Source organism: Triturus cristatus, chromosome 1_1 (genome assembly GCF_964204655.1).
Source record: "Triturus cristatus chromosome 1_1, aTriCri1.1, whole genome shotgun sequence".
In the NCBI taxonomy this organism is placed as follows: Eukaryota; Metazoa; Chordata; class Amphibia; order Caudata; family Salamandridae; genus Triturus; species Triturus cristatus.
Genome location: NC_140579.1, coordinates 1,185,239,127 through 1,185,383,305, shown reverse-complemented (window position 1 = coordinate 1,185,383,305; position 144,179 = coordinate 1,185,239,127).

The following is a 144,179-nucleotide window of genomic DNA, read 5'->3' as shown; positions in this document are numbered from 1 at the left end:
ACCTATATCAGCAGTTTTGGTGATCTCACCTATATCTGCAGTGATAGTGATCTCACACCTATATCTGCAGTGATAGTGATCCCACACCTATATCTGCAGTGATGGTGATCTCACACCTATATATCTGCAATGATAGTGAGCTCACACCTACATCTGCAGTGATGCTGATCTCACACCTATATCTGCAGTGATGCGGATCTCACACCTATATCTGCAGTGATGGTCATCTCACACCGATATCTGCAGTGATGCTGATCTCACACCTATATCTTCAGTGACAGAGATCTCACACCTATATCTGAAGTAATATCTGCAGTGATAGTGATCTTACACCTAAATCAGCAGTGATAGTGAGCTCACACCAAGATCTGCAGTGATGATGATCTCACACCTATATCTTTAGTGATGTTGATCTCACACCTATATCTGCAGTGATAGTGATCTCACACCAATATCTGCAGTGATAGTGATCTCAAACCTATATCAGCAGTGATGGTGATCTCACACCTATATCTGCAGTGATTATGCTCTCACCTATATCTGCAGTGATAATGATCTAACAACAGAGTCTGCAGTGATAGTGATCTCACACCTATATATGCATAGATCGTGATCTCACACCTATATCTGAAGTGAAAGTGATTTCACACCTATATCTCCAGTAATAGTGATCTCACACCTATATATCTAGTGATAGTGATCTAACACCTGTATCTGCGGTGATGGTGATCTCACCTATATCGGCAGTGATAGTGATCTCACACCTATATCTGCAGTGATAGTGATCTCACACCAATAACTGCAGTGATGGAGATCTCTCATCTGTATCTGCAGTGAAAGTGATATCACATTCATATCTGCGGTGATAGTAATCTCACACCAATATCTGCAGTGATGGAGATCTCACACCTATATCTGCAGTGATGGTGATCTCACACCTGTATATGTAGTTATAGTGATCTCACACCTATATCGGCAGTGATAGTGACCTCACCTATATCTGAAGTGATAGTGATCTCACACCTATATCTGCAGTGATATTGATCTCTCACCAATAACTGCAGTGCTGGTGATCTTACACCTATATCAGCAGAGATAGTGATCTCACACCTATATCCGCAGTGATGGTCATCTCACACCGATATCTGCAGTGATGCTGATCTCACACCTATATCTACAGTGACAGAGATATCACAACTATATATGAAGTAATGGTAATCTTACACCTATATCTGCAGTGATAGTTATCCCACACCTATATCTGCAGTGATGGTGATCTCACACCAATATCTACAGTGACAGAGATCTCACACCAGTATCTGAAGTAATATCTGCAGTGATAGTGATCTTACACCTATATCAGCAGTGATAGTGATCTCACACCAATATCTGCAGTGATGGTGATCTCACACCTATATCTGCAGTGATAGTGATCTAACACTAGTATCTGCAGTGATAGTGATCTCACACCTATATCTGAAGTGATAGTGATTTCACACCTATATCTCCTGTAATAGTGATCTCACACCTATATCTGCAGTGATAGTGATCTCACACCTGTATCTGCAGTGATGGTGATCTCACACCTATATCTGCAGTGATGGTGATCTCACACCTATATCTGCAGTGAAAGTGATCCCACACCTATATCTACAGTGATAGTGGTCTCACACCAATATCTGCAGTGATGGTGATCTCATACCAATATCTACAGTGATAGAGATCTCACACCTATACCTGCAGTGATACTGATCTTCCACCAATATCTGCAGCGATGGTCATCTCACACCTATATCTACAGTGATGGTGATCTCACACCTATATCTCCAGTGATCGTGATATCACACCTATATCTGCAGTGATGGTGAACTCACACCTATATCTGCAGTGATGGTGATCTCACCTATATCTGCAGTGATAGTGATCTCACACCTAAACTGCAGAGATAGTGATCTCACACCTATATCTGAAGTAATGGTGATTTCACACCTGTATATGCAATGATAATGATCTCACACCTATATCTGCAGTGATGGTGATCTCACACCTATATCTGCAGTGATAGTGATGTCACACCAATACCTACAGTGATGGTGATCTCACACCTAAACTGCAGAGATAGTGATCTCACACCTATATCTGAAGTAATGGTAATTTCACACCTATATCTGCAATGATAATGATCTCACACCTATATCTGCAGTAATAGTGATCCCACACCTATATATGCAGTGATGGTGATCTCACACCTATATCTGCTGTGATATGATCTCACCTATATCAGCAGTGATAGTGATCTCACACCTATATCTGAAGTAATATCTGCAGTGATGGTGATCTCACACCTATATCTGCAGTGATGATTATCTCACACCTACCTCTGCAGTGATGGTGATATCACAACTAAATCTGCAATGATAGTCATCTCACTCCTATATCTTAAGTAATGGTGATCTCACACCTATATCTGCACTGATATTGATCTCACACCTATATCTGAAGTAATATCCACAGTTATAGTGATCTCAAACCTATATCTGCAGTGATAGTGATCTCACACCAATATCTACAGTGATAGAGATCTCACACCTATATCTGCAGTGATAGTGATCTCACACCTATATCTGCAGTGATAGTGAACTCAAAACAATATCTACAGTGAAAGAGATCTCACACCTATAGCTGTAGTGATAGTGTTCTCACACCTATATCTGCAGTGATAGTGAGCTCACACCTATATATGCAGAGATAGTGATCTCACACCTATATCTGCAGTGATAGTGGTTTCACACCTATATCTCCAGTAATAGTGATCTCACACCTATATCTCTAGTGAGATTGATCTCACACCTATATCTGCAGTGATGGTGATCTCAACTATATCTACAGTGATGGGGATCTCACCTATATCTGCAGTGATAGTGATCTCACACCTATATCTGCAGTGATGGTGATCTCAGCTATATCTGTGGTGATAGAGATCTCACACCTATATATGCAGTAATACTGATCTTCCACCAATATCTGCAGCGATGGTCATCTCACACCTATATCTGCAGTGATGGTGATCTCACACCTATATATCCAGTGATAGTGATATCACACCTATATCTGCAGTGATGGTGATCTCACCTATACCTGCAGTGATAGTTATCTCACACCGAAACTGCAGAGATAGTGATCTCACACCTATCTCTGAAGTATTGGTGATTTCACACCTATATCTGCAATGATAATGATCTCACACCTATATCTGCAGTAAAAGTGAACCCACACCTATATATGCAGTGATGGTGATCTTACACCTATATCTGCTGTGATGTGATCTCACCTATATCAGCAGTGATTGTGATCTCACACCTATATCTGAAGTAATATCTGCAGTGATGGTGATCTCACACCTATATCTGTAGTGATGATTATCTCACACCTACATCTGCTGTGATGGTGATATCACAACTAAATCTGCAATGATAGTGATCTCACACCTATATCTTAAGTAATGGTGATCTCACACCTATATCTGCACTGATATTGATCTCACACCTATATCTGAAGTAATATCCGCAGTGATAGTGATATCAAACCTATATCTGCAGTGATAGTGATCTCACACCAATATCTACAGTGATAGAGATCTCACACCTATATCTGCAGTGATAGTGTTCTCACGCCTATATCTGCAGTGATAGTGAACTCACACCAATATCTACAGTGAAAGAGAGCTCACACCTATAGCTGCAGTGATAGTGTTCTAACACCTATATCTGCAGTGATAGTGATCTAACACCAATATCTGCAGGGATAGTGAGCTCACACCTATATATGCAGAGATAGTGATCTCACACCTATATCTTAAGTAATGGTGATCTCACACCTATATCTGCACTGATATTGATCTCACTCCTATATCTGAATGTAGGAGAGTAGGGTCTGCTATCCTATGGTCACCCCAAATTTTTGCTTTTTGCTTCACTGGTTTTTGACATATTGAGGCTGTGGGCCTGCCAATCAGACCCCCAGCCTGCTGTTCTCTCTACTAAATTAAAACTATGCACCCTAGGTGCATAACCAATTGGAAGTGGATCACCCTGTCAGCCCCTGTACCAGTGTACACTAGGTACCCAGGGCATTGGTGTACCCAAGGCCTGCCAGGGGCTGCAGCATGTATTATGCCACCCCAGGCTTGGCCTAACAATCTGACACAACTGGCTGATCACTCAGCTGGGGTAAGTTGGTGTAATCACCTCTTACTTAGGTGTAGTATACCTATACCTAACCTTAAATGGGACACCTGGTAACCTCTAAGTCACTCCTATGGCAGGCCTTAACAATCCTGAAGGCAGAGTGCTTGGTTCCATGTGAGATGGTGCTCTGGCATGAGCTGAGCCTGTCTGCAGTGGTCGGAACAACTTCCTTCTACTGTTTCCAGATATCGTCATACCATATACTCTTAAGTGCATTATGAACCTCGCGGTTAAATGCTATCTTTGGTTTGGCTTTATCAAAACATGTCGAGTAAGGTGTCATACGAATTGGAATACTAACCCCTCGCCAATTCTGGCGACGGGGTTAGCATTCCACCCTTCTAGAGGGACACGACATGTACAGTACCTGAAACCCGGGTAAAATCAGACATAGCCTCAGCTCCACAAAATGGATGCTGCCACCACAGACACAAGTCTGCCCTCCTGCTGCTGGGAGTCCTTCCAGCTTGGGAGGTGTGGACAAAGGGTTTCCTGCCAGGGGAGGTGCGTGCACCACCCCAGACAGGATTTTGTGTATTGGTCAGGTAGGGCTTGAAAGAAACCAGACATGCCTGTGGCTCACAAGGAGCCTCGGGGCATATGCCAGTTCAAACCGGTCCTGGGGCACACCAGTCCCGGGCCTGGGGCGAGCTGGACAAAGGATTGGGGGTGTAACCACCCCCCTTCCTGGTCCCACCCATAGGGAGGGACCTAGCAGGTAGTCCGGCCCCTAGAATCCGAATAAAGGTAGGAGCTGTGTCCTAAGACTTCAGACATCCTGGAATCAACTTGAAACTAAGAAGAAGACGGGAACTTCGACATTCTGCTGCACAGAAGACTGAAGAAAATCTCCCCTGTGGTCAGGGAGTGACCACCTTGCTAACGCAAGCACCATCCAGCGAATCACCGTCTGCTTTGCCGCCGCCTCCCGCCGGAGCCCGAGCCCAGAGACTGACAAGACCTGGACCTCCAGACCTCTCACCGCCCGATCCACAGTCCCTGAAAAGAGGAGACCCGTGGAGGCACCGAGACACGTGGAGCCAGCCATCTTGGAACGACTACAACAAGCTGACCAGTGCAACAACCGAGGCTCCCTCCAAGTTGTGCTTTGGGTCCTGAGAAGCCCAACCCTCGAGCAGCATCTGCACCAAAGGTGAGCCCTCCAGCATCTCCACGATCTGCGTGGGGCCCTTCTGCATTTTGCCACTCGACGCGCCTAACCGGTTGATGGCCCGCTGGCTAGTGGCCATCTTGGCGACGAAATCTACGACAAACACCGCTGGTCTGGTTGCTCCAGACTGGCCCTTGCTCCCCTCCAAAGGAGCAATCCCTCTGACCTTGCTGGTCAGAACCAACAGCTGATTTCCGAATCCTCCTGCAATTGCTTTTGCCAAGGCTTGTTTGCTTCGATCAAGTCGCCGACACCGCCGACAGCGAGAGCCTGCGTGGGACAGCTCGTGAGCCGACTCCTGGACGTCGTCGACCTTCAGGGACCACGTGGCTGCGGAGACAAGCTACCCCTCATCACCTGTTTGCACCCGACATCGCCTGGTACCCACCTGGTGCCACGCTGGTCACTGGCTAGTGACTGTGAACACTGTCCCCTCTGCTTACAGGTCTTCAACCTCTCCGATCCACTCTTGGATCCACTGCATCTCTCCCGGACCGACCGCCTGCAGCATCTTTGTCTTCAAGCTCCACGGAACAGATAGAAGCAACCCGACGCACTTCGAGGCCTATGCACCCGCTTCCTGTGGGTGAGGTAAAGCTGGCACACCTGTGCCCAAGTGTAGTATTACATCTCTAGTGCCTGTGTTCCAAATCTTGAGTTCCTAGTCCATCCGGAAGATTCCTTTTGCAGTAACTTTGTACTTTTTACGCACCCATTGAAACCTATGGGAGCACGCGTGTGACTATTTGCTCTGCACACGCCACCCGTGGACCTCCTGGTCACTAACTGACGTTAGCTCCTTGTAGGCCCAGCGATTCTAGAGGCCCTAGGCCTTTTCCCTTTTCTGTTCGTGGTACTTATACCACTATTTTAGTATATGGTTTGAGTGGCCACCAGGGCCTATCCATATAACGTGCAACTTCTGTGTATTCTGTGATAATCTTGTTTGACGATTTGTGCTCCTGTGCTCATAAAGAGACTAGGGGTAACTTTGATAAATAAATACATATATATTTTGAATATATATCTGTGTGGTGTCCTTTCATTGGTATAAAAGGGGGTTGCATTTGGTAAAACAGCTGGCTTAACACGCTTCACGAGTTTAGCCTCAAAGACTGCTTAGCCTACGCTACCACTAGGGCAGCTAGTCCGAAAAGGTTGACTTACAACCACACCATAAGGGTTGCTTGGCATGGTACAAGGTGATCACTTTAACTAGTGAGCATCATATACCAGGCCAACTTCTCACATTGGTGAGCAGCGGTTGGATTTGAGCTTGCTGTGTTTTACCATTGTAATCTCTTGGTTACCAATTGAAAGATCACATAGGTACCTGTAGGTACATATAAAACAAGATTAGATATACTTAAGTTCTACTGAACTTAGTTGTTGTAGAGCAAAGGGAGTAGCACACCCTGACTACAACTACTAGATAGGTTTAGTAGGTAAACCCAAGTGTAGGTAGATTGCAACACATCCACCCACACTTAAGAGCAATGGCCGGGGCAGAGGGGTCCACTGTACCCATCTCTGTTGAGAGTGACCCCCAGAGGGCACCATCCAGCTTTGCTACCCTTAATCAGAATGAGCTCAGGCATTTGGCAACTCTTAGAGGCCTTAAACAGCCCAAGAACCCAAACTCTGCTGAGCTCAGAGAGCTCTTACAGAATGATGAGAATCAGAGAGCACTCAAGAAAGCTTCCCAGTTAGCCCCCTTAGGGACAGGAACAGGAGGCCCCCCTTCTGAAGATGCCACTGAAGTACCCCTTCCCAATAGTCACCCCTTAGATGGGATGCCTACCACAGAGGATGAGAGTGAAAAGGATACTGACAGTAGTGAGGATGAAGGGAGAACTAGCCCAGTGCCAAGTGTTAAACTTGGCCCAGCTAAACCAAGGCTATTGGGGACTGACAGTGGGTTCAACCCACTGGATCTCCCCAGTGGACTTAACACAGGGCTGGGAAGGCAAAGGAATCGCTCAGGTGACTCCAATGCTTCCCATGGCTCTAGAGGCTCTCAAGGTCACTCCAGGAGAAGGATGACCACCCCTCAGAGGAGGGAACATGAGGCCAAGATGCAAGAGGCTCAGCTGAGGATCAGGAAGCAGGAGCTAGAAGTAGCCCTGATGGAAGAGAAACTTAGCAAGGCTAGACAGCATAAAGAGAGTGGGTCTATACCCACTGGTGGCAGCATTGTCCCTAAGGACAAAGATAGGGTTTTCTACAATAGAAACCTGTCTAAGGTTGTGCCCCCCTACAAAAGTGGGGATGACATCCACAAGTGGATAACTGCTCTTGAGAGAGCCTGCAAAGTACAGCAGGTTCCTGAAGATCAGTGGGCAGCAATCCTCTGGCTCTCCTTTGAGGGAAGAGGCAGAGACAGACTCCTCACTGTTAGAGAAGAGGATGTCAGAAACTACAGAGTCCTGAAGAGTGTTCTAGTTGATGGGTTAGGCTTAACCACTGAGCAGTACAGGTTAATGTTCAGAGACACCCAAAAGACACAGACTCAGGACTGGTCTGAATACATTGAATGTGCCACTAAGGCTTTGGAGGGTTGGTTGCTGGGAAGTAAGGTATCTGATTTTACAGGATTGTATAATTTGATGATGAGAGAACAGATTTTAAATAACTGTCAAAACCAGCAACTGCATCAACACTTGGTTGACTCTGATCTGACCTCTCCCCAAGAATTGGGAAAGAAGGCAGACAAATGGGTCAGAACCAGGGTTAAGCAAAAGAACCAGAACCAGGGCCAAGGGGGTGATCAGAAGAAAACAGACCAAAAGGGTGGAGATCAGAAATCTAAAGACCAGAAGTCTTCAACAGGGCCCCAAACTACTGCTAAGGAGGGTGGGTCCCAACAACAGTCCAAAAAGAAGAAAGAAGGTCAAAAGAAACCCTGGTGCAATCATTGTAAAAATACAACTCACTGGACTAGTGATTGCAAAAAGGGTGGAGCCCCCAACACTGTTGCCCCTAAGGCACCTGCTCCCAGTACTACTGTTAGCAGTGTTGGTCCCCAGACAAAGGGTGTAGTGGGAATCACTATGGGAACTGAAGGAGATTCTGACTTAGACAGAACCCTTACACAGGCAGTCTTGATCTGTGATGGGGACATTGATTTGTCCCTGACTGTGAGCCCCAGTAACCTGGGCAAGTACAGACAGACTCCTTTAATAAATGAAAAAGTGGCTCAAGCTTACAGGGACACATGTGCCAGTGTCACTATGGTGACACCAGGCTTTGTGGACCCTGGACAGTACATACCAGGTGAGAACTACCTGGTGACCAATGCCAGCAATGCCACTACTTCACATAGTGTGGCAGTTGTTAACTTCTCATGGGGAGGGGTAACTGGCCTCAAAAGGGTTGTGGTTAGTGCAGACCTCCCAGTAGAATGTTTGTTGGGCAATGACCTAGAGAGTTCTCTATGGTCAGAAGTGGAGTACAGGACTCATGCAGAGATGTTAGGTATATCATCACATGTCCTTGCTGTGACCAGGTCACAGGCCAAAAAGTGCCTCACTGAACCACAGGTCTTGGATCCTGGAACAATGGACCAAGCACCTACCAAGAAGAAGAACAGGAGGGTCAAGGCTGTGCCTTCCCCCCTGCCTCAGAGTGATGATCAGCCTTCCCAGGAAGCTGATCTAGAGGACCCTGAAGGAACTGTCCCTGAAGAGCTTGAACCTGATCAGGTTGAGTTTCTGGGGACAGGGGGACCTTCAAGGGCTGACTTGAGGCAGGCTCAGTTATCCTGTCCCTCTCTTGAACCCCTCAGACAGCTGGCTGCTGCTGAGGCTGCTGGGAATGCTCAAGGTACCCATAAAGTGTATTGGGATGAAGGGCTCCTTTATTCAGAGGCTAGAGACCCCAAGCCTGGTGCAACCAGGAGGTTGGTCATACCTCTGCAATTTAGGGGCTTCCTTCTTACCTTGGCCCATGACATTCCTTTAGCAGGACACTTAGGCCAGAACAAGACTTGGGACAGGCTTGTCCCTCACTTTCACTGGCCTCATATGAATGAAGATACAAAGGAGTTTTGTCGCTCCTGTGTTACCTGCCAAGCCAGTGGCAAATCAGGTGGCACAACAAAGGCCCCCCTTATACCACTACCTGTGGTGGGGGTCCCCTTTGAAAGAGTGGGAATAGACATAGTGGGTCCCATGGATCCTCCCACTGCATCTGGGCACAGATTTATACTGGTGGTAGTGGATCATGCCACCAGGTATCCAGAGGCAATTCCCCTTAGGACCACTACAGCTCCTGTTGTGGCCAGGGCCCTGCTGGGAGTATTCTCCAGAGTGGGGTTTCCTAAGGAGGTAGTATCTGACAGAGGTACCAACTTTATGTCAGGATACTTGACAGCTATGTGGAAGGAATGTGGTGTCAACTACAAGTTCACCACCCCTTATCACCCACAATGCAATGGGCTTGTTGAGAGATTCAACAAGACCCTAAAGGGTATGATCAAAGGATTACCTGAAAAGCTCAGGCGAAGATGGGATATCCTTCTACCCTGCCTTCTGTTTGCTTACAGAGAGGTCCCACAAAAAGGAGTTGGCTACAGCCCCTTTGAATTGTTGTTTGGGCACCCTGTGAGAGGCCCACTGTGTTTGGTGAAGGAAGGATGGGAGTTACCTCTCAAAAAGCCTAAGCTAGACATAGTGGACTATGTACTTGGTCTCCGCTCCAGGATGGCTGAGTATATGGAGAAGGCATCTAAAAACCTTGAGGCAAGCCAGGCCTTACTGAAAGCTTGGCATGACCAAAAGGCTGTCTTGGTTGAGTATCAGCCAGGACAGAAGGTATGGGTGTTGGAGCCAGTGGCCCCAGCAGCACTCCAAGACAAATGGTCTGGACCCCATACAATCCTGGAAAAGAAGGGAGAGGTCACCTACTTGGTGGACCTAGGAACTCCCAGGAGTCCCCACAGGGTACTCCATGTTAACAGGCTTAAAGCATATGTTGACAGGGCAGACATGGGCTTGCTCATGGCTACAGATGAGGGACAGGAGGAAGAGAGTGACCCTCTCCCAGACCTGTTGTCTCAGAACCCTGAAGATGGCTCAGTTGAAGGAGTGACCCTTGGAGGCAACCTCACTGCCCATCAGCAGACTGAATGTAGACAGGTTCTACAATCATTTTCACATATGTTTTCCTTGATACCTAGTCAAACTGACTGGTGTACCCATGTTGTGGACACTGGTGACAGTCTGCCTGTAAAGAACAAACTTTACAGACAACCTGACCACGTCAGGGACTGTATAAAGGCTGAGGTACATAAAATGCTGGAATTAGGTGTCATTGAACCCTCAGAGAGCCCCTGGGCTAGCCCAGTGGTTCTGGTCCCCAAACCTCACACCAAAGATGGCAAGAGAGAGATGAGGTTCTGTGTGGATTACAGAGGACTCAATGCTGTCACCAGGACAGATGCACACCCTATTCCAAGGGCAGATGAGCTCATAGACAAACTAGCTTCTGCAAAGTTTTTGAGCACATTTGACTTAACAGCTGGCTATTGGCAAATCAGATTAGCTGAGGAGTCTAAGGCCAAAACAGCATTCTCAACCCCAGGTGGGCATTATCAGTTTGTGGTGATGCCCTTTGGTCTGAAGAATGCACCTGCCACCTTCCAAAGGCTGGTGAACCAAGTCCTTACTGGGTTGGATGACTTTTGTGCAGCATATCTGGATGACATTGCTGTCTTTAGCTCCACCTGGGAGGATCACCTGATCCACCTGAAGAAGGCTCTTGAGGCCCTGCAGAGGGCAGGCCTCACTATCAAGGCTACTAAGTGCCAGATAGGGCAGAGTAAGGTTGTATATTTGGGCCACCTTGTAGGTGGAGGCCAAGTTCAACCACTGGAGAGTAAGATACAATCCATCAAGGACTGGTCCCCTCCAACCACCCAGACTCAAGTTCGAGCTTTCTTGGGCTTGACTGGGTACTACAGGAAGTTTGTTAAGAACTATGGGTCCATTGTGACTCCTCTTAATGATCTGACATCCAAGAAGATGCCCAAAAAGGTTCAGTGGACAGTAAGCTGTCAAAAGGCATTTGATGACCTGAAGGAGGCCATGTGCTCTGCACCTATCCTGAAAAGTCCTGACTACTCCAAAGAGTTTATTGTCCAAACAGATGCTTCTGAGTTGGGTGTGGGAGCTGTGCTGTCACAACTTAATGTAGATGGTCAAGACCAACCCATTGCTTTTATTAGCAGAAGGTTGACCCCCAGAGAGAAGAATTGGTCAGCTATTGAGAGGGAGGCCTTTGCTGTGGTGTGGGCCCTGAAGAAGCTGAGGCCATACTTGTTTGGCACTCACTTCAAGATTCAGACCGACCATAAGCCCCTCTTGTGGCTAAATCAGATGAAGGGTGAAAACCCCAAACTGCTTAGGTGGTCCATTTCCCTACAGGGGATGGACTTTACAGTGGAGCACCGGCCAGGTACTGACCATGGGAATGCAGATGGTCTCTCCAGGTACTTCCACTTAGGACATGAAGACGAGACTGGTCAAGGCTAGTTTAATGTCCCAGCGTTTGGGGGGGGGTTGTGTAGGAGAGTAGGGTCTGCTATCCTATGGTCACCCCAAATTTTTGCTTTTTGCTTCACTGGTTTTTGACATATTGAGGCTGTGGGCCTGCCAATCAGACCCCCAGCCTGCTGTTCTCTCTACTAAATTAAAACTATGCACCCTAGGTGCATAACCAATTGGAAGTGGATCACCCTGTCAGCCCCTGTACCAGTGTACACTAGGTACCCAGGGCATTGGTGTACCCAAGGCCTGCCAGGGGCTGCAGCATGTATTATGCCACCCCAGGCTTGGCCTAACAATCTGACACAACTGGCTGATCACTCAGCTGGGGTAAGTTGGTGTAATCACCTCTTACTTAGGTGTAGTATACCTATACCTAACCTTAAATGGGACACCTGGTAACCTCTAAGTCACTCCTATGGCAGGCCTTAACAATCCTGAAGGCAGAGTGCTTGGTTCCATGTGAGATGGTGCTCTGGCATGAGCTGAGCCTGTCTGCAGTGGTCGGAACAACTTCCTTCTACTGTTTCCAGATATCGTCATACCATATACTCTTAAGTGCATTATGAACCTCGCGGTTAAATGCTATCTTTGGTTTGGCTTTATCAAAACATGTCGAGTAAGGTGTCATACGAATTGGAATACTAACCCCTCGCCAATTCTGGCGACGGGGTTAGCATTCCACCCTTCTAGAGGGACACGACATGTACAGTACCTGAAACCCGGGTAAAATCAGACATAGCCTCAGCTCCACAAAATGGATGCTGCCACCACAGACACAAGTCTGCCCTCCTGCTGCTGGGAGTCCTTCCAGCTTGGGAGGTGTGGACAAAGGGTTTCCTGCCAGGGGAGGTGCGTGCACCACCCCAGACAGGATTTTGTGTATTGGTCAGGTAGGGCTTGAAAGAAACCAGACATGCCTGTGGCTCACAAGGAGCCTCGGGGCATATGCCAGTTCAAACCGGTCCTGGGGCACACCAGTCCCGGGCCTGGGGCGAGCTGGACAAAGGATTGGGGGTGTAACCACCCCCCTTCCTGGTCCCACCCATAGGGAGGGACCTAGCAGGTAGTCCGGCCCCTAGAATCCGAATAAAGGTAGGAGCTGTGTCCTAAGACTTCAGACATCCTGGAATCAACTTGAAACTAAGAAGAAGACGGGAACTTCGACATTCTGCTGCACAGAAGACTGAAGAAAATCTCCCCTGTGGTCAGGGAGTGACCACCTTGCTAACGCAAGCACCATCCAGCGAATCACCGTCTGCTTTGCCGCCGCCTCCCGCCGGAGCCCGAGCCCAGAGACTGACAAGACCTGGACCTCCAGACCTCTCACCGCCCGATCCACAGTCCCTGAAAAGAGGAGACCCGTGGAGGCACCGAGACACGTGGAGCCAGCCATCTTGGAACGACTACGACAAGCTGACCAGTGCAACAACCGAGGCTCCCTCCAAGTTGTGCTTTGGGTCCTGAGAAGCCCAACCCTCGAGCAGCATCTGCACCAAAGGTGAGCCCTCCAGCATCTCCACGATCTGCGTGGGGCCCTTCTGCATTTTGCCACTCGACGCGCCTAACCGGTTGCTGGCCCGCTGGCTAGTGGCCATCTTGGCGACGAAATCTACAACAAACACCGCTGGTCTGGTTGCTCCAGACTGGCCCTTGCTCCCCTCCAAAGGAGCAATCCCTCTGACCTTGCTGGTCAGAACCAACAGCTGATTTCCGAATCCTCCTGCAATTGCTTTTGCCAAGGCTTGTTTGCTTCGATCAAGTCGCCGACACCGCCGACAGCGAGAGCCTGCGTGGGACAGCTCGTGAGCCGACTCCTGGACGTCGTCGACCTTCAGGGACCACGTGGCTGCGGAGACAAGCTACCCCTCATCACCTGTTTGCACCCGACATCGCCTGGTACCCACCTGGTGCCACGCTGGTCACTGGCTAGTGACTGTGAACACTGTCCCCTCTGCTTACAGGTCTTCAACCTCTCCGATCCACTCTTGGATCCACTGCATCTCTCCCGGACCGACCGCCTGCAGCATCTTTGTCTTCAAGCTCCACGGAACAGATAGAAGCAACCCGACGCACTTCGAGGCCTATGCACCCGCTTCCTGTGGGTGAGGTAAAGCTGGCACACCTGTGCCCAAGTGTAGTATTACATCTCTAGTGCCTGTGTTCCAAATCTTGAGTTCCTAGTCCATCCGGAAGATTCCTTTTGCAGTAACTTTGTACTTTTTATGCACCCATTGAAACCTATGGGAGCACGCGTGTGACTATTTGCTCTGCACACGCCACCCGTGGACCTCCTGGTCACTAACTGACGTTAGCTCCTTGTAGGCCCAGCGATTCTAGAGGCCCTAGGCCTTTTCCCTTTTCTGTTCGTGGTACTTATACCACTATTTTAGTATATGGTTTGAGTGGCCACCAGGGCCTATCCATATAACGTGCAACTTCTGTGTATTCTGTGATAATCTTGTTTGACGATTTGTGCTCCTGTGCTCATAAAGAGACTAGGGGTAACTTTGATAAATAAATACATATATATTTTGAATATATATCTGTGTGGTGTCCTTTCATTGGTATAAAAGGGGGTTGCATTTGGTAAAACAGCTGGCTTAACACGCTTCACGAGTTTAGCCTCAAAGACTGCTTAGCCTACGCTACCACTAGGGCAGCTAGTCCGAAAAGGTTGACTTACAACCACACCATAAGGGTTGCTTGGCATGGTACAAGGTGATCACTTTAACTAGTGAGCATCATATACCAGGCCAACTTCTCACACTGAAGTAATATCCGCAGTGATAGTGATCTCAAACCTATATCTGCAGTGATAGTGATCTCACACCAATATCTACAGTGATAGAGATCTCACACCTATATCTGCAGTGATAGTGATTTCACACCTATATCTCCAGTAATAGTGATCTCACACCTATATCTCTAGTGATAGTGATCTCACACCTATATCTGCTGTGATGGTGATCACACCTATATCTGCAGTGATAGTGATCCACACTTATATCTGCAGTGATAATGATCTCAAACCAATAACTGCATTGCTGGTGATCTTACACCTATATCTGCAGTGATAGTGGTCTCACACCTATCTCTGCAATGATAGTGATCTCACACCCATATCTGCAGTGGTGGTGATCTCACCTGTATCTGTGGTGATAGTGATCTCACAACTATATATGAAGTAATGGTGATCTTACACCTATATCTGCTGAGATAGTGATCCCACACCTATATCTGCAATGATGGTGATCTCACACCGATATCTGCAATGATAGTGATTTCACACCTACATCTGCAGTGATGCTGATCTCACTCCTATATCTGCAGTGATGCTGATCTCACATCTATATCTGCAGTGATGGTCATCTCACACCAATATCTGCAGTGATGCTGATCTCACACCTATATCTACAGTGACAGAGATCTCACACCTATATCTGAAGTAATATCTGCAGTGATAGTCATCTTACACCTATATCAGCAGTGATATTGATCTCAAACCAATATCTGCAGTGATGGTGATCTCACACCTATATCTGTAGTGATGTTGATCTCACACCTATATCTGCAGTGATAGTGATCTCACACCAATATCTTCAGTGATAGTAATCTCAAAAATATACCTGTAGTAATGGTGATCTCACACCTATACCTGCAGTGATGGTGATCTCACCTATATCTGCAGTGATAGTGATCTCTCACCATTTACTGCAGTGCTGGTGATCTTACACCTATATCGGCAGTGATAGTGATCTTACACCTATCTCTGCAATGATAGTGATCTCACATCCATATCTGCAGTGATGGTGATCTCACCTATATCTGTGGTGATAGTGATCTCACAACTATATATGAAGTGATGGTGATCTGACACCTATATCTGCAGTGATAGTGATCCCACACCTATATCTGCAGTGATGGTGATCTCACACCTATATATCTGCAATGATAGTGATCTCACACCTACATCTGCAGTGATGCTGATCTCACATCTATAACTGCAGTGATGCGGATCTCACACCTATATCTGCAGTGATGGTCATCTCACACCGATATCTGCAGTGATGCTGATCTCACACCTATATCTTCAGTGACAGAGATCTCACACCTATATCTGAAGTAATATCTGCAGTGATAGTGATCTTACACCTAAATCAGCGGTGATAGTGAGCTCACACCAAGATCTGCAGTGATGATGATCTCACAGCTATATCTTTAGTGATGTTGATCCCACACCTATATCTGCAGTGATAGTGATCTCACACCAATATCTGCAGTGATAATGATCTCAAACCTATATCAGCAGTGATGGTGATCTCACACCTATATCTGCAGTGATGGTGCTCTCACCTATATCTGCAGTGATAGTGATCTAACACCAGAGTCTGCAGTGATAGTAATCTCACACCTATATATGCATAGATCGTGATCTCACACCTATATCTGAAGTGAAAGTGATTTCACACCTACATCTCCAGTAATAGTGATCTCATACCTATATATCTAGTGATAGTGATCTAACACCTGTATCTGCGGTGATGGTGATCTCACCTATATCTGCAGTGATAGTGATCTCACACCTATATCTGCAGTGATAGTGATCTCATACCAATAACTGCAGTGATGGAGATCTCTCATCTGTATCTGCAGTGAAAGTGATATCAGATTCATATCTGCGGTGATAGTAATCTCACACCAATATCTGCAGTGATGGAGATCTCATACCTATATCTGCAGTGATAGTGATCTCACACCTATATCTGCAGTGATAGAGATCTTACACCTATATCTGCAGTGATAGTGATCTCACACCTATATCAGCAGTGATTGTGATCTCACAACAATATCTGCAGTGATGGTCATCTCACACCTATATCTGCAGTGATAGTGATCTCACACCTGTATCTGTAGTTATAGTGATCTCACACCTATATCGGCAGTGATAGTGACCTCACCTATATCTGAAGTGATAGTGATCTCACACCAATATCTGCAGTGATAGTGATCTCACACCTATATCTACAGTGATAGTGATCTCTCACCAATAACTGCAGTGCTGGTGATCTTACACCTATATCAGCAGAGATAGTGATCTCACACCTATATCTGCAGTGATGGTGATCTCACACCTATATCTGCAATGATAGTGATCTCACACCTACATCTGCAGTGATGCTGATCTCACACCTATATCTGCAGTGATGCTGATCTCACACCTATATCTGCAGTGATGGTCATCTCACACTGATATCTGCAGTGATGCTGATCTCACACCTATATCTACAGTGACAGAGATCTCACACCTGTATCTGAAGTAATATCTGCAGTGATAGTGATCTTACACCTATATCAGCAGTGATAGTGATCTCACACCAATATCTGCAGAGAGGTGATCTCACACCTATATCTGTAGTGATGTTGATCTCACACCTATATCTGCAATGATAGTGATCTAACACCAGTATCTGCAGTGATAGTGATCTCACACCTATATCTGAAGTGATAGTGATTTCACACCTATATCTCCAGTAATAGTGATCTCGCACCTATATCTCTAGTGATAGTGATCTCACACCTGTATCTGCAGTGATGGTGATCTCACCTATATCTGCAGTGATAGTGATCTCACACCTATATCTGCACTGATAGTGATCTCACACCAATAACTGCAGTGATGGTGATCTAACACCTCTATATGTAGTGATGGTAATCTCACACCTATATCTGCAGTGATAGTGATCTCACACCTGTATCTGCAATGATGGTGATCTCACACACATATCTGCAGTGATGGTGATCTCAGCTATATCTGTGGTGATAGAGATCTCACACCTATATCTGCAGTGATACTGATCTTCCACCAATATCTGCATTGATGGTCATCTCACTCCTATATCTGCAGTGATGGTGATCTCACACCTATATCTTCAGTGATAGTGATATCACACCTATATCTGCAGTGATGGTGATCTCACACCTATATCTGCAGTGATGGTGATCTCACCTACATCTGCAGTGATAGTGATCTCACACCTAAACGGCAAAGATAGTGATCTCACACATATATCTGAAGTAATGGTGATCTAAAACCTATATCTGCTGTGATGTGATCTCACCTATATCAGCAGTGATAGTGATCTCACACCTATATCTGAAGTAATATCTGCAGTGATGGTGATCTCACACGTATATCTGCAGTGATGATTATCTCACACCTACCTCTGCAGTGATGGTGATATCACAACGAAATCTGCAATTATAGTGATCTCACACCTATATCTTAAGTAATGGTGATCTCACACCTATATATGCACTGATATTGATCTCACACCTATATCTGAAGTAATATCCGCAGTAATAGTGATCTCAAACCTACATCTGCAGTGATAGTGATCTCACACCAATATCTACAGTGATAGTGTTCTCACACCTATATCTGCAGTGATAGTGATCTAACACCAATATCTGCAGTGATAGTGAGCTCACACCTATATATGCAGAGATAGTGATCTCACACCTATATCTGCAGCGATAGTGATTTCACACCTATATCTCCAGTAATAGTGATCTCACACCTATATCTCTAGTGAGAGTGATCTCACACCTATATCTGCAGTGATGGTGATCTCACCTATATCTGCAGTGATAGTGATCTCACACCTATATCTGCAGTGATAATGATCTCACACCAATAACTGCAGTGTCGGTGATCTTACACCTATATCTGCAGTGATAGTGATCTCACACCTATCTCTGCAATGATAGTGATCTCACACCCATATCTGCAGTGATGGTGATCTCACCTATATCGGTGGTGATAGAGATCTCACACCTATATCTACAGTGATACTGATCTTCCACCAAGATCTGCAGCGATGGTCATCTCACACCTATATCTGCAGTGATGGTGATCTCACACAAATATATCCAGTGATAGTGATATCACACCTATATCTGCAGTGATGGTGATCTTACACCTATATCTGCAGTGATGGTGATCTCACCTATATCTGCAGTGATAGTGATATCACACCTAAACTGCAGAGATAGTGATCTCACACCTATATCTGAAGTAATGGTGATTTCACACCTATATCTGCAATGATAATGATCTCACACCTATATCTGCAGTAATAGTGATCCCACACCTATATCAGCAGTGATAGTGATCTCACACATTTATCTGAAGTAATATCTGCAGTGATGGTGATATCACACCTATATCTGTAGTGATGATTATCTCACACCTACATCTGCTGTGATGGTGATATCACAACTAAATATGCAATGATAGTGATCTCACACGTATATCTTAAGTAATGGTAATCTCACACCTATAGCTGCACTGATATTGATCTCACACCTATATCTGAAGTAATATCCGCAGTGATAGTGATCTCAAACCTATATCTGCAGTGATAGTGATCTCACACCAATATCTACAGTGATAGAGATCTCACACCTGTATCTGCAGTGATAGTGATCTCACGCCTATATCTGCAGTGATAGTGAACTCACACCAATATCTACAGTGAAAGAGATCCCACACCTATAGCTGCAGTGATAGTGTTCTCACACCTATATCTGCAGTGATAGTGATCTAACACCAATATCTGCAGGGATAGTGAGCTCACACCTATATATGCAGAGATAGTGATCTCACACCTATATCTTAAGTAATGGTGATCTCACACCTATATCTGCACGGATATTGATCTCACACCTATATCTGAAGTAATATCCGCCGTGATAGTGATCTCAAACCAATATCTGCAGTGATAGTGATTTCACACCTATATCACCAGTAATAGTGATCTCACACCTATAGTGATAGTGATCTCACACCTATATCTGCTGTGATGGTGATCACACCTATATCTGCAGTGATAGTGATCTCACACTTATATCTGCAGTGATAATGATCTCACACCAATAACTGCAGTGCCGGTGATCTTATACCTATATCTGCAGTGATAGTGATCTCACACCTATCTCTGCAATGATAGTGATCTCACACCTACATCTGCAGTGATGCTGATCTCACTCCTATATCTGCAGTGATGCTGATCTCACATCTATATCTGCAGTGATGGTCATCTCACACCGATATCTGCAGTGATGCTGATCTCACACCTATATCTACAGTGACAGAGATCTCACACCTATATCTGAAGTAATATCTGCAGTGATAGTGATCTTACACCTATATCAGCAGTGATAGTGATCTCACACCAATATCTGCAGTGATGCTGATCTCACACCTATATCTACAGTGACAGAGATCTCACACCTATATCTGAAGTAATATCTGCAGTGATAGTCATCTTACACCTATATCAGCAGTGATATTGATCTCAAACCAATATCTGCAGTGATGGTGCTCTCACACCTATATCTGTAGTGATGTTGATCTCACACCTATATCTGCAGTGATAGTGATCTCACACCAATATCTTCAGTGATAGTAATCTCAAAAATATATCTATAGTAATGGTGATCTCACACCTATACCTGCAGTGATGGTGATCTCACCTATATCTGCAGTGATAGTGATCTCTCACCATTTACTGCAGTGCTGGTGATCTTACACCTATATCGGCAGTGATAGTGATCTTACACCTATCTCTGCAATGATAGTGATCTCACATCCATATCTGCAGTGATGGTGATCTCACCTATATCTGTGGTGATAGTGATCTCACAACTATATATGAAGTGATGGTGATCTGACACCTATATCTGCAGTGATAGTGATCCCACACCTATATCTGCAGTGATGGTGATCTCACACCTATATATCTGCAATGATAGTGATCTCACACCTACATCTGCAGTGATGCTGATCTCACATCTATATCTGCAGTGATGCGGATCTCACACCTATATCTGCAGTGATGGTCATCTCACACCGATATCTGCAGTGATGCTGATCTCACACCTATATCTTCAGTGACAGAGATCTCACACCTATATCTGAAGTAATATCTGCAGTGATAGTGATCTTACACCTAAATCAGCGGTGATAGTGAGCTCACACCAAGATCTGCAGTGATGATGATCTCACAGCTATATCTTTAGTGATGTTGATCCCACACCTATATCTGCAGTGATAGTGATCTCACACCAATATCTGCAGTGATAATGATCTCAAACCTATATCAGCAGTGATGGTGATCTCACACCTATATCTGCAGTGATGGTGCTCTCACCTATATCTGCAGTGATAGTGATCTAACACCAGAGTCTGCAGTGATAGTAATCTCACACCTATATATGCATAGATCGTGATCTCACACCTATATCTGAAGTGAAAGTGATTTCACACCTACATCTCCAGTAATAGTGATCTCATACCTATATATCTAGTGATAGTGATCTAACACCTGTATCTGCGGTGATGGTGATCTCACCTATATCTGCAGTGATAGTGATCTCACACCTATATCTGCAGTGATAGTGATCTCATACCAATAACTGCAGTGATGGAGATCTCTCATCTGTATCTGCAGTGAAAGTGATATCAGATTCATATCTGCGGTGATAGTAATCTCACACCAATATCTGCAGTGATGGAGATCTCATACCTATATCTGCAGTGATAGTGATCTCACACCTATATCTGCAGTGATAGTGATCTCACACCAATATCTACAGTGATAGAGATCTTACACCTATATCTGCAGTGATAGTGATCTCACACCTATATCAGCAGTGATTGTGATCTCACAACAATATCTGCAGTGATGGTCATCTCACACCTATATCTGCAGTGATAGTGATCTCACACCTGTATCTGTAGTTATAGTGATCTCACACCTATATCGGCAGTGATAGTGACCTCAAATATATCTGAAGTGATAGTGATCTCATACCAATATCTGCAGTGATAGTGATCTCACACCTATATCTACAGTGATAGTGATCTCTCACCAATAACTGCAGTGCTGGTGATCTTACACCTATATCGGCAGAGATAGTGATCTCACACCTATATCTGCAGTGATGGTGATCTCACACCTATATCTGCAATGATAGTGATCTCACACCTACATCTGTAGTGATGCTGATCTCACACCTATATCTGCAGTGATGCTGATCTCACACCTATATCTGCAGTGATGGTCATCTCACACTGATATCTGCAGTGATGCTGATCTCACACCTATATCTACAGTGACAGAGATCTCACACCTGTATCTGAAGTAATATCTGCAGTGATAGTGATCTTACACCTATATCAGCAGTGATAGTGATCTCACACCAATATCTGCAGAGAGGTGATCTCACACCTATATCTGTAGTGATGTTGATCTCACACCTATATCTGCAATGATAGTGATCTAACACCAGTATCTGCAGTGATAGTGATCTCACACCTATATCTGAAGTGATAGTGATTTCACACCTATATATCCAGTAATAGTGATCTCGCACCTATATCTCTAGTGATAGTGATCTCACACCTGTATCTGCAGTGATGGTGATCTCACCTATATCTGCAGTGATAGTGATCTCACACCTATATCTGCACTGATAGTGATCTCACACCAATAACTGCAGTGATGGTGATCTAACACCTCTATATGTAGTGATGGTAATCTCACACCTATATCTGCAGTGATAGTGATCTCACACCTGTATCTGCAATGATGGTGATCTCACACACATATCTGCAGTGATGGTGATCTCAGCTATATCTGTGGTGATAGAGATCTCACACCTATATCTGCAGTGATACTGATCTTCCACCAATATCTGCATTGATGGTCATCTCACTCCTATATCTGCAGTGATGGTGATCTCACACCTATATCTTCAGTGATAGTGATATCACACCTATATCTGCAGTGATGGTGATCTCACACCTATATCTGCAGTGATGGTGATCTCACCTACATCTGCAGTGATAGTGATCTCACACCTAAACGGCAGAGATAGTGATCTCACACATATATCTGAAGTAATGGTGATCTAAAACCTATATCTGCTGTGATGTGATCTCACCTATATCAGCAGTGATAGTGATCTCACACCTATATCTGAAGTAATATCTGCAGTGATGGTGATCTCACACGTATATCTGCAGTGATGATTATCTCACACCTACCTCTGCAGTGATGGTGATATCACAACGAAATCTGCAATTATAGTGATCTCACACCTATATCTTAAGTAATGGTGATCTCACACCTATATATGCACTGATATTGATCTCACACCTATATCTGAAGTAATATCCGCAGTAATAGTGATCTCAAACCTACATCTGCAGTGATAGTGATCTCACACCAATATCTACAGTGATAGTGTTCTCACACCTATATCTGCAGTGATAGTGATCTAACACCAATATCTGCAGTGATAGTGAGCTCACACCTATATATGCAGAGATAGTGATCTCACACCTATATCTGCAGCGATAGTGATTTCACACCTATATCTCCAGTAATAGTGATCTCACACCTATATCTCTAGTGAGAGTGATCTCACACCTATATCTGCAGTGATGGTGATCTCACCTATATCTGCAGTGATAGTGATCTCACACCTATATCTGCAGTGATAATGATCTCACACCAATAACTGCAGTGTCGGTGATCTTACACCTATATCTGCAGTGATAGTGATCTCACACCTATCTCTGCAATGATAGTGATCTCACACCCATATCTGCAGTGATGGTGATCTCACCTATATCGGTGGTGATAGAGATCTCACACCTATATCTACAGTGATACTGATCTTCCACCAAGATCTGCAGCGATGGTCATCTCACACCTATATCTGCAGTGATGGTGATCTCACACAAATATATCCAGTGATAGTGATATCACACCTATATCTGCAGTGATGGTGATCTTACACCTATATCTGCAGTGATGGTGATCTCACCTATATCTGCAGTGATAGTGATATCACACCTAAACTGCAGAGATAGTGATCTCACACCTATATCTGAAGTAATGGTGATTTCACACCTATATCTGCAATGACAATGATCTCACACCTATATCTGCAGTAATAGTGATCCCACACCTATATCAGCAGTGATAGTGATCTCACACATTTATCTGAAGTAATATCTGCAGTGATGGTGATATCACACCTATATCTGTAGTGATGATTATCTCACATCTACATCTGCTGTGATGGTGATATCACAACTAAATATGCAATGATAGTGATCTCACACGTATATCTTAAGTAATGGTAATCTCACACCTATAGCTGCACTGATATTGATCTCACACCTATATCTGAAGTAATATCCGCAGTGATAGTGATCTCAAACCTATATCTGCAGTGATAGTGATCTCACACCAATATCTACAGTGATAGAGATCTCACACCTGTATCTGCAGTGATAGTGATCTCACGCCTATATCTGCAGTGATAGTGAACTCACACCAATATCTACAGTGAAAGAGATCCCACACCTATAGCTGCAGTGATAGTGTTCTCACACCTATATCTGCAGTGATAGTGATCTAACACCAATATCTGCAGGGATAGTGAGCTCACACCTATATATGCAGAGATAGTGATCTCACACCTATATCTTAAGTAATGGTGATCTCACACCTATATCTGCACGGATATTGATCTCACACCTATATCTGAAGTAATATCCGCCGTGATAGTGATCTCAAACCAATATCTGCAGTGATAGTGATTTCACACCTATATCTCCAGTAATAGTGATCTCACACCTATAGTGATAGTGATCTCACACCTATATCTGCTGTGATGGTGATCACACCTATATCTGCAGTGATAGTGATCTCACACTTATATCTGCAGTGATAATGATCTCACACCAATAACTGCAGTGCCGGTGATCTTATACCTATATCTGCAGTGATAGTGATCTCACACCTATCTCTGCAATGATAGTGATCCCACACCTATATCTGCAGTGATGGTGCTCTCACACCTATATCTCCAATGATAGTGATCTCACACCTACATCTGCAGTGATGCTGATCTCACTCCTATATCTGCAGTGATGCTGATCTCACATCTATATCTGCAGTGATGGTCATCTCACACCGATATCTGCAGTGATGCTGATCTCACACCTATATCTACAGTGACAGAGATCTCACACCTATATCTGAAGTAATATCTGCAGTGATAGTGATCTTACACCTATATCAGCAGTGATAGTGATCTCACACCAATATCTGCAGTGATGGTGATCTCACACCTATATCTGTAGTGATGTTGATCTCACACACATATCTGCAGTGATGGTGATCTCACCTATATCTGTGGTGATGGTGATCTCACAACTATATATGAAGTAATGGTGATCTTACACCTATATCTGCAGTGATAGTGATCCCACACCTATATCTGCAGTGATGATTATCTCACACCTACCTCTGCAGTGATGGTGATATCACAACTAAATCTGCAATGATAGTCATCTCACTCCTATATCTTAAGTAATGGTGATCTCACACCTATATCTGCACTGATATTGATCTCACACCTATATCTGAAGTAATATCCACAGTTATAGTGATCTCAAACCTATATCTGCAGTGATAGTGATCTCACACCAATATCTACAGTGATAGAGATCTCACACCTATATCTGCAGTGATAGTGATCTCACACCTATATCTGCAGTGATAGTGAACTCAAAACAATATCTACAGTGAAAGAGATCTCACACCTATAGCTGTAGTGATAGTGTTCTCACACCTATATCTGCAGTGATAGTGATCTAACACCAATATCTGCAGTGATAGTGAGCTCACACCTATATATGCAGAGATAGTGATCTCACACCTATATCTGCAGTGATAGTGGTTTCACACCTATATCTCCAGTAATAGTGATCTCACACCTATATCTCTAGTGAGATTGATCTCACACCTATATCTGCAGTGATGGTGATCTCAACTATATCTACAGTGATGGGGATCTCACCTATATCTGCAGTGATAGTGATCTCACACCTATATCTGCAGTGATAATGATCTCACACCAATAACTGCAGTGCCGGTGATCTTACACCTATATCTGCAGTGATAGTTATCTCAAACCTATCTCTGCAATGATAGTGATCTCACACCCATATCTGCAGTGATGGTGATCTCAGCTATATCTGTGGTGATAGAGATCTCACACCTATATATGCAGTGATACTGATCTTCCACCAATATCTGCAGTGATGGTCATCTCACACCTATATCTGCAGTGATGGTGATCTCACACCTATATATCCAGTGATAGTGATATCACACCTATATCTGCAGTGATGGTGATCTCACCTATACCTGCAGTGATAGTTATCTCACACCGAAACTGCAGAGATAGTGATCTCACACCTATCTCTGAAGTATTGGTGATTTCACACCTATATCTGCAATGATAATGATCTCACACCTATATCTGCAGTAAAAGTGAACCCACACCTATATATGCAGTGATGGTGATCTTACACCTATATCTGCTGTGATGTGATCTCACCTATATCAGCAGTGATTGTGATCTCACACCTATATCTGAAGTAATATCTGCAGTGATGGTGATCTCACACCTATATCTGTAGTGATGATTATCTCACACCTACATCTGCTGTGATGGTGATATCACAACTAAATCTGCAATGATAGTGATCTCACACCTATATCTTAAGTAATGGTGATCTCACACCTATATCTGCACTGATATTGATCTCACACCTATATCTGAAGTAATATCCGCAGTGATAGTGATATCAAACCTATATCTGCAGTGATAGTGATCTCACACCAATATCTACAGTGATAGAGATCTCACACCTATATCTGCAGTGATAGTGTTCTCACGCCTATATCTGCAGTGATAGTGAACTCACACCAATATCTACAGTGAAAGAGAGCTCACACCTATAGCTGCAGTGATAGTGTTCTAACACCTATATCTGCAGTGATAGTGATCTAACACCAATATCTGCAGGGATAGTGAGCTCACACCTATATATGCAGAGATAGTGATCTCACACCTATATCTTAAGTAATGGTGATCTCACACCTATATCTGCACTGATATTGATCTCACTCCTATATCTGAAGTAATATCCGCAGTGATAGTGATCTCAAACCTATATCTGCAGTGATAGTGATCTCACACCAATATCTACAGTGATAGAGATCTCACACCTATATCTGCAGTGATAGTGATTTCACACCTATATCTCCAGTAATAGTGATCTCACACCTATATCTCTAGTGATAGTGATCTCACACCTATATCTGCTGTGATGGTGATCACACCTATATCTGCAGTGATAGTGATCCACACTTATATCTGCAGTGATAATGATCTCAAACCAATAACTGCATTGCTGGTGATCTTACACCTATATCTGCAGTGATAGTGGTCTCACACCTATCTCTGCAATGATAGTGATCTCACACCCATATCTGCAGTGGTGGTGATCTCACCTGTATCTGTGGTGATAGTGATCTCACAACTATATATGAAGTAATGGTGATCTTACACCTATATCTGCTGAGATAGTGATCCCACACCTATATCTGCAATGATGGTGATCTCACACCTATATCTGCAATGATAGTGATTTCACACCTACATCTGCAGTGATGCTGATCTCACTCCTATATCTGCAGTGATGCTGTTCTCACATCTATATCTGCAGTGATGGTCATCTCACACCAATATCTGCAGTGATGCTGATCTCACACCTATATCTACAGTGACAGAGATCTCACACCTATATCTGAAGTAATATCTGCAGTGATAGTCATCTTACACCTATATCAGCAGTGATATTGATCTCAAACCAATATCTGCAGTGATGGTGATCTCACACCTATATCTGTAGTGATGTTGATCTCACACCTATATCTGCAGTGATAGTGATCTCACACCAATATCTTCAGTGATAGTAATCTCAAAAATATATCTGTAGTAATGGTGATCTCACACCTATACCTGCAGTGATGGTGATCTCACCTATATCTGCAGTGATAGTGATCTCTCACCATTTACTGCAGTGCTGGTGATCTTACACCTATATCGGCAGTGATAGTGATCTTACACCTATCTCTGCAATGATAGTGATCTCACATCCATATCTGCAGTGATGGTGATCTCACCTATATCTGTGGTGATAGTGATCTCACAACTATATATGAAGTGATGGTGATCTGACACCTATATCTGCAGTGATAGTGATCCCACACCTATATCTGCAGTGATGGTGATCTCACACCTATATATCTGCAATGATAGTGATCTCACACCTACATCTGCAGTGATGCTGATCTCACATCTATATCTGCAGTGATGCGGATCTCACACCTATATCTGCAGTGATGGTCATCTCACACCGATATCTGCAGTGATGCTGATCTCACACCTATATCTTCAGTGACAGAGATCTCACACCTATATCTGAAGTAATATCTGCAGTGATAGTGATCTTACACCTAAATCAGCGGTGATAGTGAGCTCACACCAAGATCTGCAGTGATGATGATCTCACAGCTATATCTTTAGTGATGTTGATCCCACACCTATATCTGCAGTGATAGTGATCTCACACCAATATCTGCAGTGATAATGATCTCAAACCTATATCAGCAGTGATGGTGATCTCACACCTATATCTGCAGTGATGGTGCTCTCACCTATATCTGCAGTGATAGTGATCTAACACCAGAGTCTGCAGTGATAGTAATCTCACACCTATATATGCATAGATCGTGATCTCACACCTATATCTGAAGTGAAAGTGATTTCACACCTACATCTCCAGTAATAGTGATCTCATACCTATATATCTAGTGATAGTGATCTAACACCTGTATCTGCGGTGATGGTGATCTCACCTATATCTGCAGTGATAGTGATCTCACACCTATATCTGCAGTGATAGTGATCTCATACCAATAACTGCAGTGATGGAGATCTCTCATCTGTATCTGCAGTGAAAGTGATATCAGATTCATATCTGCGGTGATAGTAATCTCACACCAATATCTGCAGTGATGGAGATCTCATACCTATATCTGCAGTGATAGTGATCTCACACCTATATCTGCAGTGATAGAGATCTTACACCTATATCTGCAGTGATAGTGATCTCACACCTATATCAGCAATGATTGTGATCTCACAACAATATCTGCAGTGATGGTCATCTCACACCTATATCTGCAGTGATAGTGATCTCACACCTGTATCTGTAGTTATAGTGATCTCACACCTATATCGGCAGTGATAGTGACCTCACCTATATCTGAAGTGATAGTGATCTCACACCAATATCTGCAGTGATAGTGATCTCACACCTATATCTACAGTGATAGTGATCTCTCACCAATAACTGCAGTGCTGGTGATCTTACACCTATATCGGCAGAGATAGTGATCTCACACCTATATCTGCAGTGATGGTGATCTCACACCTATATCTGCAATGATAGTGATCTCACAACTACATCTGCAGTGATGCTGATCTCACACCTATATCTGCAGTGATGCTGATCTCACACCTATATCTGCAGTGATGGTCATCTCACACTGATATCTGCAGTGATGCTGATCTCACACCTATATCTACAGTGACAGAGATCTCACACCTGTATCTGAAGTAATATCTGCAGTGATAGTGATCTTACACCTATATCAGCAGTGATAGTGATCTCACACCAATATCTGCAGAGAGGTGATCTCACACCTATATCTGTAGTGATGTTGATCTCACACCTATATCTGCAATGATAGTGATCTAACACCAGTATCTGCAGTGATAGTGATCTCACACCTATATCTGCAGTGATAGTTATCTCAAACCTATCTCTGCAATGATAGTGATCTCACACCCATATCTGCAGTGATGGTGATCTCAGCTATATCTGTGGTGATAGAGATCTCACACCTATATATGCAGTGATACTGATCTTCCACCAATATCTGCAGTGATGGTCATCTCACACCTATATCTGCAGTGATGGTGATCTCACACCTATATATCCAGTGATAGTGATATCACACCTATATCTGCAGTGATGGTGATCTCACCTATACCTGCAGTGATAGTTATCTCACACCGAAACTGCAGAGATAGTGATCTCACACCTATCTCTGAAGTATTGGTGATTTCACACCTATATCTGCAATGATAATGATCTCACACCTATATCTGCAGTAAAAGTGAACCCACACCTATATATGCAGTGATGGTGATCTTACACCTATATCTGCTGTGATGTGATCTCACCTATATCAGCAGTGATTGTGATCTCACACCTATATCTGAAGTAATATCTGCAGTGATGGTGATCTCACACCTATATCTGTAGTGATGATTATCTCACACCTACATCTGCTGTGATGGTGATATCACAACTAAATCTGCAATGATAGTGATCTCACACCTATATCTTAAGTAATGGTGATCTCACACCTATATCTGCACTGATATTGATCTCACACCTATATCTGAAGTAATATCCGCAGTGATAGTGATATCAAACCTATATCTGCAGTGATAGTGATCTCACACCAATATCTACAGTGATAGAGATCTCACACCTATATCTGCAGTGATAGTGTTCTCACGCCTATATCTGCAGTGATAGTGAACTCACACCAATATCTACAGTGAAAGAGAGCTCACACCTATAGCTGCAGTGATAGTGTTCTAACACCTATATCTGCAGTGATAGTGATCTAACACCAATATCTGCAGGGATAGTGAGCTCACACCTATATATGCAGAGATAGTGATCTCACACCTATATCTTAAGTAATGGTGATCTCACACCTATATCTGCACTGATATTGATCTCACTCCTATATCTGAAGTAATATCCGCAGTGATAGTGATCTCAAACCTATATCTGCAGTGATAGTGATCTCACACCAATATCTACAGTGATAGAGATCTCACACCTATATCTGCAGTGATAGTGATTTCACACCTATATCTCCAGTAATAGTGATCTCACACCTATATCTCTAGTGATAGTGATCTCACACCTATATCTGCTGTGATGGTGATCACACCTATATCTGCAGTGATAGTGATCCACACTTATATCTGCAGTGATAATGATCTCAAACCAATAACTGCATTGCTGGTGATCTTACACCTATATCTGCAGTGATAGTGGTCTCACACCTATCTCTGCAATGATAGTGATCTCACACCCATATCTGCAGTGGTGGTGATCTCACCTGTATCTGTGGTGATAGTGATCTCACAACTATATATGAAGTAATGGTGATCTTACACCTATATCTGCTGAGATAGTGATCCCACACCTATATCTGCAATGATGGTGATCTCACACCTATATCTGCAATGATAGTGATTTCACACCTACATCTGCAGTGATGCTGATCTCACTCCTATATCTGCAGTGATGCTGTTCTCACATCTATATCTGCAGTGATGGTCATCTCACACCAATATCTGCAGTGATGCTGATCTCACACCTATATCTACAGTGACAGAGATCTCACACCTATATCTGAAGTAATATCTGCAGTGATAGTCATCTTACACCTATATCAGCAGTGATATTGATCTCAAACCAATATCTGCAGTGATGGTGATCTCACACCTATATCTGTAGTGATGTTGATCTCACACCTATATCTGCAGTGATAGTGATCTCACACCAATATCTTCAGTGATAGTAATCTCAAAAATATATCTGTAGTAATGGTGATCTCACACCTATACCTGCAGTGATGGTGATCTCACCTATATCTGCAGTGATAGTGATCTCTCACCATTTACTGCAGTGCTGGTGATCTTACACCTATATCGGCAGTGATAGTGATCTTACACCTATCTCTGCAATGATAGTGATCTCACATCCATATCTGCAGTGATGGTGATCTCACCTATATCTGTGGTGATAGTGATCTCACAACTATATATGAAGTGATGGTGATCTGACACCTATATCTGCAGTGATAGTGATCCCACACCTATATCTGCAGTGATGGTGATCTCACACCTATATATCTGCAATGATAGTGATCTCACACCTACATCTGCAGTGATGCTGATCTCACATCTATATCTGCAGTGATGCGGATCTCACACCTATATCTGCAGTGATGGTCATCTCACACCGATATCTGCAGTGATGCTGATCTCACACCTATATCTTCAGTGACAGAGATCTCACACCTATATCTGAAGTAATATCTGCAGTGATAGTGATCTTACACCTAAATCAGCGGTGATAGTGAGCTCACACCAAGATCTGCAGTGATGATGATCTCACAGCTATATCTTTAGTGATGTTGATCCCACACCTATATCTGCAGTGATAGTGATCTCACACCAATATCTGCAGTGATAATGATCTCAAACCTATATCAGCAGTGATGGTGATCTCACACCTATATCTGCAGTGATGGTGCTCTCACCTATATCTGCAGTGATAGTGATCTAACACCAGAGTCTGCAGTGATAGTAATCTCACACCTATATATGCATAGATCGTGATCTCACACCTATATCTGAAGTGAAAGTGATTTCACACCTACATCTCCAGTAATAGTGATCTCATACCTATATATCTAGTGATAGTGATCTAACACCTGTATCTGCGGTGATGGTGATCTCACCTATATCTGCAGTGATAGTGATCTCACACCTATATCTGCAGTGATAGTGATCTCATACCAATAACTGCAGTGATGGAGATCTCTCATCTGTATCTGCAGTGAAAGTGATATCAGATTCATATCTGCGGTGATAGTAATCTCACACCAATATCTGCAGTGATGGAGATCTCATACCTATATCTGCAGTGATAGTGATCTCACACCTATATCTGCAGTGATAGAGATCTTACACCTATATCTGCAGTGATAGTGATCTCACACCTATATCAGCAATGATTGTGATCTCACAACAATATCTGCAGTGATGGTCATCTCACACCTATATCTGCAGTGATAGTGATCTCACACCTGTATCTGTAGTTATAGTGATCTCACACCTATATCGGCAGTGATAGTGACCTCACCTATATCTGAAGTGATAGTGATCTCACACCAATATCTGCAGTGATAGTGATCTCACACCTATATCTACAGTGATAGTGATCTCTCACCAATAACTGCAGTGCTGGTGATCTTACACCTATATCGGCAGAGATAGTGATCTCACACCTATATCTGCAGTGATGGTGATCTCACACCTATATCTGCAATGATAGTGATCTCACAACTACATCTGCAGTGATGCTGATCTCACACCTATATCTGCAGTGATGCTGATCTCACACCTATATCTGCAGTGATGGTCATCTCACACTGATATCTGCAGTGATGCTGATCTCACACCTATATCTACAGTGACAGAGATCTCACACCTGTATCTGAAGTAATATCTGCAGTGATAGTGATCTTACACCTATATCAGCAGTGATAGTGATCTCACACCAATATCTGCAGAGAGGTGATCTCACACCTATATCTGTAGTGATGTTGATCTCACACCTATATCTGCAATGATAGTGATCTAACACCAGTATCTGCAGTGATAGTGATCTCACACCTATATCTGAAGTGATAGTGATTTCACACCTATATCTCCAGTAATAGTGATCTCGCACCTATATCTCTAGTGATGGTGATCTCACACCTGTATCTGCAGTGATGGTGATCTCACCTATATCTGCAGTGATAGTGATCTCACACGTATATCTGCACTGATAGTGATCTCACACCAATAACTGCAGTGATGGTGATCTAACACCTCTATATGTAGTGATGGTAATCTCACACCTATATCTGCAGTGATAGTGATCTCACACCTGTATCTGCAATGATGGTGATCTCACACACATATCTGCAGTGATGGTGATCTCAGCTATATCTGTGGTGATAGAGATCTCACACCTATATCTGCAGTGATACTGATCTTCCACCAATATCTGCATTGATGGTCATCTCACTCCTATATCTGCAGTGATGGTGATCTCACACCTATATCTTCAGTGATAGTGATATCACACCTATAGCTGCAGTGATGGTGATCTCACACCTATATCTGCAGTGATGGTGATCTCACCTACATCTGCAGTGATAGTGATCTCACACCTAAACGGCAGAGATAGTGATCTCACACATATATCTGAAGTAATGGTGATCTAAAACCTATATCTGCTGTGATGTGATCTCACCTATATCAGCAGTGATAGTGATCTCACACCTATATCTGAAGTAATATCTGCAGTGATGGTGATCTCACACGTATATCTGCAGTGATGATTATCTCACACCTACCTCTGCAGTGATGGTGATATCACAACGAAATCTGCAATTATAGTGATCTCACACCTATATCTTAAGTAATGGTGATCTCACACCTATATATGCACTGATATTGATCTCACACCTATATCTGAAGTAATATCCGCAGTAATAGTGATCTCAAACCTACATCTGCAGTGATAGTGATCTCACACCAATATCTACAGTGATAGTGTTCTCACACCTATATCTGCAGTGATAGTGATCTAACACCAATATCTGCAGTGATAGTGAGCTCACACCTATATATGCAGAGATAGTGATCTCACACCTATATCTGCAGCGATAGTGATTTCACACCTATATCTCCAGTAATAGTGATCTCACACCTATATCTCTAGTGAGAGTGATCTCACACCTATATCTGCAGTGATGGTGATCTCACCTATATCTGCAGTGATAGTGATCTCACACCTATATCTGCAGTGATAATGATCTCACACCAATAACTGCAGTGTCGGTGATCTTACACCTATATCTGCAGTGATAGTGATCTCACACCTATCTCTGCAATGATAGTGATCTCACACCCATATCTGCAGTGATGGTGATCTCACCTATATCGGTGGTGATAGAGATCTCACACCTATATCTACAGTGATACTGATCTTCCACCAAGATCTGCAGCGATGGTCATCTCACACCTATATCTGCAGTGATGGTGATCTCACACAAATATATCCAGTGATAGTGATATCACACCTATATCTGCAGTGATGGTGATCTTACACCTATATCTGCAGTGATGGTGATCTCACCTATATCTTCAGTGATAGTGATATCACACCTAAACTGCAGAGATAGTGATCTCACACCTATATCTGAAGTAATGGTGATTTCACACTTATATCTGCAATGATAATGATCTCACACCTATATCTGCAGTAATAGTGATCCCACACCTATATCAGCAGTGATAGTGATCTCACACATTTATCTGAAGTAATATCTGCAGTGATGGTGATATCACACCTATATCTGTAGTGATGATTATCTCACACCTACATCTGCTGTGATGGTGATATCACAACTAAATATGCAATGATAGTGATCTCACACGTATATCTTAAGTAATGGTAATCTCACACCTATAGCTGCACTGATATTGATCTCACACCTATATCTGAAGTAATATCCGCAGTGATAGTGATCTCAAACCTATATCTGCAGTGATAGTGATCTCACACCAATATCTACAGTGATAGAGATCTCACACCTGTATCTGCAGTGATAGTGATCTCACACCTATATCTGCAGTGATAGTGAACTCACACCAATATCTACAGTGAAAGAGATCCCACACCTATAGCTGCAGTGATAGTGTTCTCACACCTATATCTGCAGTGATAGTGATCTAACACCAATATCTGCAGGGATAGTGAGCTCACACCTATATATGCAGAGATAGTGATCTCACACCTATATCTTAAGTAATGGTGATCTCACACCTATATCTGCACGGATATTGATCTCACACCTATATCTGAAGTAATATCCGCCGTGATAGTGATCTCAAACCAATATCTGCAGTGATAGTGATTTCACACCTATATCTCCAGTAATAGTGATCTCACACCTATAGTGATAGTGATCTCACACCTATATCTGCTGTGATGGTGATCACACCTATATCTGCAGTGATAGTGATCTCACACTTATATCTGCAGTGATAATGATCTCACACCAATAACTGCAGTGCCGGTGATCTTATACCTATATCTGCAGTGATAGTGATCTCACACCTATCTCTGCAATGATAGTGATCCCACACCTATATCTGCAGTGATGGTGATCTCACACCTATATCTCCAATGATAGTGATCTCACACCTACATCTGCAGTGATGCTGATCTCACTCCTATATCTGCAGTGATGCTGATCTCACATCTATATCTGCAGTGATGGTCATCTCACACCGATATCTGCAGTGATGCTGATCTCACACCTATATCTACAGTGACAGAGATCTCACACCTATATCTGAAGTAATATCTGCAGTGATAGTGATCTTACACCTATATCAGCAGTGATAGTGATCTCACACCAATATCTGCAGTGATGCTGATCTCACACCTATATCTACAGTGACAGAGATCTCACACCTATATCTGAAGTAATATCTGCAGTGATAGTCATCTTACACCTATATCAGCAGTGATATTGATCTCAAACCAATATCTGCAGTGATGGTGATCTCACACCTATATCTGTAGTGATGTTGATCTCACACCTATATCTGCAGTGATAGTGATCTCACACCAATATCTTCAGTGATAGTAATCTCAAAAATATATCTGTAGTAATGGTGATCTCACACCTATACCTGCAGTGATGGTGATCTCACCTATATCTGCAGTGATAGTGATCTCTCACCATTTACTGCAGTGCTGGTGATCTTACACCTATATCGGCAGTGATAGTGATCTTACACCTATCTCTGCAATGATAGTGATCTCACATCCATATCTGCAGTGATGGTGATCTCACCTATATCTGTGGTGATAGTGATCTCACAACTATATATGAAGTGATGGTGATCTGACACCTATATCTGCAGTGATAGTGATCCCACACCTATATCTGCAGTGATGGTGATCTCACACCTATATATCTGCAATGATAGTGATCTCACACCTACATCTGCAGTGATGCTGATCTCACATCTATATCTGCAGTGATGCGGATCTCACACCTATATCTGCAGTGATGGTCATCTCACACCGATATCTGCAGTGATGCTGATCTCACACCTATATCTTCAGTGACAGAGATCTCACACCTATATCTGAAGTAATATCTGCAGTGATAGTGATCTTACACCTAAATCAGCGGTGATAGTGAGCTCACACCAAGATCTGCAGTGATGATGATCTCACAGCTATATCTTTAGTGATGTTGATCCCACACCTATATCTGCAGTGATAGTGATCTCACACCAATATCTGCAGTGATAATGATCTCAAACCTATATCAGCAGTGATGGTGATCTCACACCTATATCTGCAGTGATGGTGCTCTCACCTATATCTGCAGTGATAGTGATCTAACACCAGAGTCTGCAGTGATAGTAATCTCACACCTATATATGCATAGATCGTGATCTCACACCTATATCTGAAGTGAAAGTGATTTCACACCTACATCTCCAGTAATAGTGATCTCATACCTATATATCTAGTGATAGTGATCTAACACCTGTATCTGCGGTGATGGTGATCTCACCTATATCTGCAGTGATAGTGATCTCACACCTATATCTGCAGTGATAGTGATCTCATACCAATAACTGCAGTGATGGAGATCTCTCATCTGTATCTGCAGTGAAAGTGATATCAGATTCATATCTGCGGTGATAGTAATCTCACACCAATATCTGCAGTGATGGAGATCTCATACCTATATCTGCAGTGATAGTGATCTCACACCTATATCTGCAGTGATAGTGATCTCACACCAATATCTACAGTGATAGAGATCTTACACCTATATCTGCAGTGATAGTGATCTCACACCTATATCAGCAGTGATTGTGATCTCACAACAATATCTGCAGTGATGGTCATCTCACACCTATATCTGCAGTGATAGTGATCTCACACCTGTATCTGTAGTTATAGTGATCTCACACCTATATCGGCAGTGATAGTGACCTCAAATATATCTGAAGTGATAGTGATCTCATACCAATATCTGCAGTGATAGTGATCTCACACCTATATCTACAGTGATAGTGATCTCTCACCAATAACTGCAGTGCTGGTGATCTTACACCTATATCGGCAGAGATAGTGATCTCACACCTATATCTGCAGTGATGCTGATCTCACACCTATATCTGCAGTGATGCTGATCTCACACCTATATCTGCAGTGATGGTCATCTCACACTGATATCTGCAGTGATGCTGATCTCACACCTATATCTACAGTGACAGAGATCTCACACCTGTATCTGAAGTAATATCTGCAGTGATAGTGATCTTACACCTATATCAGCAGTGATAGTGATCTCACACCAATATCTGCAGAGAGGTGATCTCACACCTATATCTGTAGTGATGTTGATCTCACACCTATATCTGCAATGATAGTGATCTAACACCAGTATCTGCAGTGATAGTGATCTCACACCTATATCTGAAGTGATAGTGATTTCACACCTATATATCCAGTAATAGTGATCTCGCACCTATATCTCTAGTGATAGTGATCTCACACCTGTATCTGCAGTGATGGTGATCTCACCTATATCTGCAGTGATAGTGATCTCACACCTATATCTGCACTGATAGTGATCTCACACCAATAACTGCAGTGATGGTGATCTAACACCTCTATATGTAGTGATGGTAATCTCACACCTATATCTGCAGTGATAGTGATCTCACACCTGTAACTGCAATGATGGTGATCTCACACACATATCTGCAGTGATGGTGATCTCAGCTATATCTGTGGTGATAGAGATCTCACACCTATATCTGCAGTGATACTGATCTTCCACCAATATCTGCATTGATGGTCATCTCACTCCTATATCTGCAGTGATGGTGATCTCACACCTATATCTTCAGTGATAGTGATATCACACCTATATCTGCAGTGATGGTGATCTCACACCTATATCTGCAGTGATGGTGATCTCACCTACATCTGCAGTGATAGTGATCTCACACCTAAACGGCAGAGATAGTGATCTCACACATATATCTGAAGTAATGGTGATCTAAAACCTATATCTGCTGTGATGTGATCTCACCTATATCAGCAGTGATAGTGATCTCACACCTATATCTGAAGTAATATCTGCAGTGATGGTGATCTCACACGTATATCTGCAGTGATGATTATCTCACACCTACCTCTGCAGTGATGGTGATATCACAACGAAATCTGCAATTATAGTGATCTCACACCTATATCTTAAGTAATGGTGATCTCACACCTATATATGCACTGATATTGATCTCACACCTATATCTGAAGTAATATCCGCAGTAATAGTGATCTCAAACCTACATCTGCAGTGATAGTGATCTCACACCAATATCTACAGTGATAGTGTTCTCATACCAATATCTGCAGTGATAGTGATCTCACACCTATATCTACAGTGATAGTGATCTCTCACCAATAACTGCAGTGCTGGTGATCTTACACCTATATCGGCAGAGATAGTGATCTCACACCTATATCTGCAGTGATGGTGATCTCACACCTATATCTGCAATGATAGTGATCTCACACCTACATCTGCAGTGATGCTGATCTCACACCTATATCTGCAGTGATGCTGATCTCACACCTATATCTGCAGTGATGGTCATCTCACACTGATATCTGCAGTGATGCTGATCTCACACCTATATCTACAGTGACAGAGATCTCACACCTGTATCTGAAGTAATATCTGCAGTGATAGTGATCTTACACCTATATCAGCAGTGATAGTGATCTCACACCAATATCTGCAGAGAGGTGATCTCACACCTATATCTGTAGTGATGTTGATCTCACACCTATATCTGCAATGATAGTGATCTAACACCAGTATCTGCAGTGATAGTGATCTCACACCTATATCTGAAGTGATAGTGATTTCACACCTATATATCCAGTAATAGTGATCTCGCACCTATATCTCTAGTGATAGTGATCTCACACCTGTATCTGCAGTGATGGTGATCTCACCTATATCTGCAGTGATAGTGATATCACACCTATATCTGCACTGATAGTGATCTCACACCAATAACTGCAGTGATGGTGATCTAACACCTCTATATGTAGTGATGGTAATCTCACACCTATATCTGCAGTGATAGTGATCTCACACCTGTAACTGCAATGATGGTGATCTCACACACATATCTGCAGTGATGGTGATCTCAGCTATATCTGTGGTGATAGAGATCTCACACCTATATCTGCAGTGATACTGATCTTCCACCAATATCTGCATTGATGGTCATCTCACTCCTATATCTGCAGTGATGGTGATCTCACACCTATATCTTCAGTGATAGTGATATCACACCTATATCTGCAGTGATGGTGATCTCACACCTATATCTGCAGTGATGGTGATCTCACCTACATCTGCAGTGATAGTGATCTCACACCTAAACGGCAGAGATAGTGATCTCACACATATATCTGAAGTAATGGTGATCTAAAACCTATATCTGCTGTGATGTGATCTCACCTATATCAGCAGTGATAGTGATCTCACACCTATATCTGAAGTAATATCTGCAGTGATGGTGATCTCACACGTATATCTGCAGTGATGATTATCTCACACCTACCTCTGCAGTGATGGTGATATCACAACGAAATCTGCAATTATAGTGATCTCACACCTATATCTTAAGTAATGGTGATCTCACACCTATATATGCACTGATATTGATCTCACACCTATATCTGAAGTAATATCCGCAGTAATAGTGATCTCAAACCTACATCTGCAGTGATAGTGATCTCACACCAATATCTACAGTGATAGTGTTCTCACACCTATATCTGCAGTGATAGTGATCTAACACCAATATCTGCAGTGATAGTGAGCTCACACCTATATATGCAGAGATAGTGATCTCACACCTATATCTGCAGCGATAGTGATTTCACACCTATATCTCCAGTAATAGTGATCTCACACCTATATCTCTAGTGAGAGTGATCTCACACCTATATCTGCAGTGATGGTGATCTCACCTATATCTGCAGTGATAGTGATCTCACACCTATATCTGCAGTGATAATGATCTCACACCAATAACTGCAGTGTCGGTGATCTTACACCTATATCTGCAGTGATAGTGATCTCACACCTATCTCTGCAATGATAGTGATCTCACACCCATATCTGCAGTGATGGTGATCTCACCTATATCGGTGGTGATAGAGATCTCACACCTATATCTACAGTGATACTGATCTTCCACCAAGATCTGCAGCGATGGTCATCTCACACCTATATCTGCAGTGATGGTGATCTCACACAAATATATCCAGTGATAGTGATATCACACCTATATCTGCAGTGATGGTGATCTTACACCTATATCTGCAGTGATGGTGATCTCACCTATATCTGCAGTGATAGTGATATCACACCTAAACTGCAGAGATAGTGATCTCACACCTATATCTGAAGTAATGGTGATTTCACACCTATATCTGCAATGATAATGATCTCACACCTATATCTGCAGTAATAGTGATCCCACACCTATATCAGCAGTGATAGTGATCTCACACATTTATCTGAAGTAATATCTGCAGTGATGGTGATATCACACCTATATCTGTAGTGATGATTATCTCACACCTACATCTGCTGTGATGGTGATATCACAACTAAATATGCAATGATAGTGATCTCACACGTATATCTTAAGTAATGGTAATCTCACACCTATAGCTGCACTGATATTGATCTCACACCTATATCTGAAGTAATATCCGCAGTGATAGTGATCTCAAACCTATATCTGCAGTGATAGTGATCTCACACCAATATCTACAGTGATAGAGATCTCACACCTGTATCTGCAGTGATAGTGATCTCACGCCTATATCTGCAGTGATAGTGAACTCACACCAATATCTACAGTGAAAGAGATCCCACACCTATAGCTGCAGTGATAGTGTTCTCACACCTATATCTGCAGTGATAGTGATCTAACACCAATATCTGCAGGGATAGTGAGCTCACACCTATATATGCAGAGATAGTGATCTCACACCTATATCTTAAGTAATGGTGATCTCACACCTATATCTGCACGGATATTGATCTCACACCTATATCTGAAGTAATATCCGCCGTGATAGTGATCTCAAACCAATATCTGCAGTGATAGTGATTTCACACCTATATCTCCAGTAATAGTGATCTCACACCTATAGTGATAGTGATCTCACACCTATATCTGCTGTGATGGTGATCACACCTATATCTGCAGTGATAGTGATCTCACACTTATATCTGCAGTGATAATGATCTCACACCAATAACTGCAGTGCCGGTGATCTTATACCTATATCTGCAGTGATAGTGATCTCACACCTATCTCTGCAATGATAGTGATCCCACACCTATATCTGCAGTGATGGTGCTCTCACACCTATATCTCCAATGATAGTGATCTCACACCTACATCTGCAGTGATGCTGATCTCACTCCTATATCTGCAGTGATGCTGATCTCACATCTATATCTGCAGTGATGGTCATCTCATACCGATATCTGCAGTGATGCTGATCTCACACCTATATCTACAGTGACAGAGATCTCACACCTATATCTGAAGTAATATCTGCAGTGATAGTGATCTTACACCTATATCAGCAGTGATAGTGATCTCACACCAATATCTGCAGTGATGGTGATCTCACACCTATATCTGTAGTGATGTTGATCTCACACCCATATCTGCAGTGATGGTGATCTCACCTATATCTGTGGTGATGGTGATCTCACAACTATATATGAAGTAATGGTGATCTTACACCTATATCTGCAGTGATAGTGATCCCACACCTATATCTGCAGTGATGATTATCTCACACCTACCTCTGCAGTGATGGTGATATCACAACTAAATCTGCAATGATAGTCATCTCACTCCTATATCTTAAGTAATGGTGATCTCACACCTATATCTGCACTGATATTGATCTCACACCTATATCTGAAGTAATATCCACAGTTATAGTGATCTCAAACCTATATCTGCAGTGATAGTGATCTCACACCAATATCTACAGTGATAGAGATCTCACACCTATATCTGCAGTGATAGTGATCTCACACCTATATCTGCAGTGATAGTGAACTCAAAACAATATCTACAGTGAAAGAGATCTCACACCTATAGCTGTAGTGATAGTGTTCTCACACCTATATCTGCAGTGATAGTGATCTAACACCAATATCTGCAGTGATAGTGAGCTCACACCTATATATGCAGAGATAGTGATCTCACACCTATATCTGCAGTGATAGTGGTTTCACACCTATATCTCCAGTAATAGTGATCTCACACCTATATCTCTAGTGAGATTGATCTCACACCTATATCTGCAGTGATGGTGATCTCAACTATATCTACAGTGATGGGGATCTCACCTATATCTGCAGTGATAGTGATCTCACACCTATATCTGCAGTGATAATGATCTCACACCAATAACTGCAGTGCCGGTGATCTTACACCTATATCTGCAGTGATAGTTATCTCAAACCTATCTCTGCAATGATAGTGATCTCACACCCATATCTGCAGTGATGGTGATCTCAGCTATATCTGTGGTGATAGAGATCTCACACCTATATATGCAGTGATACTGATCTTCCACCAATATCTGCAGCGATGGTCATCTCACACCTATATCTGCAGTGATGGTGATCTCACACCTATATATCCAGTGATAGTGATATCACACCTATATCTGCAGTGATGGTGATCTCACCTATACCTGCAGTGATAGTTATCTCACACCGAAACTGCAGAGATAGTGATCTCACACCTATCTCTGAAGTATTGGTGATTTCACACCTATATCTGCAATGATAATGATCTCACACCTATATCTGCAGTAAAAGTGAACCCACACCTATATATGCAGTGATGGTGATCTTACACCTATATCTGCTGTGATGTGATCTCACCTATATCAGCAGTGATTGTGATCTCACACCTATATCTGAAGTAATATCTGCAGTGATGGTGATCTCACACCTATATCTGTAGTGATGATTATCTCACACCTACATCTGCTGTGATGGTGATATCACAACTAAATCTGCAATGATAGTGATCTCACACCTATATCTGAAGTGATAGTGATCTAACACCAATATCTGCAGGGATAGTGAGCTCACACCTATATATGCAGCGATAGTGATCTCACACCTATATCTGCAGTGATAGTGATTTCACACCTATATCTGCAGTGATAGTGATCTAACACCAATATCTGCAGGGATAGTGAGCTCACACCTATATATGCAGAGATAGTGATCTCACACCTATATCTGCAGTGATACTGAACTCAAAACAATATCTACAGTGAAAGAGATCTCACACCTATAGCTGCAGTGATAGTGTTCTCACACCTATATCTGCAGTGATAGTGATCTAACACCAATATCTACAGAGATAGTGAGCTCACACCTATATATGCAGATATAGTGATCTCACACCTATAGTGATAGTGATCTCACACCTATATCTGCACTGATATTGATCTCACACCTATATCTGAAGTAATATCCGCAGTGATAGTGATATCAAACCTATATCTGCAGTGATAGTGATCTCACACCAATATCTACAGTGATAGAGATCTCACACCTATATCTGCAGTGATAGTGTTCTCACGCCTATATCTGCAGTGATAGTGAACTCACACCAATATCTACAGTGAAAGAGAGCTCACACCTATAGCTGCAGTGATAGTGTTCTAACACCTATATCTGCAGTGATAGTGATCTAACACCAATATCTGCAGGGATAGTGAGCTCACACCTATATATGCAGAGATAGTGATCTCACACCTATATCTTAAGTAATGGTGATCTCACACCTATATCTGCACTGATATTGATCTCACTCCTATATCTGAAGTAATATCCGCAGTGATAGTGATCTCAAACCTATATCTGCAGTGATAGTGATCTCACACCAATATCTACAGTGATAGAGATCTCACACCTATATCTGCAGTGATAGTGATTTCACACCTATATCTCCAGTAATAGTGATCTCACACCTATATCTCTAGTGATAGTGATCTCACACCTATATCTGCTGTGATGGTGATCACACCTATATCTGCAGTGATAGTGATCCACACTTATATCTGCAGTGATAATGATCTCAAACCAATAACTGCATTGCTGGTGATCTTACACCTATATCTGCAGTGATAGTGGTCTCACACCTATCTCTGCAATGATAGTGATCTCACACCCATATCTGCAGTGGTGGTGATCTCACCTGTATCTGTGGTGATAGTGATCTCACAACTATATATGAAGTAATGGTGATCTTACACCTATATCTGCTGAGATAGTGATCCCACACCTATATCTGCAATGATGGTGATCTCACACCTATATCTGCAATGATAGTGATTTCACACCTACATCTGCAGTGATGCTGATCTCACTCCTATATCTGCAGTGATGCTGATCTCACATCTATATCTGCAGTGATGGTCATCTCACACCAATATCTGCAGTGATGCTGATCTCACACCTATATCTACAGTGACAGAGATCTCACACCTATATCTGAAGTAATATCTGCAGTGATAGTCATCTTACACCTATATCAGCAGTGATATTGATCTCAAACCAATATCTGCAGTGATGGTGATCTCACACCTATATCTGTAGTGATGTTGATCTCACACCTATATCTGCAGTGATAGTGATCTCACACCAATATCTTCAGTGATAGTAATCTCAAAAATATATCTGTAGTAATGGTGATCTCACACCTATACCTGCAGTGATGGTGATCTCACCTATATCTGCAGTGATAGTGATCTCTCACCATTTACTGCAGTGCTGGTGATCTTACACCTATATCGGCAGTGATAGTGATCTTACACCTATCTCTGCAATGATAGTGATCTCACATCCATATCTGCAGTGATGGTGATCTCACCTATATCTGTGGTGATAGTGATCTCACAACTATATATGAAGTGATGGTGATCTGACACCTATATCTGCAGTGATAGTGATCCCACACCTATATCTGCAGTGATGGTGATCTCACACCTATATATCTGCAATGATAGTGATCTCACACCTACATCTGCAGTGATGCTGATCTCACATCTATATCTGCAGTGATGCGGATCTCACACCTATATCTGCAGTGATGGTCATCTCACACCGATATCTGCAGTGATGCTGATCTCACACCTATATCTTCAGTGACAGAGATCTCACACCTATATCTGAAGTAATATCTGCAGTGATAGTGATCTTACACCTAAATCAGCGGTGATAGTGAGCTCACACCAAGATCTGCAGTGATGATGATCTCACAGCTATATCTTTAGTGATGTTGATCCCACACCTATATCTGCAGTGATAGTGATCTCACACCAATATCTGCAGTGATAATGATCTCAAACCTATATCAGCAGTGATGGTGATCTCACACCTATATCTGCAGTGATGGTGCTCTCACCTATATCTGCAGTGATAGTGATCTAACACCAGAGTCTGCAGTGATAGTAATCTCACACCTATATATGCATAGATCGTGATCTCACACCTATATCTGAAGTGAAAGTGATTTCACACCTACATCTCCAGTAATAGTGATCTCATACCTATATATCTAGTGATAGTGATCTAACACCTGTATCTGCGGTGATGGTGATCTCACCTATATCTGCAGTGATAGTGATCTCACACCTATATCTGCAGTGATAGTGATCTCATACCAATAACTGCAGTGATGGAGATCTCTCATCTGTATCTGCAGTGAAAGTGATATCAGATTCATATCTGCGGTGATAGTAATCTCACACCAATATCTGCAGTGATGGAGATCTCATACCTATATCTGCAGTGATAGTGATCTCACACCTATATCTGCAGTGATAGAGATCTTACACCTATATCTGCAGTGATAGTGATCTCACACCTATATCAGCAGTGATTGTGATCTCACAACAATATCTGCAGTGATGGTCATCTCACACCTATATCTGCAGTGATAGTGATCTCACACCTGTATCTGTAGTTATAGTGATCTCACACCTATATCGGCAGTGATAGTGACCTCACCTATATCTGAAGTGATAGTGATCTCACACCAATATCTGCAGTGATAGTGATCTCACACCTATATCTACAGTGATAGTTATCTCTCACCAATAACTGCAGTGCTGGTGATCTTACACCTATATCGGCAGAGATAGTGATCTCACACCTATATCTGCAGTGATGGTGATCTCACACCTATATCTGCAATGATAGTGATCTCACACCTACATCTGCAGTGATGCTGATCTCACACCTATATCTGCAGTGATGCTGATCTCACACCTATATCTGCAGTGATGGTCATCTCACACTGATATCTGCAGTGATGCTGATCTCACACCTATATCTACAGTGACAGAGATCTCACACCTGTATCTGAAGTAATATCTGCAGTGATAGTGATCTTACACCTATATCAGCAGTGATAGTGATCTCACACCAATATCTGCAGAGAGGTGATCTCACACCTATATCTGTAGTGATGTTGATCTCACACCTATATCTGCAATGATAGTGATCTAACACCAGTATCTGCAGTGATAGTGATCTCACACCTATATCTGAAGTGATAGTGATTTCACACCTATATCTCCAGTAATAGTGATCTCGCACCTATATCTCTAGTGATAGTGATCTCACACCTGTATCTGCAGTGATGGTGATCTCACCTATATCTGCAGTGATAGTGATCTCACACCTATATCTGCACTGATAGTGATCTCACACCAATAACTGCAGTGATGGTGATCTAACACCTCTATATGTAGTGATGGTAATCTCACACCTATATCTGCAGTGATAGTGATCTCACACCTGTATCTGCAATGATGGTGATCTCACACACATATCTGCAGTGATGGTGATCTCAGCTATATCTGTGGTGATAGAGATCTCACACCTATATCTGCAGTGATACTGATCTTCCACCAATATCTGCATTGATGGTCATCTCACTCCTATATCTGCAGTGATGGTGATCTCACACCTATATCTTCAGTGATAGTGATATCACACCTATAGCTGCAGTGATGGTGATCTCACACCTATATCTGCAGTGATGGTGATCTCACCTACATCTGCAGTGATAGTGATCTCACACCTAAACGGCAGAGATAGTGATCTCACACATATATCTGAAGTAATGGTGATCTAAAACCTATATCTGCTGTGATGTGATCTCACCTATATCAGCAGTGATAGTGATCTCACACCTATATCTGAAGTAATATCTGCAGTGATGGTGATCTCACACGTATATCTGCAGTGATGATTATCTCACACCTACCTCTGCAGTGATGGTGATATCACAACGAAATCTGCAATTATAGTGATCTCACACCTATATCTTAAGTAATGGTGATCTCACACCTATATATGCACTGATATTGATCTCACACCTATATCTGAAGTAATATCCGCAGTAATAGTGATCTCAAACCTACATCTGCAGTGATAGTGATCTCACACCAATATCTACAGTGATAGTGTTCTCACACCTATATCTGCAGTGATAGTGATCTAACACCAATATCTGCAGTGATAGTGAGCTCACACCTATATATGCAGAGATAGTGATCTCACACCTATATCTGCAGCGATAGTGATTTCACACCTATATCTCCAGTAATAGTGATCTCACACCTATATTTTTAGTGAGAGTGATCTCACACCTATATCTGCAGTGATGGTGATCTCACCTATATCTGCAGTGATAGTGATCTCACACCTATATCTGCAGTGATAATGATCTCACACCAATAACTGCAGTGTCGGTGATCTTACACCTATATCTGCAGTGATAGTGATCTCACACCTATCTCTGCAATGATAGTGATCTCACACCCATATCTGCAGTGATGGTGATCTCACCTATATCGGTGGTGATAGAGATCTCACACCTATATCTACAGTGATACTGATCTTCCACCAAGATCTGCAGCGATGGTCATCTCACACCTATATCTGCAGTGATGGTGATCTCACACAAATATATCCAGTGATAGTGATATCACACCTATATCTGCAGTGATGGTGATCTTACACCTATATCTGCAGTGATGGTGATCTCACCTATATCTGCAGTGATAGTGATATCACACCTAAACTGCAGAGATAGTGATCTCACACCTATATCTGAAGTAATGGTGATTTCACACCTATATCTGCAATGATAATGATCTCACACCTATATCTGCAGTAATAGTGATCCCACACCTATATCAGCAGTGATAGTGATCTCACACATTTATCTGAAGTAATATCTGCAGTGATGGTGATATCACACCTATATCTGTAGTGATGATTATCTCACACCTACATCTGCTGTGATGGTGATATCACAACTAAATATGCAATGATAGTGATCTCACACGTATATCTTAAGTAATGGTAATCTCACACCTATAGCTGCACTGATATTGATCTCACACCTATATCTGAAGTAATATCCGCAGTGATAGTGATCTCAAACCTATATCTGCAGTGATAGTGATCTCACACCAATATCTACAGTGATAGAGATCTCACACCTGTATCTGCAGTGATAGTGATCTCACGCCTATATCTGCAGTGATAGTGAACTCACACCAATATCTACAGTGAAAGAGATCCCACACCTATAGCTGCAGTGATAGTGTTCTCACACCTATATCTGCAGTGATAGTGATCTAACACCAATATCTGCAGGGATAGTGAGCTCACACCTATATATGCAGAGATAGTGATCTCACACCTATATCTTAAGTAATGGTGATCTCACACCTATATCTGCACGGATATTGATCTCACACCTATATCTGAAGTAATATCCGCCGTGATAGTGATCTCAAACCAATATCTGCAGTGATAGTGATTTCACACCTATATCTCCAGTAATAGTGATCTCACACCTATAGTGATAGTGATCTCACACCTATATCTGCTGTGATGGTGATCACACCTATATCTGCAGTGATAGTGATCTCACACTTATATCTGCAGTGATAATGATCTCACACCAATAACTGCAGTGCCGGTGATCTTATACCTATATCTGCAGTGATAGTGATCTCACACCTATCTCTGCAATGATAGTGATCCCACACCTATATCTGCAGTGATGGTGATCTCACACCTATATCTCCAATGATAGTGATCTCACACCTACATCTGCAGTGATGCTGATCTCACTCCTATATCTGCAGTGATGCTGATCTCACATCTATATCTGCAGTGATGGTCATCTCACACCGATATCTGCAGTGATGCTGATCTCACACCTATATCTACAGTGACAGAGATCTCACACCTATATCTGAAGTAATATCTGCAGTGATAGTGATCTTACACCTATATCAGCAGTGATAGTGATCTCACACCAATATCTGCAGTGATGCTGATCTCACACCTATATCTACAGTGACAGAGATCTCACAGCTATATCTGAAGTAATATCTGCAGTGATAGTCATCTTACACCTATATCAGCAGTGATATTGATCTCAAACCAATATCTGCAGTGATGGTGATCTCACACCTATATCTGTAGTGATGTTGATCTCACACCTATATCTGCAGTGATAGTGATCTCACACCAATATCTTCAGTGATAGTAATCTCAAAAATATATCTGTAGTAATGGTGATCTCACACCTATACCTGCAGTGATGGTGATCTCACCTATATCTGCAGTGATAGTGATCTCTCACCATTTACTGCAGTGCTGGTGATCTTACACCTATATCGGCAGTGATAGTGATCTTACACCTATCTCTGCAATGATAGTGATCTCACATCCATATCTGCAGTGATGGTGATCTCACCTATATCTGTGGTGATAGTGATCTCACAACTATATATGAAGTGATGGTGATCTGACACCTATATCTGCAGTGATAGTGATCCCACACCTATATCTGCAGTGATGGTGATCTCACACCTATATATCTGCAATGATAGTGATCTCACACCTACATCTGCAGTGATGCTGATCTCACATCTATATCTGCAGTGATGTGGATCTCACACCTATATCTGCAGTGATGGTCATCTCACACCGATATCTGCAGTGATGCTGATCTCACACCTATATCTTCAGTGACAGAGATCTCACACCTATATCTGAAGTAATATCTGCAGTGATAGTGATCTTACACCTAAATCAGCGGTGATAGTGAGCTCACACCAAGATCTGCAGTGATGATGATCTCACAGCTATATCTTTAGTGATGTTGATCCCACACCTATATCTGCAGTGATAGTGATCTCACACCAATATCTGCAGTGATAATGATCTCAAACCTATATCAGCAGTGATGGTGATCTCACACCTATATCTGCAGTGATGGTGCTCTCACCTATATCTGCAGTGATAGTGATCTAACACCAGAGTCTGCAGTGATAGTAATCTCACACCTATATATGCATAGATCGTGATCTCACACCTATATCTGAAGTGAAAGTGATTTCACACCTACATCTCCAGTAATAGTGATCTCATACCTATATATCTAGTGATAGTGATCTAACACCTGTATCTGCGGTGATGGTGATCTCACCTATATCTGCAGTGATAGTGATCTCACACCTATATCTGCAGTGATAGTGATCTCATACCAATAACTGCAGTGATGGAGATCTCTCATCTGTATCTGCAGTGAAAGTGATATCAGATTCATATCTGCGGTGATAGTAATCTCACACCAATATCTGCAGTGATGGAGATCTCATACCTATATCTGCAGTGATAGTGATCTCACACCTATATCTGCAGTGATAGTGATCTCACACCAATATCTACAGTGATAGAGATCTTACACCTATATCTGCAGTGATAGTGATCTCACACCTATATCAGCAGTGATTGTGATCTCACAACAATATCTGCAGTGATGGTCATCTCACACCTATATCTGCAGTGATAGTGATCTCACACCTGTATCTGTAGTTATAGTGATCTCACACCTATATCGGCAGTGATAGTGACCTCAAATATATCTGAAGTGATAGTGATCTCATACCAATATCTGCAGTGATAGTGATCTCACACCTATATCTACAGTGATAGTGATCTCTCACCAATAACTGCAGTGCTGGTGATCTTACACCTATATCGGCAGAGATAGTGATCTCACACCTATATCTGCAGTGATGGTGATCTCACACCTATATCTGCAATGATAGTGATCTCACACCTACATCTGCAGTGATGCTGATCTCACACCTATATCTGCAGTGATGCTGATCTCACACCTATATCTGCAGTGATGGTCATCTCACACTGATATCTGCAGTGATGCTGATCTCACACCTATATCTACAGTGACAGAGATCTCACACCTGTATCTGAAGTAATATCTGCAGTGATAGTGATCTTACACCTATATCAGCAGTGATAGTGATCTCACACCAATATCTGCAGAGAGGTGATCTCACACCTATATCTGTAGTGATGTTGATCTCACACCTATATCTGCAATGATAGTGATCTAACACCAGTATCTGCAGTGATAGTGATCTCACACCTATATCTGAAGTGATAGTGATTTCACACCTATATATCCAGTAATAGTGATCTCGCACCTATATCTCTAGTGATAGTGATCTCACACCTGTATCTGCAGTGATGGTGATCTCACCTATATCTGCAGTGATAGTGATCTCACACCTATATCTGCACTGATAGTGATCTCACACCAATAACTGCAGTGATGGTGATCTAACACCTCTATATGTAGTGATGGTAATCTCACACCTATATCTGCAGTGATAGTGATCTCACACCTGTATCTGCAATGATGGTGATCTCACACACATATCTGCAGTGATGGTGATCTCAGCTATATCTGTGGTGATAGAGATCTCACACCTATATCTGCAGTGATACTGATCTTCCACCAATATCTGCATTGATGGTCATCTCACTCCTATATCTGCAGTGATGGTGATCTCACACCTATATCTTCAGTGATAGTGATATCACACCTATATCTGCAGTGACGGTGATCTCACACCTATATCTGCAGTGATGGTGATCTCACCTACATCTGCAGTGATAGTGATCTCACACCTAAACGGCAGAGATAGTGATCTCACACATATATCTGAAGTAATGGTGATCTAAAACCTATATCTGCTGTGATGTGATCTCACCTATATCAGCAGTGATAGTGATCTCACACCTATATCTGAAGTAATATCTGCAGTGATGGTGATCTCACACGTATATCTGCAGTGATGATTATCTCACACCTACCTCTGCAGTGATGGTGATATCACAACGAAATCTGCAATTATAGTGATCTCACACCTATATCTTAAGTAATGGTGATCTCACACCTATATATGCACTGATATTGATCTCACACCTATATCTGAAGTAATATCCGCAGTAATAGTGATCTCAAACCTACATCTGCAGTGATAGTGATCTCACACCAATATCTACAGTGATAGTGTTCTCACACCTATATCTGCAGTGATAGTGATCTAACACCAATATCTGCAGTGATAGTGAGCTCACACCTATATATGCAGAGATAGTGATCTCACACCTATATCTGCAGCGATAGTGATTTCACACCTATATCTCCAGTAATAGTGATCTCACACCTATATCTCTAGTGAGAGTGATCTCACACCTATATCTGCAGTGATGGTGATCTCACCTATATCTGCAGTGATAGTGATCTCACACCTATATCTGCAGTGATAATGATCTCACACCAATAACTGCAGTGTCGGTGATCTTACACCTATATCTGCAGTGATAGTGATCTCACACCTATCTCTGCAATGATAGTGATCTCACACCCATATCTGCAGTGATGGTGATCTCACCTATATCGGTGGTGATAGAGATCTCACACCTATATCTACAGTGATACTGATCTTCCACCAAGATCTGCAGCGATGGTCATCTCACACCTATATCTGCAGTGATGGTGATCTCACACAAATATATCCAGTGATAGTGATATCACACCTATATCTGCAGTGATGGTGATCTTACACCTATATCTGCAGTGATGGTGATCTCACCTATATCTGCAGTGATAGTGATATCACACCTAAACTGCAGAGATAGTGATCTCACACCTATATCTGAAGTAATGGTGATTTCACACCTATATCTGCAATGATAATGATCTCACACCTATATCTGCAGTAATAGTGATCCCACACCTATATCAGCAGTGATAGTGATCTCACACATTTATCTGAAGTAATATCTGCAGTGATGGTGATATCACACCTATATCTGTAGTGATGATTATCTCACACCTACATCTGCTGTGATGGTGATATCACAACTAAATATGCAATGATAGTGATCTCACACGTATATCTTAAGTAATGGTAATCTCACACCTATAGCTGCACTGATATTGATCTCACACCTATATCTGAAGTAATATCCGCAGTGATAGTGATCTCAAACCTATATCTGCAGTGATAGTGATCTCACACCAATATCTACAGTGATAGAGATCTCACACCTGTATCTGCAGTGATAGTGATCTCACGCCTATATCTGCAGTGATAGTGAACTCACACCAATATCTACAGTGAAAGAGATCCCACACCTATAGCTGCAGTGATAGTGTTCTCACACCTATATCTGCAGTGATAGTGATCTAACACCAATATCTGCAGGGATAGTGAGCTCACACCTATATATGCAGAGATAGTGATCTCACACCTATATCTTAAGTAATGGTGATCTCACACCTATATCTGCACGGATATTGATCTCACACCTATATCTGAAGTAATATCCGCCGTGATAGTGATCTCAAACCAATATCTGCAGTGATAGTGATTTCACACCTATATCTCCAGTAATAGTGATCTCACACCTATAGTGATAGTGATCTCACACCTATATCTGCTGTGATGGTGATCACACCTATATCTGCAGTGATAGTGATCTCACACTTATATCTGCAGTGATAATGATCTCACACCAATAACTGCAGTGCCGGTGATCTTATACCTATATCTGCAGTGATAGTGATCTCACACCTATCTCTGCAATGATAGTGATCCCACACCTATATCTGCAGTGATGGTGCTCTCACACCTATATCTCCAATGATAGTGATCTCACACCTACATCTGCAGTGATGCTGATCTCACTCCTATATCTGCAGTGATGCTGATCTCACATCTATATCTGCAGTGATGGTCATCTCACACCGATATCTGCAGTGATGCTGATCTCACACCTATATCTACAGTGACAGAGATCTCACACCTATATCTGAAGTAATATCTGCAGTGATAGTGATCTTACACCTATATCAGCAGTGATAGTGATCTCACACCAATATCTGCAGTGATGGTGATCTCACACCTATATCTGTAGTGATGTTGATCTCACACCCATATCTGCAGTGATGGTGATCTCACCTATATCTGTGGTGATGGTGATCTCACAACTATATATGAAGTAATGGTGATCTTACACCTATATCTGCAGTGATAGTGATCCCACACCTATATCTGCAGTGATGGTGATCTCACACCTATATATCTGCAATGATAGTGATCTCACACCTACATCTGCAGTGATGCTGATCTCACACCTATATCTGCAATGATGCGGATCTCACACCTATATCTGCAGTGATAGTCATCTCAAACTGATATCTGCAGTGATGCTGATCTCACACCTATATCTACAGTGACAGAGATCTCACACCTATATCTGAAGTAATATATGCAGTGATAGTGATCTTACACCTAAATCAGCAGTGAGAGTGATCTCACACCAAGATCTGCAGTGATGGTGATCTCACACCTATATCTTTAGTGATGCCGATCTCACACCTATATCTGCAGTGATAGTGATCTCACACCAATATCTGCAGTGATAGTGATCTCAAACCTATATCAGCAGTGATGGTGATCTCACACCTATATCTGCAGTGATGGTGATCTCACCTATATCTGCAGTGATAGTGATCTAACACCAGTATTTGCAATGATAGTGATCTCACACCTATAATGCAGAGATAGTGATCTCACACCTATATCTGAAGTGAAAGTGATTTCACACCTATATCTCCAGTAATAGTGATCTCACACCTATATATCTAGTGATAGTGATCTAACACCTGTATCTGCAGTGATGGTGATCTCACCTATATCTGCAGTGATAGTGATCTCACACCTATATCTGCAGTGATAGTGATCTCACACCAATAACTGCAGTGATGGTGATCTCACACCCATATATGTAGTGATGGTGATCTCACACCTATATCTGCAGTAATAGTGATCCCACACCTATATCTGCAGTGATGGCGATCTCAAATATATCCGCAGTGATAGTGATCTCACACCTATATCTGAAGTAATATCTGCAGTGATGATGATTTCACACCAATATGTACAGTGATAGTGATCTCACACATATGTTTACAGTGATAGTGGTCTCACACCAATATCTTCAGTGATGGTGATCTCATACCAATATCTACAGTGATAGAGATCTCACACCTATATCTGCAGTGATAGTGATCTTACACAAATATCTGCAGTGATGGTCATCTCACACCTATATCTGCAGTAATAGTGATCTCACACCTATATCTGCAGTGTTCGTGATCTCACACCTATATCTGCAGTGATAGTGATCTCACAACTATATCTGATGTAATATCTGCAGTGATACTGATCTCACACCTATATCTGTAGTGATGGTGATCTCACACCGATGTCTGCAGTGATAGTGATCTCACACCTATTTCTGTAGTGATGGTGATCTCACACCTATATCTGCAGTGATGCTGATCTCACACCTATGTCTGAAGTAATATCCACAGTGATAGTGATCTCAAACCTATATCTGCAGTGATAGTGATCTCACACCAATATCTACAGTGATAGAGATCTCACACCTATATCTATAGTGATAGTGATCTCACACCTATATCTGCAGTGATAGTGAACTCACACCAATATCTACAGTGATAGATATCTCACACCTATAGCTGCAGTGATAGTGATCTCACCCCTATATCTGCAGTGATAGTGATTTAACACCCGTATCTGCAGTGATAGTGATCTCTCACCTATATATGCAGAGATAGTGATCTCACACCTATATCTGAAGTGATAGTGATTTCACACCTATATCTCCAGTAATAGTGATCTCACACCTATATCTCTAGTGATAGTGATCTCACACCTGTATCTGCAGTGATGGTGATCTCACCTATATCGGCAGTGATAGTGATCTCACACCTATATCTGCAGTGATAGTGATCTCACACCAATAACTGCAGTGATGGTGATCTCACACCTATATATGTAGTGATGGTGATCTCACACCTAAACTGCAGAGATAGTGATCTCACAACTATATCTGCAGTGATAGTGATCTCACACCATTATCTACAGTGATAGAGATCTCAAAACTATATCTGCAGTGATAGTGATCAAACACCTATATCTTTAGTGATAACGATCTCACACCTATATCTGCAGTAATAGTGATCCCACACCTATATCTGCAGTGATACAGATCAGACACATTTATCTGCAGTGATAATGATCTCACACCTATATCTGCAGTGATAGTGATCTCATACCTATATCTGCAGGTATGGTGATCTCACACCTATGTCCGAAGTAATGGTGATCTCACACCAATATCTACAGTGATAGTGATCTCACATCTATGTCTGCAGTGATAGTTATCTCACACCTATATCTGCAGTAATAGTGATCTAACACCTCTATCTGCAGTGATGGTGATCTCACACCTATATCTGCAGTGATTGTGATCTCACACCTATATGTGATAGTGATCCCACACCTATATCTACAGTGATAGTGGTCTCACACCAATATCTGCAGTGACGTTGATCTCATGCCAATATCTACAGTGATAGAGATCTCACACCTATATCTGCAGTCATACTGATCTTACACCAATATCTGCAGCGATGGTCATCTCACACGTATATCTGCAGTGATGGTGATCTCACACCTATATCTACAGTGATAGTGATATCACACCCATATCTGCAGTGATGGTGATCTCACCTATATCTGTGGTGATAGTGATCTCACAACTATATATGAAGTAATGGTGATCTTACACCTATATCTGCAGTGAGAGTTATCCAACACCTATATCTGCAGTGATGGTGATCTCACACCTATATCTGCAATGATAGTGATCTCACACCTACATCTGCAGTGATGCTGATCTCACACCTATATATGCAGTGATGGTCATCTCACACCAATATCTGCAGTGATGCTGATCTCACACCTATATCTACAGTGACAGAGATCTCACACCTATATCTGAAGTAATATCTGCGGTGATAGTGATCTTACACCTATATCAGCAGTAATAGTGATCTCACACCAATATCTGCAGTGATGGTGATCTCACACCTATATCGGTAGTGATGTTGATCTCACACCTATATCTGCAGTGATAGTGATCTCACACCAATATCTGCAGTGATAGTGATCTCAAACCTATATCTGCAGTGATGGTGATCTCACACCTATATCTGCAGTGATGGTTATCTCACCTATATCTTCAGTGATAGTGATCTCACACCTATATCTGCAGTGGTCGTGATCTCACCGATATCTGCAGTGATAGTGATCTCACATCTATATCTGATGTAATATCTGCGGTGATAGTGATCTCACACCTATATCTGCAGTAATAGTGATCACACATCTATATCTGCAGTGATAGTGATCTCACACCTATATCTGCAGTGATAGTGATCGCACACCTATATCTGCAGTGATGGTGATCTCACACCTATATCTGCAGTGATAGTGATCTCATACCTATATCTGCAGTTATGGTGATCTCACACCTATATCCGAAGTAATGGTGATCTCACACCTATATGTACAGTGATAGTGATCTCACACATATATTTACAGTGATAGTGATCTCACACCAATATCTGCAGTGATGGTGATCTCACACCAATATCTACAGTGATAGAGATCTCACATCTTTATCTGCAGTGAGAGTGATCTCACATTTATATCTGCGGTGATAGTAATCTCACACCAATATCTGCAGTGTTGGCAATCTCACACATATATCTACAGTGATAGTGATCTTGCACCTATATCTGCAGTAATAGTGCTCTCACACCTATATTGGCAGTGATAGTAACCTCACCTATATCTGAAGTGATAGTGATCTCACACCTATTTCTGAAGTAATATATGCAGTGATAGGTATCTCACGCCTATATCTGCAGTGATAGTGATCTCACAACAATATCAACAGTAATAGAGATCTCACACCTATATCTGCAGTGATGGTGATCTCACACCAATATCTGCAGTGATAGTGATCTCACATCTATAGCTGCAGTGATAGTGATCTCACACCTATATCTGCAGTAACAGTGATCTCACATCCGTATCTACAGTGATGGTGATCTCACACCTATATCTGCAGTGATGGTAATCTCACACCTATATTTGCAGTGATATCTCACATCAGCTGACCTCCACCTCCTGAACTCTAAAGCCACCCATGAGAAAGGACAGCTTTTAGACCCGATTTTCACTAATATCAGGAACCTAAAAACCCAAGATCCTAGTCTACCCCCCTCCCATGGACAGACCATTTGCTGGTTCCTATGCACTGGTCTCTCCAGACCACCCCAGCACTCAAACAGAAAACCAGGATACGAGCTAGACGGTGGCACAAACTAATTCCAGAGGAATGGGAAGCGAAGTTACGGGAATCCGTTGACCCTCTCTCCGCGGACCCTAACACAGCTGACAGAGAATTTAACGGTTGGCTCACCCACCCCCTGGACAGCCTTATCCCACTAACCAGCACTCTTAAACACGTCAAAAGGATCAACCCCGCTCCATGGTATACACCCTCCCTTAATGCCTTAAGGAAAGAGTGCAAAAAGACAGAACGCACTTGGAGGAAAAACAAGTCGGTGACGGAGAAAGACGCTTATCAATTATCTATGAAAGCGTACAAACAAGCCTTCCACAACGCGAAAAGCGCCTTCTACGAGGAAAATATAAAGAATTCCGCCTGCTCAGCCAAGGAGACCTTCTCTATCCTTAAAGAGCTCCTCCATGTCCCGGACCCCCCGCAGAAACCCATGGACCCCATAGCAGCAGAAGAAAAATGCGTCAATTTGGCCACCTTTTTTGACGAAAAAATTAAAAAAATCCTCGCCTCCCTCCCTGATGCTAATCCCGACACCACAGAGAAAGCTAAGGACTTACCTCTATTACCATGGAACCCCCCGCGAAACCCAATACGCCTTATCTAGCGTCGTTCGGCCCAATCACTGAAGAGGAAGTGGCAGCCACATTTGCTTCAACTAAGAGTGGCGCCCCCAGGGACCCAGTTCCCATATGGTTCGTCAAAAACATCACCCGGACCATAGTGCCCCAACTGACTGCCCTCATCAACATCTCGCTAGCCCAAGGAGAAGTCCCTTTAAGCTGGAAGGAGGCTGTCGTAAAAGGGCTTCTCAAGAAACCATCACCGGACCCTGCGGATCTTTCCAATTACAGACCAATTTCACTCCTCCCCTGGATAGGTAAGGTCGCCGAGAAACTAGCGAATAAAAAGCTGTCACACTTCCTAGAATCAAACCAACTCCTCAAAAACTCACAGACAGGCTTTAGACCAGGTCAGGGCACTGATACCGCTCTCCTCGCAGCAGTAGAGAAGACCAGGGAAATCATCGATACAGGAGGATCAGTGGCAGTGGTCCTCCTAGACCTGAGCGCGGCCTTCGACACGGTCAGCCACCAGGTCCTAACCCAACGTCTAGATAACATCGGAGTGAAAGACAGAGCGCTGAAATGGCTCACGTCTTTTCTCTCCCGACGCTCCTTCCAAGTCTGGGAAGTTGAAAGCCGCTCCCCCTCCACCCCCCTCCGGTGTGGTGTGCCACAGGGCTCATCACTAAGCCCCACGTTGTTTAACGTGTACATGGCCCCACTGGAGGAGCTGGTTTCACCATTTGGAGTCACCATAGTAAGCTATGCTGACGATACTCAGCTGGTGGTGACGCTTTCCCACCCCAAGCTAGAGCCTTCCAATCTCCATGACTGCCTCTCCAATGTCCATCAATGGATGAGTGACTCAGCCCTAAAATTAAACGGATCAAAAACGGAGATCCTGCTCCTAGGACACAAAACCATGAACCTTCCCCCTAACATCTGGCCCGCCTGTATGGGTGAACCCCCTACCCCCAAGACGGAGGTTAAGAGTCTGGGAGTGTGGTTGGAGACAGATCTCACCTTCAGAACACAGGCAAGAAAAACGGCCGGTATCTGCTATGGCCTACTCAGATCATGCAGAAAGGTGCTCCCCTACTCCCATTCCAGTCCCGACTTCTGCTGATCCAAGGCCTAATTTTATCCAGGCTGGACTACAGCAACGCCATTTACCTGGGAGCACCGGAATCCACTCTTCAAACATTGCAAAAAACCCAGAATGCCGCAGCCCGACTACTGACGAATACTCCAGCCAGAACATCAGCCAAACCTGCACTGAGGAAGCTACACTGGCTCCCAATTAGGGAAAGAGTAACTTTCAAGGCCCTTTGCTTGGCCCACAAGGTACTGCACAACGCAGGCCCCCCAATCCTCAACAACTGGATCACACCCTACAGACCTACGAGAGCGCTTCGGTCAGAACATGGTAACCTTATCATGATTCCCAGGGTGAAGAAGGCCCGCGCAGGTGGCCGCCGTTTTTCAGTCAATACAGCAAAAAAATGGAACGCGCTCCCCCCGAGTCTCAGAGCAGAACCAAACCTCCTACGGTTCAGGAAGTCCCTTAAAACCCTACTCTTCCCTTGAGTCGTCGACATCCCCTACTTCAACCCTTAGGAGCCTGAGGTTTAGCGCTGGGATACTCGTGGGTGACTACGCGCTCTAGAAAACCTAAATAATAATAAGTGATAGTGATCACACACCTATATCTGCAGTGATAGTGGTCTCACACCAATATCTGCAGTGATAACGATCTCACACCTATTTTTGCAGTAATAGTGATCCCACACCTATATCTGCAGTGATGGTGATCTCACAAGTATATCTGCTCTGATGGTGATCTCAAATATATCAGCAGTGATAGTGATCTCACACCTATATCTGAAGAAATAGTGATCTCACACCAATAAGTACAGTGATAGAGATCTCACACCTATATCTGCAGTGATAGTGATCTCACACCTATATCTGCAGTGATAGTGAACTCACACCAATATCTACAGTGATATAGATCTCACACCTATAGCTGCAGTGATAGTGATCTCACACCTATATCTGCAGTGATAGTGATCTAACACCCGTATCTGCAGTGATAGTGATCTCACACCTACATATGCAGAGATAGTGATCTCACACCAATATCTACAGTGATAGAGATCTCACACCTATAGCTGCAGTGATAGAGATCTCACACATATATCTGCAGTGATAGTGATCTCACACCTATATCTGCAGTGATAGTGAACTCACACCAAGATCTACAGTGATAGAGATCTCACACCTATAGCTGCAGTGATAGTGATCTCACACCTATATCTGCAGTGATAGTGATCTTACACCTACATATGCAGAGATAGTGATCTCACACCTATATCTGAAGTGATAGTGATTTCACACCTATATCTCCAGTAATAGTGATCTCACACCTATATCTCTAGTGATAGTGATCTCACACCTGTATCTGCAGTGATGGTGATCTCACCTATATCTGCAGTGATATTGATCTCACACCTATATCTGCAGTGATAGTGATCTCACACCAATAATTGCAGTGATGGTGATATTACACCTATATCTGAGTAATATCTGCAGTGATGGTGATCTCACACCTATATCTGCAGTGATGATTATCTCACACCTACATCTGCAGTGATGGTGATATCACAACTAAATCTGCACTGATAGTGGTCTCACACCTATATCTTAAATAATGGTGATCTCACACCTATATCTGCACTGATATTGATCTCACACTTATATCTGAAGTAATATCCGCAGTGATAGTGATCTCAAACCTATATCTACAGTGATAGTGATCTCACACCAATATCTACAGTGATAGAGATCTCACACCTATATCTGCAGTGTTAGTGATCTCACACCTATATCTGCAGTGATAGTGAATTCACACCAATATCTACAGTGAAAAAGATCTCACACCTATAGCTGCAGTGATAGTGTTCTCACACCTATATCTGCAGTGATAGTGATCTAACACCAATATCTGCAGTGATAGTGAGCTCACACCTATATATGCAGAGATAGTGATCTCACACCTATATCAGCAGTGATAGTGATTTCACACCTATATCTCCAGTAATAGTGATCTCACACCTATATCTCTAGTGATAGTGATCTCACACCTATATCTGCATTGATGGTGATCTCACCTAGATCTGCAGTGATAGTGATCTCACACCTATATCTGCAGTGATAGTGATCTCACACCAATAACTGCAGTGCCGGTGATCTTACACCTATATCTGCAGTGATAGTGATCTCACACCTATCTCTGCAATGATAGTGATCTCACACCCATATCTGCAGTGATGGTGATCTCACCTCTATCTGTGGTGATAGTGATCTCACAACTATATATGAAGTAATGGTGATCTTACACCTATATCTGCAGTGATAGCGATCCCAAACCTACATCTGCAGTGATGGTAATCTTACACCTATATCTGCAATGATAGTGACCTCACACCGATATCTGCAGTGATGCTGATGTCACACCTATATCTGCAGTGATGCTGATCTCACACCTATATCTGCAGTGATGGTGATCTCACACCAATATCTACAGTGATACTGATCTCACACCAATATCTGCAGGGATAGTGATCTCAAACCTATATCTGAACTAATATCTGCAATGATAGTGACCTCACACATATATCTGCAGTGATAGTGACCTCACACATATATCTGCTCTGATGGTGATCTCAAATATATCAGCAGTGATAGTGATCTCACACCTATATCTGAAGTAATAGTGATCTCACACCAATAAGTACAGTGATAGAGATCTCACACCTATATCTGCAGTGATAGTGATGTCACACCTAAATCTGCAGTGATAGTGATCTCACACCTATGTCTGCAGTGATAGTGATCTCACACCTATATCTACAGTGATGGTGATCTCACCTATATCTGCAGTGATAGTAATCTCACACCTATATCTGAATTAATATCTGCAGTGATAGTGATCTCAAACCTATATCTGCAGTGATAGTGATCTCACACCAATATCTACAGTGATAGAGATCTCACACCTATATCTGCAGTGATAGTGATCTCACACCTATATCTGCAGTGATAGTGAACTCACACCAATATCTACAGTGAGAGAGATCTCACACCTATAGCTGCAGTGATAGTGATCTCACACCTATATCTGCAGTGATAGTGATCTAACACAAATATCTGCAGTGATAGTGATCTCACACCTATATATGCAGAGATAGTGATCTCACAACTATATCTGAAGTGATAGTGATTTCACACCTATATCTCCAGTAATAGTGATCTCACACCTATATCTCTAGTGATAGTGATCTCACACCTGCATCTGCAGTGATGGTGATCTCACCTATATCTGCAGTGATAGTGATCTCACACCTATATCTGCAGTGATAGTGATCTCACACCAATAATTGCAGTGATGGTGATCTTACACCTATATCTGAGTAATATCTGCAGTGATGGTGATCTCACACCTATATCTGCAGTGATGATTATCTCACACCTACATCTGCAGTGATGGTGATATCACAACTAAATCTGCAGTGATAGTGGTCTCACACCTATATCTTAAATAATGGTGATCTCACACCTATATCTGCACTGATATTGATCTCACACCTATATCTGAAGTAATATGCGCAGTGATAGTGATCTCAAACCTATATCTGCAGTGATAGTGATCTCACACCAATATCTGCAGTGATAGTGATCTCCCACCTATATCTGAAGTAATATCTACAGTGATAGAGATCTCACACCTATATCTGCAGCGTTAGTGATCTCACACCTATATCTGCAGTGATAGTGAATTCACACCAATATCTACAGTGAAAGAGATCTCACACTTATAGCTGCAGTGATAGTGTTCTCACACCTATATCGGCAGTGATAGTGATTTCACACCTATATCTCAAGTAATAGTGATCTCACACCTATATCTCTAGTGATAGTGATCTCACACCTATATCTGCAGTGATGGTGATCTCACCTAGATCTGCAGTGATAGTGATCTCACACCTATATCTGCAGTGATAGTGATCTCACACCAATAACTGCAGTGCCGGTGATCTTACACCTATATCTGCAGTGACAGTGATCTCACACCTATCTCTGCAATGATAGTGATCTCACACCCATATCTGCAGTGATGGTGATCTCACCTATATCTGTGGTGATAGTGATCTCACAACTATATATGAAGTAATGGTGATCTCACACCTATATCTGCAGCGATACTGATCTTCCACCAATATCTGCAGCGATGGTCATCTCACACCTATATCTGCAGTGATGGTGATCTCACACCTATATATCCAGTGATAGTGATATCACACCTATATCTGCAGTGATGGTGATCTTACACCTATATCTGCAGTGATGGTGATCTCACCTATATCTGCAGTGATAGTTATCTCACACCGAAACTGCAGAGATAGTAATCTCACACCTATCTCTGAAGTAATGGTGATTTCACACCTATATCTGCAATGATAATGATCTCACACCTATATCTGCAGTAATAGTGAACCCACACCTATATATGCAGTGATGGTGATCTCACATCTATATCTGCTGTGATGTGATCTCACCTATATCAGCAGTGATTGTGATCTCACACCTATATCTGAAGTAATATCTGCAGTGATGGTGATCTCACACCTATATCTGTAGTGATGATTATCTCACACCTACATCTGCTGTGATGGTGATATCACAACTAAATCTGCAATGATAGTGATCTCACACCTATATCTTAAGTAATGGTGATCTCACACCTATATCTGCACTGATATTGATCTCACACCTATATCTGAAGTAATATCCGCAGTGATAGTGATATCAAACCTATATCTGCAGTGATAGTGATCTCACACCAATATCTACAGTGATAGAGATCTCACACCTATATCTGCAGTGATAGTGTTCTCACGCCTATATCTGCAGTTATAGTGAACTAACACCAATATCTACAGTGAAAGAGATCTCACACCTATAGCTGCAGTGATAGTGTTCTCACACCTATATCTGCAGTGATAGTTATCTAACACCAATATCTGCAGGGATAGTGAGCTCACACCTATATATGCAGAGATAGTGATCTCACACCTATATCTTAAGTAATGGTGATCTCACACCTATATCTGCACTGATATTGATCTCACACCTATATCTGAAGTAATATCCGCAGTGATAGTGATCTCAAACCTATATCTGCAGTGATAGTGATCTCACACCAATATCTACAGTGATAGAGATCTCACACCTATATCTGCAGTGATAGTGATTTCACACCTATATCTCCAGTAATAGTGATCTCACACCTATATCTCTAGTGATAGTGATCTCACACCTATATCTGCTGTGATGGTGATCACACCTATATCTGCAGTGATAGTGATCCCACACTTATATCTGCAGTGATAATGAGCTCAAACAAATAACTGCAGTGCCGGCGATCTTACACCTATATCTGCAGTGATAGTGGTCTCCCATCTATCTCTGCAATGATAGTGATCACACACCCATATCTGCAGTGGTGGTGATCTCACCTGTATCTGTGGTGATAGTGATCTCACAACTATATATGAAGTAATGGTGATCTTACACCTATATCTGCTGAGATAGTGATCCCACACCTATATCTGCAATGATGGTGATCTCACACCTATATCTGCAATGATAGTGATTTCACACCTACATCTGCAGTGATGCTGATCTCACTCCTATATCTGCAGTGATGCTGATCTCACATCTATATCTGCAGTGATGGTCATCTCACACCAATATCTGCAGTGATGCTGATCTCACACCTATATCTACAGTGACAGAGATCTCACACCTATATCTGAAGTAATATCTGCAGTGATAGTGATCTTACACCTATATCAGCAGTGATATTGATCTCAAACCAATATCTGCAGTGATGGTGATCTCACATCTATATCTGTAGTGATGTTGATCTCACACCTATATCTGCAGTGATAGTGATCTCACACCAATATCTGCAGTGATAGTAATCTCAAAAATATATCTGTAGTAATGGTGATCTCACACCTATACCTGCAGTGATGGTGATCTCACCTATATCTGCAGTGATAGTGATCGCTCACCATTTACTGCAGTACTGGTGATCTTACACCTATATCGGCAGTGATAGTGATCTTACACCTATCTCTGCAATGATAGTGATCTCACATCCATATCTGCAGTGATGGTGATCTCACCTATATCTGTGGTGATAGTGATCTCACAACTCTATATGAAGTGATGGTGATCTTACACCTATATCTGCAGTGATAGTGATCCTACACCTATATCTGCAGTGATGGTGATCTCACACCTATATATCTGCAATGATAGTGATCTCACACCTACATCTGCAGTGATGCTGATCTCACACCTATATCTGCAGTGATGCGGATCTCACACCTATATCTGCAGTGATGGTCATCTCACACCGATATCTGCAGTGATGCTGATCTCACACCCATATCTTCAGTGACAGAGATCTCACACCTATATCTGAAGTAATATCTGCAGTGATAGTGATCTTACACCTAAATCAGCAGTGATAGTGAGCTCACACCAAGATCTGCAGTGATGATGATCTCACACCTATATCTTTAGTGATGTTGATCTCACACCTATATCTGCAGTGATAGTGATCTCACACCAATATCTGCAGTGATAGTGATCTCAAACCTATATCAGCAGTGATGGTGATCTCACACCTATATCTGCAGTGATGGTGCTCTCACCTATATCTGCAGTGATAGTGATCTAACACCAGAGTCTGCAGTGATAGTGATCTCACACCTATATATGCATAGATCGTGATCTCACACCTATATCTGAAGTGAAAGTGATTTCACACCTATATCTCCAGTAATAGTGATCTCACACCTATATATCTAGTGATAGTGATCTAACACCTGTATCTGCGGTGATGGTGATCTCATCTATATCTGCAGTGATAGTGATCTCACACCTATATCTGCAGTGATAGTGATCTCACACCAATAACTGCAGTGATGGAGATCTCTTATCTGTATCTGCAGTGAAAGTGATATCACATTCATATCTGCGGTGATAGTAATCTCACACCAATATCTGCAGTGATGGAGATCTCACACCTATATCTGCAGTGATAGTGATCTCACACCTATATCTGCAGTGATGGTGATCTCACACCAATATCTACAGTGATAGAGATCTTACACCTATATCTGCAGTGATAGTGATCTCACACCTATATCAGCAGTGATTGTGATCTCACAACAATATCTGCAGTGATGGTCATCTCACACCTATATCTGCAGTGATGGTGATCTCACACCTGTATCTGTAGTTATAGTGACCTCACACCTATATCAGCAGCGATAGTGACCTCACCTATATCTGAAGTGATAGTGATCTCACACCAATATCTGCAGTGATAGTGATCTCACACCTATATCTACAGTGATAGTGATCTCTCACCAATAACTGCAGTGCTGGTGATCTTACACCTATATCGGCAGAGATAGTGATCTCACACATATATCTGCAGTGATGGTCATCTCACACCGATATCTGGAGTGATGCTGATCTCACACCTACATCTACAGTGACAGAGATTTCACAACTATCTATGAAGTAATGGTGATCTTACACCTATATCTGCAGTGATGGTGATCTCACACCTATATCTGCAATGATAGTGATCTCACACCTACATCTGCAGTGATGCTGATCTCACACCTATATCTGCAGTGATGCTGATCTCACACCTATATCTGCAGTGATGGTCATCTCACACCTATATCTGTAGTGATGTTGATCTCACACCTATATCTGCAGTGATAGTGATCTAACACCAGTATCTGCAGTGATAGTGATCTCACACCTATATATGCAGAGATAGTGATCTCACACCTATATCTGAAGTGATAGTGATTTCATACCTATATCTCCAGTAATAGTGATCTCGCACCTATATCTCTAGTGATAGTGATCTCACACCTGTATCTGCAGTGATGGTGATCTCACCTATATCTGCAGTGATAGCAATCTCACACCTATATCTGCACTGATAGTGATCTCACACCAATAACTGCAGTGATGGTGATCTAACACCTCTATATGTAGTGATGGTAATCTCACACCTATATCTGCAGTGATAGTGATCTCACACCTGTATCTGCAATGATAGTGATCTCACACACATATCTGCAGTGATGGTGATCTCAGCTATATCTGTGGTGATAGAGATCTCACACCTATATCTGCAGTGATACTGATCTTCCACCAATATCTGCATTGATGGTCATCTCACTCCTATATCTGCAGTGATGGTGATCTCACACCTATATCTTCAGTGATAGTGATATCACACCTATATCTGCAGTGATGGTGATCTCACACCTATATCTGCAGTGATGGTGATCTCACCTACATCTGCAGTGATAGTGATTTCACACCTAAACGGCAGAGATAGTGATCTCACACATATATCTGAAGTAATGGTGATCTAAAACCTATATCTGCTGTGATGTGATCTCACCTATATCAGCAGTGATAGTGATCTTCCACCAATATCTGCAGCGATGGTCATCTCACTCCTATATCTGCAGTGATGGTGATCTCACACCTATATCTTCAGTGATAGTGATATCACACCTATATCTGCAGTGATGGTGATCTCACACCTATCTCTGCAATGATAGTGATCTCACACCAATATCTGCAGTGGTGGTGATCTCACCTGTATCTGTGGTGATAGTGATCTCACAACTATATATGAAGTAATGGTGATCTTACACCTATATCTGCTGAGATAGTGATCCCACACCTATATCTGCAATGATGGTGATCTCACACCTATATCTGCAATGATAGTGATCTCACACCTACATCTGCAGTGATGCTGATCTCACTCCAATATCTGCAGTGATGCTGATCTCACATCTATATCTGCAGTGATGATCATCTCACACCAATATCTGCAGTGATGCTGATCTCACACCTATATCTACAGTGACAGAGATCTCACACCTATATCTGAAGTAATATCTGCAGTGATAGTGATCTTACACCTATATCAGCAGTGATATTGATCTCAAACCAATATCTGCAGTGATGGTGATCTCACACCTATATCTGCAGTGATGGTGATCTCACCTACATCTGCAGTGATAGTGATCTCACACCTAAACGGCAGAGATAGTGATCTCACACCTATATCTGAAGTAATGGTGATCTAACACCTATATCTGCTGTAATGTGATCTCACCTATATCAGCAGTGATAGTGATCTCACACCTATATCTGAAGTAATATCTGCAGTGATGGTGATCTCACACGTATATCTGCAGTGATGATGATCTCACACCGATGTCTGCAGTGATAGTGATCTCACACCTATATCTGTAGTGATGGTGATCTCACACCTATATCTGCAGTGATGGTGATCTCACACCTATATCTGAAGTAATATCCACAGTGATAGTGATCTCAAACCTATATCTGCAGTTATAGTGATCTCACACCAATATTTACAGTGATAGAGATCTCACACCTATATCTATAGTGATAGTGATCTCACACCTATATATCCAGTGATAGTGATATCACACCTATATCTGCAGTGATGTGATCTTACACCTATATCTGCAGTGATAGTGACCTCACACATATATCTGCTCTGATGGTGATCTCAAATATATCAGCAGTGATAGTGATCTCACACCTATATCTGAAGTAATGGTGATTTCACACCTATATCTGCAATGATAATGATCTCACACCTATATCTGCAGTAATAGTGATCCCACACCTATATCAGCAGTGATAGTGATCTCACACCTTTATCTGAAGTAATATCTGCAGTGATGGTGATTTCACACCAATATGTACAGTGATATTGATCTCACACATATGTTTACAGTGATAGTGGTCTCACACCAATATCTTCAGTGATGGTGATCTCATACCAATATCTACAGTGATAGAGATCTCACACCTATATCTGCAGTGATAGTGATCTTACACCAATATCTGCAGTGATGGTCATCTCGCACCTATATCTGCAGTAATAGTGATCTCACACCTATATCTGCAGTGTTCGTGATCTCACACCTATATCTGCAGTGATAGTGATCTCACAACTATATCTGATGTAATATCTGCAGTGATAGTGATCTCACACCTATATCTGTAGTGATGGTGATCTCACACCGATGTCTGCAGTGATAGTGATCTCACACCTATATCTGTAGTGATGGTGATCTCACACCTATATCTGCAGTGATGGTGATCTCACACCTATATCTGAAGTAATATCCACAGTGATAGTGATCTCAAACCTATATCTGCAGTTATAGTGATCTCACACCAATATCTGCAGCGATGGTCATCTCACACCTATATCTGCAGTGATGGTGATCTCACACCTATATATCCAGTGATAGTGATATCACACCTATATCTGCAGTGATGGTGATCTTACACCTATATCTGCAGTGATGGTGATCTCACCTACATCTGCAGTGATAGTGATCTCACACCTAAACGGCAGAGATAGTGATCTCACACATATATCTGAAGTAATGGTGATCTAAAACCTATATCTGCTGTGATGTGATCTCACCTATATCAGCAGTGATAGTGATCTTCCGCCAATATCTGCAGCGATGGTCATCTCACTCCTATATCTGCAGTGATGGTGATCTCACACCTATATCTTCAGTGATAGTGATATCACACCTATATCTGCAGTGATGGTGATCTCACACCTATATCTGCAGTGATGGTGATCTCACCTATATCTGCAGTGATAGTGATCTCACACCTAAACTGCAGAGATAGTGATCTCACACCTATATCTGAAGTAATGGTGATCTAACACCTATATCTGCTGTAATGTGATCTCACCTATATCAGCAGTGATAGTGATCTCACACCTATATCTGAAGTAATATCTGCAGTGATGGTGATCTCACACGTATATCTGCAGTGATGATGATCTCACACCGATGTCTGCAGTGATAGTGATCTCACACCTATATCTGTAGTGATGGTGATCTCACACCTATATCTGCAGTGATGGTGATCTCACACCTATATCTGAAGTAATATCCACAGTGATAGTGATCTCAAACCTATATCTGCAGTTATAGTGATCTCACACCAATATCTACAGTGATAGAGATCTCACACCTATATCTATAGTGATAGTGATCTCACACCTATATATCCAGTGATAGTGATATCACACCTATATCTGCAGTGATGTGATCTTACACCTATATCTGCAGTGATGGTGATCTCACCTATATCTGCAGTGATAGTGATCTCACACCTAAACTGCAGGGATAGTGATCTCACACCTATATCTGAAGTAATGGTGATTTCACACCTATATCTGCAATGATAATGATCTCACACCTATATCTGCAGTAATAGTGATCCCACACCAATATCAGCAGTGATAGTGATCTCACACCTTTATCTGAAGTAATATCTGCAGTGATGGTGATTTCACACCAATATGTACAGTGATAGTGATCTCACACATATGTTTACAGTGATAGTGGTCTCACACCAATATCTTCAGTGATGGTGATCTCATACCAATATCTACAGTGATAGAGATCTCACACCTATATCTGCAGTGATAGTGATCTTACACCAATATCTGCAGTGATGGTCATCTCGCACCTATATCTGCAGTAATAGTGATCTCACACCTATATCTGCAGTGTTCGTGATCTCACACCTATATCTGCAGTGATAGTGATTTCACAACTATATCTGATGTAATATCTGCAGTGATAGTGATCTCACACCTATATCTGTAGTGATGGTGATCTCACACCGATGTCTGCAGTGATAGTGATCTCACACCTATATCTGTAGTGATGGTGATCTCACACCTATATCTGCAGTGATGGTGATCTCACACCTATATCTGAAGTAATATCCACAGTGATAGTGATCTCAAACCTATATCTGCAGTTATAGTGATCTCACACCAATATCTGCAGCGATGGTCATCTCACACCTATATCTGCAGTGATGGTGATCTCACACCTATATATCCAGTGATAGTGATATCACACCTATATCTGCAGTGATGGTGATCTTACACCTATATCTGCAGTGATGGTGATCTCACCTATATCTGCAGTGATAGTGATCTCACACCTAAACTGCAGAGATAGTGATCTCACACCTATATCTGAAGTAATGGTGATTTCACACATATATCTGCAATGATAATGATCTCACACCTATATCTGCAGTAATAGTGATCCCACACCTATATCAGCAGTGATAGTGATCTCACACCTTTATCTGAAGTAATATCTGCAGTGATGGTGATCTCACACCAATATCTGTAGTGATGATTATCTCACACCTACATCTGCTGTGATGGTGATATCACAACTAAATATGCAATGATAGTGATCTCACATGTATATCTTAAGTAATGGTAATCTCACACCTATATCTGCACTGATATTGATCTCACACCTATATCTGAAGTAATATCCGCAGTGATAGTGATCTCAAACCTATATCTGCAGTGATACTGATCTCATACCAATATCTACAGTGATAGAGATCTCACACCTATATCTGCAGTGATAGTGATCTCATGCCTATATCTGCAGTGATAGTGAACTCACACCAATATCTACAGTGAAAGAGATCTCACACCTATAGCTGCAGTGATAGTGTTCTCACACCTATATCTGCAGTGATAGTGATCTAACACCAATATCTGCAGGGATAGTGAGCTCACACCTATATATGCAGAGATAGTGATCTCACACCTATATCTTAAGTAATGGTGATCTCACACCTATATCTGCACTGATATTGATCTCACACCTATATCTGAAGTAATATCCGCAGTGATAGTGATCTCAAACCTATATCTGCAGTGATAGTGATTTCACACCAATATCTACAGTGATAGAGATCTCACACCTATATCTGCAGTGATAGTGATTTCACACCTATATCTCCAGTAATAGTGATCTCACACCTATATCTCTAGTGATATTGATCTCACACCTATATCTGCTGTGATGGTGATCACACCTATATCTGCAGTGATAGTGATCTCACACTTATATCTGCAGTGATAATTATCTCACACCAATAACTGCAGTGCCGGTGATCTTACACCTATATATGCAGTGATAGTGATCTCACACCTATCTCTGCAATGATAGTGATCCCACACCTATATCTGCAGTGATGATGATCTCACACCTCTATCTCCAATGATAGTGATCTCACACCTACATCTGCAGTGATGCTGATCTCACTCCTATATCTGCAGTGATGCTGATCTCACATCTATATCTGCAGTGATGGTCATCTCACACTGATATCTGCAGTGATGCTGATCTCACACCTATATCTACAGTGACAGAGATCTCACACCTATATCTGAAGTAATATCTGCAGTGATAGTGATCTTACACCTATATCAGCAGTGATAGTGATCTCACACCAATATCTGCAGTGATGGTGATCTCACACCTATATCTGTAGTGATGTTGATCTCACACCCATATCTGCAGTAATGGTGATCTCACCTATATCTGTGGTGATGGTGATCTCACAACTATATATGAAGTAATGGTGATCTTACACCTATATCTGCAGTGATAGTGATCCCACACCTATATCTGCAGTGATGGTGATCTCACACCTATATATCTGCAATGATAGTGATCTCACACCTACATCTGCAGTGATGCTGATCTCACACCTATATCTGCAGTGATGCGGATCTCACACCTATATCTGCAGTGATAGTCATCTCACACCGATATCTGCAGTGATGCTGATCTCACACCTATATCTACAGTGACAGAGATCTCACACCTATATCTGAAGTAATATATGCAGTGATAGTGATCTTACACGTAAATCTGCAGTGATGCTGATCTCACACCTATATCTTTAGTGATGCCGATCTCACACCTTTATCTGCAGTGATAGTGATCTCACACCAATATCTGCAGTGATAGTGATCTCAAACCTATATCAGCAGTGATGGTGATCTCACACCTATATCTGCAGTGATGGTGATCTCACCTATATCTGCAGTGATGGTGATCTAACACCAGTATTTGCAGTGATAGTGATCTCACACCTATATATGCAGAGATAGTGATCTCACACCTATATCTGAAGTGAAAGTGATTTCACACCTATATCTCCAGTAATAGTGATCTCATACATATATATCTAGTGATAGTGATCTAACACCTGTATCTGCAGTGATGGTGATCTCACCTATATCTGCAGTGATAGTGATCTTACACCTATATCTGCAGTGATAGTGATCTCACACCAATATCTGCAGTGATGGTGATCTCACACCTATATCTGTAGTGATGTTGATCTCACACCTATATCTGCAGTAATAGTGATCCCACACCTATATCTGCAGTGATGGTGATCTCAAATATATCCGTAGTGATAGTGATCTCACACCTATATCTGAAGTAATATCTGCAGTGATGATGATTTCACACCAATATGTACAGTGATAGTGATCTCACACATATGTTTACAGTGATAGTGGTCTCACACCAATATCTTCAGTGATGGTGATCTCATACCAATATCTACAGTGATAGAGATCTCACACCTATATCTGCAGTGATAGTGATCTTACACCAATATCTGCAGTGATGGTCATCTCGCACCTATATCTGCAGTAATAGTGATCTCACACCTATATCTGCAGTGTTCGTGATCTCACACCTATATCTGCAGTGATAGTGATCTCACAACTATATCTGATGTAATATCTGCAGTGATAGTGATCTCACACCTATATCTGTAGTGATGGTGATCTCACACCGATGTCTGCAGTGATAGTGATCTCACACCTATATCTGTAGTGATGGTGATCTCACACCTATATCTGCAGTGATGGTGATCTCACACCTATATCTGAAGTAATATCCACAGTGATAGTGATCTCAAACCTATATCTGCAGTGATAGTGATCTCACACCAATATCTACAGTGATAGAGATCTCACACCTATATCTATAGTGATAGTGATCTCACACCTATATCTGCAGTGATAGTGAACTCACACCAATATCTACAGTGATAGATATCTCACACCAATAGCTGCAGTGATAGTGATCTCACCCCTATATCTGCAGTGATAGTGATCTAACACCCGTATCTGCAGTGATAGTGATCTCCCACCTATATATGCAGAGATAGTGATCTCACACCTATATCTGAAGTGATAGTGATTTCACACCTAGATCTCCAGTAATAGTGATCTCACACCTATATCTCTAGTGATTGTGATCTCATACCTGTATCTGCAGTGATGGTGATCTCACCTATATCGGCAGTGATAGTGATCTCACACCTATATCTGCAGTGATAGTGATCTCACACCAATAACTGCAGTGATGGTGATCTCACACCCATATATGTAGTGATGGTGATCTCACACCTAAACTGCAGAGATAGTGATCTCACAACTATATCTGCAGTGATAGTGATCTCACACCATTATCTACAGTGATAGAGATCTCAAACCTATATCTGCAGTGATAGTGATCAAACACCTATATCTGCATTGATAACGATCTCACACCTATATCTGCAGTAATAGTGATCCCACACCTATATCTGCAGTGATACAGATCAGACACATTTATCTGCAGTGATAATGATCTCACACCTATATCTGCAGTGATAGTGATCTCATACCTATATCTGCAGGTATGGTGATCTCACACCTATATCCGAAGTAATGGTGATCTCACACCAATATCTACAGTGATAGTGATCTCACATCTATGTCTGCAGTGATAGTTATCTCACACCTATATGTGCAGTAATAGTGATCTAACACCTCTATCTGCAGTGATGGTGATCTCACACCTATATCTGCAGTGATTGTGATCTCACACCTGTATGTGATAGTAATCCCACACCTATATCTACAGTGATAGTGGTCTCACACCAATATCTGCAGTGACATTGATCTCATGCCAATATCTACAGTGATCGAGATCTCATACCTATATCTGCAGTCATACTGATCTTACACCAATATCTGCAGCGATGGTCATCTCACACGTATATCTGCAGTGATGGTGATCTCACACCTATATCTACAGTGATAGTGATATCACACCCATATCTGCAGTGATGGTGATCTCACCTATATCTGTGGTGATAGTGATCTCACAACTATATATGAAGTAATGGTGATCTTACACCTATATCTGCAGTGAGAGTTATCCAACACCTATATCTGCAGTGATGGTGATCTCACAACTATATCTGCAATGATAGTGATCTCACACCTACATCTGCAGTGATGCTGATCTCACACCTATATATGCAGTGATGGTCATCTCACACCAATATCTGCAGTGATGCTGATCTCACACCTATATCTACAGTGACAGAGATCTCACACCTATATCTGAAGTAATATCTGCAGTGATAGTGATCTTACACCTATATCAGCAGTGATAGTGATCTCACACCAATATCTGCAGTGATGGTGATCTCACACCTATATCTGTAGTGATGTTGATCTCACACCTATATCTGCAGTGATAGTGATCTCACACCAATATCTGCAGTGATAGTGATCTCAAACCTATATCTGCAGTGATGGTGATCTCACACCTATATCTGCAGTGACGGTTATCTCACCTATATCTGCAGTGATAGTGATCTCACACCTATATCTGCAGTGGTCGTGATCTCACCTATATCTGCAGTGATAGTGATCTCACAACTATATCTGATGTAATATCTGCGGTGATAGTGATCTCACACCTATATCTGCAGTAATAGTGATCACACATCTATATCTGCAGTGATAGTGATCTCACACCAATATCTGCAGTGATAGTGATCGCACACCTATATCTGCAGTGATGGTGATCTCACACCTATATCTGCAGTGAAAGTGATCTCATACCTATATCTGCAGTTATGGTGATCTCACACCTATTTTCGAAGTAATGGTGATCTCACACCTATATGTACAGTGATAGTGATCTCACACATATATTTACAGTGATAGTGATCTCACACCAATATCTGCAGTGATGGTGATCTCACACCAATATCTACAGTGATAGAGATCTCACATCTTTATCTGCAGTGAGAGTGATCTCACATTTATATCTGCGGTGATAGTAATCTCACACCAATATCTGCAGTGATGGCAATCTCACACATATATCTACAGTGATAGTGATCTTGCACCTATATCTGCAGTGATAGTGATCTCACATCTATATGTGCAGTGATAGTGATCTCACACCTATATCTGCAGTAACAGTGATCTCACATCCGTATCTACAGTGATGGTGATCTCACACCTATATCTGCAGTGATGGTAATCTCACACCTATATTTGCAGTGATAGTGATCACACACCTATATCTGCAGTGATAGTGGTCTCACACCAATATCTGCAGTGATAACAATCTCACACCTATTTTTGCAGTAATAGTGATCCCACACCTATATCTGCAGTGATGGTGATCTCACAAGTATATCTGCTCTGATGGTGATCTCAAATATATCAGCAGTGATAGTGATCTCACACCTATATCTGAATAAATAGTGATCTCACACCAATAAGTACAGTGATAGAGATCTCACACCTATATCTGCAGTGATAGTGATCTCACACCTATATCTGCAGTGATAGTGAACTCACACCAATATCTACAGTGATAGAGATCTCACACCTATAGCTGCAGTGATAGTGATCTCACACCTATATCTGCAGTGATAGTGATCTAACACCCGTATCTGCAGTGATAGAGATCTCACACCTCATATGCAGAGATAGTGATCTCACACCAATATCTACAGTGATAGAGATCTCACACCTATAGCTGCAGTGATAGAGATCTCACACCTATATCTGCAGTGATAGTGATCTCACACCTATATCTGCAGTGGTAGTGAACTCACACCAAGATCTACAGTGATAGAGATCTCACACCTATAGCTGCAGTGATAGTGATCTCACACCTATATCTGCAGTGATAGTCATCTAACACCCGTATCTGCAGTGATAGTGATCTCACACCTACATATGCAGAGATAGTGATCTCACACCTATATCTGAAGTGATAGTGATTTCACACCTATATCTCCAGTAATAGTAATCTCACACTTATATCTCTAGTGATAGTGATCTCACACCTGTATCTGCAGTGATGGTGATCTCACCTATATCTGCAGTGATATTGATCTCACACCTTTATCTGCAGTGATAGCGATCTCACACCAATAATTGCAGATCACTATCACTGCAGATATTAATTCAGGGATAGGTGTGAAATCACTATCACTGCAGATATAGGTGTGAGATCACTATCACTGCAGATATAGGTGTGAGATCACTATTGCTGCAGGTATAGGTGTGAGATCACTATCACTGCAGATATAGGTGTGAGATCACCACCAATGCAGATATTGGTGTGAGATCACTATCACTGCAGATATAGGTGTGAGATCACCATCACTGCAGATAAAGGTGTGAGATCTCTATCACTGCAGATATTGGTGTGAGATCACCATCACTACAGATATTGGTGTGAGATCACTATCACTGCAGATATAGGTGTCAGAGCATCATCACTTCAGATATAGGTGTGAGATCACTATCACTGCAGATATAGGTGTGAGATGACCATCACTGCAGATATAGGCGTGAGATCAGCATCACTGCAGATGTAGGTGTGAGATCACTATCACTGCAGATATAGGCATGAGATCACCATCACTGCAGATATAGGTATGAGATTATTATTACTGTAGATATAGGTGTGAGATCACCATTACTTCAGATATGGGTGTGAGATCACTATCACTGCATATATAGGTGAGATCACCATCACTGCAGATATGGGTGTGAGATCACTATCACTGCAGAGATGGGTGTAAGATCACTATCACTGTAGATATAGGCGTGAGATCAGCATCACTGCAGATATAGGTGTGAGATCACTATCACTGCAGATATAGGTGAGATCACTATCATTGCAGCTATAGGTTTGAGATCACTATCACTGCAGATATTACTTCAGATATAGGTGTGAGATCCCTATCACTGCAGATTTAGGTATGAGATCACCATCACTGCAGATATAGGTGTGAGATCACCATCACTGCAGATATTGGTGTGAGATCATTATCACTGCAAATATAGGTGTGAGATCATCATTACTTGAGATATAGGTGTGAGATCACTATCACTGCAGATACAGGTGTGAGATCACCATCACTGCAGATATTGTTGTGAGATCACAATCACTGCTGATATAGGTGTGAGATCACTATCACGGCAGATATAGGTGTGAGATCTCTATCACTGTAGATATTGGTGTGAGATGACTATCACTGCAGATATAGGTTTGAGATCACTATCACTGCAGATATTAATTCAGAGATAGGTGTGAGATCACTATCACTGCAGATATAGGTGTGAGATCACTATCACTGCGCGTATAGGTGTAAGATCACCATCTCTGCAGAGATAGGTGAGAGATCACTATCACTGCAGATATAGGTGTAAGATCACCATCGCTGCAGATATACGTGTGAGATCACTATCACTGCAGAGATAGGTGTGAGAACCCTATCACAGCAGATATAGGTGTAAGATCACCATCACTGCAGATATAGGTGTGAGATCTCTATCTCTGTAGATATTGGTGTTAGATCACTATCACTGCAGCTATAGGTTTGAGATCACTATCATTGCAGACATTACTTCAGATATAGGTGTGAGATCCCTATCACTGCAGATTTAGGTATGAGATCACCATCACTGCAGATATAGGTGTGAGATCACCATCACTGCAGATATAGGTGTGAGATCATTATCACTGCAAATATAGGTGTGAGATCATCATTACTTGAGAGATAGGTGTGAGATCACTATCACTGCAGATACAGGTGTGAAATCACCATCACTGCAGATATAGGTGTGAGATCACCATCACTGCAGATATTGTTGTGAGATCACAATCACTGCTGATATAGGTGTGAGATCACTATCACGGCAGATGTAGGTGTGAGATCACTATCACTGCAGATATTAATTCAGAGATAGGTGTGAGATCACTATCACTGCAGATATAGGTGTGAGATCACTATCACTGCAGATATAGGTGTGAGATCACTATTGCTGCAGGTATAGGTGTGAGATCACTATCACTGCAGATATAGGTGTGAGATCACCACCAATGCAGATATTGGTGTGAGATCACTATCACTGCAGATATAGATGTGAGATCACTATCTCTGCAGTTTAGGTGGGAGATCACCATCACTACATATATCGGTGTGAGATCAGCATCACTGCAGATGTTTGTTTGATTTCAGTATCACTGCAGATATAGTAGTGAGATCACTATCACTGCAGATATAGATGTGAGATCTCTATCACTGTAGATATTTCTGTGAGATCACTATCATTGCAGCTATAGTTTTGAGATCACTATCACTGCAGATATTACTTCAGATATAGGTGTGAGATCCCTATCACTGCAGATTTAGGTATGAGATCACCATCACTGCAGATATAGGTGTGAGATCACCATCGCTGCAGATATTGGTGTGAGATCATTATCACTGCAAATATAGGTGTGAGATAATCATTACTTGAGATATAGGTGTGAGATCACTATCACTGCAGATACAGGTGTGAGATACCATCACTGCAGATATCGGTGTGAGATCAGCATCACTGCAGATGTTGGTGTGATTTCAGTATCACTGCAGATATAGTAGTGAGATCACTATCACTGCAGATATAGGTGTGAGATCACTATCACTGCAGATATTGGTGTGAGATCACTATCACTGCAGATATAGGTGTTTGATCACTATCACTGCAGATATAGGTTTGAGATCTCTATCACTGCAGATATAGGTGAGATCACCATCATTGCATATATAGGTGTGAGATCACTAGCACTGCAGATATTGGTGTGAGGTCAACATCATTAGTAATATTGGTGTGAGATCACTATCACTGCAGATATAGGTGTTAGATCTCTATCACTGCAGATATAGGTGTGAGGTCACTATCACTGCAGATATTAGTTCAGATATAGGTGTGAAATCACTATCACTGCAGATATAGGTGTGAGATCACTATCACTGCAGATATTAATTCAGGGATAGGTGTGAAATCACTATCACTGCAGATACAGGCGTGAGATCACCATCACTGCAGATATCGGTGTGAGATCAGCATCACTGCAGATGTTGGTGTGATTTCAGTATCACTGCAGATATAGTAGTGAGATCACTATCACTGCAGATATAGATGTGAGATCTCTATCACTGTAGATATTTCTGTGATATCACCATCACTGTAGGTATTGATGTGACATCTCTATCACTGAAGATATAGGTGTGAGCTCACTATCACTGCAGATATTATGTCAGAGATAGGTGTGAGATCACTATCACTGCAGATATAGGTGAGATCACTATCACTGCAGATAAAGGTGTGAGATCACTATCACTGCAGATATAGGTGTGAGATCACTATCACTGCAGATATTGGTGTGAGATCACTATCACTGCAGATATAGGTGTTTGATCACTATCACTGCAGATATAGGTTTGAGATCTCTATCACTGTAGATAATGGTGTGAGATCACTATCACTGCAGATATTGGTGTGAGATCACTATCATTGCAGACATACTTTTGAGATCTCTATCACTGCAGATATAGGTGAGATCACCATCATTGCATATATAGGTGTGAGATCACTAGCACTGCAGATATTGGTGTGAGATCAACATCATTGGTAATATTGGTGTGAGATCACTATCACTGCAGATATAGGTGTTAGATCTCTATCTCTGTAGATATTGGTGTGAGATCACTATCACTGCAGATATAGGTGTGAGATCATCATTACTGCAGATATAGGTGTGAGGTCACTATCACTGCAGATATATGTGTGAGGTCACTATCACTGCAGATATAGGTGTGAAATCACTATCACTGCAGATATAGGTGTGAGATCACTATCACTGCAGATATTAATTCAGGGATAGGTGTGAAATCACTATCACTGCAGATATAGGTGTGAGATTACTATCACTGCAGATATAGGTGTGAGATCACTATTGCTGCAGGTATAGGTGTGAGATCACTATCACTGCAGATATAGGTGTGAGATCACCACCAATGCAGATATTGGTGTGAGATCACTATCACTGCAGATATAGGTGTGAGATCACCATCACTGCAGATAAAGGTGTGAGATCTCTATCACTGCAGATATTGGTGTGAGATCACCATCACTACAGATATTGGTGTGAGAGCACTATCACTGCAGATATAGGTGTTAGAGCATCATCACTTCAGATATAGGTGTGAGATCACTATCACTGCAGATATAGGTGTGAGATGACCATCACTGCAGATATAGGCGTGAGATCAGCATCACTGCAGATGTAGGTGTGAGATCACTATCACTGCAGATATAGGTGTGAGATCACCATCACTGCAGATATAGGTATGAGATTATTATTACTGTAGATATAGGTGTGAGATCACTATTACTTCAGATATGGGTGTGAGATCACTATCACTGCCTATATAGGTGAGATCACCATCACTGCAGATATGGGTGTGAGATCACTATCACTGCAGAGATGGGTGTAAGATCACTATCACTGTAGATATAGGCGTGAGATCAGCATCACTGCAGATATAGGTGTGAGATCACTATCACGGCAGATATAGGTGTGAGATCTCTATCACTGTAGATATTGGTGTGAGATGACTATCACTGCAGATATAGGTTTAAGATCACTATCACTGCAGATATTAATTCAGAGATAGGTGTGAGATCACTATCACTGCAGATATAGGTGTGAGATCACTATCACTGCACGTATAGGTGTAAGATCACCATCACTGCAGAGATAGGTGAGAGATCACTATCACTGCAGATATAGGTGTAAGATCACCATCGCTGCAGATATACGTGTGAGATCACTATCACTGCAGAGATAGGTGTGAGAACCCTATCACAGCAGATATAGGTGTAAGATCACGATCACTGCAGATATAGGTGTGAGATCTCTATCACTGTAGATATTGGTGTTAGATCACTATCATTGCAGCTATAGGTTTGAGATCACTATCACTGCAGATATTACTTCAGATATAGGTGTGAGATCCCTATCACTGCAGATTTAGGTATGAGATCACCATCACTGCAGATATAGGTGTGAGATCACCATCACTGCAGATATTGGTGTGAGATCATTATCACTGCAAATATAGGTGTGAGATCATCATTACTTGAGATATAGGTGTGAGATCACTATCACTGCAGTTACAGGTGTGAGATCACCATCACTCCAGATATAGGTGTGAGATCACCATCACTGCAGATATTGTTGTGAGATCACAATCACTGCTGATATAGGTGTGAGATCACTATCACGGCAGATATAGGTGTGAGATCTCTATCACTGTAGATATTGGTGTGAGATGACTATCACTGCAGATATAGGTTTGAGATCACTATCACTGCAGATATTAATTCAGAGATAGGTGTGAGATCACTATCACTGCAGATATAGGTGTGAGATCACTATCACTGCGCGTATAGGTGTAAGATCACCATCACTGCAGAGATAGGTGAGAGATCACTATCACTGCAGATATAGGTGTAAGATCACCATCGCTGCAGATATATGTGTGAGATCACTATCACTGCAGAGATAGGTGTGAGAACCCTATCACAGCAGATATAGGTGTAAGATCAGCATCACTGCAGATATAGGTGTGAGATCACTATCACGGCAGATATAGGTGTGAGATCTCTATCACTGTAGATATTGGTGTGAGATGACTATCACTGCAGATATAGGTTTAAGATCACTATCACTGCAGATATTAATTCAGAGATAGGTGTGAGATCACTATCACTGCAGATATAGGTGTGAGATCACTATCACTGCACGTATAGGTGTAAGATCACCATCACTGCAGAGATAGGTGAGAGATCACTATCACTGCAGATATAGGTGTAAGATCACCATCGCTGCAGATATACGTGTGAGATCACTATCACTGCAGAGATAGGTGTGAGAACCCTATCACAGCAGATATAGGTGTAAGATCACGATCACTGCAGATATAGGTGTGAGATCTCTATCACTGTAGATATTGGTGTTAGATCACTATCATTGCAGCTATAGGTTTGAGATCACTATCACTGCAGATATTACTTCAGATATAGGTGTGAGATCCCTATCACTGCAGATTTAGGTATGAGATCACCATCACTGCAGATATAGGTGTGAGATCACCATCACTGCAGATATTGGTGTGAGATCATTATCACTGCAAATATAGGTGTGAGATCATCATTACTTGAGATATAGGTGTGAGATCACTATCACTGCAGTTACAGGTGTGAGATCACCATCACTGCAGATATAGGTGTGAGATCACCATCACTGCAGATATTGTTGTGAGATCACAATCACTGCTGATATAGGTGTGAGATCACTATCACTGCAGATATAGGTGTGAGATCATCATTACTGCAGATATAGGTGTGAGGTCACTATCACTGCAGATATATGTGTGAGGTCACTATCACTGCAGATATAGGTGTGAAATCACTATCACTGCAGATATAGGTGTGAGATCACTATCACTGCAGATATTAATTCAGGGATAGGTGTGAAATCACTATCACTGCAGATATAGGTGTGAGATTACTATCACTGCAGATATAGGTGTGAGATCACTATTGCTGCAGGTATAGGTGTGAGATCACTATCACTGCAGATATAGGTGTGAGATCACCACCAATGCAGATATTGGTGTGAGATCACTATCACTGCAGATATAGGTGTGAGATCACCATCACTGCAGATAAAGGTGTGAGATCTCTATCACTGCAGATATTGGTGTGAGATCACCATCACTACAGATATTGGTGTGAGAGCACTATCACTGCAGATATAGGTGTTAGAGCATCATCACTTCAGATATAGGTGTGAGATCACTATCACTGCAGATATAGGTGTGAGATGACCATCACTGCAGATATAGGCGTGAGATCAGCATCACTGCAGATGTAGGTGTGAGATCACTATCACTGCAGATATAGGTGTGAGATCACCATCACTGCAGATATAGGTATGAGATTATTATTACTGTAGATATAGGTGTGAGATCACTATTACTTCAGATATGGGTGTGAGATCACTATCACTGCCTATATAGGTGAGATCACCATCACTGCAGATATGGGTGTGAGATCACTATCACTGCAGAGATGGGTGTAAGATCACTATCACTGTAGATATAGGCGTGAGATCAGCATCACTGCAGATATAGGTGTGAGATCACTATCACGGCAGATATAGGTGTGAGATCTCTATCACTGTAGATATTGGTGTGAGATGACTATCACTGCAGATATAGGTTTAAGATCACTATCACTGCAGATATTAATTCAGAGATAGGTGTGAGATCACTATCACTGCAGATATAGGTGTGAGATCACTATCACTGCACGTATAGGTGTAAGATCACCATCACTGCAGAGATAGGTGAGAGATCACTATCACTGCAGATATAGGTGTAAGATCACCATCGCTGCAGATATACGTGTGAGATCACTATCACTGCAGAGATAGGTGTGAGAACCCTATCACAGCAGATATAGGTGTAAGATCACGATCACTGCAGATATAGGTGTGAGATCTCTATCACTGTAGATATTGGTGTTAGATCACTATCATTGCAGCTATAGGTTTGAGATCACTATCACTGCAGATATTACTTCAGATATAGGTGTGAGATCCCTATCACTGCAGATTTAGGTATGAGATCACCATCACTGCAGATATAGGTGTGAGATCACCATCACTGCAGATATTGGTGTGAGATCATTATCACTGCAAATATAGGTGTGAGATCATCATTACTTGAGATATAGGTGTGAGATCACTATCACTGCAGTTACAGGTGTGAGATCACCATCACTCCAGATATAGGTGTGAGATCACCATCACTGCAGATATTGTTGTGAGATCACAATCACTGCTGATATAGGTGTGAGATCACTATCACGGCAGATATAGGTGTGAGATCTCTATCACTGTAGATATTGGTGTGAGATGACTATCACTGCAGATATAGGTTTGAGATCACTATCACTGCAGATATTAATTCAGAGATAGGTGTGAGATCACTATCACTGCAGATATAGGTGTGAGATCACTATCACTGCGCGTATAGGTGTAAGATCACCATCACTGCAGAGATAGGTGAGAGATCACTATCACTGCAGATATAGGTGTAAGATCACCATCGCTGCAGATATATGTGTGAGATCACTATCACTGCAGAGATAGGTGTGAGAACCCTATCACAGCAGATATAGGTGTAAGATCAGCATCACTGCAGATATAGGTGTGAGATCACTATCACGGCAGATATAGGTGTGAGATCTCTATCACTGTAGATATTGGTGTGAGATGACTATCACTGCAGATATAGGTTTAAGATCACTATCACTGCAGATATTAATTCAGAGATAGGTGTGAGATCACTATCACTGCAGATATAGGTGTGAGATCACTATCACTGCACGTATAGGTGTAAGATCACCATCACTGCAGAGATAGGTGAGAGATCACTATCACTGCAGATATAGGTGTAAGATCACCATCGCTGCAGATATACGTGTGAGATCACTATCACTGCAGAGATAGGTGTGAGAACCCTATCACAGCAGATATAGGTGTAAGATCACGATCACTGCAGATATAGGTGTGAGATCTCTATCACTGTAGATATTGGTGTTAGATCACTATCATTGCAGCTATAGGTTTGAGATCACTATCACTGCAGATATTACTTCAGATATAGGTGTGAGATCCCTATCACTGCAGATTTAGGTATGAGATCACCATCACTGCAGATATAGGTGTGAGATCACCATCACTGCAGATATTGGTGTGAGATCATTATCACTGCAAATATAGGTGTGAGATCATCATTACTTGAGATATAGGTGTGAGATCACTATCACTGCAGTTACAGGTGTGAGATCACCATCACTGCAGATATAGGTGTGAGATCACCATCACTGCAGATATTGTTGTGAGATCACAATCACTGCTGATATAGGTGTGAGATCACTATCACGGCAGATATAGGTGTGAGATCTCTATCACTGTAGATATTGGTGTGAGATGACTATCACTGCAGATATAGGTTTGAGATCACTATCACTGCAGATATTAATTCAGAGATAGGTGTGAGATCACTATCACTGCAGATATAGGTGTGAGATCACTATCACTGCGCGTATAGGTGTAAGATCACCATCACTGCAGAGATAGGTGTAAGATCACCATCGCTGCAGATATATGTGTGAGATCACTATCACTGCAGAGATAGGTGTGAGAACCCTATCACAGCAGATATAGGTGTAAGATCACCATCACTGCAGATATAGGTGTGAGATCTCTATCTCTATAGATATTGGTGTTAGATCACTATCACTGCAGCTATAGGTTTGAGATCACTATCATTGCAGACATTACTTCAGATATAGGTGTGAGATCCCTATCACTGCAGATTTAGGTATGAGATCACCATCACTGCAGATATAGGTGTGAGATCACCATCACTGCAGATATAGGTGGGAGATCATTATCACTGCAAATATAGGTGTGAGATCATCATTACTTGAGAGATAGGTGTGAGATCACTATCACTGCAGATACAGGTGTGAAATCACCATCACTGCAGATATAGGTGTGAGATCACCATCACTGCAGATATTGTTGTGAGATCACAATCACTGCTGATATAGGTGTGAGATCACTATCACGGCAGATGTAGGTGGGATATCACTATCACTGCAGATATTAATTCAGAGATAGGTGTGAGATCACTATCACTGCAGATATAGGTGTGAGATCACTATTGCTGCAGGTATAGGTGTGAGATCACTATCACTGCAGATATAGGTGTGAGATCACCACCAATGCAGATATTGGTGTGAGATCACTATCACTGCAGATATAGATGTGAGATCACTATCTCTGCAGTTTAGGTAGGAGATCACCATCACTACATATATCGGTGTGAGATCAGCATCACTGCAGATGTTTGTGTGATTTCAGTATCACTGCAGATATAGTAGTGAGATCACTATCACTGCAGATATAGATGTGAGATCTCTATCACTGTAGATATTTCTGTGAGATCACTATCATTGCAGCTATAGTTTTGAGATCACTATCACTGCAGATATTACTTCAGATATAGGTATGAGATCCCTATCACTGCAGATTTAGGTATGTGATCACCATCACTGCAGATATAGGTGTGAGATCACCATCGCTGCAGATATTGGTGTGAGATCATTATCACTGCAAATATAGGTGTGAGATAATCATTACATGAGATATAGGTGTGAGATCACTATCACTGCAGATACAGGTGTGAGATACCATCACTGCAGATATCGGAGTGAGATCAGCATCACTGCAGATGTTGGTGTGATTTCAGTATCACTGCAGATATAGTAGTGAGATCACTATCACTGCAGATATAGATGTGAGATCTCTATCACTGTAGATATTTCTGTGAGATCACCATCACTGTAGGTATTGGTGTGACATCACTATCACTGAAGATATAGGTGTGAGCTCACTATCACTGCAGATATTATGTCAGAGATAGGTGTGAGATCACTATCACTGCAGATATAGGTGCGATCACTATCACTGCAGATAAAGGTGTGAGATCACTATCACTGCAGATATAGGTGTGAGATCACTATCACTGCAGATATTGGTGTGAGATCACTATCACTGCAGATATAGGTGTTTGATCACTATCACTGCAGACATAGGTTTGAGATCTCTATCACTGCAGATATAGGTGAGATCACCATCATTGCATATATAGGTGTGAGATCACTAGCACTGCAGATATTGGTGTGAGGTCAACATCATTGGTAATATTGGTGTGAGATCACTATCACTGCAGATATAGGTGTTAGATCTCTATCACTGCAGATATAGGTGTGAGGTCACTATCACTGCAGATATTAGTTCAGATATAGGTGTGAAATCACTATCACTGCAGATATAGGTGTGAGATCACTATCACTGCAGATATTAACTCAGGGATAGGTGTGAAATCACTATCACTGCAGATACAGGCGTGAGATCACCATCACTGCAGATATCGGTGTGAGATCAGCATCACTGCAGATGTTGGTGTGATTTCAGTATCACTGCAGATATAGTAGTGAGATCACTATCACTGCAGATATAGATGTGAGATCTCTATCACTGTAGATATTTCTGTGAGATCACCATCACTGTAGGTATTGATGTGACATCTCTATCACTGAAGATATAGGTGTGAGCTCACTATCACTGCAGATATTATGTCAGAGATAGGTGTGAGATCACTATCACTGCAGATATAGGTGAGATCACTATCACTGCAGATAAAGGTGTGAGATCACTTTCACTGCAGATATAGGTGTGAGATCACTATCACTGCAGATATTGGTGTGAGATCACTATCACTGCAGATATAGGTGTTTGATCACTATCACTGCAGATATAGGTTTGAGATCTCTATCACTGTAGATAATGGTGTGAGATCACTATCACTGCAGATATTGGTGTGAGATCACTATCATTGCAGACATACTTTTGAGATCTCTATCACTGCAGATATAGGTGAGATCACCATCATTGCATATATAGGTGTGAGATCACTAGCACTGCAGATATTGGTGTGAGATCAACATCATTGGTAATATTGGTGTGAGATCACTATCACTGCAGATATAGGTGTTAGATCTCTATCTCTGTAGATATTGGTGTGAGATCACTATCACTGCAGATATAGGTGTGAGATCATCATTACTGCAGATATAGGTGTGAGGTCACTATCACTGCAGATATATGTGTGAGGTCACTATCACTGCAGATATAGGTGTGAAATCCCTATCACTGCAGATATAGGTGTGAGATCACTATCACTGCAGATATTAATTCAGGGATAGGTGTGAAATCACTATCACTGCAGATATAGGTGTGAGATCACTATCACTGCAGATATAGGTGTGAGATCACTATTGCTGCAGGTATAGGTGTGAGATCACTATCACTGCAGATATAGGTGTGAGATCACCACCAATGCAGATATTGGTGTGAGATCACTATCACTGCAGATATAGGTGTGAGATCACCATCACTGCAGATAAAGGTGTGAGATCTCTATCACTGCAGATATTGGTGTGAGATCACCATCACTACAGATATTGGTGTGAGAGCACTATCACTGCAGATATAGGTGTTAGAGCATCATCACTTCAGATATAGGTGTGAGATCACTATCACTGCAGATATAGGTGTGAGATGACCATCACTGCAGATATAGGCGTGAGATCAGCATCACTGCAGATGTAGGTGTGAGATCACTATCACTGCAGATATAGGTGTGAGATCACCATCACTGCAGATATAGGTATGAGATTATTATTACTGTAGATATAGGTGTGAGATCACTATTACTTCAGATATGGGTGTGAGATCACTATCACTGCCTATATAGGTGAGATCACCATCACTGCAGATATGGGTGTGAGATCACTATCACTGCAGAGATGGGTGTAAGATCACTATCACTGTAGATATAGGCGTGAGATCAGCATCACTGCAGATATAGGTGTGAGATCACTATCACGGCAGATATAGGTGTGAGATCTCTATCACTGTAGATATTGGTGTGAGATGACTATCACTGCAGATATAGGTTTGAGATCACTATCACTGCAGATATTAATTCAGAGATAGGTGTGAGATCACTATCACTGCAGATATAGGTGTGAGATCACTATCACTGCATGTATAGGTGTAAGATCACCATCACTGCAGAGATAGGTGAGAGATCACTATCACTGCAGATATAGGTGTAAGATCACCATCGCTGCAGATATACGTGTGAGATCACTATCACTGCAGAGATAGGTGTGAGAACCCTATCACAGCAGATATAGGTGTAAGATCACCATCACTGCAGATATAGGTGTGAGATCTCTATCACTGTAGATATTGGTGTTAGATCACTATCATTGCAGCTATAGGTTTGAGATCACTATTACTGCAGATATTACTTCAGATATAGGTGTGAGATCCCTATCACTGCAGATTTAGGTATGAGATCACCATCACTGCAGATATAGGTGTGAGATCACCATCACTGCAGATATTGGTGTGAGATCATTATCACTGCAAATATAGGTGTGAGATCATCATTACTTGAGATATAGGTGTGAGATCACTATCACGGCAGATACAGGTGTGAGATCACCATCACTGCAGATATAGGTGTGAGATCACCATCACTGCAGATATTGTTGTGAGATCACAATCACTGCTGATATAGGTGTGAGATCACTATCACGGCAGATATAGGTGTGAGATCTCTATCACTGTAGATATTGGTGTGAGATGACTATCACTGCAGATATAGGTTTGAGATCACTATCACTGCAGATATTAATTCAGAGATAGGTGTGAGATCACTATCACTGCAGATATAGGTGTGAGATCACTATCACTGCGCGTATAGGTGTAAGATCACCATCACTGCAGAGATAGGTGAGAGATCACTATCACTGCAGATATAGGTGTAAGATCACCATCGCTGCAGATATACGTGTGAGATCACTATCACTGCAGAGATAGGTGTGAGAACCCTATCACAGCAGATATAGGTGTAAGATCACCATCACTGCAGATATAGGTGTGAGATCTCTATCTCTATAGATATTGGTGTTAGATCACTATCACTGCAGCTATAGGTTTGAGATCACTATCATTGCAGACATTACTTCAGATATAGGTGTGAGATCCCTATCACTGCAGATTTAGGTATGAGATCACCATCACTGCAGATAAAGGTGTGAGATCACCATCACTGCAGATATAGGTGTGAGATCATTATCACTGCAAATATAGGTGTGAGATCATCATTACTTGAGAGATAGGTGTGAGATCACTATCACTGCAGATACAGGTGTGAAATCACCATCACTGCAGATATAGGTGTGAGATCACCATCACTGCAGATATTGTTGTGAGATCACAATCACTGCTGATATAGGTGTGAGATCACTATCACGGCAGATGTAGGTGTGAGATCACTATCACTGCAGATATTAATTCAGAGATAGGTGTGAGATCACTATCACTGCAGATATAGGTGTGAGATCACTATCACTGCAGATATAGGTGTGAGATCACTATTGCTGCAGGTATAGGTGTGAGATCACTATCACTGCAGATATAGGTGTGAGATAACCACCAATGCAGATATTGGTGTGAGATCACTATCACTGCAGATATAGATGTGAGATCACTATCTCTGCAGTTTAGGTGGGAGATCACCATCACTACATATATCGGTGTGAGATCAGCATCACTGCAGATGTTTGTGTAATTTCAGTATCACTGCAGATATAGTAGTGAGATCACTATCACTGCAGATATAGATGTGAGATCTCTATCACTGTAGATATTTCTGTGAGATCACTATCATTGCAGCTATAGTTTTGAGATCACTATCACTGCAGATATTACTTCAGATATAGGTGTGAGATCCCTATCACTGCAGATTTAGGTATGAGATCACCATCACTGCAGATATAGGTGTGAGATCACCATCGCTGCAGATATTGGTGTGAGATCATTATCACTGCAAATATAGGTGTGAGATAATCATTACTTGAGATATAGGTGTGAGATCACTATCACTGCAGATACAGGTGTGAGATACCATCACTGCAGATATCGGTGTGAGATCAGCATCACTGCAGATGTTGGTGTGATTTCAGTATCACTGCAGATATAGTAGTGAGATCACTATCACTGCAGATATAGATGTGAGATCTCTATCACTGTAGATATTTCTGTGAGATCACCATCACTGTAGGTATTGGTGTGACATCACTATCACTGAAGATATAGGTGTGAGCTCACTATCACTGCAGATATTATGTCAGAGATAGGTGTGAGATCACTATCACTGCAGATATAGGTGCGATCACTATCACTGCAGATAAAGGTGTGAGATCACTATCACTGCAGATATAGGTGTGAGATCACTATCACTGCAGATATTGGTGTGAGATCACTATCACTGCAGATATAGGTGTTTGATCACTATCACTGCAGATATAGGTTTGAGATCTCTATCACTGCAGATATAGGTGAGATCACCATCATTGCATATATAGGTGTGAGATCACTAGCACTGCAGATATTGGTGTGAGGTCAACATCATTGGTAATATTGGTGTGAGATCCCTATCACTGCAGATATAGGTGTTAGATCTCTATCACTGCAGATATAGGTGTGAGGTCACTATCACTGCAGATATTAGTTCAGATATAGGTGTGAAATCACTATCACTGCAGATATAGGTGTGAGATCACTATCACTGCAGATATTAATTCAGGGATAGGTGTGAAATCACTATCACTGCAGATACAGGCGTGAGATCACCATCACTGCAGATATCGGTGTGAGATCAGCATCACTGCAGATGTTGGTGTGATTTCAGTATCACTGCAGATATAGTAGTGAGATCACTATCACTGCAGATATAGATGTGAGATCTCTATCACTGTAGATATTTCTGTGAGATCACCATCACTGTAGGTATTGATGTGACATCTCTATCACTGAAGATATAGGTGTGAGCTCACTATCACTGCAGATATTATGTCAGAGATAGGTGTGAGATCACTATCACTGCAGATATAGGTGAGATCACTATCACTGCAGATAAAGGTGTGAGATCACTTTCACTGCAGATATAGGTGTGAGATCACTATCACTGCAGATATTGGTGTGAGATCACTATCACTGCAGATATAGGTGTTTGATCACTATCACTGCAGATATAGGTTTGAGATCTCTATCACTGTAGATAATGGTGTGAGATCACTATCACTGCAGATATTGGTGTGAGATCACTATCATTGCAGATATACTTTTGAGATCTCTATCACTGCAGATATAGGTGAGATCACCATCATTGCATATATAGGTGTGAGATCACTAGCACTGCAGATATTGGTGTGAGATCAACATCATTGGTAATATTGGTGTGAGATCACTATCACTGCAGATATAGGTGTTAGATCTCTATCTCTGTAGATATTGGTGTGAGATCACTATCACTGCAGATATAGGTGTGAGATCATCATTACTGCAGATATAGGTGTGAGGTCACTATCACTGCAGATATATGTGTGAGGTCACTATCACTGCAGATATAGGTGTGAAATCACTATCACTGCAGATATAGGTGTGAGATCACTATCACTGCAGATATTAATTCAGGGATAGGTGTGAAATCACTATCACTGCAGATATAGGTGTGAGATCACTATCACTGCAGATATAGGTGTGAGATCACTATTGCTGCAGGTATAGGTGTGAGATCACTATCACTGCAGATAGAGGTGTGAGATCACCACCAATGCAGATATTGGTGTGAGATCACTATCACTGCAGATATAGGTGTGAGATCACCATCACTGCAGATAAAGGTAAGAGATCTCTATCACTGCAGATATTGGTGTGAGATCACCATCACTACAGATATTGGTGTGAGAGCACTATCACTGCAGATATAGGTGTTAGAGCATCATCACTTCAGATATAGGTGTGAGATCACTATCACTGCAGATATAGGTGTGAGATGACCATCACTGCAGATATAGGCGTGAGATCAGCATCACTGCAGATGTAGGTGTGAGATCACTATCACTGCAGATATAGGTGTGAGATCACCATCACTGCAGATATAGGTATGAGATTATTATTACTGTAGATATAGGTGTGAAATCACTATTACTTCAGATATGGGTGTGAGATCACTATCACTGCATATATAGGTGGGATCACCATCACTGCAGATATGGGTGTGAGATCACTATCACTGCAGAGATGGGTGTAAGATCACTATCACTGTAGATATAGGCGTGAGATCAGCATCACTGCAGATATAGGTGTGAGATCACTATCACAGCAGATATAGGTGTGAGATCTCTATCACTGTAGATATTGGTGTGAGATGACTATCACTGCAGATATAGGTTTGAGATCACTATCACTGCAGATAATAATTCAGAGATAGGTGTGAGATCACTATCACTGCAGATATAGGTGTGAGATCACTATCACTGCACGTATAGGTGTAAGATCACCATCACTGCAGAGATAGGTGAGAGATCACTATCACTGCAGATATAGGTGTAAGATCACCATCGCTGCAGATATACGTGTGAGATCACTATCACTGCAGAGATAGGTGTGAGAACCCTATCACAGCAGATATAGGTGTAAGATCACCATCACTGCAGATATAGGTGTGAGATCTCTATCACTGTAGATATTGGTGTTAGATCACTATCATTGCAGCTATAGGTTTGAGATCACTATCACTGCAGATATTACTTCAGATATAGGTGTGAGATCCCTATCACTGCAGATTTAGGTATGAGATCACCATCACTGCAGATATAGGTGTGAGATCACCATCACTGCAGATATTGGTGTGAGATCATTATCACTGCAAATATAGGTGTGAGATCATCATTACTTGAGATATAGGTGTGAGATCACTATCACTGCAGATACAGGTGTGAGATCACCATCACTGCAGATATAGGTGTGAGATCACCATCACTGCAGATATTGTTGTGAGATCACAATCACTGCTGATATAGGTGTGAGATCACTATCACGGCAGATATAGGTGTGAGATCTCTATCACTGTAGATATTAGTGTGAGATGACTATCACTGCAGATAAAGGTTTGAGATCACTATCACTGCAGATAATAATTCAGAGATAGGTGTGAGATCACTATCACTGCAGATATAGGTGTGAGATCACTATCACTGCGCGTATAGGTGTAAGATCACCATCACTGCAGAGATAGGTGAGAGATCACTATCACTGCAGATATAGGTGTAAGATCACCATCGCTGCAGATATACGTGTGAGATCACTATCACTGCAGAGATAGGTGTGAGAACCCTATCACAGCAGATATAGGTGTAAGATCACCATCACTGCAGATATACGTGTGAGATCACTATCACTGCAGAGATAGGTGTGAGAACCCTATCACAGCAGATATAGGTGTAAGATCACCATCACTGCAGATATAGGTGTGAGATCACCATCACTGCAGATATAGGTGTGAGATCATTATCACTGCAAATATAGGTGTGAGATCATCATTACTTGAGAGATAGGTGTGAGATCACTATCACTGCAGATACAGGTGTGAAATCACCATCACTGCAGATATAGGTGTGAGATCACCATCACTGCAGATATTGTTGTGAGATCACAATCACTGCTGATATAGGTGTGAGATCACTATCACGGCAGATGTAGGTGTGAGATCACTATCACTGCAGATATTAATTCAGAGATAGGTGTGAGATCACTATCACTGCAGATATAGGTGTGAGATCACTATCACTGCAGATATAGGTGTGAGATCACTATTGCTGCAGGTATAGGTGTGATATCACTATCACTGCAGATATAGGTGTGAGATCACCACCAATGCAGATATTGGTGTGAGATCACTATCACTGCAGATATAGATGTGAGATCACTATCTCTGCAGTTTAGGTGGGTGATCACCATCACTACATATATCGGTGTGAGATCAGCATCACTGCAGATGTTTGTGTGATTTCAGTATCACTGCAGATATAGTAGTGAGATCACTATCACTGCAGATATAGATGTGAGATCTCTATCACTGTAGATATTTCTGTGAGATCACTATCATTGCAGCTATAGTTTTGAGATCACTATCACTGCAGATATTACTTCAGATATAGGTGTGAGATCCCTATCACTGCAGATTTAGGTATGAGATCACCATCACTGCAGATATAGGTGTGAGATCACCATCGCTGCAGATATTGGTGTGAGATCATTATCACTGCAAATATAGGTGTGAGATAATCATTACTTGAGATATAGGTGTGAGATCACTATCATTGCAGATACAGGTGTGAGATACCATCACTGCAGATATCGGTGTGAGATCAGCATCACTGCAGATGTTGGTGTGATTTCAGTATCACTGCAGATATAGTAGTGAGATCACTATCACTGCAGATATAGATGTGAGATCTCTATCACTGTAGATATTTCTGTGAGATCACCATCACTGTAGGTATTGGTGTGACATCACTATCACTGAAGATATAGGTGTGAGCTCACTATCACTGCAGATATTATGTCAGAGATAGGTGTGAGATCACTATCACTGCAGATATAGGTGCGATCACTATCACTGCAGATAAAGGTGTGAGATCACTATCACTGCAGATATAGGTGTGAGATCACTATCACTGCAGATATTGGTGTGAGATCACTATCACTGCAGATATAGGTGTTTGATCACTATCACTGCAGATATAGTTTTGAGACCTCTATCACTGCAGATATAGGTGAGATCACCATCATTGCATATATAGGTGTGAGATCACTAGCACTGCAGATATTGGTGTGAGGTCAACATCATTGGTAATATTGGTGTGAGATCACTATCACTGCAGATATAGGTGTTAGATCTCTATCACTGCAGATATAGGTGTGAGGTCACTATCACTGCAGATATTAGTTCAGATATAGGTGTGAAATCACTATCACTGCAGATATAGGTGTGAGATCACTATCACTGCAGATATTAATTCAGGGATAGGTGTGAAATCACTATCACTGCAGATAAAGGTGTGAGATCTCTATCACTGCAGATATTGGTGTGAGATCACCATCACTACAGATATTGGTGTGAGATCACTATCACTGCAGATATAGGTGTCAGAGCATCATCACTTCAGATATAGGTGTGAGATCACTATCACTGCAGATATAGGTGTGAGATGACCATCACTGCAGATATAGGCGTGAGATCAGCATCACTGCAGATGTAGGTGTGAGATCACTATCACTGCAGATATAGGCATGAGATCACCATCACTGCAGATATAGGTATGAGATTATTATTACTGTAGATATAGGTGTGAGATCACCATTACTTCAGATATGGGTGTGAGATCACTATCACTGCATATATAGGTGAGATCACCATCACTGCAGATATGGGTGTGAGATCACTATCACTGCAGAGATGGGTGTAAGATCACTATCACTGTAGATATAGGCGTGAGATCAGCATCACTGCAGATATAGGTGTGAGATCACTATCACTGCAGATATAGGTGAGATCACTATCATTGCAGCTATAGGTTTGAGATCACTATCACTGCAGATATTACTTCAGATATAGGTGTGAGATCCCTATCACTGCAGATTTAGGTATGAGATCACCATCACTGCAGATATAGGTGTGAGATCACCATCACTGCAGATATTGGTGTGAGATCATTATCACTGCAAATATAGGTGTGAGATCATCATTACTTGAGATATAGGTGTGAGATCACTATCACTGCAGATACAGGTGTGAGATCACCATCACTGCAGATATAGGTGTGAGATCACCATCACTGCAGATATTGTTGTGAGATCACAATCACTGCTGATATAGGTGTGAGATCACTATCACGGCAGATATAGGTGTGAGATCTCTATCACTGTAGATATTAGTGTGAGATGACTATCACTGCAGATAAAGGTTTGAGATCACTATCACTGCAGATAATAATTCAGAGATAGGTGTGAGATCACTATCACTGCAGATATAGGTGTGAGATCACTATCACTGCGCGTATAGGTGTAAGATCACCATCACTGCAGAGATAGGTGAGAGATCACTATCACTGCAGATATAGGTGTAAGATCACCATCGCTGCAGATATACGTGTGAGATCACTATCACTGCAGAGATAGGTGTGAGAACCCTATCACAGCAGATATAGGTGTAAGATCACCATCACTGCAGATATACGTGTGAGATCACTATCACTGCAGAGATAGGTGTGAGAACCCTATCACAGCAGATATAGGTGTAAGATCACCATCACTGCAGATATAGGTGTGAGATCACCATCACTGCAGATATAGGTGTGAGATCATTATCACTGCAAATATAGGTGTGAGATCATCATTACTTGAGAGATAGGTGTGAGATCACTATCACTGCAGATACAGGTGTGAAATCACCATCACTGCAGATATAGGTGTGAGATCACTATCACTGCAGATATAGGTGCGATCACTATCACTGCAGATAAAGGTGTGAGATCACTATCACTGCAGATATAGGTGTGAGATCACTATCACTGCAGATATTGGTGTGAGATCACTATCACTGCAGATATAGGTGTTTGATCACTATCACTGCAGATATAGGTTTGAGATCTCTATCACTGCAGATATAGGTGAGATCACCATCATTGCATATATAGGTGTGAGATCACTAGCACTGCAGATATTGGTGTGAGGTCAACATCATTGGTAATATTGGTGTGAGATCCCTATCACTGCAGATATAGGTGTTAGATCTCTATCACTGCAGATATAGGTGTGAGGTCACTATCACTGCAGATATTAGTTCAGATATAGGTGTGAAATCACTATCACTGCAGATATAGGTGTGAGATCACTATCACTGCAGATATTAATTCAGGGATAGGTGTGAAATCACTATCACTGCAGATACAGGCGTGAGATCACCATCACTGCAGATATCGGTGTGAGATCAGCATCACTGCAGATGTTGGTGTGATTTCAGTATCACTGCAGATATAGTAGTGAGATCACTATCACTGCAGATATAGATGTGAGATCTCTATCACTGTAGATATTTCTGTGAGATCACCATCACTGTAGGTATTGATGTGACATCTCTATCACTGAAGATATAGGTGTGAGCTCACTATCACTGCAGATATTATGTCAGAGATAGGTGTGAGATCACTATCACTGCAGATATAGGTGAGATCACTATCACTGCAGATAAAGGTGTGAGATCACTTTCACTGCAGATATAGGTGTGAGATCACTATCACTGCAGATATTGGTGTGAGATCACTATCACTGCAGATATAGGTGTTTGATCACTATCACTGCAGATATAGGTTTGAGATCTCTATCACTGTAGATAATGGTGTGAGATCACTATCACTGCAGATATTGGTGTGAGATCACTATCATTGCAGATATACTTTTGAGATCTCTATCACTGCAGATATAGGTGAGATCACCATCATTGCATATATAGGTGTGAGATCACTAGCACTGCAGATATTGGTGTGAGATCAACATCATTGGTAATATTGGTGTGAGATCACTATCACTGCAGATATAGGTGTTAGATCTCTATCTCTGTAGATATTGGTGTGAGATCACTATCACTGCAGATATAGGTGTGAGATCATCATTACTGCAGATATAGGTGTGAGGTCACTATCACTGCAGATATATGTGTGAGGTCACTATCACTGCAGATATAGGTGTGAAATCACTATCACTGCAGATATAGGTGTGAGATCACTATCACTGCAGATATTAATTCAGGGATAGGTGTGAAATCACTATCACTGCAGATATAGGTGTGAGATCACTATCACTGCAGATATAGGTGTGAGATCACTATTGCTGCAGGTATAGGTGTGAGATCACTATCACTGCAGATAGAGGTGTGAGATCACCACCAATGCAGATATTGGTGTGAGATCACTATCACTGCAGATATAGGTGTGAGATCACCATCACTGCAGATAAAGGTAAGAGATCTCTATCACTGCAGATATTGGTGTGAGATCACCATCACTACAGATATTGGTGTGAGAGCACTATCACTGCAGATATAGGTGTTAGAGCATCATCACTTCAGATATAGGTGTGAGATCACTATCACTGCAGATATAGGTGTGAGATGACCATCACTGCAGATATAGGCGTGAGATCAGCATCACTGCAGATGTAGGTGTGAGATCACTATCACTGCAGATATAGGTGTGAGATCACCATCACTGCAGATATAGGTATGAGATTATTATTACTGTAGATATAGGTGTGAGATCACTATTACTTCAGATATGGGTGTGAGATCACTATCACTGCATATATAGGTGGGATCACCATCACTGCAGATATGGGTGTGAGATCACTATCACTGCAGAGATGGGTGTAAGATCACTATCACTGTAGATATAGGCGTGAGATCAGCATCACTGCAGATATAGGTGTGAGATCACTATCACAGCAGATATAGGTGTGAGATCTCTATCACTGTAGATATTGGTGTGAGATGACTATCACTGCAGATATAGGTTTGAGATCACTATCACTGCAGATAATAATTCAGAGATAGGTGTGAGATCACTATCACTGCAGATATAGGTGTGAGATCACTATCACTGCACGTATAGGTGTAAGATCACCATCACTGCAGAGATAGGTGAGAGATCACTATCACTGCAGATATAGGTGTAAGATCACCATCGCTGCAGATATACGTGTGAGATCACTATCACTGCAGAGATAGGTGTGAGAACCCTATCACAGCAGATATAGGTGTAAGATCACCATCACTGCAGATATAGGTGTGAGATCTCTATCACTGTAGATATTGGTGTTAGATCACTATCATTGCAGCTATAGGTTTGAGATCACTATCACTGCAGATATTACTTCAGATATAGGTGTGAGATCCCTATCACTGCAGATTTAGGTATGAGATCACCATCACTGCAGATATAGGTGTGAGATCACCATCACTGCAGATATTGGTGTGAGATCATTATTACTGCAAATATAGGTGTGAGATCATCATTACTTGAGATATAGGTGTGAGATCACTATCACTGCAGATACAGGTGTGAGATCACCATCACTGCAGATATAGGTGTGAGATCACCATCACTGCAGATATTGTTGTGAGATCACAATCACTGCTGATATAGGTGTGAGATCACTATCACGGCAGATATAGGTGTGAGATCTCTATCACTGTAGATATTAGTGTGAGATGACTATCACTGCAGATAAAGGTTTGAGATCACTATCACTGCAGATAATAATTCAGAGATAGGTGTGAGATCACTATCACTGCAGATATAGGTGTGAGATCACTATCACTGCGCGTATAGGTGTAAGATCACCATCACTGCAGAGATAGGTGAGAGATCACTATCACTGCAGATATAGGTGTAAGATCACCATCGCTGCAGATATACGTGTGAGATCACTATCACTGCAGAGATAGGTGTGAGAACCCTATCACAGCAGATATAGGTGTAAGATCACCATCACTGCAGATATACGTGTGAGATCACTATCACTGCAGAGATAGGTGTGAGAACCCTATCACAGCAGATATAGGTGTAAGATCACCATCACTGCAGATATAGGTGTGAGATCACCATCACTGCAGATATAGGTGTGAGATCATTATCACTGCAAATATAGGTGTGAGATCATCATTACTTGAGAGATAGGTGTGAGATCACTATCACTGCAGATACAGGTGTGAAATCACCATCACTGCAGATATAGGTGTGAGATCACCATCACTGCAGATATTGTTGTGAGATCACAATCACTGCTGATATAGGTGTGAGATCACTATCACGGCAGATGTAGGTGTGAGATCACTATCACTGCAGATATTAATTCAGAGATAGGTGTGAGATCACTATCACTGCAGATATAGGTGTGAGATCACTATCACTGCAGATATAGGTGTGAGATCACTATTGCTGCAGGTATAGGTGTGATATCACTATCACTGCAGATATAGGTGTGAGATCACCACCAATGCAGATATTGGTGTGAGATCACTATCACTGCAGATATAGATGTGAGATCACTATCTCTGCAGTTTAGGTGGGTGATCACCATCACTACATATATCGGTGTGAGATCAGCATCACTGCAGATGTTTGTGTGATTTCAGTATCACTGCAGATATAGTAGTGAGATCACTATCACTGCAGATATAGATGTGAGATCTCTATCACTGTAGATATTTCTGTGAGATCACTATCATTGCAGCTATAGTTTTGAGATCACTATCACTGCAGATATTACTTCAGATATAGGTGTGAGATCCCTATCACTGCAGATTTAGGTATGAGATCACCATCACTGCAGATATAGGTGTGAGATCACCATCGCTGCAGATATTGGTGTGAGATCATTATCACTGCAAATATAGGTGTGAGATAATCATTACTTGAGATATAGGTGTGAGATCACTATCATTGCAGATACAGGTGTGAGATACCATCACTGCAGATATCGGTGTGAGATCAGCATCACTGCAGATGTTGGTGTGATTTCAGTATCACTGCAGATATAGTAGTGAGATCACTATCACTGCAGATATAGATGTGAGATCTCTATCACTGTAGATATTTCTGTGAGATCACCATCACTGTAGGTATTGGTGTGACATCACTATCACTGAAGATATAGGTGTGAGCTCACTATCACTGCAGATATTATGTCAGAGATAGGTGTGAGATCACTATCACTGCAGATATAGGTGCGATCACTATCACTGCAGATAAAGGTGTGAGATCACTATCACTGCAGATATAGGTGTGAGATCACTATCACTGCAGATATTGGTGTGAGATCACTATCACTGCAGATATAGGTGTTTGATCACTATCACTGCAGATATAGTTTTGAGACCTCTATCACTGCAGATATAGGTGAGATCACCATCATTGCATATATAGGTGTGAGATCACTAGCACTGCAGATATTGGTGTGAGGTCAACATCATTGGTAATATTGGTGTGAGATCACTATCACTGCAGATATAGGTGTTAGATCTCTATCACTGCAGATATAGGTGTGAGGTCACTATCACTGCAGATATTAGTTCAGATATAGGTGTGAAATCACTATCACTGCAGATATAGGTGTGAGATCACTATCACTGCAGATATTAATTCAGGGATAGGTGTGAAATCACTATCACTGCAGATAAAGGTGTGAGATCTCTATCACTGCAGATATTGGTGTGAGATCACCATCACTACAGATATTGGTGTGAGATCACTATCACTGCAGATATAGGTGTCAGAGCATCATCACTTCAGATATAGGTGTGAGATCACTATCACTGCAGATATAGGTGTGAGATGACCATCACTGCAGATATAGGCGTGAGATCAGCATCACTGCAGATGTAGGTGTGAGATCACTATCACTGCAGATATAGGCATGAGATCACCATCACTGCAGATATAGGTATGAGATTATTATTACTGTAGATATAGGTGTGAGATCACCATTACTTCAGATATGGGTGTGAGATCACTATCACTGCATATATAGGTGAGATCACCATCACTGCAGATATGGGTGTGAGATCACTATCACTGCAGAGATGGGTGTAAGATCACTATCACTGTAGATATAGGCGTGAGATCAGCATCACTGCAGATATAGGTGTGAGATCACTATCACTGCAGATATAGGTGAGATCACTATCATTGCAGCTATAGGTTTGAGATCACTATCACTGCAGATATTACTTCAGATATAGGTGTGAGATCCCTATCACTGCAGATTTAGGTATGAGATCACCATCACTGCAGATATAGGTGTGAGATCACCATCACTGCAGATATTGGTGTGAGATCATTATCACTGCAAATATAGGTGTGAGATCATCATTACTTGAGATATAGGTGTGAGATCACTATCACTGCAGATACAGGTGTGAGATCACCATCACTGCAGATATAGGTGTGAGATCACCATCACTGCAGATATTGTTGTGAGATCACAATCACTGCTGATATAGGTGTGAGATCACTATCACGGCAGATATAGGTGTGAGATCTCTATCACTGTAGATATTAGTGTGAGATGACTATCACTGCAGATAAAGGTTTGAGATCACTATCACTGCAGATAATAATTCAGAGATAGGTGTGAGATCACTATCACTGCAGATATAGGTGTGAGATCACTATCACTGCGCGTATAGGTGTAAGATCACCATCACTGCAGAGATAGGTGAGAGATCACTATCACTGCAGATATAGGTGTAAGATCACCATCGCTGCAGATATACGTGTGAGATCACTATCACTGCAGAGATAGGTGTGAGAACCCTATCACAGCAGATATAGGTGTAAGATCACCATCACTGCAGATATACGTGTGAGATCACTATCACTGCAGAGATAGGTGTGAGAACCCTATCACAGCAGATATAGGTGTAAGATCACCATCACTGCAGATATAGGTGTGAGATCACCATCACTGCAGATATAGGTGTGAGATCATTATCACTGCAAATATAGGTGTGAGATCATCATTACTTGAGAGATAGGTGTGAGATCACTATCACTGCAGATACAGGTGTGAAATCACCATCACTGCAGATATAGGTGTGAGATCACCATCACTGCAGATATTGTTGTGAGATCACAATCACTGCTGATATAGGTGTGAGATCACTATCACGGCAGATGTAGGTGTGAGATCACTATCACTGCAGATATTAATTCAGAGATAGGTGTGAGATCACTATCACTGCAGATATAGGTGTGAGATCACTATCACTGCAGATATAGGTGTGAGATCACTATTGCTGCAGGTATAGGTGTGATATCACTATCACTGCAGATATAGGTGTGAGATCACCACCAATGCAGATATTGGTGTGAGATCACTATCACTGCAGATATAGATGTGAGATCACTATCTCTGCAGTTTAGGTGGGTGATCACCATCACTACATATATCGGTGTGAGATCAGCATCACTGCAGATGTTTGTGTGATTTCAGTATCACTGCAGATATAGTAGTGAGATCACTATCACTGCAGATATAGATGTGAGATCTCTATCACTGTAGATATTTCTGTGAGATCACTATCATTGCAGCTATAGTTTTGAGATCACTATCACTGCAGATATTACTTCAGATATAGGTGTGAGATCCCTATCACTGCAGATTTAGGTATGAGATCACCATCACTGCAGATATAGGTGTGAGATCACCATCGCTGCAGATATTGGTGTGAGATCATTATCACTGCAAATATAGGTGTGAGATAATCATTACTTGAGATATAGGTGTGAGATCACTATCATTGCAGATACAGGTGTGAGATACCATCACTGCAGATATCGGTGTGAGATCAGCATCACTGCAGATGTTGGTGTGATTTCAGTATCACTGCAGATATAGTAGTGAGATCACTATCACTGCAGATATAGATGTGAGATCTCTATCACTGTAGATATTTCTGTGAGATCACCATCACTGTAGGTATTGGTGTGACATCACTATCACTGAAGATATAGGTGTGAGCTCACTATCACTGCAGATATTATGTCAGAGATAGGTGTGAGATCACTATCACTGCAGATATAGGTGCGATCACTATCACTGCAGATAAAGGTGTGAGATCACTATCACTGCAGATATAGGTGTGAGATCACTATCACTGCAGATATTGGTGTGAGATCACTATCACTGCAGATATAGGTGTTTGATCACTATCACTGCAGATATAGTTTTGAGACCTCTATCACTGCAGATATAGGTGAGATCACCATCATTGCATATATAGGTGTGAGATCACTAGCACTGCAGATATTGGTGTGAGGTCAACATCATTGGTAATATTGGTGTGAGATCACTATCACTGCAGATATAGGTGTTAGATCTCTATCACTGCAGATATAGGTGTGAGGTCACTATCACTGCAGATATTAGTTCAGATATAGGTGTGAAATCACTATCACTGCAGATATAGGTGTGAGATCACTATCACTGCAGATATTAATTCAGGGATAGGTGTGAAATCACTATCACTGCAGATACAGGCGTGAGATCACCATCACTGCAGATATCGGTGTGAGATCAGCATCACTGCAGATGTTGGTGTGATTTCAGTATCACTGCAGATATAGTAGTGAGATCACTATCACTGCAGATATAGATGTGAGATCTCTATCACTGTAGATATTTCTGTGAGATCACCATCACTGTAGGTATTGATGTGACATCTCTATCACTGAAGATATAGGTGTGAGCTCACTATCACTGCAGATATTATGTCAGAGATAGGTGTGAGATCACTATCACTGCAGATATAGGTGAGATCACTATCACTGCAGATAAAGGTGTGAGATCACTTTCACTGCAGATATAGGTGTGAGATCACTATCACTGCAGATATTGGTGTGAGATCACTATCACTGCAGATATAGGTGTTTGATCACTATCACTGCAGATATAGGTTTGAGATCTCTATCACTGTAGATAATGGTGTGAGATCACTATCACTGCAGATATTGGTGTGAGATCACTATCATTGCAGACATACTTTTGAGATCTCTATCACTGCAGATATAGGTGAGATCACCATCATTGCATATATAGGTGTGAGATCACTAGCACTGCAGATATTGGTGTGAGATCAACATCATTGGTAATATTGGTGTGAGATCACTATCACTGCAGATATAGGTGTTAGATCTCTATCTCTGTAGATATTGGTGTGAGATCACTATCACTGCAGATATAGGTGTGAGATCATCATTACTGCAGATATAGGTGTGAGGTCACTATCACTGCAGATATATGTGTGAGGTCACTATCACTGCAGATATAGGTGTGAAATCACTATCACTGCAGATATAGGTTTGAGATCACTATCACTGCAGATATTAATTCAGGGATAGGTGTGAAATCACTATCACTGCAGATATAGGTGTGAGATCACTATCACTGCAGATATAGGTGTGAGATCACTATTGCTGCAGGTATAGGTGTGAGATCACTATCACTGCAGATATAGGTGTGAGCTCACCACCAATGCAGATATTGGTGTGAGATCACTATCACTGCAGATATAGGTGTGAGATCACCATCACTGCAGATAAAGGTGTGAGATCTCTATCACTGCAGATATTGGTGTGAGATCACCATCACTACAGATATTGGTGTGAGAGCACTATCACTGCAGATATAGGTGTTAGAGCATCATCACTGCAGATGTAGGTGTGAGATCACTGTCACTGCAGATATAGGTATGAGATCACCATCACTGCAGATATAGGTATGAGATTATTATTACTTTAGATATAGGTGTGAGATCACTATTACTTCAGATATGGGTGTGAGATCACTATCACTGCATATATAGGTGAGATCACCATCACTGCAGATATGGGTGTGAGATCACTATCACTGCAGAGATGGGTGTAAGATCACTATCACTGTAGATATGGGCGTGAGATCAGCATCACTGCAGATATAGGTGTGAGATCACTATCACGGCAGATATAGGTGTGAGATCTCTATCACTGTAGATATTGGTGTGAGATGACTATCACTGCAGATATAGGTTTGAGATCACTATCACTGCAGATATTAATTCAGAGATAGGTGTGAGATCACTATCACTGCAGATATAGGTGTGAGATCACTATCACTGCACGTATAGGTGTAAGATCACCATCACTGCAGAGATAGGTGAGAGATCACTATCACTGCAGATATAGGTGTAAGATCACCATCGCTGCAGATATACGTGTGAGATCACTATCACTGCAGAGATAGGTGTGAGAACCCTATCACAGCAGATATAGGTGTAAGATCACCATCACTGCAGATATAGGTGTGAGATCTCTATCACTGTAGATATTGGTGTTAGATCACTATCATTGCAGCTATAGGTTTGAGATCACTATCACTGCAGATATTACTTCAGATATAGGTGTGAGATCCCTATCACTGCAGATTTAGGTATGAGATCACCATCACTGCAGATATAGGTGTGAGATCACCATCACTGCAGATATTGGTGTGAGATCATTATCACTGCAAATATAGGTGTGAGATCATCATTACTTGAGATATAGGTGTGAGATCACTATCACTGCAGATACAGGTGTGAGATCACCATCACTGCAGATATAGGTGTGAGATCACCATCACTGCAGATATTGTTGTGAGATCACAATCACTGCTGATATAGGTGTGAGATCACTATCACGGCAGATATAGGTGTGAGATCTCTATCACTGTAGATATTGGTGTGAGATGACTATCACTGCAGATATAGGTTTGAGATCACTATCACTGCAGATAATAATTCAGAGATAGGTGTGAGATCACTATCACTGCAGATATAGGTGTGAGATCACTATCACTGCGCGTATAGGTGTAAGATCACCATCACTGCAGAGATAGGTGAGAGATCACCATCGCTTCAGATATACGTGTGAGATTACTATCACTGCAGAGATAGGTGTGAGAACCCTATCACAGCAGATATAGGTGTAAGATCACCATCACTGCAGATATAGGTGTGAGATCTCTATCTCTGTAGATATTGGTGTTAGATCACTATCACTGCAGCTATAGGTTTGAGATCACTATCATTGCAGACATTACTTCAGATATAGGTGTGAGATCCCTATCACTGCAGATTTAGGTATGAGATCACCATCACTGCAGATATAGGTGTGAGATCACCATCACTGCAGATATAGGTGTGAGATCATTATCACTGCAAATATAGGTGTGAGATCATCATTACTTGAGAGATAGGTGTGAGATCACTATCACTGCAGATACAGGTGTGAAATCACCATCACTGCAGATATAGGTGTGAGATCACCATCACTGCAGATATTGTTGTGAGATCACAATCACTGCTGATATAGGTGTGAGATCACTATCACGGCAGATGTAGGTGTGAGATCACTATCACTGCAGATATTAATTCAGAGATAGGTGTGAGATCACTATCACTGCAGATATAGGTGTGAGATCACTATCACTGCAGATATAGGTGTGAGATCACTATTGCTGCAGGTATAGGTGTGAGATCACTATCACTGCAGATATAGGTGTGAGATCACCACCAATGCAGATATTGGTGTGAGATCACTATCACTGCAGATATAGATGTGAGATCACTATCTCTGCAGTTTAGGTGGGAGATCACCATCACTACATATATCAGTGTGAGATCAGCATCACTGCAGATGTTTGTGTGATTTCAGTATCACTGCAGATATAGTAGTGAGATCACTATCACTGCAGATATAGATGTGAGATCTCTATCACTGTAGATATTTCTGTGAGATCACTATCATTGCAGCTATAGTTTTGAGATCACTATCACTGCAGATATTACTTCAGATATAGGTGTGAGATCCCTATCACTGCAGATTTAGGTATGAGATCACCATCACTGCAGATATAGGTGTGAGATCACCATCACTGCAGATATTGGTGTGAGATCATTATCACTGCAAATATAGGTGTGAGATAATCATTACTTGAGATATAGGTGTGAGATCACTATCACTGCAGATACAGGTGTGAGATACCATCACTGCAGATATCAGTGTGAGATCAGCATCACTGCAGATGTTGGTGTGATTTCAGTATCACTGCAGATATAGTAGTGAGATCACTATCACTGCAGATATAGATATGAGATCTCTATCACTGTAGATATTTCTGTGAGATCACCATCACTGTAGGTATTGGTGTGACATCACTATCACTGAAGATATAGGTGTGAGCTCACTATCACTGCAGATATTATGTCAGAGATAGATGTGAGATCACTATCACTGCAGATATAGGTGCGATCACTATCACTGCAGATAAAGGTGTGAGATCACTATCACTGCAGATATAGGTGTGAGATCACTATCACTGCAGATATTGGTGTGAGATCACTATCACTGCAGATATAGGTGTTTGATCACTATCACTGCAGATATAGGTTTGAGATCTCTATCACTGCAGATATAGGTGAGATCACCATCATTGCATATATAGGTGTGAGATCACTAGCACTGCAGATATTGGTGTGAGGTCAACATCATTGGTAATATTGGTGTGAGATCACTATCACTGCAGATATAGGTGTTAGATCTCTATCACTGCAGATATAGGTGTGAGGTCACTATCACTGCAGATATTAGTTCAGATATAGGTGTGAAATCACTATCACTGCAGATATAGGTGTGAGATCACTATCACTGCAGATATTAATTCAGGGATAGGTGTGAAATCACTATCACTGCAGATACAGGCATGAGATCACCATCACTGCAGATATCGGTGTGAGATCAGCATCACTGCAGATGTTGGTGTGATTTCAGTATCACTGCAGATATAGTAGTGAGATCACTATCACTGCAGATATAGATGTGAGATCTCTATCACTGTAGATATTTCTGTGAGATCACCATCACTGTAGGTATTGATGTGACATCTCTATCACTGAAGATATAGGTGTGAGCTCACTATCACTGCAGATATTATGTCAGAGATAGGTGTGAGATCACTATCACTGCAGATATAGGTGAGATCACTATCACTGCAGATAAAGGTGTGAGATCACTTTCACTGCAGATATAGGTGTGAGATCACTATCACTGCAGATATTGGTGTGAGATCACTATCACTGCAGATATAGGTGTTTGATCACTATCACTGCAGATATAGGTTTGAGATCTCTATCACTGTAGATAATGGTGTGAGATCACTATCACTGCAGATATTGGTGTGAGATCACTATCATTGCAGACATACTTTTGAGATCTCTATCACTGCAGATATAGGTGAGATCACCATCATTGCATATATAGGTGTGAGATCACTAGCACTGCAGATATTGGTGTGAGATCAACATCATTGGTAATATTGGTGTGAGATCACTATCACTGCAGATATAGGTGTTAGATATCTATCTCTGTAGATATTGGTGTGAGATCACTATCACTGCAGATATAGGTGTGAGATCATCATTACTGCAGATATAGGTGTGAGGTCACTATCACTGCAGATATATGTGTGAGGTGACTATCACTGCAGATATAGGTGTGAAATCACTATCACTGCAGATATAGGTTTGAGATCACTATCACTGCAGATATTAATTCAGGGATAGGTGTGAAATCACTATCACTGCAGATATAGGCGTGAGATCACTATCACTGCAGATATAGGTGTGAGATCACTATTGCTGCAGGTATAGGTGTGAGATCACTATCACTGCAGATATAGGTGTGAGATCACCACCAATGCAGATATTGGTGTGAGATCACTATCACTGCAGATATAGGTGTGAGATCACCATCACTGCAGATAAAGGTGTGAGATCTCTATCACTGCAGATATTGGTGTGAGATCACCATCACTACAGATATTGGTGTGAGAGCACTATCACTGCAGATATAGGTGTTAGAGCATCATCACTGCAGATATAGGTATGAGATTTTTATTACTTTAGATATAGGTGTGAGATCACTATTACTTCAGATATGGGTGTGAGATCACTATCACTGCATATATAGGTGAGATCACCATCACTGCAGATATGGGTGTGAGATCACTATCACTGCAGAGATGGGTGTAAGATCACTATCACTGTAGATATAGGCGTGAGATCAGCATCACTGCAGATATAGGTGTGAGATCACTATCACGGCAGATATAGGTGTGAGATCTCTATCACTGTAGATATTGGTGTGAGATGACTATCACTGCAGATATAGGTTTGAGATCACTATCACTGCAGATATTAATTCAGAGATAGGTGTGAGATCACTATCACTGCAGATATAGGTGTGAGATCACTATCACTGCACGTATAGGTGTAAGATCACCATCACTGCAGAGATAGGTGAGAGATCACTATCACTGCAGATATAGGTGTAAGATCACCATCGCTGCAGATATACGTGTGAGATCACTATCACTGCAGAGATAGGTGTGAGAACCCTATCACAGCAGATATAGGTGTAAGATCACCATCACTGCAGATATAGGTGTGAGATCTCTATCACTGTAGATATTGGTGTTAGATCACTATCATTGCAGCTATAGGTTTGAGATCACTATCACTGCAGATATTACTTCAGATATAGGTGTGAGATCCCTATCACTGCAGATTTAGGTATGAGATCACCATCACTGCAGATATAGGTGTGAGATCACCATCACTGCAGATATTGGTGTGAGATCATTATCACTGCAAATATAGGTGTGAGATCATCATTACTTGAGATATAGGTGTGAGATCACTATCACTGCAGATACAGGTGTGAGATCACCATCACTGCAGATATAGGTGTGAGATCACCATCACTGCAGATATTGTTGTGAGATCACAATCACTGCTGATATAGGTGTGAGATCACTATCACGGCAGATATAGGTGTGAGATCTCTATCACTGTAGATATAGGTGTGAGATGACTATCACTGCAGATATAGGTTTGAGATCACTATCACTGCAGATAATAATTCAGAGATAGGTGTGAGATCACTATCACTGCAGATATAGGTGTGAGATCACTATCACTGCGCGTATAGGTGTAAGATCACCATCACTGCAGAGATAGGTGAGAGATCACTATCACTGCAGATATAGGTGTAAGATCACCATCGCTTCAGATATACGTGTGAGATTACTATCACTGCAGAGATAGGTGTGAGAACCCTATCACAGCAGATATAGGTGTAAGATCACCATCACTGCAGATATGGGTGTGAGATCTCTATCTCTGTAGATATTGGTGTTAGATCACTATCACTGCAGCTATAGGTTTGAGATCACTATCATTGCAGACATTACTTCAGATATAGGTGTGAGATCCCTATCACTGCAGATTTAGGTATGAGATCATCATCACTGCAGATATAGGTGTGAGATCACCATCACTGCAGATATAGGTGTGAGATCATTATCACTGCAAATATAGGTGTGAGATCATCATTACTTGAGAGATAGGTGTGAGATCACTATCACTGCAGATACAGGTGTGAAATCACCATCACTGCAGATATAGGTGTGAGATCACCATCACTGCAGATATTGTTGTGAGATCACAATCACTGCTGATATAGGTGTGAGATCACTATCACGGCAGATGTAGGTGTGAGATCACTATCACTGCAGATATTAATTCAGAGATAGGTGTGAGATCACTATCACTGCAGATATAGGTGTGAGATCACTATCACTGCAGATATAGGTGTGAGATCACTATTGCTGCAGGTATAGGTGTGAGATCACTATCACTGCAGATATAGGTGTGAGATCACCACCAATGCAGATATTGGTGTGAGATCACTATCACTGCAGATATAGGTGTGAGATCACCATCACTGCAGATAAAGGTGTGAGATCTCTATCACTGCAGATATTGGTGTGAGATCACCATCACTACAGATATTGGTGTGAGAGCACTATCACTGCAGATATAGGTGTTAGAACATCATCACTTCAGATATAGGTGTGAGATCACTATCACTGCAGATATAGGTGTGAGATGACCATCACTGCAGATATAGGCGTGAGATCAGCATCACTGCAGATGTAGGTGTGAGATCACTATCACTGCAGATATAGGTGTGAGATCACCATCACTGCAGATATAGGTATGAGATTATTATTACTGTAGATATAGGTGTGAGATCACTATTACTTCAGATATGGGTGTGAGATCACTATCACTGCATATGTAGGTGAGATCACCATCACTGCAGATATGGGTGTGAGATCACTATCACTGCAGAGATGGGTGTAAGATCACTATCACTGTAGATATAGGCGTGAGATCAGCATCACTGCAGATATAGGTGTGAGATCACTATCACAGCAGATATAGGTGTGAGATCTCTATCACTGTAGATATTGGTGTGAGATGACTATCACTGCAGATATAGGTTTGAGATCACTATCACTGCAGATATTAATTCAGAGATAGGAGTGAGATCACTATCACTGCAGATATAGGTGTGAGATCACTATCACTGCACGTATAGGTGTAAGATCACCATCACTGCAGAGATAGGTGAGAGATCACTATCACTGCAGATATAGGTGTAAGATCACCATCGCTGCAGATATACGTGTGAGATCACTATCACTGCAGAGATAGGTGTGAGAATCCTATCACAGCAGATATAGGTGTAAGATCACCATCACTGCAGATATAGGTGTGAGATCTCTATCACTGTAGATATTGGTGTTAGATCACTATCATTGCAGCTATAGGTTTGAGATCACTATCACTGCAGATATTACTTCAGATATAGGTGTGAGATCCCTATCACTGCAGATTTAGGTATGAGATCACCATCACTGCAGATATAGGTGTGAGATCACCATCACTGCAGATATTGGTGTGAGATCATTATCACTGCAAATATAGGTGTGAGATCATCATTACTTGAGATATAGGTGTGAGATCACTATCACTGCAGATATAGGTGTGAGATCACCATCACTGCAGATATTGTTGTGAGATCACAATCACTGCTGATATAGGTGTGAGATCACTATCACGGCAGATATAGGTGTGAGATCTCTATCACTGTAGATATTGGTGTGAGATGACTATCACTGCAGATATAGGTTTGAGATCACTATCACTGCAGATAATAATTCAGAGATAGGTGTGAGATCACTATCACTGCAGATATAGGTGTGAGATCACTATCACTGCGCGTATAGGTGTAAGATCACCATCACTGCAGAGATAGGTGAGAGATCACTATCACTGCAGATATAGGTGTAAGATCACCATCGCTGCAGATATACGTGTGAGATCACTATCACTGCAGAGATAGGTGTGAGAACCCTATCACAGCAGATATAGGTGTAAGAACACCATCACTGCAGATATAGGTGTGAGATCTCTATCTCTGTAGATATTGGTGTTAGATCACTATCACTGCAGCTATAGGTTTGAGATCACTATCATTGCAGACATTACTTCAGATATAGGTGTGAGATCCCTATCACTGCAGATTTAGGTATGAGATCACCATCACTGCAGATATAGGTGTGAGATCACCATCACTGCAGATATAGGTGTGAGATCATTATCACTGCAAATATAGGTGTGAGATCATCATTACTTGAGAGATAGGTGTGACATCACTATCACTGCAGATACAGGTGTGAAATCAACATCACTGCAGATATAGGTGTGAAATCACCAGCACTGCAGATATTGTTGTGAGATCACAATCACTGCTGATATAGGTGTGAGATCACTATCACGGCAGATGTAGGTGTGAGATCACTATCACTGCAGATATTAATTCAGAGATAGGTGTGAGATCACTATCACTGCAGATATAGGTGTGAGATCACTATCACTGCAGATATAGGTGTGAGATCACTATTGCTGCAGGTATAGGTGTGATATCACTATCACTGCAGATATAGGTGTGAGATCACCACCAATGCAGATATTGGTGTGAGATCAATATCACTGCAGATATAGATGTGAGATCACTATCTCTGCAGTTTAGGTGGGAGATCACCATCACTACATATATCGGTGTGAGATCAGCATCACTGCAGATGTTTGTGTGATTTCAGTATCACTGCAGATATAGTAGTGAGATCACTATCACTGCAGATATAGATGTGAGATCTCTATCACTGTAGATATTTCTGTGAGATCACTATCATTGCAGCTATAGTTTTGAGATCACTATCACTGCAGATATTACTTCAGATATAGGTGTGAGATCCCTATCACTGCAGATTTAGGTATGAGATCACCATCACTGCAGATATAGGTGTGAGATCACCATCGCTGCAGATATTGGTGTGAGATCATTATCACTGCAAATATAGGTGTGAGATAATCATTACTTGAGATATAGGTGTGAGATCACTATCATTGCAGATACAGGTGTGAGATACCATCACTGCAGATATCGGTGTGATTTCAGTATCACTGCAGATATAGTAGTGAGATCACTATCACTGCAGATATAGATGTGAGATCTCTATCACTGTAGATATTTCTGTGAGATCACCATCACTGTAGGTATTGGTGTGACATCACTATCACTGAAGATATAGGTGTGAGCTCACTATCACTGCAGATATTATGTCAGAGATAGGTGTGAGATCACTATCACTGCAGATATAGGTGTGATCACTATCACTGCAGATAAAGGTGTGAGATCACTATCACTGCAGATATAGGTGTGAGATCACTATCACTGCAGATATTGGTGTGAGATCACTATCACTGCAGATATAGGTGTTTGATCACTATCACTGCAGATATAGGTTTGAGATCTCTATCACTGCAGATATAGGTGAGATCACCATCATTGCATATATAGGTGTGAGATCACTAGCACTGCAGATATTGGTGTGAGGTCAACATCATTGGTAATATTGGTGTGAGATCACTATCACTGCAGATATAGGTGTTAGATCTCTATCACTGCAGATATAGGTGTGAGGTCACTATCACTGCAGATATTAGTTCAGATATATGTGTGAAATCACTATCACTGCAGATATAGGTGTGAGATCACTATCACTGCAGATATTAATTCAGGGATAGGTGTGAAATCACTATCACTGCAGATACAGGCGTGAGATCACCATCACTGCAGATATCGGTGTGAGATCAGCATCACTGCAGATGTTGGTGTGATTTCAGTATCACTGCAGATATAGTAGTGAGATCACTATCACTGCAGATATAGATGTGAGATCTCTATCACTGTAGATATTTCTGTGAGATCACCATCACTGTAGGTATTGATGAGACATCTCTATCACTGAAGATATAGGTGTGAGCTCACTATCACTGCAGATATTATGTCAGAGATAGGTGTGAGATCACTATCACTGCAGATATAGGTGAGATCACTATCACTGCAGATAAAGGTGTGAGATCACTTTCACTGCAGATATAGGTGTGAGATCACTATCACTGCAGATATTGGTGTGAGATCACTTTCACTGCAGCTATATGTGTTTGATCACTATCACTGCAGATATAGGTTTGAGATCTCTATCACTGTAGATAATGGTGTGAGATCACTATCACTGCAGATATTGGTGTGAGATCACTATCATTGCAGATATACTTTTGAGATCTCTATCACTGCAGATATAGGTGAGATCACCATCATTGCATATATAGGTGTGAGATCACTAGCACTGCAGATATTGGTGTGAGATCAACATCATTGGTAATATTTGTGTGAGATCACTATCACTGCAGATATAGGTGTTAGATCTCTATCTCTGTAGATATTGGTGTGAGATCACTATCACTGCAGATATAGGTGTGAGATCATCATTACTGCAGATATAGGTGTGAGGTCACTATCACTGCAGATATATGTGTGAGGTCACTATCACTGCAGATATAGGTGTGAAATCACTATCACTGCAGATATAGGTGTGAGATCACTATCACTGCAGATATTAATTCAGGGATAGGTGTGAAATCACTATCACTGCAGATATAGGTGTGAGATCACTATCACTGCAGATATAGGTGTGAGATCACTATTGCTGCAGGTATAGGTGTGAGATCACTATCACTGCAGATAGAGGTGTGAGATCACCACCAATGCAGATATTGGTGTGAGATCACTATCACTGCAGATATAGGTGTGAGATCACCATCACTGCAGATAAAGGTGTGAGATCTCTATCACTGCAGATATTGGTGTGAGATCACCATCACTACAGATATTGGTGTGAGAGCACTATCACTGCAGATATAGGTGTCAGAGCATCATCACTTCAGATATAGGTGTGAGATCACTATCACTGCAGATATAGGTGTGAGATGACCATCACTGCAGATATAGGCGTGAGATCAGCATCACTGCAGATGTAGGTGTGAGATCACTATCACTGCAGATATAGGCGTGAGATCACCATCACTGCAGATATAGGTATGAGATTATTATTACTGTAGATATAGGTGTGAGATCACCATTACTTCAGATATGGGTGTGAGATCACTATCACTGCATATGTAGGTGAGATCACCATCACTGCAGATATGGGTGTGAGATCACTATCACTGCAGAGATGGGTGTAAGATCACTATCACTGTAGATATAAGCGTGAGATCAGCATCACTGCAGATATAGGTGTGAGATCACTATCACAGCAGATATAGGTGTGAGATCTCTATCACTGTAGATATTGGTGTGAGATGACTATCACTGCAGATATAGGTTTGAGATCACTATCACTGCAGATATTAATTCAGAGATAGGTGTGAGATCACTATCACTGCAGATATAGGTGTGAGATCACTATCACTGCACGTATAGGTGTAAGATCACCATCACTGCAGAGATAGGTGAGAGATCACTATCACTGCAGATATAGGTGTAAGATCACCATCGCTGCAGATATACGTGTGAGATCACTATCACTGCAGAGATAGGTGTGAGAACCCTATCACAGCAGATATAGGTGTAAGATCACCATCACTGCAGATATAGGTGTGAGATCTCTATCACTGTAGATGTAGGTGTGAGATCACTATCACTGCAGCTATAGGTTTGAGATCACTATCATTGCAGACATTACTTCAGATATAGGTGTAAGATCCCTATCACTGCAGATTTAGGTATGAGATCACCATCACTGCAGATATAGGTGTGAGATCACCATCACTGCAGATATAGGTGTGAGATCATTATCACTGCAAATATAGGTGTGAGATCATCATTACTTGAGATATAGGTGTGAGATCACTATCACTGCAGATACAGGTGTGAGATCACCATCACTACAGATATAGGTGTGAGATCACCATCACTGCAGATATTGTTGTGAGATCACAATCACTGCTGATATAGGTGTGAGATCACTATCACGGCAGATATAGGTGTGAGATCTCTATCACTGAAGATATTGGTGTGAGATGACTATCACTGCAGATATAGGTTTGAGATCACTATCACTGCAGATATTAATTCAGAGATAGGTGTGAGATCACTATCACAGCAGATATAGGTGTGAGATCACTATCACTGCACGTATAGGTGTAAGATCACCATCACTGCAGAGATAGGTGGGAGATCACTATCACTGCAGATATAGGTGTAAGATCACCATCGCTGCAGATATACGTGTGAGATCACTATCAATGCAGAGATAGGTGTGAGAACCCTATCACAGCAGATATAGGTGTAAGATCACCATCACTGCAGATATAGGTGTGAGATCTCTATCACTGTAGATATTGGTGTTAGATCACTATCACTGCAGCTATAGGTTTGAGATCACTATCACTGCAGACATTACTTCAGATATAGGTGTGAGATCCCTATCACTGCAGATTTAGGTATGAGATCACCATCTCTGCAGATATAGGTGTGAGATCACCATCACTGCAGATATAGGTGTGAGATCATTATCACTGCAAATATAGGTGTGAGATCATCATTACTTGAGAGGTAGGTGCGAGATCACTATCACTGCAGATACAGGTGTGAGATCACCATCACTGTAGATATAGGTGTGAGATCACCATCACTGCAGATATTGTTGTGAGATCACAATCACTGCTGATATAGGTGTGAGATCACTATCACGGCAGATGTAGGTGTGAGATCACTATCACTGCAGATATTTTTTCAGAGATAGGTGTGAGATCACTATCACTGCAGATATAGGTGTGAGATCACTATCACTGCAGATATAGGTGTGAGATCACTATTGCTGCAGGTATAGGTGTGAGATCACTATCACTGCAGATATAGGTGTGAGATCACCACCAATGCAGATATTGGTGTGAGATCACTATCACTGCAGATATAGATGTGAGATCACTATCTCTGCAGTTTAGGTGGGAGATCACCATCACTACATATATCGGTGTGAGATCAGCATCACTGCAGATGTTGGTGTGATTTTAGTATCACTGCAGATATAGTAGTGAGATCACTATCACTGCAGATATAGATGTGAGATCTCTATCACTGTAGATATTTCTGTGAGATCACCATCACTGTAGGTATTGGTGTGACATCACTATCACTGAAGATAAAGGTGTGAGCTCACTATCACTGCAGATATTATGTCAGAGATAGGTGTGAGATCACTATCACTGCAGATATAGGTGAGATCACTATCACTGCAGATAAAGGTGTGAAATCACTATCACTGCAGATATAGGTGTGAGATCACTATCACTGCAGATATTGGTGTGAGATCACTATCACTGCAGATATAGGTGTTTGATCACTATCACTGCAGATATAGGTTTGAGATCTATATCACTGTAGATAATGGTGTGAGATCACTATCACTGCAGATATTGGTGTGAGATCACTATCATTGCAGATATACTTTTGAGATCTCTATCACTGCAGATATAGGTGAGATCACCATCATTGCATATATAGGTGTGAGATCACTAGCACTGCAGATATTGGTGTGAGATCAACATCATTGGTAATATTGGTGTGAGATCACTATCACTGCAGATATAGGTGTTAGATCTCTATCTCTGTAGATATTGGCGTGAGATCACTATCACTGCAGATATAGGTGTGAGATCATCATTACTGCAGATATAGGTGTGAGGTCACTATCACTGCAGATATATGTGTGAGGTCACTATCACTGCAGATATTAGTTCAGATATAGGTGTGAAATCACTATCACTGCAGATATAGGTGTGAGATCACTATCACTGCAGATATTAATTCAGGGATAGGTGTGAAATCACTATCACTGCAGATATAGGTGTGAGATCACTATCACTGCAGATATAGGTGTGAGATCACTATTGCTGCAGGTATAGGTGTGAGATCACTATCACTGCAGATATAGGTGTGAGATCACCACCAATGCAGATATTGGTGTGAGATCAATATCACTGCAGATATAGATGTGAGATCACTATCTCTGCAGTTTAGGTGGGAGATCACCATCACTACATATATCGGTGTGAGATCAGCATCACTGCAGATGTTTGTGTGATTTCAGTATCACTGCAGATATAGTAGTGAGATCACTATCACTGCAGATATAGATGTGAGATCTCTATCACTGCAGATATTGGTGTGAGATCACTATCACTGCAGATATAGGTGTGAGATTACCATCACTACATATATAGGTGTTAGATCACCATCACTGCAGTTATTGGTGTGAGACCACTATCACTGTAGATATAGGTGTGGGATCACTATCACTGCAGATATAGGTGTGAGATCACCATCACTGCAGATACAGGTGTGAGGTCACCATCACTGCAGATATAGGTGTGAGATCATTATCACTGCAAATATAGGTGTGAGATCATCATTACTTGAGATATAGGTGTGAGATCACTATCACTGCAGATACAGGTGTGAGATCACCATCACTGCAGATATAGGTGTGAGATCACCATCACTGCAGATATTGTTGTGAGATCACAATCACTGCTGATATAGGTGTGAGATCACTATCACTGCACGTATAGGTGTAAGATCACTATCACTGCAGATATAGGTGTGAGATCACCATCACTGCGGATAAAGGTGTGAGATCTCTATCACTGCAGATATTGGTGTGAGTTCACCATCACTACAGATATTGGTGTGAGATCACTATCACTGCAGATATAGGTGTCAGAGCATCAACACTTCAGATATAGGTGTGAGATCACTATCACTGCAGATATAGGTGTGAGATGACCATCACTGCAGATATAGGTGTGAGATCAGTATCACTGCAGATGTAGGTGTGAGATCACTATCACTGCAGATATAGGTGTGAGATCACCATCACTGCGGATATAGGTATGAGATTATTATTACTGTAGATATAGGTGTGAGATCACCATTACTTCAGATATGGGTGTGAGATCACTATCACTGCATATATAGGTGAGATCACCATCACTGCAGATATGGGTGTGAGATCACTATCACTGCAGAGATGGGTGTAAGATCACTATCACTGTAGATATAGGTGTAAGATCACCATCACTGCAGATATAGGTGTGAGATCACTATCACTGCACGTATAGGTGTAAGATCACCATCACTGCAGAGATAGGTGTGAGATCACTGCAATTATAGGTGTAAGATCACCATCACTGCAGATATAAGTGTGAGATCACTAGCACTGCTGAGATAGGTGTGAGATCACAATTACAGCAGATATAGGTGTAAGATCACCATCACCGCAGATATAGGTGTGAGATCTCTATCACTGTAGATATTGGTGTTAGATCACTATCACTGCAGCTATAGGTTTGAGATCACTATCACTGCAGATATTACTTCAGATATAGGTGTGAGATCCCTATCACTGCAGATTTAGGTATGAGATCACCATCACTGCAGATATAGGTGTGAGATCACCATCACTGCAGATATTGGTGTGAGATCATTATCACTGCAAATATAGGTGTGAGATCATCATTACTTGGGATATAGGTGTGAGATCACTATCACTGCAGATACAGGGGTGAGATCACCATCACTGCAGGTATAGGTGTGAGATCACCATCACTGCAGATATTGTTGTGAGATCACAATCACTGCTGATATAGGTGTGAGATCACTATCACGGCAGATGTAGGTGTGAGATCACTATCACTGCAGATATTAATTCAGAGATAGGTGTTAGATCACTATCACTGCAGATATAGGTGTGAGATCACTATCACTGCAGATATAGGTGTGAGATCACTATTGCTGCAGGTATAGGTGTGAGATCACTATCACTGCAGATATAGGTGTGAGATCACCACCAATGCAGATATTGGTGTGAGATCACTATCACTGCAGATATAGATGTGAGATCACTATCTCTGCAGTTTAGGTGGGAGATCACCATCACTACATATATCGGTGTGAGATCAGCATCACTGCAGATGTTGGTGTGATTTCAGTATCACTGCAGATATAGTAGTGAGATCACTATCACTGCAGATATAGATGTGAGATCTCTATCACTGTAGATATTTCTGTGACATCACCATCACTGTAGGTATTGGTGTGACATCACTATCACTGAAGATTTAGGTGTGAGCTCACTATCACTGCAGATATTATGTCAGAGATAGGTGTGAGATCACTATCACTGCAGATATAGGTGAGATCACTATCACTGCAGATAAAGGTGTGAGATCACTATCACTGCAGATATAGGTGAGATCACCATCATTGCATATATAGGTGTGAGATCACTAGCACTGCAGATATTGGTGTGAGATCAACAGCATTGGTAATATTGGTGTGAGATCACTATCACTGCAGATATAGGTGTTAGATCTCTATCTCTGTAGATATTGGCGTGAGATCACTATCACTGCAGATATAGGTGTGAGATCATCATTACTGCAGATATAGGTGTGAGGTCACTATCCCTGCAGATATATGTGTGAGGTCACTATCACTGCAGATATTAGTTCAGATATAGGTGTGAAATCACTATCACTGCAGATATAGGTGTGAGATCACTATCACTGCAGATATTAATTCAGGGATAGGTGTGAAATCACTATCACTGCAGATATAGGTGTGAGATCACTATCACTGCAGATATAGGTGTGAGATCACTATTGCTGCAGGTATAGGTGTGAGATCACTATCACTGCAGATATAGGTGTGAGATCACCACCAATGCAGATATTGGTGTGAGATCACTATCACTGCAGATATAGGTGTGAGATCACCATCACTGCAGATAAAGGTGTGAGATCTCTATCACTGCAGATATTGGTGTGAGTTCACCATCACTACAGATATTGGTGTGAGATCACTATCACTGCAGTTATAGGTGTCAGAGCATCAACACTTCAGATATAGGTGTGAGATCACTATCACTGCAGATATAGGTGTGAGATGACCATCACTGCAGATATAGGTGTGAGATCAGCATCACTGCAGATGTAGGTGTGAGATCACTATCACTGCAGATATAGGCGTGAGATCACCATCACTGCAGATATAGGTATGAGATTATTATTACTGTAGATATAGGTGTGAGATCACCATTACTTCAGATATGGGTGTGAGATCACTATCACTGCATATATAGGTGAGATCACCATCACTGCAGATATGGGTGTGAGATCAATATCACTGCAGAGATGGGTGTAAGATCACTATCACTGCAGATATAGGGGTAAGATCACCATCACTGCAGATATAGGTGTGAGATCACTATCACTGCACGTATAGGTGTAAGATCACCATCACTGCAGAGATAGGTGTGAGATCACTATCACTGCAATTATAGGTGTAAGATCACCATCACTGCAGATATAAGTGTGAGATCACTAGCACTGCTGAGATAGGTGTGAGATCACAATTACAGCAGATATAGGTGTAAGATCACCATCACCGCAGATATAGGTGTGAGATCTCTATCACTGTAGATATTGGTGTTAGATCACTATCACTGCAGCTATAGGTTTGAGATCACTATCACTGCAGATATTACTTCAGATATAGGTGTGAGATCCCTATCACTGCAGATTTAGGTATGAGATCACCATCACTGCAGATATAGGTGTGAGATCACCATCACTGCAGATATTGGTGTGAGATCATTATCACTGCAAATATAGGTGTGAGATCATCATTACTTGAGATATAGGTGTGAGATCACTATCACTGCAGATACAGGGGTGAGATCACCATCACTGCATGTATAGGTGTGAGATCACCATCACTGCAGATATTGTTGTGAGATCACAATCACTGCTGATATAGGTGTGAGATCACTATCACGGCAGATGTAGGTGTGAGATCACTATCACTGCAGATATTAATTCAGAGATAGGTGTTAGATCACTATCACTGCAGATATAGGTGTGAGATCACTATTGCTGCAGGTATAGGTGTGAGATCACTATCACTGCAGATATAGGTGTGAGATCACCACCAATGCAGATATTGGTGTGAGATCACTATCACTGCAGATATAGATGTGAGATCACTATCTCTGCAGTTTAGGTGGGAGATCACCATCACTACATATATCGGTGTGAGATCAGCATCACTGCAGATGTTGGTGTGATTTCAGTATCACTGCAGATATAGTAGTGAGATCACTATCACTGCAGATATGAGATGTGAGATCTCTATCACTGTAGATATTTCTGTGACATCACCATCACTGTAGGTATTGGTGTGACATCACTATCACTGAAGATTTAGGTGTGAGCTCACTATCACTGCAGATATTATGTCAGAGATAGGTGTGAGATCACTATCACTGCAGATATAGGTGTTAGATCTCTGTAGATATTGGTGTGAGATCACTATCACTGCAGATATAGGTGTCAGAGCATCATCACTTCAGATATAGGTGTGAGATCACTATCACTGCAGATATAGGTGTGAGATGACCATCACTGCAGATATAGGCGTGAGATCAGCATCACTGCAGATGTAGGTGTGAGATCACTATCACTGCAGATATAGGCATGAGATCACCATCACTGCAGATATAGGTATGAGATTATTATTACTGTAGATATAGGTGTGAGATCACCATTACTTCAGATATGGGTGTGAGATCACTATCACTGCCTATATAGGTGAGATCACCATCACTGCAGATATGGGTGTGAGATCACTATCACTGCAGAGATGGGTGTAAGATCACTATCACTGCAGATATAGGTGTAAGATCACCATCACTGCAGATATAGGTGTGAGATCACTATCACTGCACGTATAGGAGTAAGATCACCATCACTGCAGATATAGGTGTGAGATCACTATCACTGCAATTATAGGTGTAAGATCACCATCACTGCAGATATAAGTGTGAGATCACTAGCACTGCTGAGATAGGTGTGAGATCACAATTACAGCAGATATAGGTGTAAGATCACCAACACCACAGATATAGGTGTGAGATCTCTATCACTGTAGATATTGGTGTTAGATCACTATCACTGCAGCTATAGGTTTGAGATCACTATCACTGCAGATATTACTTCAGATATAGGTGTGAGATCCCTATCACTGCAGATTTAGGTATGAGATCACCATCACTGCAGATGTAGGTGTGAGATCACCATCACTGCAGATATTGGTGTGAGATCATTATCACTGCAAATATAGGTGTGAGATCATCATTACTTGAGATATAGGTGTGAGATCACTATCACTGCAGATACAGGGGTGAGATCACCATCACTGCAGATATAGGTGTGAGATCACCATCACTGCAGATATTGTTGTGAGATCACAATCACTGCTGATATAGGTGTGAGATCACTATCACGGCAGATATAGGTGTGAGATCTCTATCACTGTAGATATTGGTGTGAGATGACTATCACTGCAGATATAGGTTTGAGATCACTATCACTGCAGATATTAATTCAGAGATAGGTGTGAGATCACTATCACTGCAGATATAGGTGTGAGATCACTATCACTGCGCGTATAGGTGTAAGATCACCATCACTGCAGAGATAGGTGAGAGATCACTATCACTGCAGATATAGGTGTAAGATCACCATCGCTGCAGATATATGTGTGAGATCACTATCACTGCAGAGATAGGTGTGAGAACCCTATCACAGCAGATATAGGTGTAAGATCAGCATCACTGCAGATATAGGTGTGAGATCACTATCACGGCAGATATAGGTGTGAGATCTCTATCACTGTAGATATTGGTGTGAGATCACTATCACTGCAGATATAGGTGTGAGATCACCATCACTGCGGATAAAGGTGTGAGATCTCTATCACTGCAGATATTGGTGTGAGTTCACCATCACTACAGATATTGGTGTGAGATCACTATCACTGCAGATATAGGTGTCAGAGCATCAACACTTCAGATATAGGTGTGAGATCACTATCACTGCAGATATAGGTGTGAGATGACCATCACTGCAGATATAGGTGTGAGATCAGCATCACTGCAGATGTAGGTGTGAGATCACTATCACTGCAGATATAGGTGTGAGATCACCATCACTGCGGATATAGGTATGAGATTATTATTACTGTAGATATAGGTGTGAGATCACCATTACTTCAGATATGGGTGTGAGATCACTATCACTGCATATATAGGTGAGATCACCATCACTGCAGATATGGGTGTGAGATCACTATCACTGCAGAGATGGGTGTAAGATCACTATCACTGTAGATATAGGTGTAAGATCACCATCACTGCAGATATAGGTGTGAGATCACTATCACTGCACGTATAGGTGTAAGATCACCATCACTGCAGAGATAGGTGTGAGATCACTGCAATTATAGGTGTAAGATCACCATCACTGCAGATATAAGTGTGAGATCACTAGCACTGCTGAGATAGGTGTGAGATCACAATTACAGCAGATATAGGTGTAAGATCACCATCACCGCAGATATAGGTGTGAGATCTCTATCACTGTAGATATTGGTGTTAGATCACTATCACTGCAGCTATAGGTTTGAGATCACTATCACTGCAGATATTACTTCAGATATAGGTGTGAGATCCCTATCACTGCAGATTTAGGTATGAGATCACCATCACTGCAGATATAGGTGTGAGATCACCATCACTGCAGATATTGGTGTGAGATCATTATCACTGCAAATATAGGTGTGAGATCATCATTACTTGGGATATAGGTGTGAGATCACTATCACTGCAGATACAGGGGTGAGATCACCATCACTGCAGGTATAGGTGTGAGATCACCATCACTGCAGATATTGTTGTGAGATCACAATCACTGCTGATATAGGTGTGAGATCACTATCACGGCAGATGTAGGTGTGAGATCACTATCACTGCAGATATTAATTCAGAGATAGGTGTTAGATCACTATCACTGCAGATATAGGTGTGAGATCACTATCACTGCAGATATAGGTGTGAGATCACTATTGCTGCAGGTATAGGTGTGAGATCACTATCACTGCAGATATAGGTGTGAGATCACCACCAATGCAGATATTGGTGTGAGATCACTATCACTGCAGATATAGATGTGAGATCACTATCTCTGCAGTTTAGGTGGGAGATCACCATCACTACATATATCGGTGTGAGATCAGCATCACTGCAGATGTTGGTGTGATTTCAGTATCACTGCAGATATAGTAGTGAGATCACTATCACTGCAGATATAGATGTGAGATCTCTATCACTGTAGATATTTCTGTGACATCACCATCACTGTAGGTATTGGTGTGACATCACTATCACTGAAGATTTAGGTGTGAGCTCACTATCACTGCAGATATTATGTCAGAGATAGGTGTGAGATCACTATCACTGCAGATATAGGTGAGATCACTATCACTGCAGATAAAGGTGTGAGATCACTATCACTGCAGATATAGGTGAGATCACCATCATTGCATATATAGGTGTGAGATCACTAGCACTGCAGATATTGGTGTGAGATCAACAGCATTGGTAATATTGGTGTGAGATCACTATCACTGCAGATATAGGTGTTAGATCTCTATCTCTGTAGATATTGGCGTGAGATCACTATCACTGCAGATATAGGTGTGAGATCATCATTACTGCAGATATAGGTGTGAGGTCACTATCCCTGCAGATATATGTGTGAGGTCACTATCACTGCAGATATTAGTTCAGATATAGGTGTGAAATCACTATCACTGCAGATATAGGTGTGAGATCACTATCACTGCAGATATTAATTCAGGGATAGGTGTGAAATCACTATCACTGCAGATATAGGTGTGAGATCACTATCACTGCAGATATAGGTGTGAGATCACTATTGCTGCAGGTATAGGTGTGAGATCACTATCACTGCAGATATAGGTGTGAGATCACCACCAATGCAGATATTGGTGTGAGATCACTATCACTGCAGATATAGGTGTGAGATCACCATCACTGCAGATAAAGGTGTGAGATCTCTATCACTGCAGATATTGGTGTGAGTTCACCATCACTACAGATATTGGTGTGAGATCACTATCACTGCAGATATAGGTGTCAGAGCATCAACACTTCAGATATAGGTGTGAGATCACTATCACTGCAGATATAGGTGTGAGATGACCATCACTGCAGATATAGGTGTGAGATCAGCATCACTGCAGATGTAGGTGTGAGATCACTATCACTGCAGATATAGGCGTGAGATCACCATCACTGCAGATATAGGTATGAGATTATTATTACTGTAGATATAGGTGTGAGATCACCATTACTTCAGATATGGGTGTGAGATCACTATCACTGCATATATAGGTGAGATCACCATCACTGCAGATATGGGTGTGAGATCAATATCACTGCAGAGATGGGTGTAAGATCACTATCACTGCAGATATAGGGGTAAGATCACCATCACTGCAGATATAGGTGTGAGATCACTATCACTGCACGTATAGGTGTAAGATCACCATCACTGCAGAGATAGGTGTGAGATCACTATCACTGCAATTATAGGTGTAAGATCACCATCACTGCAGATATAAGTGTGAGATCACTAGCACTGCTGAGATAGGTGTGAGATCACAATTACAGCAGATATAGGTGTAAGATCACCATCACCGCAGATATAGGTGTGAGATCTCTATCACTGTAGATATTGGTGTTAGATCACTATCACTGCAGCTATAGGTTTGAGATCACTATCACTGCAGATATTACTTCAGATATAGGTGTGAGATCCCTATCACTGCAGATTTAGGTATGAGATCACCATCACTGCAGATATAGGTGTGAGATCACCATCACTGCAGATATTGGTGTGAGATCATTATCACTGCAAATATAGGTGTGAGATCATCATTACTTGAGATATAGGTGTGAGATCACTATCACTGCAGATACAGGGGTGAGATCACCATCACTGCATGTATAGGTGTGAGATCACCATCACTGCAGATATTGTTGTGAGATCACAATCACTGCTGATATAGGTGTGAGATCACTATCACGGCAGATGTAGGTGTGAGATCACTATCACTGCAGATATTAATTCAGAGATAGGTGTTAGATCACTATCACTGCAGATATAGGTGTGAGATCACTATTGCTGCAGGTATAGGTGTGAGATCACTATCACTGCAGATATAGGTGTGAGATCACCACCAATGCAGATATTGGTGTGAGATCACTATCACTGCAGATATAGATGTGAGATCACTATCTCTGCAGTTTAGGTGGGAGATCACCATCACTACATATATCGGTGTGAGATCAGCATCACTGCAGATGTTGGTGTGATTTCAGTATCACTGCAGATATAGTAGTGAGATCACTATCACTGCAGATATGAGATGTGAGATCTCTATCACTGTAGATATTTCTGTGACATCACCATCACTGTAGGTATTGGTGTGACATCACTATCACTGAAGATTTAGGTGTGAGCTCACTATCACTGCAGATATTATGTCAGAGATAGGTGTGAGATCACTATCACTGCAGATATAGGTGTTAGATCTCTGTAGATATTGGTGTGAGATCACTATCACTGCAGATATAGGTGTCAGAGCATCATCACTTCAGATATAGGTGTGAGATCACTATCACTGCAGATATAGGTGTGAGATGACCATCACTGCAGATATAGGCGTGAGATCAGCATCACTGCAGATGTAGGTGTGAGATCACTATCACTGCAGATATAGGCATGAGATCACCATCACTGCAGATATAGGTATGAGATTATTATTACTGTAGATATAGGTGTGAGATCACCATTACTTCAGATATGGGTGTGAGATCACTATCACTGCATATATAGGTGAGATCACCATCACTGCAGATATGGGTGTGAGATCACTATCACTGCAGAGATGGGTGTAAGATCACTATCACTGCAGATATAGGTGTAAGATCACCATCACTGCAGATATAGGTGTGAGATCACTATCACTGCACGTATAGGAGTAAGATCACCATCACTGCAGATATAGGTGTGAGATCACTATCACTGCAATTATAGGTGTAAGATCACCATCACTGCAGATATAAGTGTGAGATCACTAGCACTGCTGAGATAGGTGTGAGATCACAATTACAGCAGATATAGGTGTAAGATCACCAACACCACAGATATAGGTGTGAGATCTCTATCACTGTAGATATTGGTGTTAGATCACTATCACTGCAGCTATAGGTTTGAGATCACTATCACTGCAGATATTACTTCAGATATAGGTGTGAGATCCCTATCACTGCAGATTTAGGTATGAGATCACCATCACTGCAGATGTAGGTGTGAGATCACCATCACTGCAGATATTGGTGTGAGATCATTATCACTGCAAATATAGGTGTGAGATCATCATTACTTGAGATATAGGTGTGAGATCACTATCACTGCAGATACAGGGGTGAGATCACCATCACTGCAGATATAGGTGTGAGATCACCATCACTGCAGATATTGTTGTGAGATCACAATCACTGCTGATATAGGTGTGAGATCACTATCACTGCAGAGATAGGTGAGAGATCACTATCACTGCAGATATAGGTGTAAGATCACCATCGCTGCAGATATACGTGTGAGATCACTATCACTGCAGAGATAGGTGTGAGAACCCTATCACAGCAGATATATCTAAGTAATATCTGCAGTGATGGTGATCTCACACCTATATCTGCAGTGATGATTATCTCACACCTACATCTGCAGTGATGGTGATATCACAACTAAATCTGCAGTGATAGTGGTCTCACACCTATATCTTAAATAATGGTGATCTCACACCTATATCTGCACTGATATTGATCTCACACTTATATTTGAAGTAATATCCGCAGTGATAGTGATCTCAAACCTATATCTACAGTGATAGTGATCTCACACCAATATCTACAGTGATAGAGATCTCACACCTATATCTGCAGTGTTAGTGATCTCACATTTATATCTGCGGTGATAGTAATCTCACACCAATATCTGCAGTGATGGCAATCTCACACATATATCTACAGTGATAGTGATCTTGCACCTATATCTGCAGTGATAGTGATCTCACATCTATATCTGCAGTGATAGTGATCTCACACCTATATCTGCAGTAACAGTGATCTCACATCCGTATCTACAGTGATGGTGATCTCACACCTATATCTGCAGTGATGGTAATCTCACACCTATATTTGCAGTGATAGTGATCACACACCTATATCTGCAGTGATAGTGGTCTCACACCAATATCTGCAGTGATAACGATCTCACACCTATTTTTGCAGTAATAGTGATCCCACACCTATATCTGCAGTGATGGTGATCTCACAAGTATATCTGCTCTGATGGTGATCTCAAATATATCAGCAGTGATAGTGATCTCACACCTATATCTGCTTAAATAGTGATCTCACACCAATAAGTACAGTGAAAGAGATCTCACACCTATATCTGCAGTGATAGTGATCTCACACCTATATCTGCAGTGATAGTGAACTCACACCAATATCTACAGTGATAGAGATCTCACACCTATAGCTGCAGTGATAGTGATCTCACACCTATATCTGCAGTGATAGTGATCTAACACCCGTATCTGCAGTGATAGTGATCTCACACCTCATATGCAGAGATAGTGATCTCACACCAATATCTACAGTGATAGAGATCTCACACCTATAGCTGCAGTGATAGAGATCTCACACCTATATCTGCAGTGATAGTGATCTCACACCTATATCTGCAGTGGTAGTGAACTCACACCAAGATCTACAGTGATAGAGATCTCACACCTATAGCGGCAGTGATAGTGATCTCACACCTATATCTGCAGTGATAGTCATCTAACACCCGTATCTGCAGTGATAGTGATCTCACACCTACATATGCAGAGATAGTGATCTCACACCTATATCTGAAGTGATAGTAATTTCACACCTATATCTCCAGTAATAGTAATCTCACACCTATATCTCTACTGATAGTGATCTCACACCTGTATCTGCAGTGATGGTGATCTCACCTATATCTGCAGTGATATTGATCTCACACCTATATCTGCAGTGATAGTGATCTCACACCAATAATTGCAGTGATGGTGATCTTACACCTATATCTACAGTGATAGTGATCTCACACCAATATCTACAGTGATAGAGATCTCACACCTATATCTGCAGTGTTAGTGATCTCACACCTATATCTGCAGTGATAGTGAATTCACACCAATATCTACAGTGAAAAAGATCTCACACCTATAGCTGCAGTGATAGTGTTCTCACACCTATATCTGCAGTGATAGTGATCTAACACCAATATCTGCAGTGATAGTGAGCTCACACCTATATATGCAGAGATAGTGATCTCACACCTATATCAGCAGTGATAGTGATTTCACACCTATATCTCCAGTAACAGTGATCTCACACCCATATCTCTAGTGATAGTGATCTCACACCTATATCTGCAGTGATGGTGATCTCACCTAGATCTGCAGTGATAGGGATCTCACACCTATATCTGCAGTGATAGTGATCTCACACCAATAACTTCAGTGCCGGTGATCTTACACCTATATCTGCAGTGATAGTGATCTCACACCTATCTCTGCAATGATAGTGATCTCACACCCATATCTGCAGTGATAGTGATCTCACCTATATCTGTGGTGATAGTGATCTCACAACTATATATGAAGTAATGGTGATCTTACACCTATATCTGCAGTGATAGCGATCCCAAACCTACATCTGCAGTGATGGTAATCTTACACCTATATCTGCAATGATAGTGATCTCACACCGATATCTGCAGTGATGCTGATGTCACACCTATATCTGCAGTGATGCTGATCTCACACCTATATCTGCAGTGATGGTGATCTCACACCGATATCTACAGTGATACTGATCTCACACCAATATCTGCAGTGATAGTGATCTCAAACCTATATCTGAACTAATATCTGCAATGATAGTGACCTCACACATATATCTGCAGTGATAGTGACCTCACACATATATCTGCTCTGATGGTGATCTCAAATATATCAGCAGTGATAGTGATCTCACACCTATATCTGAAGTAATAGTGATCTCACACCAATAAGTACAGTGATAGAGATCTCACACCTATATCTGCAGTGATAGTGATGTCACACCTAAATCTGCAGTGATAGTGATCTCACACCTATGTCTGCAGTGATAGTGATCTCACACCTATATCTGCAGTGATGGTGATCTCACCTATATCTGCAGTGATAGTAATCTCACACCTATATCTGAATTAATATCCGCAGTGATAGTGATCTCAAACCTATATCTGCAGTGATAGTGATCTAACACCCGTATCTGCAGTGATAGTGATCTCACACCTATATATGCAGAGATAGTGATCTCACACCCATATCTGAAGTGATAGTGATTTCACACCTATATCTCCAGTAGTAGTGATCTCACACCTATATCTCTAGTGATAGTGATCTCACACCTGTATCTGCAGTGATGGTGATCTCACCTATATCTGCAGTGATAGTGATCTCACACCTATATCTGCAGTGATAGTGATCTCACACCAATAATTGCAGTGATGGTGATCTTACACCTATATCTGAGTAATATCTGCAGTGATGGTAATCTCACACCTATATCTGCAGTGATGATTATCTCACACCTACATCTGCAGTGATGGTGATATCACAACTAAATCTGCAGTGATAGTGGTCTCACACCTATATCTTAAATAATGGTGATCTCACACCTATATCTGCACTGATATTGATCTCACACCTATATCTGAAGTAATATGCGCAGTGATAGTGATCTCAAACCTATATCTGCAGTGATAGTGATCTCACACCAATATCTACAGTGATAGAGATCTCACACCTATATCTGCAGTGTTAGTGATCTCATACCCATATCTGCAGTGATAGTGAATTCACACCAATATCTACATTGAAAGAGATCTCACACTTATAGCTGCAGTGATAGTGTTCTCACACCTATATCTGCAGTGATGGTGATCTCACCTAGATCTGCAGTGATAGTGATCTCACACCTATATCTGCAGTGATAGTGGTCTCACACCAATAACTGCAGTGCCGGTGATCTTACACATATATCTGCAGTGATAGTGATCTCACACCTATCTCTGCAATGATAGTGATCTCACACCCATATCTGCAGTGATGGTGATCTCACCTATATCTGTGGTGATAGTGATCTCACAACTATATATGAAGTAATGGTGATCTTACACCTATATCTGCAGTGATAGCGATCCCAAACCTACATCTGCAGTGATGGTAATCTCACACCTATATCTGCAATGATAGGGATCTCACACCGATATCTGCAGTGATGCTGATGTCACACCTATATCTGCAGTGATGCTGATCTCACGCCTATATCTGAAGTGATGGTGATCTAACACCGATATCTACAGTGATGCTGATCTCACACCAATATCTGCAGTGATAGTGATCTCACACCTATATCTGCAGTGATGGTGATCTCACCTATATCTGCTGTGATAGTAATCTCACACCTATATCTGCACTGATATTGATCTCACACCTATATCTGAAGTAATATTCGCAGTGATAGTGATCTCAAACCTATATCTGCAGTGATAGTGATCTCACACCAATATCTACAGTGATAGAGATCTCACACCTATATCTGCATTGATAGTGATCTCACACCTATATCTGCATTGATAGTGAACTCACACCAATATCTACAGTGAAAGAGATCTCACACCTATAGCTGCAGTGATAGTGTTCTCACACCTATATCTGCAGTGATAGTGATCTAACACCAATATCTACAGTGATAGTGAGCTCACACCTATATATGCAGAGATAGTGACCTCACACCTATATCTGCAGTGATAGTGATTTCACACCTATATCTCCAGTAATAGTGATCTCACACCTATATCTCTAGTGAGAGTGATCTCACACCTATATCTGCAGTGATGGTGATCTCACCTATATCTGCAGTGATAGTGATCTCACACCTATATCTGCAGTGATAATGATCTCACACCAATAACTCTAGTGCCGGTGATCATACACCTATATCTGCAGTGATAGTGATCTCACACCTATCTCTGCAATGATGGTGATCTCAGCTATATCTGTGGTGATAGAGATCTCACACCTATATCTGCAGTGATACTGATCTTTCACCAATATCTGCAGCAATGGTCATCTCACACCTATATCTGCAGTGATGGTGATCTCACACCTATATATCCAGTGATAGTGATATCACACCTATATCTGCAGTGATGGTGATCTTACACCTATATCTGCAGTGATGGTGATCTCACCTATATCTGCAGTGATAGTAATCTCACACCTAAACTGCAGAGATAGTGATATCACACCTATATCTGAATTAATGGTGATTTCACACCTATATCTGCAATGATAATGATCTCACACCTATATCTGCAGTGATATAGATCAGACACATGTATCTGCAGTGATAATGATCTCACACCTATATCTGCAGTGATAGTGATCTCTCACCAATAACTGCAGTGCTGGTGATCTTACACCTATATCGGCAGAGATAGTGATCCCACACCTATATCTGCAGTGATGGTGATCTCACACCTATATCTGCAATGATAGTGATCTCACACCTATATCTGCAGTGATGCTGATCTCACACCTATATCTGCAGTGATGGTCATCTCACACCGATATCTGCAGTGATGCTGATCTCACACCTATATCTACAGTGACAGAGATCTCACACCTGTATCTGAAGTAATATCTGCAGTGATAGTGATCTTACACCTATATCAGCAGTGATGGTGATCTCACACCAATATCTGCAGTGATGGTGATCTCACACCTATATCTGTAGTGATGTTGATCTCAAACCTATATCTGCAGTGATAGTGATCTAACACCAGTATCTGCAGTGATAGTGATCTCACACCTATATATGCAGAGATAGTGATATCACACCTATATCTGAAGTGATAGTGATTTCACACCTATATCTCCAGTAATAGTGATCTCGCACCTATATCTCTAGTGATAGTGATCTCTCACCTGTATCTGCAGTGATGGTGATCTCACCTATATCTGCAGTGATAGTGATCTCACATCTATATCTGCAGTGATAGTGATCTCACACCAATAACTGCAGTGATGGTGATCTAACACCTATATATGTAGTGATGGTAATCTCACACCTATATCTGCAGTGATAGTGATCTCACACCTGTATCTGCAGTGATGGTGATCTCACACCTATATCTGCAGTGATGGTGATCTCACACCTATTTCTGCAGTGATAGTGATCCCACACCTATATCTACAGTGATAGTGGTCTCACACCAATATCTGCAGTGACGGTGTTCCCATACCAATATCTACAGTGATAGAGATCTCACACCTATATCTGCAGTGATACTGATCTTCCACCAATATCTGCAGCAATGGTCATCTCACACCTATATCTGCAGTGATGGTGATCTCACACCTATATCTCCAGTGATAGTGATATCACACCAATATCTGCAGTGATGGTGATCTCACACCTATATCTGCAGTGATGGTGATCTCACACCTATATCTGAAGTAATGGTGATTTCACACCTATATCTGCAATGATAATGATCTCACACCTATATCTGCAGTAATAGTGATCCCACACCTATATATGCAGTGATGGTGATCTCACACCTATATCTGCTGTGATGTGATCTCACCTATATCAGCAGTGATAGTGATCTCACACCTATATCTGAAGTAATATCTGCAGTGATGGTGATATCACACCTATATCTGCAGTGATGATTATCTCACACCTACCTCTGCAGTGATGGTGATATCACAACTAAATCTGCAATGATAGTGATCTCACACCTATATCTTAAGTAATGGTGATCTCACACCTATATCTGCACTGATATTGATCTCACACCTATATCTGAAGTAATATACGCAGTAATAGTGATCTCAAACCTATATCTGCAGTGATGGTGATCTCACACCAATATCTACAGTGATAGAGATCTCACACCTATATCTGCAGTGATAGTGATCTCACACCTATATCTGCAGTGATAGTGAACTCACACCAATATCTACAGTGAAAGAGATCTCACACCTATAGCTGCAGTGATAGTGTTCTCACACCTATATCTGCAGTGATAGTGATCTAAAACCAATATCTGCAGTGATAGTGAGCTCACACATATATATGCAGAGATAGTGATCTCACACCTATATCTGCAGTGATAGTGATTTCACACCTATATCTCCAGTAATAGTGATCTCACACCTATATCTCTAGTGAGTGTGATCTCACACCTATATCTGCAGTGATGGTGATCTCACCTATATCTGCAGTGATAGTGATCTCACACCTATATCTGCAGTGATAATGATCTCACACCAATAACTGCAGTGCCTGTGATCTTACACCTATATCTGCAGTGATAGTGATCTCACACCTATCTCTGCAATGATAGTGATCTCACACCCATATCTGCAGTGATGGTGATCTCACCTATATCTGTGGTGATAGAGATCTCACACCTATATCTGCAGTGATACTGATCTTCCACCAATATCTGCAGCGATGGTCATCTCACACCTATATCTGCAGTGATGGTGATCTCACACCTATATATCCAGTGATAGTGATATCACACCTATATCTGCAGTGATGGTGATCTTACACCTATATCTGCAGTGATGGTGATCTCACCTATATCTGCAGTTATAGTGATATCACACCTAAACTGCAGAGATAGTGATCTCACACCTATATCTGAAGTAATGGTGATTTCACACCTATATCTGCAATGATAATGATCTCACACCTATATCTGCAGTAATAGTGATCCCACACCTATATCAGCAGTGATAGTGATCTCACACTTTATCTGAAGTAATATCTGCAGTAATAGTGATCTTACACCTATATCAGCAGTGATAGTGATCTCACACCAATATCTGCAGTGATGGTGATCTCACACCAATATCTGCAGTGATGGTCATCTCACCTCTATATCTGCAGTGATTCTGATCTCACACCTATATCTACAGTGACAGAGATCTCACCCCTATATCTGAAGCAATATCTGCAGTGATAGTGATCTTACACCTATATCAGCAGTGTTTGTGATCTCACACCAATATCTGCAGTGATGGTGAACTCATACCTATATCTGAAGTAATATCTGCAGTGATAGTGATCTTTCACCTAAATCAGCAGTGATAGTGATCTCACACCAAGATCTGCAGTGATGGTGATCTCACACCTATATCTTTAGTGATGCCAATCTCACACCTATATCTGCAGTGATAGTGATCTCACACCAATATCTGCAGTGATAGTGATCTCAAACCTATATCAGCAGTGATGGTGATCTCACACCTATATCTGCAGTGATGGTGATCTCACCTATATCTGCAGTGATAGTGATCTAACACCAGTATCTGCAGTGATAGTGATCTCACACCTATATATGCAGAGATAGTGATCTCACACCTATATCTGACGTGAAAGTGATTTCATACCTATATCTCCAGTAATAGTGATCTCACACCTATATATTTAGTGATAGTGATCTAACACCTGTATCTGCAGTGATGGTGATCTCACCTATATCTGCAGTGATAGTGATCTCACACCTATATCTGCAGTGATAGTGATCTCACACCAATAACTGCAGTGATGGTGATCTCACACCCATATATGTAGTGATGGTGATCATACACCTAAACTGCAGAGATAGTGATCTCACAACTATATCTGCAGTGATAGTGATATCACACCAGTACCTACAGTGATAGAGATCTCAAACCTATATCTGCAGTGACAGTGACCAAACACCTATATCTGCAGTAATAGTGATCCCACACCTATATCTGCAGTGATGGTGAACTCAAATATATCCGCAGTGATAGTGATCTCACACCTATATCTGAAGTAATATCTGCAGTGATGATGATTTCACACCTATATCTGCAGTGATAGTGATCTCAAACCTATATCTGCAGTGATAGTGATCTCACACCAATATCTACAGTGATAGAGATCTCACACCTATATCTGCATTGATAGTGATCTCACACCTATATCTGCATTGATAGTGAACTCACACCAATATCTACACTGAAAGAGATCTCACACCTATAGCTGCAGTGATAGTGTTCTCACACCTATATCTGCAGTGATAGTGATCTAACACCAATATCTACAGTGATAGTGAGCTCACACCTATATATGCAGAGATAGTGACCTCACACCTATATCTGCAGTGATAGTGATTTCACACCTATATCTCCAGTAATAGTGATCTCACACCTATATCTCTAGTGAGAGTGATCTCACACCTATATCTGCAGTGATGGTGATCTCACCTATATCTGCAGTGATAGTGATCTCACACCTATATCTGCAGTGATAATGATCTCACACCAATAACTCTAGTGCCGGTGATCATACACCTATATCTGCAGTGATAGTGATCTCACACCTATCTCTGCAATGATAGTGATCTCATACCCATATCTGCAGTGATGGTGATCTCAGCTATATCTGTGGTGATAGAGATCTCACACCTATATCTGCAGTGATACTGATCTTTCACCAATATCTGCAGCGATGGTCATCTCACACCTATATCTGCAGTGATGGTGATCTCACACCTATATATCCAGTGATAATGATATCACACCTATATCTGCAGTGATGGTGATCTTACACCTATATCTGCAGTGATGGTGATCTCACCTATATCTGCAGTGATAGTGATCTCACACCTAAACTGCAGAGATAGTGATATCACACCTATATCTGAATTAATGTTGATTTCACACCTATATCTGCAATGATAATGATCTCACACCTATATCTGCAGTGATATAGATCAGACACATGTATCTGCAGTGATAATGATCTCACACCTATATCTGCAGTGATGGTGATCTCACACCTATATATCCAGTGATAGTGATATCACACCTATATCTGCAGTGATGGTGATCTTACACCTATATCTGCAGTGATGGTGATCTCACCTATATCTGCAGTGATAGTGATATCACACCTAAACTGCAGAGATAGTGATCTCACACCTATATCTGAAGTAATGGTGATTTCACACCTATATCTGCAATGATAATGATCTCACACCTATATCTGCAGTAATAGTGATCCCACACCTATATCAGCAGTGATAGTGATCTCACACTTTATCTGAAGTAATATCTGCAGTAATAGTGATCTTACACCTATATCAGCAGTGATAGTGATCTCACACCAATATCTGCAGTGATGGTGATCTCACACCAATATCTGCAGTGATGGTCATCTCACATCTATATCTGCAGTGATTCTGATCTCACACCTATATCTACAGTGACAGAGATCTCACCCCTATATCTGAAGCAATATCTGCAGTGATAGTGATCTTACACCTATATCAGCAGTGTTTGTGATCTCACACCAATATCTGCAGTGATGGTGATCTCATACCTATATCTGAAGTAATATCTGCAGTGATAGTGATCTTTCACCTAAATCAGCAGTGATAGTGATCTCACACCAAGATCTGCAGTGATGGTGATCTCACACCTATATCTTTAGTGATGCCGATCTCACACCTATATCTGCAGTGATAGTGATCTCACACCAATATCTGCAGTGATAGTGATCTCAAACCTATATCAGCAGTGATGGTGATCTCACACCTATATCTGCAGTGATGGTGATCTCACCTATATCTGCAGTGATAGTGATCTAACACCAGTATCTGCAGTGATAGTGATCTCACACCTATATATGCAGAGATAGTGATCTCACACCTATATCTGACGTGAAAGTGATTTCATACCTATATCTCCAGTAATAGTGATCTCACACCTATATATTTAGTGATAGTGATCTAACACCTGTATCTGCAGTGATGGTGATCTCACCTATATCTGCAGTGATAGTGATCTCACACCTATATCTGCAGTGATAGTGATCTCACACCAATAACTGCAGTGATGGTGA